This window comes from Brachycentrus maculatus, unplaced genomic scaffold (assembly GCF_059751285.1).
Source record: "Brachycentrus maculatus isolate JH-2025_06_01 unplaced genomic scaffold, ASM5975128v1 h1tg000243l, whole genome shotgun sequence".
Classification (NCBI taxonomy): domain Eukaryota; kingdom Metazoa; phylum Arthropoda; class Insecta; order Trichoptera; family Brachycentridae; genus Brachycentrus; species Brachycentrus maculatus.
In genome coordinates, this window is record NW_028280994.1 from 7,616 (window position 1) to 129,925 (window position 122,310).

Here is a 122,310-nt window from a genome sequence, read left to right on the forward strand (position 1 = left end):
ATCGCTAACTCCTTTCAAGAACGTCATAAATAAAAAATCGACAATTTTCGGTTGTGCATGTTTTTGGAATGCCCAGTAAATGTACTACATCCCAGCAATAGCTGCATATTTTTAACCTAATATTTACCCGCCACAGGGCAGAAAGTATTGTTTTTGCATTTTGAAGAAAAGGTATTGTTTAATTATTTTTTTAAAAATAAAAGTACTTAATATTTTTCAAATGGAGAAAAAACCTTCAGGTTTTACCTAAAAAGATCTGTTGCACAGTAAAAAGTTCAATAAGTGGCTTGATATTTATTTTTAATACTTAGTGTTATATTTTTAAACTTTAAAAACGTTCTCCTGTAAAATCAAGCTTTTTGATTTATGACGTTCTTGAAAGGAGTGAGTGATATGTTCGTGACAATTTTTGTTTAAAACTATTTTATTGTTTAAAAAATTATGTTTAAAGATTAGCATATTAAATTTAAGACTCTTTATTATAGATATGCAGTTGAGTTCTTCCCTCATTTCTTCAATATCATTATATCTATTTTTCTCAAGAACTATTCCCATCGCTTCATTTTGTATAATTTCTAATTTAAATAATTTAAATAATTCAGTTATATTTTCCTTTTGTCCGCCTCCGTAGTGTAATGGTCAGCATGCTCGGCTACCGTTCTGGAGGTCCCGGGTTCGATTCCCAGGGGGGTTTAATAAATATAAGTGATTTTTTCACTCTAATATTTATTCAATATTACACTGGACTGGTACCTGAAGTGGAGGGCTGATCACCTTTCCTTCTTGTGTAATCGATCGAGATAACACTGCGTTTATATGAAGCAGTGCCCTATGCACCATTGGGGTGCGGTAAGGGATTTATTGTATTATTATATTTTCCTAGCAGCCAAAAATATGATGTAAGTGTAATGTGACGCATTAGAAGTGGTATGAATGTCGTGGGATTTTACAATACGTCGGGCAGCTAGGTCTCCAATGCAACGGGTGGTTCAGAGCAATACGTTTCCAGCTCGTGAGATGTAACTATTTCTTTAATTTCCAAGTATATTTTGGCTTCTCAGTTCTGTTGATATAGTTTATTCTCCTTCTCAACAGGGAGGGTGAATTTTAAAAGAATGCCGCGCTGAAGGTTAAACACTAATAACATACTCTGCAAGAAACAATAATTATGCAGAAACAAATTGCATCGAAACATCCAGACGAAGAATTCGATTGGCACGAGTAAGCCGTTGGGTGTGATTCGTTTCATAAATCCTTTAGAAATACATCTATAAGAACCTCCACCACTATTCTGTATAAATATTTCTAATATGTATTGATACTGAGTGGAACACTTAGATCAATACCAATTTTAACAGGTAACTCTGTTAAAATTGGTGAAAACCGAAAAAGGGGCTTTTCTCAAACATTTCGAAATAATTATCAATTGTCTCGGGTGTCGATAAACTCTGCCATCAATTTGTAGAGACACGAATAATACTGAGACAATAATCCGCTGTATAATGGAAGAACTGTCAAACAATGAGGCGAAATTCTACAAACTTCTAACGTATTTAAGGCTGTGATATTACTTTATGTATCCCTCGAACACCCCAACACTGGTCTAAAATCATGTTGGAATCCAAACTGGAATTTACGACTGTTACTATTAGTCATACAGGAGAAAGTGACCAAATGCATTGTTTTACAAAAACGCGATCATTGACTATTTGATATTTTACTAGCTTAATATTGCCCTGAAAACATCCCAAAGGATTTTAAACTTGGAGGGATAATATATTGACTTGTTAACAATGACTAACTGGATTAGTGTTTATTTTCTTGCCAAGCAAAAGTGACTTAAATGGCCCTCCTGAGCATTTTACGTTTTGGTGGTTGGTCACTTTCTCCTGTACGACTACGATTTATGAATATGGAAGTTCACAAAAAGTTGATCTTTGACATAAATCCGGAGACAGAGAGAGTTATCAGAATGAATTGATAATTTACACAATTTATTTAAGGATCATTTGGCATCTTCCGATCGCTGTGCCCGTATGGAAATTTTTAAAAAATGACCTGGCCTGATGCCCACACAGCACCTCCGGGTGAAGTGCGGTGCTCCTTGAGTGCACGAGCGTTAGACAAATAGTAAGGCTCGGGTTGAGTGGGGAGATGGAGAGAGTAAACGCAAGCGGTGTTATTGAGAAATGTGATTTATTACGGTAGGTGACCCCACGCTCGACCACTGGCGGACAGCGGTGGCCGACTAATCAAGGATTACAGCGAGCGGCCTTATCTTATTCTATTGCACCTCGGTTATGGCGAAGACCGCCCCCGAAAGTGACAACGGTCTTTATTGAGGGGGTAGTACAACGCTGACACATTCCGAGGTTCCTATCCTCTGCTATGCTGGAGGTCCCAATAAGGCCCACTGTTGGTGCATCTAGCGTCGCTACGTTGGCTGTTGCCGACTGGCTGTCGGGATGTTACTATATTATCCGCTCCAGTAATATGTTCCCTCCATACGGAGATGTTCTTCACCCTTTGTCATCATTTCCTCGTAAGATTGAATAATTACAGACACTGGAAATATGACTTGCTTACGAATTCGTTTGGAATGTCCACACCGGAGCATGCCCGTGCCAAGTCATTTTACTGAAAATAGACATTAGTATGTATTATGTAAACGAAGTAAAATATTATAATTATTGTAAATTGTAATTATTGTAAACGCTGCCATCCTCCCAATACAGGTGAATGCGACTTCTTCAAATATCTACGGTCACTAATACATGAGGATGGAGGGTGTGCGAGGCCCCTGCCATAGTGGGCCCATATTACTGTGGGGCGGATGAAGCTCCGATCCGTGACCGCAGTCCTTTGTGACTCAAAAATGCCAGCCAAGCTTAAGGAAAAAGTACCAAACAATCGTCAGACCCTCACTCCTCCATGGCTCCAAACGCTGCACCATGTGTAGACCCTACTCTTCATAACTAGAAACTGCTGAAATGCGAATGCATTGATGGTCAGCTGGAACGTCACGCAAAGACAAAATACGTAATTCGCCCATTCATGGAAGTCAGGGTATAATAAGCATCAATATTAAGGTAGAAGAAAGGCAATCTATGGTAGGGTGAGCTAATAGAACGCCGAGAACCTGATCACATTACGAACCAGGTAATTGCCGAGGATCTTCCTAAATAAACATCTAGAGAGGAAGACCAAAAAATTCAAGAATGCAACAGAAAGATTACGTATTCCAAAGCCATGGCTTAGGTGACGTTGTCAATAACAGAAGGACCTACAACCCGAGGACGAGGAGAGCTGACCCAACGTTCTACAAAGACTATACATCGGGATGGAGCTAGGAAGAAGTAAAAATGATACTTTTTATACGTATTCCAATACTGACTAACTAACTAACTAAACTAACCATATAGAATTATTATTATAAATTGATGAGAGTAAAGTTACGAACCTTATTCTTACCAATCTGAGTTACCCTCGCCCCTGCCGCTATCAGGGCCCTGATCACCTCGAGATGACCCCCTTCGGTCGCATACACCAGAGCACTCCGACCTGTAACCGAGGACATACATGTACAGAGAGGCCTGTAGCCGGGGACGGGGACATGCGTCAGTGCACTCACACTGGTAACCGAACACTACAATATTGGCGAATGAAAGTGTAGGTTACCTTTGCCATCTATTTCGTTGACTGGTGCTCCCACTTCCAGCAAGATTTCCACTGCATCCAGGTTCCCCTCCTTGGCAGCCACCATCAACGGAGAAATACCTGTTAAAGAGAATACATAATCATGTCAGGCTAGACACAGCTATCACAGCTATCAAAAGGTGCAGCATGGTCCCTTAATAGCATGTGTGAATTATCAATTCATTCTGATAACTCTCTCTGTGTCCGGATTAATGCGGAAGTGTCATTTTTGTGGTTTTCGACGTAAATTCTAGTATGGATTTCAACCATGAACCCTTACAGCTCCTATGTCCACACGTTGTGGCCATTGAGTTTTTCCCACCAACTCCTGTGCCATTTTTTCACATACATTTTTTATGAACTTCAAATAGTTGACGTGGTATGTTTGATGCATCCACGTTTATCCTCCCAGGCCACCAACAAAGCTGGCAAAATAATCAATCGGCAAAAACATTTTAAGGTCCATAATTTTTACTTCGCACAAATATGCATTTCCTTTTAAACCAGCGGAAGGGCCCGATACTTTCTTTTCTTAATAACTAAAATTTACTTAAAGGTTTGGGTCATAAAAAACAATGTCGCCGGGAGAGACAGGTTAACTGACAAAAAGACATTGTATGTAATAGGGAAAGCTTTATGGCACGGCCTTTAAAAGCCATTAAAATTGTCATTTGCCAGAAAAAAAAATTAAAAAATATTTTATAATGTGGTGTAAATACAATCAAAGTTTCCTAAATGGCATTGGAGACACCGAGGCTGGTCTTAATTTTGGAGGAGTGTACCTGATCGTCGCCGGCCAATGAGAGGGAGTTGAGGGCGAGTTAATCAGAAAAAAAAAACACAATAAAGCCCCATACTGGTACAGGAGAGATGATTTCGATTCGGACATTCAGTCACTGACACTCAGATCGGGATTCAGGAGGGGTTAAAATTGCGTCGGGCCTCGCGATTACATCCTGCAGTAAGAGTCGCGTGTTAAATAATTCCGCCGTAAAAGACGACGTGGACAAGCATACCTACGCCAGGTTATAAGCCTTAAGTTAGGAGAAGAGCGGCACAGAGAGGAAGAAGAGAGAAGAAACGGGAGTTACTCATCCGGAGTATCCCACGCAGAAAGCGCTGCGGGAAAAGCAAACCTATGCCAGGTTTTAAGCCTTGAATTATGAGCTGAAGCTCTATACAGAGAAGAAGATGAAAAGAAACGGGAGTCGCGCTACACTGCCTTATTATTCGACCATGCCTTTGTCCTCGGGAATGTGGGAGAAAATGGTTCAGACAGCAGGCGAGCCCAGACATAAAAAGTTATCCATATATTTACGGATAGATTTCACCCCAATCCAGCACTTGCTGAAGAACTCTTCAAAAGGAAATGTTTTCTTCCTGGCACGAAATTTTCTTCTCTTTACAGCACGTCATATTGTTTCATGGAAAGTCTCGAATGGTGAAGTTATTTGTTTGGAGTTTTGAGACATCGATCGTAATTCCTTATATTTTATATAAGGAATGTGAAATCACAATTAAATAGAAAGCCAATAAATCATTGATGCTGTTGATGCAACTCAGCCAGTACACGTTTCCAGTATAGTACGTTCCAATAAAACAACTCTTCAGCCGAATAATGCGGTTCCCTTCATGGTTTGACAGACACACAGACTTCTTCGTCTATGTTGAGATACCGATAAAAATCTTAACGCGACTAACTCCCGAGTGGAGCGCATCCAGTATTTGCGAACGAACGTTTGTACACCCTCGCAATAGTGCGCGTCATAATAGTGCGGGAATGCTAGTACTCCTATTCTCTGCGCTACTTTCCGTTCTCACTTTGTCCCGATACGAGTACAAATAAACAATTAATAGACAATATATAACTAACTAACTAACTAACTAACCATCACGCCGCTTCCCCGCAGGGGTAGGCAGAGAGAATAGAGCGCCACACCACTCCGTCCTTGCAAACATCCTTCGCCTCTTCCACGTTCATGCATGTTATGACTCCTAACCTGACCCACTTTCAAGTATTTGGCATACCTGACCTTATGCACAACTAATGCATATCTACGTACCAATGTTCTCTTCATTTCTATTGTTTGTGTTAGTCGTATTACTGCTACTACTAGTTACACTTACCGTCCTCATCTTGCCGATCTGCTGCAGCTCCACGTCACAGGAGTTCCTGCACTACCGGGAGGTGGTCCCCCCATGCTGCCCAGTGTAGTGCTGTTCTCCCTGTAACGGAGGATGTACTGTATATACAGGGTGTACGGCCAGCGCGAGGCCATGTAGCAGGACCCCAAAACCTATCCCAGTAACCTCCCCAGTATGTTATATTCGCTACGTTTTTACATTTTTGTCTTGACTGATTGAACTAAGCTAACTGAAGGACCCATTAGCGGGAAGTAACTGCACTCCCAATGTCTCTCGGACCACTGTCCGAGTGATGAATCCACGCGACGCCAGCATTTTAATGGAAAATATAATCAATTCCCTTTCATATTTCATGTGGGTTCGCCGAACTTCAGTAACTATATCATTTCCAACAAAATCACTCCACATTTATATTATACACTGCGTAACGTTCACCACTCTGCCCATTAACAGTGAAGAGTAGTAAGTCTCGTAACATCTTACCGGCGCTATCTGCCCAGTTTAAGATTCCAATATCTCGGCTAAGGAGAGTTTTGACCCTCTGTACATCCCCCTCTTTAGCTGCAATCAGTAAATCTTGTCCGGACATCTGTAGAAAAATAACTATTAAATTATAATTAAATACAGCCATATATCGCTCACTCCTTTCAACAACGTCATAAATAAAAAATCGTCAATTTTCAGTTGTGCGTGTTTTCGGAATGCCCAGAAAATGTACTATATCCCCCAGCATAAGCGGCATATTTTGAACTTCATATTTACCCGCTACAGGGCAGAAAGATGTGACGTGAGTGAGCGATGTATATATATACATAAGTAACAAAACACATGTTAACAGAATTGTTTCCAAAATGTCCATATAAAAGGTCCTCTAACCCTAGAAAGATGGTCTGCGTAACATTTACGCATGCGTTTGCGAAATACTGCTCGCTCTTTCTAAATAGCGCGATCCACAGCTGTGCGTTTAGGACATCTCATTCGTCCTAGGAGCTGCCGTGTGGTGTGCGTGTCGACAAGGTGAGTGGCACCGATTTTGAAATATAACGAACGTGTGAGTCTTTTTTTTAAACCCTTATCCGCACCCTATGGTGCACAGGGCACTGCATCATATGAACGCAGTGTTATCAAAATTACGCACGATTATCTTTTACGTGACTTACACCGGACACATTTGCTAGGTAGGTGCTCGCGTGTCGTATATACAGTAGAGCGGGATGTTGTTTACGTTCAGCAATACAATATTTGTATTTTACGTAATGTATTATATTTCTAACACCGTTGCATTAGATTCACACTGCTGCATGTGTAATCAAAAATATACAAAAAAGTTCAGTAAGTCACTTGTTATTATCAAATGCATGTTATTTTACCTTTTACTCGTCGTAAGGCAATAAATGATGACAAAAAATGATCGTTTGCATGCTGTGGTAGTGATTGTCCTGACGAAGAGACGGGTACGTCTCGAAACCGGTAGACATAAAAATCTCGGTGAGTGGTTTTATACTAACATTATAAACATTTTTGTAAAAAAAATAAGTAAAAATGACTAACCACAAAGTAAATGCTTTAAATATTAATAATATCGAAAATAAAAAAATGATATTACAAATAGCGCCAATTTTCTAAAAATTCGCATATTTTAAAACAAATATAATAAATGATTTTTTGTTATAATATTCTGAGTAGTAAGCAGTAGTATAATATCCTTAGTAGTATAGTAATTATACATTTAAAAAAAAATAAAATCTCAACAATTGAATCGACTTATTTTTAAGCGAATAATTGAACGTAAAAATGTCGATTAAAAAAACAAAATTTTCAGATTTGTATAGCCTATAACTTGTTTAAAAATACATTTTTAAATAAATTTTGGTTTTGAATGTTTTCCGCAGATACTTTGTGGTACATTTTATAATATCTTTATAAAATTAATGGACTTTGTTTTCACCACTTTTTATTCATATAATTCAACCTACCGGTTTCAACAATACATTGTCATCATCAGGGCTTATTTAAAATATTTTTAAAAAAACATTAAAAATATTAGAATACTTTCACAAAAAAACTTCCACACACTCCTTAAAAATCCTTACATTTAGGAGAGGCTCAATTCACGAGTGTTAAAATATTTAATTGTCTTTTATTTTTATTAAAAAAAAAACCATGAATGAGAATACTTTTATAAATAAACATTTATACATATTTTAATAAAAATTCTAAATTAAAATCACCCAGTTTTCGGTAATCAATTAATAAATAACGCATATTTTTCACAACACACGCAAATTGTGGCTAGTACCCGTGAACTCCTTCTTAAGGAGCATGTACTCCAGATAGTAAAAAAAAATATATGGAAATATATTCTGAATCCAGTTCAGAATCAAAATTTTCGGATGTTCTCGTACAATATTAACAAATAAATATTGTAACAAGTATATTAAATATTGTGCGGCTACTTTACTTTAGCTAGTATTTCGGCTCAACACAGGCTGTGCCTTAAGAGCCATAATGCAGATATTATATGTACATGTATATTTAAGAAATAATTATTTTTGAAATAGTTTGAATATTGACTTACCGTTTTGTGGTTGTGGTCTTGGTGGTACTGGTGGTCCTGGTAGTCCTAGTGGTTCTACTATGATGGAATAGCGCCCAAAGTGGTGTTTTATACTGGACGCGTTATCTCGGAGAATGCTATCTCCCTGTCGAAGTCAGGGCAGGACTAGCTCCAACTAAATACACATTCTTGCCACAATAGTGATATTTGGCGGACTGATAGCGGGGTAGCGGGTAGCGGGTAGCACTGCAGAGCTCAGAGGTCAGCTGTATAGTTTCAACACCTTTACACCTAGTTTCACCACTGCTGACTTGTGGCTCTTCTGGGATTTGGCACAACGAACCAGTATTACACGGACCTACTAAACATTACGGATTAATATTGAACTCTCGGGAGTTACGACCCCTGAGATCGACCCCGTATTTTTACAGTCTAACGGTGTACGCGACAATACGATATGTGTGTTTTTATAAATTGAATATAACGACTCGCTTCGAATGGTTGAATGGCGCCGGTACATGAAATACGGTTTAGCGGTCGACTTGTGACACTTGTTCGCGTTAGTTCTCTGCTGATAGTCGGCTCGGTTCGGTGTTCGGCTGCGACTTGGAAATGATTTCAGCGTGACGTCACACATAGGAAGAATGTCGAAAGGAATTATACAAGTTGTGAAATGAATGTCTTTGCGACTTGCCTTTCAGAAATCGTCTCCTTTGTTGCGAAAGGCGAGAGGCGAGAGGCGAGAGCTCAGGTACAGCGGAGGTATGACAGCTGGGAATGGGTCGGAGGACGGTATTCCCGTTATTGGGGCAACTCCTTCGGGAGTCTACTACCGAACCCAAACGTGACGTCACAGTTTGTGGTCCAGGCAATCGGTCCAGTCGATATTCACGAAACATTTCATTTCTTCCAGGGCCTGCCTCAGCTTATTAACATGTTTCATTTAATGAAATACCTTCTGAATCCGGTACTGAACTTAGATTACTATACTAAAATGACCGAAGGATGGTGTGTCGTGTGGAGGAATAGACCATGATCAAGAACTTGTACAATAGTGAGGAGTATTGTACAAAGTAGGGAATAAAGTGAGCGCTGCGGGTCTGGAAATGCTGCAGTCGATCGATAAGGCATTGCAAATTAGTCCAGATAATGTGTAATTATTTTACACTTCAATTTGGAGGCTTAAGATAAACTTGTTTTTTTCAGAAAATTGATGCGAACATAAGATAATTATATATTAATCTTAGAAAAGAAGGGTAATCAATCAATCGGCGTGTCACGTCATTATCGGATTATCTATTCGCAAATAATACATTTTCAGTTTTGGACGATTCATGTATTTTGAAAACGTTACAAAAATAACAATGTTAGAAAAACCTAGACAATATAAGTTCGGAGTCAGGGCAAAGGAAAAGTCAAACGAAATATTTGAATTAAGTTTTTTTATTACACATAAAATAGTCATAAATAGGTACCAAATATAATGTAAAGTAAATTTACAAGACCCAACCTATCCTGAGGCGACGTTGCCCGGCCAGGGTAGACCTAGGCGCCATATGCAGAAGCGCGGGAGTGGTCACCTCGCCTTGGTGTAAGTAGCTATCGAGATAACACTGCGTCAATACGACGCAGTGCCCTCTGCACCATTGGGTGCAGATAAGGGTTACAAGAAGACATCAGTACACAGAAAGGTATCAACATGAAACGTAGGACTGAACAGCTCGCTTTCGTAAACAAAGCCTCAGTATGGAGTGATCTTATATTTGGATTTTCTATTTTTATTATATTCTTTTAGAAGATCAATAGATCGTGCATCCGTTATGTGACTGCGACCATATTAGGTCTATAGTGACTTCTCTCTGTGTCATACATAGCTCACTCGCAAGACCTACGCGGGTCATGTAGCACGACCTGCCTGGTGGCTGGAGCTTCACCTTTCAGTAGTGGCCCTCCGAGGATTGGACTTCGAGCGAGTGCGTCACAATCGGGTGTTTCGCTATCTCCATACGAAATCTGCAGACTGGGAATCATGCGATGTTTTATTTAGTTAAAATGAAAAAAGAGTGCGCCCATTTTTGTAATAAATTTGTTCTGTTTTCCGAGTGCAGAGTTCACTGCATACTTTCCGCTGGTGTGCTTATCGTGAAGTTATCAGTAAACATCAGGTGATGTCGCACCCATTTTACGAATGGAATTTGCTCAAGGCCTACGTGTCGATCCGTCCAATAGATATTTTCTAATCAGATTCTCTCCAAAAATAAGCTATCGCCATTTCTGATAAATGTGTTATCGTTGTTCAAATGACGACTGTAATACATTACTTGAATTTACTATCTCCAGATATTCATCGGGAACTTGATATCTAGAATGTTTTGTCAGCAGGAAGGCGCGATTTTCTCCATTTCTTTTCGTTGCGATACAAACCATGTATCAACTGAAGATTTCTGCACAACCCTGAAGGAATCCCTAACACACTGTCCAAAATGTATCCGATACTTTTATAAATCGTGACGTCAGATCCGGTATCTCTCGCCAGAGTGCCAAAAGCCGATTTATCGGATCTCGGTAACCTAAGGGTTCTGCCAGTTGTTTTAGCGTTTGAGTTGAATCTTCACCGCGTGAACCCTCCGATTTCTCGTCTTGAACACTTTCCGTCTTCCAGGGCGATCCTCGTGTCGTCAACGCTAAAATCACCAGTTTTGAAGCTTCTATACCATCCTATTTAATGATGACATATTTAATGATGGCACGGAGAAATACAAGAGGACTATTACCAGATTGGTGAAATCAATTTCAAATTGATTTCACCAATCTGGTGGAGTCTTGAATTTTGTACCTTATGTAGCATAGTTTAATTTCACTTTTAATTTTTACTTTTAATTTTAATTTTAATTTTTCTTCCTTCATTACGTTTTATTGTTATTACCTTTTTTTACAACTAAATTTCTATTCTGTATAAATGTGTTTAACCTGCACTTTTATTGTTTCTGTAAGCTTGTTGTGCTCTCTTCTAATTGATGAGAAACATTCATTGTATTGCACTGTATTTCATTTATTGTAAAATGTTTTTCATTGTTTGTGAACCATAAATAAATAAAATAAAATAGCATCCTGTGCACGACTCATCCGGTAGGCGTGTTCGCCATTAGCTTCTACATGCACTTCAGTTGCCTCAGCTGCAGTCTTATTCCAATTCAAACAGATCAGCAGAACTTATCGCAAGTGCTTCTTACTTACCACCATTGTCGGCATTAAAAGGAGCTATAAAACAAATGTCGTTGCGTTAATGACAAACATGCGCTAACTGAACTCAATTGACAGCTGCTCGGGCTTATTTATAAAAAAATGGCGTCCAAATTTGAAGTCTTAAAGCAGCCAGAGCATTCTTTTGTAAAACGGACCGAACTTTCCGAAACACCTAACATATTCCGTACGTTGGAAAGTTTGTTCGAAAGAAAGACGGTTCGACCATTTGGAAATAAGAGATAGTTCTGAATGAACTGAGCATTCGTATGATCGGTTCGGGTGCAAGTCGATATTGGCAGAACCAATCTGCGTAAAGCTACAATTACTCGGGAAGCAGTCCAAACGCTCGTTATTGTTTGATTTTCTGTGATCTAAATTATAAATTAAAAACACGAGTCATATGGGTGTGGGGCTCATTCACCTGCCTGCCCAAGCGAAGAACGGCGCCATTTACGATTGAAGCAGATAAGGCGCTCATTCGTGAAGTCCATCGAGTGCCTGTATTATCTTGTCGGATAGTATGAACGCGATAATCGTTTTATTAGAATTACTAGGTGCGGCGAAATGTGAAATTGTGTACGTGTCCGCTCGTGCCCGGCTACGCCCGTGATTTGTGAACTTGTACAAGGTACGATTGAATATTTGATTTGGCCAGTCAGGTCCCGCCAGCAGTCGCTTCTGCCCACTCCACACCTCCCCCTACCTCCCTCTACCTTCCTCGACCTTCTTCTACCTTCCCGCTGAGAATCAATGAGGGTTTTCGTAAGTTGGTAATGAATGACGTCACAGAAACGATGGAGTTATTTTAATATCGGTAACATTGCTAAATTATTGGTGGCTCTATTTGTTGATGTCTATGGTCCACCCTCCCACCTCCCCCCCCCTCCCCTCATATTTGTATAACACAAATGGTAGTGTAGTGGTAAACAAACTATTCACACTACTATTACAGCTCTATAACCATAGACAATAAACCAAATGAAATCCAATAAACCATAGGAAATTTGATGACGTAAGCGAGCGCACGTTTTCGTTTTATTAAAATATCTAAAGTTTAAACCTTCATATCTCCCTTCGTTCCCTACAGATGTCAATAAGAATGCTACCGATAGTCTTGCGATTTTTCATATTAATTTATTAGCCAATAAACCAACATTGCGACAAAAATCTATTGGAGATAATCCAGATTTCACTCACTCCTTTCAAGAACGTCATAAATCAAAAAACTTTTTTAGGAGAACGTTTTTAAAGTTCAAACATAAAATACAATGTTTAAAAAATAAATATCAAGCCACTTATTTTACTTTTTACTTTGCAACAGATCTTTTTATGTAAAACGTGAATATTTTTTCTCCATTTGAAAAATATTTAGTATATTAAGAAAAATAATCAAACAATACCTTTTCTTCAAAATGCAAAAAAAAAACACTTTCTGCCCTGTAGCGGGTAAATATAAAGTTAAAAATATGCCTCTTTTGCTGGGATATAGTACATTTTCTGGGTATTACGAAACATGCACAACTCAAAATTGACGATTTTTGATTTATGACGTTCTTGAAAGGAGTGAGCGATTTGTGAACGTATTTGGACACACATTCAAAATCTTGTTAATAGGCTATAAAACATAAAAAGTTGAAGCCTATGTAGGGTCTCGACAAGCGGTGTCGAGTCACTTGGACGTTACGCAAAATAAATCCGTCAAACGGATGGACGGATCTACCCGCGCACAGTGGGGTATATCAGCGATCTGGGCGGCCAAAAGTCACTTTTAAAAACATTATCGCATGTGTATGAAAAATATAGCATTATGAAAAAGAGCGTTTTGTTGATGACACACAATAATTGTTATCCCCCCACGCTCATCTCACGTATCTAATGGTCAGTCGCAAAGTCGTTGTTATTGTGCGTTCAAATGTTTCTCTTTCGCTGTTCGTTTAGTACGCATACATTTCAGTGATTATTAGTATTTTTTTGTATGACGCGTATACAATTGAATAATGGATTGTAATAGAACAGGTAAGAGTGTCTATTTTACATAGACTTAAGTTGCAATAGCTAACATATTTACTTAAATAAAACTAATTTAAATAAGTGCCTTGAAATGGATTTTTCCTTAATTTTTTTTCAAATTCAGGATATTTAGTTGTGCTTCTGAACATTTCCCGGCAAAAATTTTGAATGTAGTTAATAGCTTAGCCCTCTTTCTTTATATAAATTGAAAATTAGTTTGCGGATTTTTGCTCTTTTTAAAGAAATCGCTCTTTTCAGATGAGTCAGCATATTAATGAAAACTGAACTACGTACTGTTTTTTGTCTTTAAATTGTTACATATTTATTTTAGGACCAGTGGACGTTAGATTAATGACTAGAAAACAGTTATTTATTATCATGCAGCAACAAAATCCTAATAAAATCAATGAAAAATTAGAATGTTTGAAAAAGTACCTATTAAAATTAGATAATTTGCCTGACGAGTACGCAAAGAAAATAAACCGCGATTTTTCGCATTTCAAGTCTGAAATGAAATAAAGCTGGACTAATGCACTCGGAAAGGAGGAAACTTTCTTGATAAAAAATGAAAATTGGCTTGACGGACATTTTACAATTCCTAGGGTAATGAATCGATCAGGACGACCATCAAAGATCATGAACTAGCATAAAAAATTACTTCAATTGATGCGAATTCGATATATCGCCTGAAAAGTATATTAGAAACATTATCAAGCGGACATAAAATTGATACTTAAAAGTTTTCTGTGTATGCGAAGAGTACGGCAGATCTTTACATCAAACTATATCCTTGGAATCCAATGACTCCTACGATGCACAAAATTTTAATGCACGGATCGGAAGTTATAGAAAAAGTGTTGTTTCTAATTGGCCAACTATCAGAAGAAGCTGATACACGGAACAAACATTTTCGCGTATACAGGCAAAATTTTGCTCGAAAATTTTCGCGAGAGGCGTCATAACAGAAATGAGATTGGTACCTCGTAAAAAAAGCAAACTTTTTTAACAGAGACCATAGCCATGTTGTTCCCAGCTGAACTCAATAGAAATAGCAATGAAGAATCGTTAGATGAGGAAGAAGGACTGTGTCCGGACGAGTAACCATGGCCATCTTTTTCGGACTAATATTTTTTTTTAATTTTTTTGTACGATTAGTCTTTTTAACTCCATATAATACAATAAATTAGTCAAAAGGCATATTTGGAATCCATTTAGAATGAAAAATAATATTGGCCGCCCAGATCGCTAATATACCCCACTGTGCCGCGTTAAGATCTATCGCCGAGATAATAATAAAACATAAGGGTTATTTTATGGCGTTTCTATGTAACGTCCGAATCCTGGATTATAATGGTCGTAAGCCCCGTAAATGCATGTACTTTCATATTCTTCTTCATCTTTGTTGAAATGTCAAAAAATAATAAAAGTCTAGGATCATATCAAATTCATTCATTTTAACCTTTCCCTTCCGATGCCAAAATAAAACGCGCGTCCCGGTGTTGGGTAGTCACTTGACAATAAAAAAAGCTATTTTTAATCGGAAAAATACGGACATTCATAGCTAATCCCCTTCATTAGTTACAAATTAAGTCAAAAATTATAATAATTTAGATTTATTTGCTGAAAACGTTAAAAAAAACCATCGGGCAACGCTCACGTAATAAACATAGGTCGAAAGTTTAGAAGCTACCACAGACTAAGTAATTTATATAAAGATCGCCGACACCCCCCTTTTTTCACGGCTAGAAGTGATATTCGCCCAAGGCTAGAAGTGACGTAGCTCCCGGCTAGAAATACTTAGCTCCCGGCTGGGCGTAACTTCGCCGCGGCTGAATGTCGAATCCACCCGCGGCCGAATCCACCCGCCGAAATTTTTATCATTCATGTTTCAGTTCAAATGGTATTTATATTAAAATTTGTTGTATCTCATATTTTCATAATTATAATATCAACATTACAAAGCAGGTATTTCATAACCAACATTAATTTATTTCAGTTACGCGACATTTATGAAAAGAGTTCAGGCTATTAGTAATTAGGCGATCAGCCGTACAATGGTGAATTTCAATCGAACCCTTTTTACGTATTCTTTACTCTATGTATTAATTTTAAATCAAACACAGATTTTTTGAGTCTACTAAGTAGTATTTTATTAACAAAAAACACATAAAAATTATATTGTGACAATCGTTTCGCCTTGTTAGGGCATTATCAAACGAATGTGAAGATCAAATGGACTACGGTCCTTATGTAGCTATACAATTCTAAGTGACAGTTTTAACATGTGCAGCAATAATTTATGGGAGACAACAGTAGCTAATGGGGGATGTAGGTATGTACCCTTATATTTGTTTTCACGGAAAGGAAGAATTTATTGACATGGCCATATTTTAGAGATTTTAATACAATTGTTGGTGATATTATTTTTAAGAATTTTTATATGTAGATGTTATGTGTTTTTTGTTAATAAAATACAACTTAGCAGACTCAAAAAATCTGTGTTTGATTTAAAATTAATACATAAATTAAAATGGAGTTCTACAAATTAAACGCCAAGTCAATAAATAAATATATTCTTTACTCGCCTAACTGCATAAATGTTTATAATTAAAATGAAATATTTATGGTGATTTTAAAACCATGTTTTATTTCAATTATAAAATGGAAATTCACAAAGTTGTTCCTGCAAACATAAATTGTTTGCATAAATATTATTCATGATTTTTCTTTTACGTTCATTCTGTTTGAGGTTTCTGTTGAAAAAAGCATACTGCAATTTATCAACTTTTTTTGAAGTTTTTTTAATTCCTCGCAATATCACCGCAACAGTAAGAAGATAAAACAAAACACATACTCGATGCTGCATTGGGTAGGCACCGGATTTCTATGTTTCTATTGACAATTGTCATACTTCATAAATTGTCTACGTTTAGTGTTATCTCGTCACTTATATGTCGTTTTTGAAGAATCTGACGTTTACGAGTCGAACCCCCCTGGAAGCTACTGCCGCTAACCCGCTAGAGAACATTGAGCGTTGAGCTCAATGTTCTCTAGCGGGTATGCAAGGGTGAGATGCGAATATAGTGTCGCAGTTCCCGTTACACTCTTTGACGAACTGTATTAAAGAAATTAGCCTATAAACGCGAATTTGTTTCCGATATTCACAAAATACCTCCGATGTACCCGATAAATTCTGATTATTGCTAGAATTATTTGTTTAAATGAACGCGTAAATATGTTATGGAGGAATACCTACAATCTTAGCCTTGTATTTATTATATATATAGAGATATTCTGGTTATTAGAAGCAATGTGTACAAGGTACACAACACCGGGAAGGGAGGGTTAATAAATGAAATCACTGTTTATCAATAATCATTCAATTTGCGATATATAATTAAAAATAGAAACTTTTGCATGAAGTGCTTTAAACATATATAGTTTTGCAACTGCATTACAATACAACTATATTCATTCAACGTAGACAGTTTTTGAAACAGTTTTATATTTAAACTTCTATACTATATACTCTGTCTTAATTTTTTAATTACAATTTTTATTATACTATTACACTCTTATGTCCGTTTCTTCATGCATTGAATTCTCATCACTGTCAGTTTCTTCTACAGTTTTTTCATTTCGTTCTTGATAAAAATAATATTTTAGAGGCATTAAATTGTCAGATTTGCACGACTCACTACGCACCGTACAGTAACTTAGGGATTTTTTAAAAGTAAACTGTCAATCGGCATAGGTTTGAATTTTATTTATCAATTTCTTAGGGAATTATACAGCTTGTACATAAAAAAATACAAAAATTACTTAGATTGACAATGATAAAAGCCAGTTAAATAATTCCTGTCCGCCTCCGTAGTGTAATGGTCAGCACGCTCGGCTACCGTTCTGGAGGTCCCGGGTTCGATTCCCAAGGGGGTCAAATAAATATTAGTGATTTTTTTACTGTAATATTTATTCAATATTACCCTGGACTGATACCTGAAGCGGAGGGCTGATCACCTTTCCTTCATGTGTAAACGATCAAGATAACACTGTGTTTATATGACGCAGTGCCCTATGCACCATTGGGGTGCGGATAAGGGTTTTATTATTATTATATATCGCTCACTCCTTTCAACAACGTTATATATAAAAATCGTCAATATCCAGTTGTGCATGTTTTTAACCTCTAAGCTGCTCGATTTCGAGTGTCGAACATTTCGTCCCCTGCTGGATTATTTTACATTACAATATTTTTGACAAAAAAAGCATATTTTTTGTAGTGAAACTTTCGGAAGTCACTCGGATATCTATTATAGATGTTCACAGTACACAATTCAGTTTACTTATTATGTTTTTATAGTGTATTTACAGCAAAATATTGACATTAACGGACTCACGGCAGAAAATTTGGCGGTTGTATAGAAGACGCGGCTGTCGTCTAGTCCATTCGTTGCGTGCGCGCAGTTTTTTTTAATGCGTCATTTAAAAAAATAAATGTAAATTAAAATGAAATTTAGAAAAATATTTTAAATTAAAGTTTATATTAAAAAACAGAAATCATTAATATATCGAAATTTTGTGATAATCTTCAAAACAGGGATTAGAACAAAAATGCATTTTGCATGTGGGACATCAAAATTATGTGACTTTATGCCTTTTCTCGCGTATTGGTAATGGTCGCTTTCACCATTTTTGTTTTCAGAATCGTTGTTTTTTATAGAAACATGATATTTTCGTTATTGTCGTATAAATTTTAATACGTAGAGACATATTTATGACGATGTAAGTTATAACATTTAAAAAAATGCTTCCAGTATTCGAAGCATTGCACGATAATAAACAAAAAAAAATACTACAAAAATATCACAAAACACCGTGTTATACAATCACTTGTTAGTTAATTATAATACCCTTCTCGTTCCACACAGTTAATAAATAAAATAATTATAAAAAAAGTTTATGATAATTTAGATCGCCTAAACTGGTTGAACAGACTAAACGATACTAAGACCACGCGCCGAGCACGAGCCGACCGGAAGTATTCACGATAAAGTTGACACTAAATAAAAATAATTTTGATATTTTATGACACCAAATCAAAGAGAACTAATTCATCTATGCCCTAAACTAAATTTAAGTGCAAAAAATTATCCATAGGTGTTGATATAAGGACGTAAAGTTGAAAAACGACTATGCATGCGATCCGCAGTCAACGGTACCTTTATAAAAAACGACAATAGATGCGATCCGCAGCTTACGGGTTAACTTAATATTTACCCGCTACAGAGCAGAAAGAGTTGTTTTTGCATTTTGAATAAAAGGTATTGTTTGATTTTTTTTTAAATATACTAAATATTTTTCAAATGCAGAAAAAACGTCCAAACAGATTTTTTATATATGACGTTGAAAGCAGTAAGCGATATGGCAATACTGCTGATAGTATTCAGCCAGGGGGGTTCGACTCGTAAACGTCAGATTCTTCAAAAACGACGTAAAAGTGACGAGATAACACTGAACGTAGACAATTATCAATAGAAACATAGAAATTCGGTGCCTACCCATTGCAGCATCGATTGTGTGTTTTTTGTTTTAGCTTTTTACTGTTGCGGTGATATTGCGAGGGAATTAAAAAAACTTTCATAAAAGCAATAATTTCCAGCTTGCTTATTTGAACAGAAACCTCAAACAGAAGGAACGTAGAAGAAAAATCATGGATAATATTTATGCATTCAATTTATATTTGTAGCTATAACTTTGTGAGTTTCCATTTTATCACTATTTTATTTTAATTATGAATATTTATTTAGCTAGGCGAGTGAAGAATACGTAAAAAGTTGTACGGCTGATCGGCTGATTACTAATCGCCTGAACCCTTTTCATAAATATCGCGTTTTAGCCGTGACCTTTCTATTTTCGTTCACACTGAAATAAATAAATCTTGGTTTTGAAATACCTCCTTCGCAATGTTGACATTATAATTATGAAAATATGTGATATGACAAATTTTAATATAAATACCATTTGAACTGATAAATGAATGATAAAAATTTCAGCGGGTTGATTCGGCCGCGGGTGGATTCGACATTTTTTTTTGAATTACCTAACGTCCAAGTGACTCTGAAATCTAGCTACGGCTTATGCAACACCATTTATCATGTCCCTACTCAGGCTTCAACTTTATAAGTTTCATAGCCTATGCCTACTTGTGAGTGGATTTACTCTTTCTGTTTAAAGTTACCATAATTTCATGTAATTCATGAGTGAAAATTCTAGGCAAAAACACTCGCTATCTCGCTAGAGGCATGAGTTTATACATTTAAATGATTCTAAGTTAGCAGTGAAGTTACTTAGGTGTATGATTTTAATTCTTGATTTTACTCAGGTAGTGAATTTACTTGTTTATGTGGATTCGACATCTAGCCGCGGCGAAGTTACGTCCAGCCGGGAGCCACGTCACTTCTAGCCTTGAGCGAATATCACTTCCAGCCGTGAAAAAAGGGGGGTGTTGGCGATCTTTATATAAATTAGTTCGTCTGTGGTCTGTGTATTCAGCCGACAGCTGACCTGTCCAGTCCGCACGTCCACTAGGACAACTAGTTAGTCTAAGACATCCGCCTCCGCGAGACTGCTGCCGTCTTCCCCGACTCGGCTAAACCGGATTTGATTAACTCGACAATTTTCCATTCAACCGTACACTCAACGCATCAAGAAATCGTGAGTATTTTTTTTAAAATACTGCAAAAAGTAAAGGATAAAACAAAACAAAAATTAAATACTGTAGAATAAACTGATAGTAAAGAGACTTTAATGCACGAATAAACTAAGTGGATTGTTGTCACAGTGTTGGTTTATTTGCTAATAAAATAATATGAAAAATCACAAGACTATCGGTAGCATTCTTATTGAAATCTGTAGGGAACTAAGGGAGATATGAAGGTTTAAACTTTACATATTTTAATAAAACGAAAAACGTGCGTTCGCATACGTCATCAAATTTCCATCATCGAACGTTTTATGACGTCATATGGTTTATAGAGCTGTAAAAGTAGTAGTGTGGATGGTTTGTTTACCACTACACTACCATTTGTGTTGTAATATGAACGGGGGCGTGGGAGGGGGGACCATAGACATCAACAAACAGAGCCGCTAATAATTTAGCGATGTTACCAACAGTAAAATAAGTCAATCGTTTTTGTGACGTCATTCATTACCAACTTACGAAAACAACGTTTTTACGAAGGCGAATTTTCCGACAGAAAACAATGAATGAAAATATTGATTATATCGGGTGTTATAAACACTTCACGAGTCTAATACAACCCTTTATGGGTTGAGTATGTTAAATTAGATATTCCTTCCTAGTGAAAATGATCCTTTTGTTAATTCGTCACCAAAAAATTGATCATGAAGCAAGATACGGAAACGATTTAAGGTTTTCCCGGATGTGTCGTTTATTTTATTTATTTATTTATTTATTTTATTTTCATAATAAATAGATACATTCAATACACATATTCATTTCATATATCGCTCACTCCTTTCAAGAACGTCATAAATCAAAATACTTGATTTCTCAGGAGAACGATTTTAAAGTTTAAAAATATAACACAATGTATTAAAAATAAATATCAAGCCACTTATTGAACTTTTTACTGTGCAACAAATCTTTTTAGGTAAAACCTGAAGGTTTTTTCTACATTTGAAAAATATTTGATTTATTTATAAAAATTATTAAACATTACATTTTCTTCAAAATGCAAAAACAACACTTTCTGCCCTGTAGCGGGTAAATATTAAGTTAAAAATATGCCGCTTTTGCTGGGATATAGTACATTTTCTGGGCATTCTGAAAACATGCACAACTGAAAATTGACGATTTTTGATTTTTGATTTAGTAGTGTTTATCGGCTCCACATGTATTTCGTTATGTCCTCGTGTATTATCATTATGAATTCCTTTGTTAAACATCGGTATGGTGTCGCTGTCCGCCTCCGTAGTGTAATGGTCAGCACGCTCGGCTACCGCTCTGGAGGTCCCGGGTTCGATTCCCAGGGGGGGGGGTCAAATAAATATAAGTGATTTTTTCACTGTAATATTTATTCGATATTACCCTGGACTGTTACCTGAAGCGGTGGGCTGATCACCTTTCTTTCATGTGTAAACGATCAAGATAACACCGCGTTTATATGAAGCAGTGCCCCGTGCACCATTGGGGTGCGGATAAGGGGTGAAGCAGTGCCCCGTGCACCATAATAATAATAAATAAATTTATTATTATTATGGTGTTGCTGTGAGTCGTTTTAAACATTATTTGAAGCATGGTATTTGTACACGTATGTCTCTGGCGACACTTCGCGTAGATGAGAAATGACCTCTCTCGACCTCCGATAACCGGTCGGCCACGAACCGTAATCACTGTTCGATTACAGTCCGAGAGCTCACAAAGTCCAAACGCTCGCAAGCCAAGCCCACAGGGCGCTTGTGCACTACACGACCGTTTACCGTCCGGCTTTGGAAAATAAAAGCGACCACGACAGTTTAGCGTGATGGAATTTACGCGCAACGTGTTCACGCACCGATCGAGCGCACCGACACGAAGAAAGACGGTCAAAAGGCCAAGCCAATCATCCGTTTATCGTGCTAACTGACGTGCCGGACGGTAAGATTGCGTGTAGTGCACAAACGCCCAAAGTCTGTCCGCTAAAAAAGGTCTGTCCAAGTAAAAAATGTCGATTGTTTCGACTTTTTTTATTTTATTTTATTATTTATTACTTTATTTATATAAACATATGTATATATATATATATATATATATATATATATATATATGTATATATATATATATATATATATATATATATATATATATATATATATATATATATATATATATATATATATATATATATATATATATATATATATATATATATATATATATATATATATATATATATATATATATATATATATATTGAAAAGATTAGGAAGAGTTCTTTGCGGTGGTATGGACATGTGGAGCGAATAGATAACGAGAGAATGACTATGTGGCAAATGTGAGAGGGAAAACAGAACGAGGACGACCGAAAAAGACTTGGCACGATCAGATCAATCAGAACCTAAAATCTGGCGATGTCAAAAGTCTGCTTAATCGGAGGGCATGTATGACTAGATGTATGGATGTGAAGGAGGCGAGATGTATATATATATATATATATATATATATATATATATATATATATATATATATATATATATATATATATACATATATATATATATATATATATATATATATATATATATATATATATATATATATATATATTTATATATATATACATATAAATATATATATATATATATATATATATATATATATATATATATATATATATATATATATATATATATATAAATATATATATATATATATATATATATATATATATATATATATATATATATATATATATATATATATATATATATATATATATATATTTAAAAATACTTATTTAATTTAAGTGTGGTCACTGGCCCAAAATGATCGTTCCAAATTACATTGTAATTTATCATTTTTTCAGATGAATTTTTATGCTGTTTTGCTGTTCCTAAGTGTGCTGTCAATCGGATGTGCTAAAAGCAAAAAAAACACCAGTGATAAGGTAAACAAAATGTACATCTACATACACACGCATATATATATACACTGCCGGACAAAAAAAATTTCGAGTCCTAAAATAAAGCTAAAATTGACATATATTGAATTATTCTTGATATTTCATTAGTTTTTTTTTTATTGTTTGACATTTCGCTCACTCCTTTCAAGAACGTCATAAATCAAAAATCGTCAATTTAGAGTTGTGCATGTTTTCGGAATGCCCAGAAAATATCCTATATCCCAGCAAAAGAGGCATAATTTTATCTTAATATTTACCCGCTAAACTGAGGAAGGCGGGTTGGGATGGCTTGGGAAGGATGAGAGTAGACTGGATGAGACTAGAAGGAATGTGTATTTGATGAGGCATTTCTCTCCATTGTTGCGCGGTATGATGGATAATCCTGAAACTATCCGGAGCATCGATCTGTATGTTCCTGATAGTTAGCTAAGGATAGCGTCGGCATAGATTGTTTCCCATTCCTATATACAGGAGCAACCTGCTGATGGATATGCCTGTAGGAACTATATTACATGCTGAATTATATTCTGAACAATACCTGTTCCACGTGCCTGAGGGGGTATTCCCATAAGTGATTCTTCTACATCTTTAACTAGAGTCTTCTCGCTTACTTTTTAATTTGTATTTGCAATGCATGTATTAATTTTTGAATAAATTGAACTGAAGTATCCATAATTTCAGGTGAAGGTGGCAGTGTATTACGAAGCCCTCTGCCCGGACAGCCTGAGGTTCATCACCCAGCAGCTGTACCCAGCCTGGCAGAACCTACACGATGCTATTCGAGTCAAGCTGGTGCCCTACGGAAAGGCCATTGTATGTACTCACACGCAACATTCTGAGTGGGAATGGATCATTATCAGAGGAATATCTAATTTAACATACTCAACCTATAAAGGATTGTATTAGACTCGTGAAGTGTTTATAACAGCCGATATAAACAATATTTTCATTCGTCATTTTCTTTTGGAAAATTCGCCTGTGTAAAAATGTTATTTTCGTATGTTGGTATAATGACGTCACAGAAACGATGGAGTTATTAAAATGCTGGTGATATTTTTTTAAAATTGAAAATGAAACCGTTGGTAATGAAACTATGATTTTGTAGACGATCCAGACGGTTTATAAGATCAACGTTCGCATCAATGTAGCAAACATTAGCATAGTATATTGCTCAAACCTTTCAAGAACGTCGTAAATCAAAAAACTTGATTTTTCAGGAGAATGTTTTTAAAGTTTACAAATATAATGCAAAGTATTAAAAATAAATATCAAGCCACTTGTTAAACTTTTGACTATGCAACAGTTCTTTTGAGGTAAAACCTGTTTTTTCTCCATTTGAAAAATATTTAGTGTATTTAAAAAAATAATCAAACAATACCTTTTCTTCAAAATGCAAAAACAACACTTTCTGCCCTGTAGTGTAAATATAAAGTTAAAAATATGCCGCTTTTGCTGGGATATAGTACATTTTCTGGGCATTCCGAAAACATGCACAACTGAAAATTTATGATTTTTGATATATGGAGTTGTTGAAAGGAGTGAGCGATATGGAAGACAGAATAATAGATTGGGACAAGTTTTACTTTTGCGCTGGTCGTGAGAAAGTGCTGAGGTCTTTTTGAAATGTGTTTGGGGCAATGCCCCTCGATGTCCTCAAATATAAACTAACCTAACCTAACCTAACCTAACCTAACCTAACCTAACCTAACCTAACCTAACCTAACCCAACCTAACCTAACTTTTCTTTCCTTTTAAGCAAAACAAGAAGGACGGCAAGTGGGAATTCGACTGCCAACATGGTCCGAGAGAATGCTATGGCAACAAGGTTCGTATCACGAATTTACTGTCATTTTCATCATTCTCAGTGTCAAAATTGTATTGTTGGGTAATACACTCATTCACTCACTCAATCACTCACGCGAGTGTCTGATAATGTCTTAATAAGACGAAACATATACATAAATAAATGTAGAATTCAATCCAATAAACCTCGTTTAGTTTTGGATATATTACCCAACAATTCAAAATGGAATTCTACCAACTGTCTGCGGTTACAATAAATCAAAACTTTATTTTTATCTGCATTTAAAAAGAACATTTTTCGTAACCTTAGATTTTCTAATAATTTAACAGTGTACAGATGTAAAACAACAGCAGCGTTAAACCATTATACGTACGTAGGTAATTTTTTTTTAATAAAGTTCCAGAAAACTTAAAATCTATAAAAAATTATCAAACCTTTAAAACATTTGAATGGTTTTTGTTTCAATTGCGATGTATGTATACATATCGCTCACTCCTTTCAACAACGTCATATATAATAAACAAGATTTTTCAGGAGATCGATTTTAAAGTCTTAAAATATAACGTCCGCCTCCGTATTGTAATGGTCAGCACGCTCGGCTACCGTTCTGGAGGTCCCGGGTTCGATTCCCAAGGGGGGTATAATAAATATAGGTAATTTTTTCACTGTAATATTTATTCAATATTACCATGGACTCGTACTTGAAGCGGAGAGCTGATCACCTTTCCTTCATGTGTAAAACGATCATGATAACACTGCGTTTATAAGACACAGTGCCCTATGCACCATTGGGGTGCGGATAAGGGTTTTAATAATAATAATAAAAATATAATAAAATGTATTAAAATTAATGTCAAGCTACCTTTTGAACTTTTTACTGTGCAACAGATTTTTTAAGGTAAACCCTGAAGGTTTATTCTCCATTTGAAAAATATTTAGTATATTTAAAAAAGTAATTAAACAATACCTTTTCTTCAAAATGCAAAAACAACACTTTCTACCCTGTAGCGGGTAAATATTAAGTTGAAAATATGCCGCTTTTGCTGGGATGTAGTACATTTTCTGGGCATTCCGAAAACACGCACGACTGAAAATTGACGAGTTATGATATCGCTCACTCCTTTCAAGAACGTCATAAATCAAAAATTGACAATTTTCAGTTGTGCATGTTTTCAGAATGCCCAGAAAATGTACTATATCCCAGCAAAAGAGGCATATTTTTAACTCAATATTTACCCGCTACAGGGCAGAAAGTGTTGTTTTTGCATTTTGAAGAAAATGTATTTTTTAATTGTTTTTTTAATTTATAATAAATATTTTTTAAATGGAGAAAAAACCTTCAAGTTTTACCTAAAAAGATCTGCTGCGCAGTAAAAAGTTCAATAAGTGGCTTGATATTTATTTTTAATACATTGTTTTATATTCTTAAACTTTAAAAACGTTCTCCTGAAAAATCAAGTATTTTGATTTATGACGTTCTTGAAAGGAGTGAGCGAAATATGTGCGCATTTTAGATTCTTCCATACTAGGAAGCTTTGCCATACTCCTGGAGATACCACTGGCCATTGATTATGCTTATTTTTAGACTAGCTACTCTTTGTGCACGATGGTTGGATTGTGTCCGAATCTTTGTTCACAAATGTGACCAGCCTCTGTGTGGTTCCAGGTCCAAGGCTGCATTCTGAGAAGCAAGGAGCTCTCCGACACACAAAAGTTTGACCTCGTCCGATGCCTTATGACAGCGAATAGCCCCAGCGCGAGTGAGGTAAGGTCGTGTGAGGTCACGTGTGAGCAATAAGGTAACATGTGCAATGGAAGTGTTAACCTTTCCCTTCCGGTGCCAAAAGAAAACACGCGTCCCGGTGTTGGGTAGTCACTACACAATAAAAAATTAGCGATTTTAAATCGGAAAAATACGGACATTCATAGCTAATCTACTTAATTAATTATAAATGAAGTAAAAAATTATAATAATTTAGATTTACTCGGTGAAAACATTAAAAAACCATCTGGCAACGCTCGCGGAACAAGCGTTGATCCACTCTTGTCGGAAGCCCAAAAGCTACTGCCGCTAGTCAGAGAACATTGAGCTTTGAGCTCCTCGCGCTTGTACACTGCAAGTACGCAAGAGTGAGATGCGAATATAGTGTCGCGGTTCCCGCACACTCTTCACGCGCTGTTTATACGCGAATTTGTTTCCGATATTCACAAAATACCTGATGTACCCGATAAATTCTGATTATTATTAATATTATTTTTAATTAATTATAAATGAAGTCAATAATTATAATAATAAATAATAATAATCAAACCCTTATCCGCACCCCAATGCTGCATAGGGCACTGCTTCATATAAACGCAGTGTCATCTTGATCGTTTACACATGAAGGAAAGGTGATCAGCCCTCCGCTTCAGGTACCAGTCCAGGATAATATTGAATAAATATTACAGTGAAAAAATCACTTATATTTATTTGACACCCTCCCCTGGGAATCGAGCCCGGGACCTCCAGAACGGTAGCCGAGCGTGCTGACCATGACACTACGGAGGCGGACGAAACTGTATATAAAGTTTAAACCTTCATATCTCCCTTAGTTCCCTATGGATTTCAATAAGAATGCTACTATAGTCTTGTGTAGTTTTAAAACAACAGGAAGAAAACAAACTTTGAAAATTATCTGCAAAGTAAGTACTAACATTATTTAGCAACAAAAATATTTGATTTATCTCCATACTACTAATGTTGCTACCTCTCAGAGCCAATATTATTTTAAAACCACTTTAAATAAGTTCTAAACTACATGTAGAAAAAATTATATATTATTTTGAAATATTTTAAATACCATCAGTACACAAGTGTCAAATATTTTTTATATCCAATTAGGGATTAATTCGGATGAGAAAGGGTTAATTTATTAGCCAATAATCCCATAACACACCTAATGACGTAAAATTTGATGACGTATAGCAGTGTCCGTTTTTCGTTTGATTCAAATATATAAAGTTTAATAATAATAATAATAATAATAATAATTTGGATAATTTGTATAGCGCCATTTTCGTAAAATACTACCTCAAGGGCGCTTATAAAGACATGGATAATAATAATAAAAATAAGATGATGATGATAATGATATAAAAAAATGGATTAAAACGTCGTCAATCGATCTCGGGCTGTCGAGTCTGGAGCGGGGAAAAGATGACCCGACACATTAAAACGCCTTCCTCTTGATCCCACGGGCTGGAGAATGACCAAGGTGTTGAGCAGGACGCCTTCCCGATGGTCATCACGCTGGATGGCAGCTTGTTGATCTCCTTGTCATTGTGGATGGCCAATTTCCAACTTCCAAACTAGCAGTTCAAACGGAACTTCACTTTTATCCTCTTTTGCCGCCTTTCCGTGATCCGACATGATGGTCTTGTCTTTGAGGTTTTCCGCTTTCGCTTTCATACTAATGGGAGCTGGCGCAATTGAAGTATTTAAGTTTGTAGTTCGATTTCATAAAATTTAACCGTTTAAGCACATGTTGTCAGATTGGTATTGTCTTTGCACATTTTTATTGCAGTCATTTATCCCCGAGAAGTTAGGGGTTTCGGATGAATACACTATGGTCGTAAAGTACCCTTAAGGGACGAACACAAAGCACTTTTTAACGCCAACTTGCCACATGTGTTCATTCGGCACAGATTCTTAGAAATACACTACACCGTTTAGACCAGCATTGCTATATTGAACAACGCAATGATATTATTGATGCACTTTCATCAGTTAACAGCTAAACTTTATAAAATTATAACTTTTAACCATTTCAAGTTAACACCAATCACAATATTTATAGATGAGCAAAAAATTTTAGACTCGAGATGTAAATGTCCGGAGAAAATTAAATAAATGATGGAGCGTGGTTCTCTCAGCAGCCGCGTCGGGCGCTCGAGGAACCACACTCTAAACCTTCATACTTCCCTTAGTTCTTTACAGATTTCAATAAGAATGTTACCGATAGTCTTGTGATTTTTCATATCAATTTATTAGCCAATAAAACACACGAGGTGACCAAATTGGTGACCTCTGACATTCACAGGTGGCTAAATTGGTAGACCCCAAACGTTCACCGGTTGACCATAATGGTTGACCCCGGACGTTCTTAGGTTTTCCAAAACGTTAGCGAGCGCACGTTTTTCGTTTTATTAAAATATGTAAAGTTTAAACCTTCATACCCTTACTTAGTTCTCTACAGATTTCAATAAGAATGTTACCGATAGTCTTGTGATTTTTCATATCAATTTATTAGCCAATAATAGCACATCATCACAGTCCGCCTTCTCCCGAGGAGTGCAACGTGGTTTCCTCCCAGCAATGAGCAAATGCTGACAAGTTCCCGGTTGGCCCACACTAGATTATCCCTCCTGTTCCCAACACAGATTCAAATGAAAACATGTTTAATTAGCTAGAAGAAATAAAAATCCAGTAAACGATCTATAAACCTTGTACATAGTAAGCAAGGTAAATGATAAATGCAATTTCCATCTAAAAAATAATTTTAAAATCATTCTCTCCACATGACCCGAGCATCTAAGAAATCCTGTTTCGATGGTTGTTGTCTATACGTTATGACGGTTTGACAGTTGACAATGTCTAATTGTGTCGACATTTCTGTTGAGCAAGGTTCGGCAATTCGTCACGAAACGCCGGAACGACGCTTCCGAATTGTGGAAATTTGCTTTGAAAAAAATCAAGCTGTTCGCCAAGTTCACAGAGCATTTTTACTGAAGAATTATGTTTGATGATGAAGCTCATTTCTGGTTAAATCGCTGCGTCAATAAGCTAAATTCGTGCTTTTTAGAGCCAAGAAAATCCTCAAGCCATTGACGAATCACCATAACATCTATTAAAAAAGTAGCGCATCACGAGAAAGATCCGTCGTTTGCAGTGCGCGGAGCTGGTCAACGTGCCGGCCGCCCCCATAGAGACGTGCGCCAACGGCCCGCAGGGGGACGACATACTGGCCGCCTATGGAGACAAGACCCATGCCTTGGAGCCCAGCCTGGCCTTCGTTCCGACTGTCATCTTCAACGAGGTAAAAACTTCCTTCTCTAGCTAACTAACCATCACGCCGCTTCTCCGCAAGGGTAGGCAGAGAGAATCCAACGCCACACCACTCTGTCTTTGCAAACATTCTTTGCTCTTCTACATTCATGCATCTCCTCATACATACCCGCCGATTGTTACGACTCCTAACCTGACCACTTTCAAGTATTTGACATACCTGATCGTGCCATGTTTTTCTCGGTCTTCCTCTGCTCTTTTTTCCACTTACATTCGCCTCATAAATTTGTTTTACCGTTCTTTCCTCACTCATTCATTCTACATGTGCAAACCATCTCAACACACCTTTATTATATACTATATTATATACTAAATATTTTTCGAATGGAGAAAAAACCTTCAGGTTTTACCTAAAAAGATCCGTTGCACAGTAAAAAGTTCAATAAGTGGCTTGATATTTATTTTGAATACATTGTACTTTATTTTTAAACCTTAAAAACGTTCTCCTGAAAAATCTAGTTTTTTCATTTGTGACATTCTTGAAAGGAGTGGGCGACATGTCAAATAAATTAATATGTTGCCGCATTTACCGCTATTTCATTCTTATTTGCAGAAATTCAACCAGGCTGACCAGGATGCCGCTATGACGGACTTGAAGGGGGTCATCTGCCGACTGGCCGCGAAGAAGCCCAAGGCCTGCCCGTGACCGCCATTCTCTATTCCATGTAAACTATCATAGTACACATATAAATAATACACATACGTTATACGATGTTCATCAATGAATCTGAGTACAGAAGAGAAGCCTCTAACTATCGTTTTCCCGTTTTCCCCGATGTGTTGTTTATTTATTCTACCCCATTTCTTGAATGTTTTCCGCAGATACTTTGTGGCACATTTTATAATGTCTTTAATATCTCAATTAAAGATATATAATTGAATATAACTAGTATATAAATAGAATATATAGATGAATATAACTGTTAGTTGCTTGCTGTATGCGGATGACGCCGTACTGCTAGCGAGCAGCGCGGAGGACTTGCAACTAATAGTGTCAAGAATGTATGATGTATGTATGGAAAATGATCTGGCAATGAATGAAGGTAAGTCAAAGGTCATGGTGTTTGAAAGAGAGAAAGATTTGACAGAATGCAAGATTATCGTGCACAATGAATCCCTAGAACAGGTGCAAGAATTTTTATATCTAGGAAGCATGTTCACAAGGGATGGAAAAGTGGATAAGGATATTGAGAGAAGAGTGAATGCAGGGAATAGAATAAATGGTGCTTTTAACAGAGTGATTGGGAATAAGAATATGTCCATGGAAGCCAAGCTAGCGGTTCACAACGGCGTGCTAGTACCGACACTAATGTATGGAAGCGAAACATGGAACTGGCAAAGGAAGGATGAAAGCAGAGTGAACGCTGTTGAAATGCGCTCCCTCAGACGAATGTGTGGAAAATCATTGTATGACAGAATTAAAAACGACGATATAAGAAAGGAATGTAAGGAATAATTGAAAAGATTAGGAAGAGTTCTTTGCGGTGGTATGGACATGTGGAGCGAATGGGTAGCGAGAGAATGAGTAAGAAAATATATGTGGCGAATGTGAGAGGGAAAACAGAACGTGGACGACCGAAAAAGACTTGGCACGATCAGATCAATCAGAACCTAAAATCTGGCGGTGTCAAAAGTCTGCGTAATTGGAGGGCATGTAATACTAGATGTATGGATGTGAAGGAGGCGAGGAGTGTATGTCAGGACAGAAGAGTGTGGCATTCCATCCTCTCTGCCTACCCCTGCGGGGAAACGGCGTGATGGTAGTAGTTAATATCTCAATTTAACCTACCGGTTTCTACGATACTTCATCATTTTGTTTTTTTTGGGTTGTTTTTAGTTGTTATTTGGGGTTGCTATGCACTGAATAATAAAAATAACATTTAGGATTTTTACGGAGTGTGTGGAAGTTTTTGGTGAGAGATTTTAATGTTTTTGATTTAAAATAAACCCTGATGATGACAAGGTGTTGTCGAAACCGGTAGGTTAAATTTTATTAGTGAAAATAGTGGTGAAAACAAAGTTAATTAATTTTATAAAGATATTCTACCCCAATTTAGGATTTTTACGGAGTGTGTGGAAGTTTTTGGTGAGAGATTTTAATGTTTTTGATTTAAAATAAACCCTGATGATGACAAGGTGTTGTCGAAACCGGTAGGTTAAATTGTATTAGTAAAAATAGTGGTGAAAACAAAGTTAATTAATTTTATAGAAGATATTCTACCCCAATTCGGTTCATACAAAAAATAATGCAATGATAGTTTCTCTATCACCCTTTTACCACGTTCATTGTTAGAATTACGCTGCATATTTGATATATGTATTTTGTACATAAATTCGACGACAATATACCAACGTGTGGGATAGAAACTATGGAAAGCTTGTGTGACGCAAGGTTGACGGATGCAGCGGAAGAGGTAGATATATCGCTCACCCTTTCAAGAACGTCATAAATCAAAAAACTTGATTTTTCAGGAGAATGTTTTTAAAGTTTATAAATATAATACAATGTATTAAAAATAAATATCAAGCCACGTATTGAAGTTTTTACTGTGCAACAGATCTTTTTAGGTAAAACCTGAAGGTTTTTTTCTCGATTTGAAAAATATTTAGTATATTTAAGAAATTAATTAAACAATACCTTTTCTTCAAAATGCAAAAACAACACTTTCTGCCCTGTGGCGGGTAAATATTAAGTTTAAAATATGCCACTTTTTCTGGAATATAGTACGTTTTCTAGGCATTCCGAAAACATGCACAACTGAAAATTGTCGATTTTTGATTTATGACGTTCTTGAAAGGAGTGAGCGATATGTAGGCAGTGGTGGGATTCAGACAGTTCGCCGAACGGGTCCTTAACCCTTTGTTGTCACACAATATTCCCATTGGGATCATGTAGCGGAGGTTTTGATAGGTTGAGCATTTGATAGGTCTCTTACTAGATATGTACCTGGGACCCAGTTCCATCAGTACAAACTTGGTTAAGGAAATGTAACCACACAGCTGATGACACTAGGATTAAAAAAGCAAAATCAAAGCATGTTGACGACAACCAAAAGTCAATTTGGAAGCATGTATTTAAATAAAGCTGACCAAATTATTTTTTACAACATTTTAAGTGTGACCAAGTACTTCTAGATAAATGAACCCATTTTGAAACATTGTTCTTGAATCACTAGAATTTCAATAGAGACATCTATTGGTGAGATGAAAAGAAGCTTTTTATCGAGTAGAAACTCTTTTATGTATTAGTATGTGAGGTCCAAATCCTGGATTATAATCACACACATGAGAAACGCCATTAAATATCATTTTCATTTTTATTATTTTAGCTTATAATTTGACCAGATAATATATTTACAACATTTTGAGTGTGTCCAAATACTTGCTCACAAATCTAGATTATTTCCAATCATAGAAGTTATTTTTCATATTATTTTTTGACATCTCATCAAAGATGAAGAAGATAAGAAGTCTAATAAAAGTAATATAAGAGTTTCTGCCCAATAAAAAGCTTCTTTTCATCTCACCAATAGATGTCTCTAGTGAAGTTAACAAAAACACATAAAAAATAATACTGTGACAATTGTTTCGCCTTGTTAGGGCATTATCAATCGAATGTCCTAACAAGGCGAAACAATTGTCACAATATATTTTTTTATGTGTTTTTGTTTGTAAAATACAACTTTGTAGACTCAAAAAAAATCTATGTTTGATTTAAAATTAATACATAAATTAAAATGGAGTTCTACAAATTAAACGCCAAATCAATAAATAATTTGTGAATGCTACACGTGTGTAGAGTGATCACTTAAACCGGTCTATGACTTCTATTTTCTTCTTCGAAATTGATGCTTGGCTGACGGGAAACACAAAGTAATTTAGCGAAAGTCTGCCAGTTGATGCTGCCCGTCAATTGGTGAATGCGTTGAATGTAGTATGTAGAGTAGTAGTTCTTAGCCCGGGTTCAGTCCCGGGCTCGGCGGAGGTCACAAAACACACACCCGACTTATTGTACTGAAAGGTGATCAACCCTCCACTTCCGGATCAAGGTAAAAAAGACTGAAATACAAATAGAAAAAGCCATTAACCCTGATGGGTTAAAACTGATATGCTGATGCATATCAGTTTTTTTTTTCAAAACATGTATATAAAGACACTAATTGAATGTATCCCCGCAAGTAAGGAAGTTGCCCCGCCCGGAGGGGAGGTGATATGGGTTGTCAAACAAGGAGGCGCTAATATTTTGCACCTGATAAAATGAGAACAAACATAGAAATAATCTTTAATGCAGAAAAAGGTACGCGCACTAAACATCAAATGTTTAGTGCGCGGTCCGACAGCCGACCAATGACACCGCGCGCGTGGCTGCGGCGTCAACGGCGATCAAATTCAACCGAGTTATATATCTCATAAAATTATAACTTTTACTGTTTTACCAATAAATATGGTACATATAACTATTATGCACGTGTTCTATCGTGTGTCTAGATCAGAAATGTGATAAATTAACATGAAAACTTGAAAAAATAACTAAATAAAACATTACTCCTGGGATGTAAAGTTTTGATTTCTAACTGATTTTAGTTGATATATCAATCAAAAGGATAATTCTATCCTTACAGGGACATCTTTGGTCAAGTGTCGTCAGTAAATTTGTATTAAAATTATAAGAAATAATACATTACAAAAAGCTTTCTTTACTGATTTGTAGATATCACACGAAAGTATCTTTAAAATATGAACTACCACGGATGGGGGCGTGGCTTAAACGGCGGCTGATTTGCAAATGTAAAAACATACCTACCGCCAGCGGTTGGCGGCTGATATGCCGATGGGTAAAAAAGAAGAACAAGAAGACAGACGACGCGGCGTAGTTGGGTAGACGCTCGACTGCTAAACTGGCGTCGCGGGTTTGATTCCCGCCAAGTGGAAAATAAATTCAAGAAAGATTTATTTTCAATTGGGTATTTTTGATGTATTTTTCACATTTACCTTCCCTATGACAATGGTATGCGCATGTGAGGAGAATGGAGCCATCCAGACTCCAACCCCATGGTAGACGACTCCCGGGCAGACCACCAAAGAGATGGGTCGATAGCTGGGAATCGACGTCGCAGGAGGCTAATCCTTATTAAAAACAGGCCGCAAGACCTATAATAATAAAAAGAAGAAGAAGACCTTCCCTACCCTTTCTATGCTACCTGCAGACAAGCCTCTAGTAGAGGCTTTGCGGGTTATTCCTTTTAAAAAAAATAATAAGACTCGGAAAGTAAGAATAAAAAATAAAAATAAATCGTAGGTAGGTACCGACCCGTAAACCTTAGATTTCTGCATTGCGTTCTAGAAGGCACTGGAATCGCAATGGCGTCCTCGCAAATTAGTTAGTCTGTGGTCCTCGCTTCTCGGTGTCGTTGCTGTGGTAATTCATTTTGACATTTGATTTAAAAAATAATAAAAATAAACTTGAATAATTATTAAAATACTACGCCTAGGTCCACGGGTTTTCGAAAGATATTAAGAAATGTTTGATGCGTTCCTTTGCTGATATCATATTAGGTGAGATAATTTCGAATTATATATTCAATTTTTAAAAAGAACGTTATTTTTTTGTTTTTTTTTTTATGTATATTTATTTCTTAATTTTATTTTGTTTTGCATTTCACAATGTGGCATGATTACAAGTTCAAAAATATTCCATTATTTTAATACAAAAAAATATCCCGCAAAGGTAGGGCTGTGTGTGGTTATATTACATTTTAGGTTATATAGTAAAGGGTACTGGCAAGAATACAATACATATCATAAACTACAAATATTTGATTATAGCTGAAAACAAAATATCAAAAAGATGAAAATAAAAAAGTTAGAACATATCGCTCACTCCTTTCAAGAACGTCATAAATCAAAAATCGTCAATTTTCAGTTGTGCATGTTTTCGGAATGCCTAGAAAATGTACTATATCCCAGCAAAAGCGGCATATTTTTAACTTAATATATACCCGCCACAGGGCAGAAAGTGTTGTTTTTGCATTTTGAAGAAAAGGTATTGTTTAATTATTTTTTTAAATAAACTAAATATTATACAAATGGAGAAAAAACCTTCAGGTTTTACCTAAAAAGATCTGTTGCACAGTAAAAAGTTCAGTAAGTGGCTTGATATTTATTTTTAATACATTGTATTATATTTTTAAACTTTAAAAACGCTCTCCTGAAAAAATCATGTTTTTTGATTTATGATGTTCTTGAAAGGAGTGAGCGATATGTACTATATCGCTCACTCCTTTCAACAACGTCATATATAAAAAAAAAAAATAGATTTTTCAGGAGATCGTTTTTAAAGTTTAAAAATAAAATACAATGTATTAAAAATAAATATCAAGCCACTTTTTAAACTCTTTACTGTGCAACAGATCTTTTTAGGTAAAACCTGAAGGTTTTTTCTCCATTTGAAAAATATTTAGTATATTTGAAAAAAATTATTTAACAATACCTTTTCTTCAAAATGCAAAAACAACACTTTCTGCCCTGTAGCGGGTAAATATTAAGCTAAAAATATGCCGCTTTTGCTGGGATATAGTACATTTTCTGGGCATTCCGAAAACATGCACAACTGAAAATTGACAATTTTTGATTTATGACGTTCTTGAAAGGAGTGATATGAGTTATATGTTTAAAAAAGTACGTACTTAGATCTGTTTTTGTTTTTAAAGTAAATAATTTAAGCAAAATTTTAAATCGAAAACAATTTAGATAATGCTGGCCAACGGTTTCCAACTTTTATTTTGTAACTGGCATGAAAACACCTGATCTTTATGCACTTTGCATAGCTGAATTCAAAAACGAAGCCAAAAAAATGCAGCACGTCAGATTTTTTTGTTATGGATATTTTTAATTCTGATATTGACTAAAGTTTATCTTAGTTATGTATAAATATAACTAACTAACCATCACGCCGGTTCCCCGCAGGGGTAGGCAGACAGAATAGAGCGCCACACCACTCTGCCCTTGCAAACACTCTTCGCCTCCTCCACGTTCATGCATCTCCTCATACATACCCGCCGATTGTTACGACTCCTAACCTGACCACTTTCAAGTATTTGGCATACCTGATCGTGCCATGTTTTTCTCAGTCTTCCTCTGCTCTTTTTCCACTTACGTTCGCCTCATAAATTTGTTTTACCGTTCTTTCCTCACTCATTCGTTCCACATGTCCAAACCATCTCAACACACCTTTCTTAATTTTATCGATAATGCTTATCTCAGCTTTGCATTCCTTCCTTATTTCACTATTCGCACATCTATCGTACATCGTTTAGTCGCACATTCTTCTGAGAGATGGCATTTCGACTGCATTTTGTCTACTTTCATCCTTCTTTTGCCGACTCCATGTTTCACTTCCATACATTAGAGTTGGAACCAGGACTCCGTTGTGCACTGCCAGTATTATTCAATATTAGTAAGTTAATATATTTCCAGTGTTACTCCATAATTATCAATACTTTTTTTGAATCCCTTAGACCTTAGACTGAAGCATGTCTAGATACCAACCGCTATTACGGTATCAACGTATGGGCTCCATACAAACAATAATATAGTTGGGTAATATATCCAAAATTAAACAAGGTTTATTGGATTGAATTCTACATTTATTTATGTATATCGTAGTCATACGGCAGAAAGTGACCAAGTGCATTGTTTTGCAAAAACGTGATCATTGACTATTTGATATCTTACTAGCTTTATATAACTAACTAACTAACTAACCATCACGCCGCTTCCCGCAGCGGTAGGCAGAGAGAATCGAACGCCACACCACTCTGTCCTTGCAAACATTCTTTGCCTCTTCTACATTCGTGCATCTCCTCATACATACCCGACGATCATTACGACTCCTGACCCGGCCGCTTTCAAGTATTTGACATACCTGATTGTGCCAAGTTTTCCCCGGTCGTCCTCTGCTCCTTTTTCCAACTACATTCGCCTCATAAATTTTTTTAACCGTTCTTTCTTCACTCATACGCTCCACATGTCCAAACCATTTCAACACACCTTTCTTAATTTTATCCATAATGCTTATCTCAGCCTTACATTCTTTCCTTATTTCATCATTCGAACATCTATCAAACATCGTTTTGCCACACATTCGTCTGATGGATCGCATTCAGTCTGCTTTCATCCTTCTTTTGCCAACTCCATGCTTCGCTTCCATACATAAGGGTCGGAACCAGAACTCCATTGTGTACTGCCAGTTTAGCTTCCGCTGATAGATTTTTATTTGCTAAAACTGATTTTAGTGCACCATTCACTCTGTTCCCAGCATTCACTCTCCTTTCTATGTCTTTATCAATCTTTCCATCCCTAGAAAACATACTACCCAAAGCTTAATATTGCCATGAGAAAATCCCGAAAGATTTTAACCGTTTTAGTGCTAAGCAATTTTGGCAAAAATAAATGAAAATTGCTATACACATATTGATTAATTTAGAGGAAAAAATAATGGTGTCAAATAAAACACTCTAACTTAGACAAATATCAATCAATTTTATTAATTATTTTTGCATTATAAAGATAAAATGTTTATTGTTTATTAATGTTTATTAAACATAAAGTGATATCAATATTATTGTATTTTATTTCTTTTAGAAAATAAAAAATAAAAATAAAATAGCTCAACAATTATGTTTTGCCGCACAAATAGCGTGTAGGCCTTTCCTACAGCGTACGCAAATAAGGCGGGATCGCTTTACCCCACTCCCTCTGTTGCTACACACCTCGCACTGGCGTAAGTTACGTCCCGGTAATTTTTCCAGCGCAAATTTTTTCTTTGATGAAGATGGTTGTGTTGACACGCTATTTTTATGATTCATCCACTCCTTTTCGAGATCCTCAATAACTTTCGATGTGAATTGGAGCCGGGTCATTTTGTTTTCGGTAGTGTTGGAAACATACAAAATATAAGAGTTGAGTACCATTCTTCCAAAAATGTTGAATACTCCTTTTTTCCAATATTTTAGGGTTCTTCGCTCGTCCAAATACACGTACAACATTTTGTCAGATTCGTCCACACCTCCCATGTATTTGTTGTAGTCATCAATCATGCTTGGTTTCACTTTTTCCTTTTCAAATTTCCCTTTCTTTTTCTTGATCGTCACACTATTAGTATCTGCATTGGATGAAATCAATATGACTGGCTTTGGTTTGGACTTTTTGTCTCTGAATGAACACATCAAAACATTTTCATGTGCTAGGTATTTTGCTTCTCCTACGATTGCTTTCTTAGCTTCTGGAGGAATCTCTTTTCTGTTACGTCTTATTGTTCCAGTTATATATGTATTTTGTTCCAAAAGGGCTTTGGCCAATCGTAAGCTTGTGTAAAAATTATCTGTAAACAAATGATAACCTTTGTTCAGGTAATTTCCAATTGAAAGCAATTTTTGCACTACCGTAAATCCAAGACCATATTTTCCTACCGAATCTCTGTCATCTGTATTTTTAGCTCCTTTGTAGCAGAAAAAACCCAAGCAATATTTGGAAACCGAGTCGCACAGCATCCAAAATTTGATTCCCCATTTATGGTGTTTTTTGTTTGGAATATATTGTTTTATCGAAGAATGGCAGTGAGTACCAAGACTTTTTTGCTCGAGAATTATCCGATACTTGTGCGAGGCCAAAAACTGTGCAGCATATCGATTTGTTTCCCTTACGATGGTTTCGAGCAGTGATATGGTAAAGAATATGTTGAAATAGGTTATGGGTGTGCCATCGGGAGGAGGCGCCCGCCTAGGTCCAGGAGTCGAAAAAATCATTTGTTGATTTAGAAAACACTAAAGTTGGTGTTTCTTCTGTTTCTGTAGATGAAGAGGAGGTAGAAGACTCACTTTCAATCCTCAATATTTTTCTTCGATGCGTTATAATACTGCTATCATCACTATTTGTATCTGTCGTTTCACTCCCCGTAGAATCACTAGGAATCGAATCAACGTTCGAAATAATAGCACGTGACACGGTTATTTTTTAAAAATAATATAAAAAAACGATAAAAGTTATTTTTAAATGTATAAGAATGCACTCTCATCACAAATTACGCGCGAGGTTAGCGTACGTGCACTCCCGCGGAGCACCGAAAACACACTGAAACTCGCAGCGCTTTTGCGCTGCGCCGCAATTTTCGATACAAACGATCGCAGCGCTTTTGCGCCGCGTAGCATTCTAACGGTTAAACTTGTAAGTATAATATATTGACTTGGTAAAAATGACTAACTGCATTGATGTATATTTTGTTGCCAAGTAAAAGTGACTTAAATGGCCCTCCTGAACATTTTACGTTTTGGTAGTTGGTCACTTTCTCGTGTACGATTACGATATGTTAATACGTGACGCGTTTCGTCTTATTAAGACATTATCAAACACTCTGTTTGTGTTTGATAATGTCTTAATAAGGCGAAACGCGTCACACCATAAGTGGTCTTAACACATGGTTGGTGTTCTAGACGCTCATTGCATATAACATAAGTTGTTTCAACACGTAGTTGGTGTTTCAGACGCCTGTTGCATATTACTTGTCAAAAGTGGTCTTAACACATGGTTGGTGTTTCAGATACCCATCGCATATAACATAGGTGGTTTCAACACGTAGCTGGTGTTTCAGATGTCCATCGCATACAACTTGCCATAAGTGGTCTCAACATGTGGTTGGTGTTCTTACGCCCATCGCATATAACTTGCCATAAGTGGTCTAAACACGTAGTTGGTGTTTCAGACGCCCGGCACATATGACGTGGCATAAGTGGTCTCAACACATGGTTGGTGTTCTTACGCCCATCGCATATAACCTGCCATAAGTGGTCTAAACACGCGGTTGGTGTTCCAGATGCCCGGCGCCTATTCGTGCAGTAACACAGAGTTGGAAGAGAGCATCTACCGGGAGGAGGAGGTGGTGTCCGTGGATGGAGTCCGGCTCCTGGGGCTGGCGGGAGGCTGTCCAGACGAGGTCTGCTTACCATTCAACCAACACACAGCCCCGGCCATATGTATTGCGCCACTCTCATTATTACCACCGGTGGTACGCGAAAATGATCGCTAATGGCGGACATAAAAGGTTAAAAATACCAGACATTGAACTATAGCTAGCCAACCGTCACGCCGCTTCCCCGCGGGGGTAGGCGGAGAGGATAGAACGCCACACCACACTGTCTTTGCAAACATTATTCGCCTCTTCCACGTTCATGCGTGTCCTCAAAATTCGTTACAACTTCTTCTAACCCTTATCCGCACCCAATGGTGCATAGGGCACTGTCATATGAATGCAATTTTATCTTGATTCAATATTACCCTGGACTGGTACCTGAAGCGGAGGGCTGATCACCTTTCCTTCATGTGTTAGCAATCAAGACAACTCTGCGTTTATATGACAGTGCCCTATGCACCGTTGGGTACGGATAAGGGTAGAAGAAGATCGAATTTTGAGGACATGCATGAACGTGGAAGAGGCGAAGAATGTTTGCAAAGACAGAGCGGTGTGGCGTTCGATTCTCTCTGCCTACCCCTGCGGGGAAGCGGCGTGATGGTTAGTTAGTTAGAATAACAAATTTCTTGTAATACAATAATTTTTACGAAGCGGCACTCAGCGTGATGTACAGGACAGATTGGTTTATGGCTTTAAATACTGCGACTCTTGGAGTTCTCGCAATCTTTATGGATTGTATGGTGTTTTGATGGATTTTACCTACTACTTGCTACCTGCTATCCCCACCCTAGACAGCTAAGGGCGTGCATTGGTGCCTTCGTGTAAGTAAAGATCTAGATAGCACTGCATCAATACAATGCAGTGCCCTTTGCAACCATTAGGTGCGTAACTCGTAAGTGTTAGAACATAGTAAGCTAATATGTTCTAATACTTGAGTATATTAAGCTAACGACGGGTCTTTTCCAGGTAGACTACGAATCCTTCCTGCTGTCCGGCGCGGGAAACTGGGACGCAGACAGCAAGAGCGACATAATGGTAGACCTGGGCGAGTTGCGAGACGTCGCCCCGCGGCGGGCGGCTGCCGGGGGCGCGGCGGCCATGGAGCGCTGGGGCTGCCTGCTCTGCGGGCTGCGCTTCCCCAAGAAGCGCGAGTTGGACCGCCACAAGTGCAGCCGCGCCCTGCTGCCCTCCCCGCGCGCCCCGCCGCCCGCCCCGCCGCCGCCCGCCCGGCGCGCGCGGCAGGCTGCCGGTGCGCTCCGCTGCGGCGAGTGCGAGTTCTCCACCAGCGCGCCGCGCGCCCTGAGCCGGCACCGCGCCACGCACGCTACCGAGGCCCGGCACGCGTGCGCATCGTGCGCTCGCGCCTTCCCCTCGCGCCGCGAGCTGGTCGCGCACGCGCAGTCGCACCGCGCGCCCGAGTCCTTCGGCTGCCGGCTGTGCGCTTTCGCGGCGCCCTACTCGTGGCAGCTGCGCGCGCACGCGGCCGAGCGGCACCGCGAGCCGCGCAGGCGCGCCGCTCGCGCGCGCTACCAGTGCTCGGCGTGCGCGTACTCGTGCGCGCAGCTGTGTCTGCTGCGGCGGCACGCGCTGGTGCACACGCAGGAGCGGCCGCACGCGTGCGCGCGGTGCGGGCGCACCTTCAACCACCGCAGCACGCTCAAGCAGCACATGGCGCGCCACACGGCGGAGAAGCCCTTCGCGTGCGGCGAGTGCGGGCGCGCCTTCAGCCGGCGCCACGCGCTGCTGACGCACGGCTCCACGCACTCGGGCGCCAAGCTGTACGCGTGCGAGGCGTGCAACTTCACGTGCGCGCACTACTCCAGCCTGAAACGGCACCGCCCCACGCACCTGCGCAGCAAGCTGTACAGCTGCCCCGACTGCCCCTACTCTTGCAAACTGCTGGACTCCTTCCTCGGGCACCGCGCGCGGACGCACGGCGCGCGCGGCCTGTACGCGTGCCCGCTGTGCGCCTTCGTGGGCGACACGCCGCGCCAGCGCTCCAACCATCTGCGCGCGCACCGGCCGGGCGACCCGCCGCGCCGCACGCCCGCGCCGCCCGAGCGCAAGATGCCCGAGCGCAAGATGCCCGTGGCGCGCGTCGTGTGCCGGCGGCTCACCGTATCCGAGATCCTGGCGCTGCGACTCAACCGATAGCGACTCCCGACCCGGTCGCCTTCGAGTGCTTGACATATCCGATGGTGACAAGTTCTCCTCGGTTTGAACATTCGCCTCATAAATGACTGTATGTCTGGACAAGTGTTTGCAAAGACAAAGTGGTGTGGCATTCTATCCTCTCTTCCTGCCCATGTGGGGAAACGGCGTGATGGTAGTAGCAGTACACATAGGGCGCTTGTCCGCTACCCGCTAATTGTACCGTCCGGCAGTCGGGTTTTGAAAAATGAAAGCGACTAGGACAGTTTAGCGTGATGGAGTTTACGCGCAACGTGTTCACGCACCGATCGAGGGCTCCGATCCGAAGAAAGATGGACAAAAGCCCAGGCCAATTGTCGTTTTAAAACGCTAGCTGACGCGCCGGACGGTAAAATTCCGTGTAGTGGACAAGCGCCCATAGCAGTTGTCACACACTCGGGAAACACATGGTTGTAAAATTTTGAAATATTGATAAAATTTAGTTTTTGTATATATGTAGTTTTGTTTTTTTCTCCCCGACCCAAAGCTTTTATGGGTTACGGAGCATTTTGAAAATACCTCTTCTACCTGTCTTTTCCTTCTTTCTACAAAATCATACCATACCCTTACCCTTCTACTCCCTCCCTCACACACACACGCACTCCTACTCTTTTTATTTTATTTTTTATCTAGTGATGTTTTTGAGAAGGCGGACATGGTTGGGACATGTCCTCAGAATGCCACCTGAAAGCATCAACCCATCGTGTCTCTTCTCTTCTTTTGAACTATACATTGACTCAAATTTCTCATGTTTTGAACTATACATTGACTCAAATTTCTCATGTTTTGAACTATACATTGACTCAAATTTCTCATGTTTTGAACTATACATTGACTCAAATTTCTCATGTTTTGCACTGTGCATCGACTCAAATTTCTCATGTTTGGAACTATACATTGACTCAAATTTCTCATGTTTCGCACTGTGCATTGACTTAAATTTCTCATGTTTTGCACTGTGCATTGACTTAAATTTCTCATGTTTTGCACTATACATTGACTTAAATTTCTTATTTTTTACACTATACATTGACTCAAATTTCTCATGTTTTGCACTGTGCATTGACACTGTGCACTGTGTTTTGAACTATACATTGACTCAATGCAACTGAGTGAATGCAGGGAATAGAATAAATGGTGCTTTGAACAGAGTGATTGGGAATAAGAATATGTCCATGGAAGCCAAGCTAGCGGTTCACAACGGCGTGCTAGTACCAACACTAATGTATGGAAGCGAAACATGGAACTGGCAAAGGAAGAATAAAAGCAGAGTGAACGCTGTTGAAATGCGCTCCCTCAGACGAATGTGTGGAAAATCATTGTATGACAGAATTATAAACGAAGATATAAGAAAGGAATGTAAGGCTGAATGAGGTATAATTGAAAAGATTAGGAAGAGTTCTTTGTGGTGGTATGGACATGTGGAGCGAATGGATAATGAGAGAATGACTAAGAAAATAAATGCGGCAAATGTGAGCGAGGGAACAGAACGAGGACGGCCGAAAAAGACTCGATCAGATCAATCAGAACCTAAAATCTGGCGGTGTCAAAAGTCTGCGTAATCGGAGGGCATGTATGACTAGATGTATGTATGGATGTGAAGGAGGCGAGGAGTGTATGTCAGGACAGAAGAGTGTGGCGTTCCATCCTCTCTGACTACCCCTGCGGTGAAACGGCGTGATGGTTACTTAGTTAGTTAGAAGAATATGTCAGTAAAAAAAAAACATTCATTAAAAAAGTATTTTTCCAGTATTTTTTAATGATAAGTGACATAATTTACATCATAAAATTATCCTTATTACATATATGTTATAATGAAGAATCAGGATACATTAAAAACGGACTTCTTCTTCTTCTCTGTTTTCCGTTTCTCCAGCTTCCGTTTTGTCTTCTCCGTGCTTCTGAGAAGGTTCTTGATGCTCTCGTCCAGGTCCTCCGGGGCTCCCGGCGGCGCCGGGTCGGGCGCCCGGACCTCCGCCGGGCCTCCTCCAGCCTTCCTGCGCTTCTTCCTCCGCTCGGGGAGAGCGTCTTCTGCCTCCGCGGGACCCTCCGCTTCCACGACGGGTTTCGTTCGCCTTTTTGAACCCTTGTTCTTGTCACACTCATCCCTGGAAACCAAAAGACTATATGATACAGACACTAGACCAGGGATGGCAAGCGTGCCTTAGGTTGAGTCATAGACGCATGGTGTAGGTCATTGTATAAGTCCGCCTCCGTAGTGTAATGGTCAGCACGCTCGGCTACCGTTCTGGAGGTCCCGGGTTCGATTCCCAGGGGGGGTAAAATAAATATGAGTGAGTTTTTCACTGTAATATTTATTCAAGATTACCCTGGACTGGTGTACCTGAAGCGGAGGGCTGATCGCCTTTCCTTCATGTGTAAACGATCAAGATAACACTGCATTTATATGAAGCAGTGCCCTATGCACCACTGGGGTGCGGATAAGGGTTTTATTATAATTATTATTACTAATGTAGGGCGCTGTGACAAAATACTAAGCTTATAAGTGCGCCGCGGGCTGAAAAAGATTGTGAACCCCCGGTATAGAGTGTTTTTTTAGCTGCATCGGAAATTCCAATGGTTGTTGTATACGGTATAACAGTTGAGAATTGAATTGTTTGATATTTCTGTACAACGCCAGAACGACGCTTCCAAACTCAGCCCCGTAAATGCCCAGACTTCCATATTCTTCTTCATCTTTGATGAGATGTCAAAAAATAATACGAAAATAACTCCCGTAGTCGGAGATAATCCAGATTTTGCGAACAAGCATGTATTTGGACACACTCAAAATGTTGAAAGTACTATTGCTCGTATTATAATAAAAGCTACCAGCTACGAACGCGATATAGAAAAAATAATCGGTACCTAGCATCCAACAACCGTAATCTCACTAATAATGAACTAACTAACTAACCATCACGCCGCTTCTCCGCAGGGGTAGGCAGAGAGAATAGAGCGCCACACCACTCTGTCCTTGCAAACATTCTTCGCCTCTTCCACGTTCATGCGTCTCCTCATACATACCCGCCGATTGTTACGACTCCTAACCTGGCCACTTTCAACTATTTGGCATACCTGATCGTGCCATGTTTTTCTCGGTCTTACTCTGCTTCTTTTCCCGCTAACATTCGCCTCGTAAATTTGTTTTACCGTTCTTTCCTCACTCATTCGTTCCACATGTCCAAGCCATCTCAACACACCTTTCTTAATTTTATCGATAATGCTTATCTCAGCTTAGCATTCCTTCCTTATTTCACTATTCGCACATCTATCATACGTCGTTTTGTCGCACTAATAATGAAGTTTTAACATATTATTTTCTGACATCTCATTCAAGATGAAGAAGAATATGGAAGTCTGGGCATTTACGGGGCTGACGACCGTCATAGGCTGGTGGTTTAAGTGATCACTTTACAGACGTGTAACATTCACCACTTCTACCCATTGTTGATAACCATACTGCTCAAATTCTTGGAAGTTTTATATATCGCTCACTCCTTTCAAGAACGTCATATATCAAAAATCGTAAATTTTAAGTTGTGCATGTTTTCGGAATGCCCAGAAAATGTACTATATCCCAGCAAAAGAGGCATATTTTTAACTTAATATTTACCCGTTACAGGGCAGAAAATGTTGTTTTTTGTATTTTGAAGAAAAGGTATTGTTTAATAATTTTTTGAATATACTAAATATTTTTCAAATGGAGAAAAAACATTCAGGTTTTACCTAAACAGATCTGTTGCACAGTAAAAAGTTCAATAAGAGGCTTGATATTTATTTTTAATACATTGTATTATATTTTTACACTTTAAAAACGTTCTCCTGAAAAAACAACTTTTTTGATTTATGACGTTCTTGAAAGGAGTGAGCGATATATCAACCAATTTTGAAACATTGTTCTCGAATCACTAGAACTTCACTAGAGACATCTATTGGTGAGATAAAAAGAAGCTTTTTACTGAGCAGAAACTCTTTTATTAGTATGTGAGGTCCGAATCCTGGATTGTAATCACATACATCGCTCACTCCTTTCAAGAATGTCATAAATCAAAAAACTTGATTTTTCTGGAGAACGTTTTTAAAGTATGAAAATATAACACAATGTATTGAAAATAAATATCAAGCCACTTATTGAACGTTTTACTGTGCAACAGATTTTTTAGGTAAAACCTGAAGGTTTTTTCTCCATTTGAAAAATATTTAGTTTATTTAAAAAAATAATTAAACAATAAATTTTCTTAAAAATGCAGAAACAACATTTTTTGCCCTGTAGCGGGTAAATATTAAGTTAAAAATATGCCTCTTCTGCTGGGATATAGTACATTTTCTGGGCATTCCGAAAACATGCACAACTGAAAATTGACAAATTTTGATTTATGACGTTCTTGAAAGGAGTGTGCGACATGAGAAATGCCAAAAAAAAACTTTTCAATTGAATTATTTCAGCTTACAATTTGAAAAAATTAAAATGCCATTTTGTTAATAGACAATTGGCTAGTAAGCCCGTTGGCTCACCTGACGACCTCCATGTCCTGGAAGAGCTGGTCGTATTCGGGGTCGGGGGTTTCCCCCTCCTCCTCCTCCTTCTCCTCTTTGACTTGGCAGTCCTCCGGGCTCCCCTCCCCGGGCAGCGGGGCCCCCGCCTGGCGCACCAGCAACGCGGTGAGCTTCGAAGTCATGTACTGCTGCAAAACCGGAACCAAAAATGTGTCAATCCAACTGATTATAATCCAGGATTCGGACCTCACATACTAATATAAGAGTTTCTGCTTAGAAAAAAGCTTCTTTACATCTCACCAATAGATGTCTCTAGTGAAGTTCTAGTGATTCAAGAATAAGGTTTCTAAATTGGTTCATATATATATATATAGAACTTCCAAGAATTTTAGTAGTGTGGTTGTCAATAATGGGTAAAATTGGTGAATGTTACACGTGTGTAAAGTGATCACTTAAACCAGCCTATGACGGTCGTCAGCCCCGTAAATACCCAGACTTACATATTCTTCTTCATCTTTGATGAGATTTAAAAAATAATATAATCCATCTGATTATCCGAGTATGAGGTAACGTACAGTTGCCGTCGGTGACTTTTTGTAGAAGGACATCAAATGTTTATACTCGTACTTACAACACACTTGATATCAAATATGCACATCTAGACGCCATCTCCATATATCCAAAACTCAATAATTACAGATACAAAATATCATCAATTCATATTTATTTATTTAAATTATTAACACATTAGTTACGGCAATGTTTCGATTAAACTGTATCTTGAGGCGGGCGACATTAGACAGCTGTCCGGAAATATAAAATATGTCAGTGAACTTCAAACTGTAGAGTTTAATCAATAAAACCAGATTTTTTTCATCAACATTTTAAGTAATAGAAAAAAATACAACTTGTGGTTTTAAATGTTCTTAAATAAAAAAAAAAGCAATTAATCATTTTTCTTGGTGTGGTATGTTTGGAAACTTTTACCAACATGAAGAAGAATTTTGCATTGTTTGTTACGTTTTATTATAATACAAGAATGCTCCGAGGTTGAACTCGAAAACAATACAAAAACGGTTAAATGGTCTCTTCTTCTCCGTCTTAATCCTCATTGCTGAGGGTTGTGACCCTTGCAGAAGCAATGACTCTTCTCCAGTTATCCCTTGACTGCGCTGTAGCGCTCCAACCACTGAGGTGCCTGCTGCTGCCTTAATTTGATCGGTCCATCGTGTGGGGGATCTTCCTCTCCCTCTCTTTCCCTCCAGGCAACCGATCACAACTAGTCGTGCCAGGCTATCCTCGTTGCCACGCGCAACGTGTCCAAAGAACTGGAGAATCCGTCGGGTACAGATATTGGCCAGAGACAAGCCATCCGAGCGTAGTTCCTGGCGAATGGACTCATTGGTGCGTCTAGCTGTCCATGGAATTCGGAGCATGCGCCTCCAACACCACATTTCGAAGGCATCAATTTTTCTCCTTTCTGCTGCTTTTATAGTCCATGTTTCAGCAGCATAAAGAAAAATGGAGTGGACCAAGCTCCTGACAAGCTTCATCTTGGTGTTGTTACTCACACCCCGGTCTTTCCAGATTTTGTCTAGCTTATACATGGCACTTTTGGCAATGGCGATACGACGTCTAATCTCTCCTTCACAAGTTCCTTCATTGCTGATTTGATTTTGAAATGGTCTCTAACGTCTCAAAATAAAATCATGTTAGTCCACAAATCACAAAAGTAAAAAAACATGTTAAAAACACAGTAAAATATTAGAAAATAAGAACACAGTTTAACAACCGCCGAAAACTCTAAATCTGCCAATAAAAAATAATTTATGGGCTTTCCCCACACGCGTTTATTGCTTTGTAAGTACCAACTGCCGACTTAAAGTAAAGGACAATGATCTTTGTATTTTATTTCATTTTAGGACAAAGAAAAAAACGCACCGTCTGTATCCATTGTTTAAAGTTAATTTGTAACATTTCCTTCGAAACAGATTACGACCATTAGCCATGTTTTGAAGCAGTAAATATGAGTATTATTTTGTTATATTACAACGACATCTATCCACTACACAACAAAAGCAAAAAGGCCAAGAGATTAGAAGTTTATGACGTGTTTTTTGTATACTGAATTGAAGGTAGCCGAAATGCACAAAAATGTGCACCCCGCCACCACACAAGGTTTCTGAAACGCACAAATATGTGCACACCGTACACAATGCGTTAAGTGAATTGCAGGGTAATAATATTCCGCCTCCGTAGTGTAATGGTCAGCACTCTCGGCTACCGTTCTGGAGGTCCCGGGTTCGATTCCCAAGGGGCGTCAAATAAATATAAGTGATTTTTTTCACTGTAATATTTATTCAATATTACCATGGACTGGTACCTGTACGGATGGCTGATCGCCTTTCCTTCAAGTGTAAACGATCAAGATAGCACTCCGTTTTTATGAAGCAGTGCCCTATGCACCATTGGGGTGCGGATAAGGGTTTTATTATTAATATTCAATAACAAATTAACTTCAGTCTTCAAGCTCTAAAGTAAACTGTCAAAGCAACGCGCGCCCTAAGAACAATCCAATAGAGCATGGGTTGGCAACCTGCGGCCCGCGGGCCGCATGCGGCCCGCGAGACATCTTGGTGCGGCCCGCGAGATTCTCGCCGCAACGCACATGACGGACGATATTATACACAATCGAGTGAAAGGGAGCGAAGGGAATCTCATTGATTTTATTAAATACAATAAATGTCGTTAAAATATACGCTTAGCGTTTTATTTTTAAAACTAAAATATTTGTACATAAATATTGTATGTATACCTACTGCAAGTGCGGCCCGCACTGATCCCCATGAAAAATATTTGGCCCTTTTACAACAAAAGGTTGCCGACCCATGCAATAGAGTATGCGATTCTGGTCATTATACACATTAGTATTAAAGGCGTCTTTTGTACGTCGGATGCTGTCATTAATATCGTATAAAGTTGATATGGATGTTGGCTTGCGGGTCTCAGCGCGAATGCGCGGAATTAACTCGGGTTCTGACATTGTGCACGCGGTTTACAAATCGCATCCAGTATTCCATGTTTGCGTGCTTTTTACGCGTTTCACCGTATTTGAGAATGTGTGTTATTGCAGGTTCTATTATAACTAACTAACTAACCATCACGCCGCTTCCCCGCAGGGGTAGGCAGAGAGAATAGAGCGCCACACCACTCTGTCCTTGCAAACATTCTTCGCCTCTTCCACGTTCATGCATCTCCTCATACATACCCGCCGATTGTTACGACTCCTAACCTGACCACTTTCAAGTATTTGGCATACCTGATCGTGCCATGTTTTTCTCGGTCTTCCTCTGCTTCTTTTCCCGCTAACATTCGCCTCATAAATTTGTTTTACCGTTCTTTCCTCACTCATTCGTTCTACATGTCCAAACCATCTCAACACACCTTTCTTAATTTTATCGATAATGCTTATCTCAGCTTTGCATTCCTTCCTTATTTCACTATTCGCACATCTATCTTACATCGTTTTGTTACACATTCTTCTAAGAGATCGCATTTCGACTGCATTCAGTCTACTTTCATCCTTCTTTTGCCAACTCCATGTTTCACTTCCATACATTAGAGTTGGAACCAGGACTCCGTTGTGCACTGCCAGTTTAGCTTCCGCTGATATGTTTTTATTATAGGTTCTATTATAATAACAATATTTGTATGATTTTGTACAGCGCTATTAGGTTTTCATTTGCTATAACTGAACTGAGACGTCTCGTGTTGGCCATATACTCCACCTAAGGAGCCAACACGGAAAGAAGAAGAACCTTCACGCTCGTTTGTAGCACACACTCGAGAAAGTCAGTTACCTTGTGGACGAGGTCCTTGGTGACGGCGTCGTGTATCCGCAAGTGCCGGTCCAGCGAGCAGGAGACCACGAGTGCGTGCGCGGGCAGGCAGAGCGCGCAGGAGACGGCCCCCGCGGCGCCCTTGTACCCCCGGTCGGGGCGGCCGCGCGCGCGCAGGTCCACCGTCTGCAGCACCCCGCGCCCGCTGCCGACCAGCACCTGCCTGGAGGACCACAGGGCGGACGGTTACCTTACCGAGATATCGCTCACTCCTTTCAAGAACGTCATAAATCGAAATACTTGATTTTGAGGAGAACGTTTATAAAGTTTTAAAATATAATAAAATGTATTATTGGGTAATATATTCAAAATAAAACAAGGTTTGTTCTCGAATCTCGCCTATAGCCCTTCTTCGGGCCGGACGCCTAGAAGTCCTTTTCCGGGCTGCCGCACGGGGTATGCGATCTGTCTGTAACAATATATATTTATATATATATACATATATATATATATATATATATATATATATATATATATATATATATATATATATATATATATATATATATATATATATTAAATAAATGTAGAATTCAATCCAACAAACCTTGTTTTATTTGGGATATATTACCCAACAATTCAATATGGAGTTCTACCAACTGTCTGCGGTTACAATTAATATTAAAATGTATTCAAAATAAGTATCAAGCCACTTATGGAAGTTTTTACTGTGCAGCAGATCTTTGTAGGTAAAACCTGAAGGTTTTTTCTCCATTTGAAAAATATTTAGTATATTTAAAAAAAAAAATTAAACAATACCTTTTCTTTGTAATGCAAAAACAACACTTTCTGCCCTGTAGCGGGTAAATATTAAATTAAAAATGTGCCTCTTTTGCCGGGATATAGTACATTTTCTGGGCATTCCGAAAACATGCACAACTGAAAATTGACGATTTTTTTTTTATGACGTTCTTGAAAGGGGTGAGCGATATTTGGACACACACAAAATGTTGTAAATTCGTTAGATTTTAGCTAGATAGCCTTTTAGTCGTTTGTCATTTGACTTGAAGCAGCGCGATGGTTAGTTAGTTACCTTTCGGAGAAGCCGGGAGTGATGCAGGTGCATGCCTGGCCGGGAAGTTCCACAGAACATACGGGCCGACGTTGCGCCCTTGTATCGTACAATCTGAAACCAACCATGACTTTATTTACTTATTCAAACATACTAACATATTTGTTTAAACTTACTACTACTACTACCATCATCACGCCGTTTCCCGCAGGGGTAGGCAGAGAGGATGGAACGCCACACTCTTCTGTCCTGACATACACTCCTAGCCTCCTTCACATCCATACATCTAGTCATACATGCCCTCCGATTACGCAGACTTTTGACACCGCCAGATTTTAGGTTCTGATTGATCTGATCGTGCCAAGTCTTTTTCGGTCGTCCACGTTCTGTTTTCCCTCTCACATTCGCCACATATATCTTCTTAGTCATTCTCTCGCTATCCATTCGCTCCACATGTCCATACCACCGCAAAGAGCTCTTTCTAATCTTTTCAATTATTCCTCGTTCAGCCTTACATTCCTTTCTTATATCGTCGTTTTTAATTCTGTCATACAATGATTAAACTTGTTTAAACTTCATGTACAGAAAAGAAAAAAGTACACTGGCGGGCTTATTGCTAAAAAGCAATATCTTCCGACCAACCTAAAAAACAGACAGACTAGTGATATTGGTCAAAACGTTTGATACCATATATAGCTGTTTGCAATCAGAGGGTAGATCGTGCTTGAACATTAAAAAAAAAAAACATAAATTACAAATTGATGATAATAAGGAAGGCAAAGGAAGAAGGGAGTTTAGGGAAGGAGGTAGAGGGAGGAGGTTTGATGGACAGTTAGGGTCCTGATGATAGATAGTAATATTCTCAATATTATTAATATTTACAACATTTTGGAGTGTGTCCAAATACTTGTTCACAAAATCTGGATTATCTCCAATTACAGGAGTTATTTTTAAATTATTTTTTGACATCTCATCAAAGATGAAGAAGAATATGGAAGTCTGGGCATTTACGGGGCTGACGACCGTCATCGGCTGGTTTTATTTCTTCAATATTACACTGGACTGGTACCTGAAGCGGAGGGCTGATCACCTTTCCTTCATGTGTAATCGATCGAGATAACACTGCGTTTATATGAAGCAGTGCCCTATGCACCATTGGGGTGCGGTAAGGGATTTATTATATCAAGATGCCTCTCGAGGAGCGGAGTTCCTCGGTGTGGAGGAACAAACACACGAGAACAGAAAGTAAAATGAAAATATACAAAACATGTGTTGGACCAATAGCCACTTATGGGATTGAGGCAAGAGCAGATACTTCCAGAACAAAATCTCCACTTGGAACCTCCGAGATGAAGACTCTCCGATCCATAACCGGAAACACATTGCGAGACCGAGTAAGGAATACCGACATCCGGAGCATGTGTAAGACGGAGGATATCGTGAGGTGGGGACGACAACGAAGGCGATACTGGAATGATCATGTAAACAGAATGTCAGAAGACACACTTCCACGTATCGCCCTCCAAGGCAACCCTGAAGGACGCAGACCCCCTGGCAGACCTCCGAAAAGATGGAGAGACAGCTGGGAGTCAACATCCCAAGAGCTACAAGCGGAGGCACAAACAGATCCTTCGGATCTAGAAAAAGAAGAAGACAAATTTGTCATTGTGTATTAAATATATGATGAATAATTACAAAATGTCAAATACATTAATTTCACCGCGATACACCTGTATCCGGCTCCAGCACACCAGTGTGCCACGGCACACCGATCGCGGAGCACTGGCACTGGTAGCTAGTGCAGAGGGACCTAACATAGGAGCTCACCGGACGACCCCGTATCGGGAGCAGACGGCGACCTGGCTGGCGCCCGCGCCGGGCACGAAGCACACACCCGACAGCCAGACCGGCACGCGCAGCTGCAGCGCGTCGGGCGGCACGGCCTTGGCGCGGAAGAGCTCGCGCCCCGCGGCCAGGTCCCACAGGCGCAGCTCCTGCTCGCGCCCGCCCGTGGCTAGCGCGCCGCGCGCCTCCGGGCACAGCTGCAGCGCCTGCAGCCCCTCGCCCGCCCGCAGCTCCTCCGCCCCGCCCGGCCCCCACGCGCGCACCGCGCCGCTCTCCACGCCCGCCGCCGCCTGCCCGCCGCACGCCGACAGCCCTGCCGACACACCAACACACCGTTAGCGACGTCATCTTGTCAACATATACATACATACATACACATATATATAATAATAATAGTTTTGGATGATTATATAGCATTTGTGAGTATGAAGCGGCGTGATGGTTAGTTAGTTAGTTAAGAACAAGGTACAACAAGGTAACAATAATGTACGACAAGGTAATAACAAGGTGCGACAAGGTAACAACAAGGTACACAAGGTAACAATAATGTACGACAAGGTAATAAGAAGGTGCAACACGGTAACCACAAGGTAACAATAATGTACGACAAGGTAATAACAAGGTGCAACACGGTAACCACAAGGTAACAATAATGTACGACAAGGTAATAACAAGGTGCGACAAGGTAACAACAAGGTACAACAAGGTAACAATAATGTACGACAAGGTAATAAGAAGGTGCAACACGGTAACCACAAGGTAACAATAATGTACGACAAGGTAATAACAAGGTGCAACACGGTAACCACAAGGTAACAATAATGTACGACAAGGTAATAACAAGGTGCGACAAGGTAACAACAAGGTACAACAAGGTAACAATAATGTACGACAAGGTAATAAGAAGGTGCAACACGGTAACGACAAGGTAACAATAATGTACGACAAGGTGCGATAACGTAACAAAAGGTACAAAAAGGTAACAATAATGTACGACAAGGTGCAACAAGGTAACAATAAGGTACAACAAGGTAACAACCTATCAAATTGCCTTCGCCAAAGTCGATGTCCATTTTGCTATGGTACTGCGACGATAACAGATCGTACGTCTCGATGGTCCGGTTCTCTCTGCCTATCAGTATGCTGGTCTCTTCTTCATCTCTGAACACCATGTGGGAGATCCCCTCACCCTTGCCTATAGACTTCACGTCCCTCAAGTGCCGGCTAGTGTCTTTGCGCTTATTCGCGGAGCTCTGGTCGTACTTGACATCTGAAAACAAGCAAAAAAACGATGAACGTCTGGGCGTTTACATGGCTTATGACCTGCCAGAGGCTGGTAAAACTTTTTTTTATTTTTAGAACTCCATTTTGATTTATATATTGATTGTTAAATGAAACACAGATTTTTTGAGTCTACTAAATTGTATTTTGTCCGCCTCCGTGGTGTAATGGTCAGCGTGTTTAGCTACCGTGCTGGAGGTCCCGGGTTCGATTCCCAGGGGGGGAGGTGAAAATAAATATTAGGGATTTAACACTGTAATATTTATTAAATATTAAGGCGTATACATTAAAAAAACAAATTAAAAAGAAAGCAACAAGACTCTTCGCTCACTCCTTTCAAGAACGTCATGAATAAAAAAACTTGATTTTTCAGGAGAACGTTTTTAAAGTTTAAAAATACAATACAATGTATTAAAAATAAATATCAAGCCACTTATTGAACTTTTTACTGTGCAACAGATCTTTTTAGGTAAAACCTGAAGGGTTTTTCTCCATTTGAAAAATATTTAATATATTTCAAAAAAATATTAAACAATACCTTTTCTTCAAAATGCAAAAATAACACTTTCTGCCCTGTAGCGGGTAAATATTAAGCTAAAAATATGCCGCTTTTGCTGGGATATAGTAAATTTTCTGGACATTCCGAAAACATGCACAACTGAAAATTGACGATTTTTGATTTATGACGTTCTTGAAAGGAGTGAGCAATATGACCAGACCAGGTTCTCTATAAAAACGCGCTTAGAGTGTCAGAAATGAAGACTCTGAGAAGCATAACAGGCAAGAGTCTTCGAGATAGATTGAGAAATGCCAGGATCAGGGAAATATGCGAGATGGAAGATGTCGTTAGGTGGGGAAGGCAACGAAGGAGACAATGGTATGCGCGTGTGAGGAGAATGGAACCATCCAGACTCCCCCACATCGCACTGTACGGCCGACCCCATGGTAGACGACTCCCGGGCAGACCACCAAAGAGATGGGTGGATAGCTGGGAATCGACGTCGCAGGAGGCTAATCCCTCTTAAAAACAGGCCGTAAGGCCTATAATAGGAAGAAGAAGAAGAAGGTTCTCTATATATTTGGCCGCATCACATTGTGTATACGTCGAAATTACTAATTTTAGCTAATGTGTAACTTTTGCTGGATGTGAATGTGCGTCTTGTTAAATGTGTAGAAGAATCCCGCTTCGGAAGACCACTTTGGATGCTTCTAAGTCACTTTAAAATTTAAATTAAAATAAAGTGCCAAATTCTTTCGATAACGATGTATGATAGATGTTTGAAAGGTGAAATAAGGAAAGAATGAAGGCTGAGATAAGCATTATCGAAAAAATTAAGAAAGGTGTGTTGAGATGGTTTGGGCATGTGGAACGAATGAGTGAGGAAAGATCGGTTAAACAAATTTACGAGGCGAATGTAGTTGGAAAAAGAAGCAGAGGGAGACTGAGGAAAATTTTAGTGTCAGCGTCATAACCACGAGTTGAATACATAAACAAGAACATAACCTCAAAAATTTAACGTCATTATGTCAGAATTCAATAGTAATATGAATATTACAGATATTTCATTGCGTGTTATATCAATTTGTAGCGGTGGGCAAGTTTTTTTGATCCCATTTAGCAGCTGTAAGCGATGAATTATCAAACAAACAAATCGAAACACTACGCATTTAGATTTCAATAATTAACATACTTACGTTTAAAAGTGCCTATTTTCGAACCAACGTATAAATTTAATTTGATTCCCTCGCAAACCATTTTGATATTATTATTTAAATTACGCTTATGAAAAGTATATATACATATTTTTTAATCAACGTGACAGCTCGCACATAACCCCAAAACAAATTTATTAAAAAAAAATATTCTGCGTGGTGAAGTTAGGCGCGGAAGGGCGCGGTTTTTTTGTTTTTTTTTTTTACCATATTTGACATTTACTTCAGTGTTGCTAATATATACAAACCATGTTCGTGTATGCACCAACACTGTGTTAAAACCATACGATTACCAAGTCGTCCATTTCTTTTCACTATGTGCAATGATGCATAGGGCACCGGGAATGTGCTTAATTTAAATGAAAATAACAGTATCAAAATACTTATCAGATCGTGGAAATTTATTAAATGGATTTGGTATAGATACCTTCTTCCCTTATATAGTGTTTAGGAAAATGACTATGTAAATTGGCTAAAATTTTCATTTATTTTGATAATAAGGGATTTATATTATGAACTAGATTAATAACTGACGTCGCTTCCTTGCAGGGGTACACAGAGATAAAAGAACGCCACTCCAACCTCTTCCACATTCATGCATCTCTTTATTCATACCTGCCGAATATTTTGACTTCTGACTTGACTACTTTCAAGTACATATTTGAAATACTCGATCATGACTCGATCAAGTTTTTTCGGTCTTCCTCTACTTTGATAACCATCCATATTCTCTTAATAAATTTGTTTTACTATTATTTCTTCACTCATTGAATTCACGTGCCCAAACCTTTTTTCATTTTATCTAAAATATATCTCAGCTTTGAATTCTTAAATCTTAAAAAAAACGTATACCAATTTCAAGATACATTGTTACTTTACTGAAATGAATTTGCGAGACCTTTCGTAAAAATTTAAAGATTTTATTTCAAACTTTATTTCATAATTCAATGTTTTGATTTTTCTTCACCACATATTTTTTTAAATCTTAAAATCGTATCATAATCGAACAGGCATCAATCAAAATCGAAACATCAATCCGAAGTTCAATGGACCGACTAGGTACTGAAACCTTAATATAAAAAAATAGGTTTTAAAGCTGTCTTTGTTACTCCAGCGCCAATGAGCCATATAAAAAGAGACAAAGCATAAAAACGAGTCGCCGCGGTGTAAAATGAAATAGAAACATAATGTTTTTTGTAGCGCGGTGTCTCCTTCCGACGTTGAGATTTTTGTAATTCGACGTCACCGTAGTTTTCGATCTGCGCAAAACGTAATCTATGGGACCGATCGCCATGTTATATTTTGATGGCGGACGATATTTATAGACATTAAATTAGGTGTTTTCCGATGTTAAAGTGAACAGAAGATCGCCGTCAAAAATGGAGGAGACCAAGGTGATATATTACATAGACGACGAGGAGACTCCCTACTTGGTTAAAATCCCCATATCGCCGGAAAAAGTGACACTTATCGACTTCAAAAACATCCTGAACCGCCCGAATTACAAGTTTTTCTTCAAGTCCATGGACGACGACTTCGGGGTGGTGAAGGAGGAGATCGTGGACGACGGCTCGCACCTGCCGTGCTTCAACGGGCGCGTGGTATCGTGGCTGGTGACGGCCGACGGGTCGAATCCCTCGGACGGCGCGTCGCAGTGCACGGACAGCGGCAAGCTGAAGGCGCGCGCCGAGACGGCCAGCACGCTGGGCGCGCGCGGGCCGCGCTACGGGCGGCGCGCCAACGGGCACTACGGGCCGCAGCTGGACAGCGCGTCCGTGGCGAGCTCCGAGCTGGACTCCACGAGCCTGTTCGACAGCCAGAGCGAGATCACGACCACGACGGGCCGCCACACGTCCGCGTCGCTGGAGCGCGCGCTCACCGAGTGCAGCAGCGTGTCGCGGCTGCAGGTGTCCAGCCGCAAGCGCCCCCAGCGCCGGCGGAAGCTGCGGCCGCAGCTCATGTCCAGGTGGGCCCCCCATTCCTCGACAACCAGTATTTTTACCTAGAACCTAGAACATTTTGAGTGTGTCCAAATACTTGTTCACAAAATCTGGATTATCTCCAATTACAGGAGTTATTTGCATATTATTTTTTGACATCTCATCAAAGATGAAGAAGAATATGGAAGTCTGGGCATTTACGGGGCTGACGACCGTCATAGGCTGGTTTAAGTGCTCACTTTACACGCGTGTAACATGCACAACTGAAAATTGACGATTTTTGATTTATGATGTTGTTGAAAGGAGTAAGCGAAATATAGAACTTCCAAGAATTTGAGTTATGTGGTTGTCGATAATGGGTAGAATTGGTGAATGTTACACGCGTGTAAAGTGATCACTTAAACCAGCCTATGGCAGTCGTCAGCCCCGTAAATGCCCAGACTTCCGTATTATTTTTCCATCTTTGATGAGATGTCAAAAAATAACATTGTCAAACTCTAACATGTGTCTGATAATATCCGCCTCCGTGGTGTAATGGTCAGCGTGTTTAGCTACCGTGCTGATGGTTCCGGGTTCGATTCCCAGAGGGGGGGTTAAAATAAATGGCGAGTGCTTTTGCCTAGAATTTTCACTCATGAATTACATTATATTATAGTAACTTTAAACGTAAAGAGTAAATCCACTCACGAGTAGGCATAAGCTATGAAACTTATAAAGTTGAAGCCTGAGTAGGGACATGATAAACGGGGTTGCATAAGCCGTAGCTAGATTTCAGAGTCACTTGGACGTTAGGTAATTTAAAAAAAACTATAATATTTATTTAAAAATACCCTGGACTGGTTCCTGAAGCGCAGGAGTGATCACCTTGCCTTCATGCAAGAAACGATCAAAATAACACTGCGTCGATTCGATGCAGTGCCCTGTGCACCATTGGGTGCGGATAAGGGTTGTAAGTAAGTAAGTAAATGGTCAGCACGCTCGGCTACCGTTCTGGAGGTCCCGGGTTCGATTCCCAGGGGGGGGTCAAATAAATATAAATGATTTTTTCACTGTTATATTTATTCATTATTACCCTGGACTGGTACCCGAAGCGGAGGGCTGATCACCTTTCCTTCATGTGTTAAACATCAAGATAACACTGCGTTTATATGATGCAGTGCCCTATGCACCATCGGGGTGCGGATAAGGATTTTATTATTATTATTATTATGTGCATATTAAATGAATAAACATATTTTATAAACACAGTTACATTCCGCTATATTATAAGTTTATAAATATAAGTGATTTTTTCACTCTAATATTTATTCATATTACCCTGGACTGGTACCTGAAGCGGAGGGCTGATCACCTTTCCTTCATGTGTTTAACATTAAGATAGCACTGCGTTTATGTGATGCAGTGCCCTATGCACCATTGGGGTGCGGACAACGGTTGGGAATGAGAGAATCATTACATCCTACATTTTGAAAGACAGAAAATATTATGAAAAATAATTTGTCTTTGTGTATTAATATTTAGTCCGGCTCCGCGGCGTAATGGTCAGCGTGTTCAGCTACCGCGCTGGAGGTCCCTGGTTCGATTCCCAGGGGGGGGGGGGTTAAAATAAATATTAGTGAATTTACACTCTATTGTCTTTATTGTCCGCCTCCGTAGTGTAATGGTCAGCACACTCAGCTACCGTTCTGGAGGTCCCGGGTTCGATTCCCAAGGGGGGTAAAATAAATATAAGCGATTTTTTCACTGTAATATTTATTCAATATTACCATGGACTCGTACCTGAAGCGCAGGGCTGATCACCCTTCCTTCATGTGTAAACGATCAAGATAACACTGCGTTTATATGACACAGTGCCCTATGCACCATTGGGGTGCGGATAAGGGTTCTATTATTATTATTATTAATATTTAGTTAATATTACTATGGACTGGTTACTCTGTGACTTCATATAATTAACGAGCGAGATAGCATCGCGTCAATACGACGCAGTGCCCTATGCACCATTGGGTGCGGATAAGGGTCGGAGAGTATTACTCATCCGACCCGCCCACTATATATTATAATGCCCTAACAAGGCGAAACAATTGTCGCAATATAATTTTTTATGTGTTTTTGTTAATAAAATACAACTTAGTAGACTCAAAAAATCTGTGTTTGATTTAAAATTAAAATTAAATTGGTGGTTTGACTTTGTGAGGAATGAAGAGATAAGGCGTAGGACGCAGCAAATCTCGGTCACAACTGTCGTCAAGAAAAGGCGATTCAGTTGGCTTGGCCGTGCACTCCGCATGCCTCCCGAGAGCCGCCATCGAGCCCGCCTCCTTTACAAGGCATCAGGTGCCCGACCACTGCTGATAATTCATCGGCAGTTCTCGTCAGAGCTTCGGGACGCGGATCTGACTTGGGAGAATGCGAGGGAGCTGGCAGCCGACAGAAAAGCCTGGAGACAGTTTGTGGACTCCATGTGCTCCACCTAGGGAGCGGATATGGTTAATAATAATAATAAATTAAAATGGAGCTCTACAAATTAAACGCCAAATCAATAAATAATATTCATATAATTTTTTGACATCTCATCAAAGATGAAGAAGAATATGGAAGTCTGGGTATTTACGGGGCTTACGACCGTCATAGGCTGGTTTAAGTGATCACTTTACACATTCACCAATTCTACCCATTATTGACAACCACACTACTCAAATTCTTGGAAGTTCTATATATATGAACCAATTTAGAAACCTTGTTCATGAATCACTAAAACTTCACTTGAGACATCTATTGGTGAGATGTAAAGAAGCTTTTTATTAAGCAGAAACTCTTATATTAGTATGTGAGATCCGAATCAAAAAATAATATGAAAATAACTCCTGTAATTGGAGATAATCCAGATTTTGTGAACAAGTATTTGGACACACTCAAAATGTTGTAAATAATATTCCATATTCTTCTTCATCTCTGATGAGATGTCGAAAAGTCCTTTTTGTGTGTAAATGCGAACAGACGCGTGTTGAGGTTCGGCCTGTGTTGCAGGACCAGCTCCTACAGCAGCATCTCGGACTCGACCATGTCCCTGAACATCATCACGGTGTCCCTGAACATGGACACGGTGAACTTCCTGGGCATCTCCATCGTGGGGCAGTCCAACCGCGGCGGGGACGGCGGCATCTATGTGGGCAGCATCATGAAGGGCGGCGCCGTGGCCCTGGACGGCCGCATCGAGCCCGGGGACATGATCCTGCAGGTGAGCCCGGCCCGCCGAGGCAACCATTTCCAGGCGTTAAGCTCTGCCCTTGCGGCGCCGAAATTAGGAAAGGTGTGTTGAGATGGTTTGGATGGATGAATGCAGTCGAAATGCGATCCCTCGGACGGATGTGTGGCAAAGCGATGTTTGGTAGATTTTCGAATGATGAAATAAGGAAAGAATGTAAGGCTGAAATATTATCGATAAAATTAATAAATGAAAGGTGTGTTGAGATGGTTTGGACATGCGGAACGAATGCATGGAGCTGGCAAAAGTAGGATGAATGCAGTCGAAATGCGATCCCTTGGACGGATGTGTGGCAAAACGATGTTCGAATGATGAAATAAGGAAAGAATGTAAGGCTGAGATATTATCGATAAAATTGGGAAAGGTGTGTTGAGATGGTTTGGACATGTGGAACGTATGAGTGAAGAAAGAATGGTTAAACAAATTTATGAGGCGAATGTAAGTGGAAAAAAGAGCAGAGGAAGACCGAGAAAAACATGGCACGATCAGGTATGCCAAAAACAAAAGTATTGCTTAGCAAGAGCATCTGTCAGGAAGCCTAGATGCTTCTGTATCAGATCTGGGCATGCGGTGGGACAGCTCTCAATGTAAGTCTGCATACAATATTTGTAGCACACTAACCCTTCCTTGCCATACTTGAAAGTGGTCAGGTTAGGAGTCGTAACAATCGGCGGGTATGTATGAGGAGATGCATGAACGTGGAGGAGGCGAAGAGTGTTTGCAAGGACAGAGTGGTGTGGCGCTCTATCCTCTCTGCCTACCGTGAAGCGCGTGATGGTTAGTTAGTTTTTTTTAGCCCTTGTGGCGCTAGAAAACCACCGCGTACACCGGTGATATTTTTTTAAATTTTATTATTTCGTATGTTAGCTTATATTGCAACTAATATAAACTATTATATACACCTAATTTACTACATATATATGTATATATTTACATTTCCTTACAGTAAACAAAACAGAGTTTGTCCGCCTCCGTAGTGTAATGGTCAGCACGCTCGGCTACCGTTCTGTAGGTCCCGGGTTCGATTCCCAGGGGGGGTAAAATAAAGATTAGTGATTTTTTCACTGTAATATTTATTCAATATTACCCCGGACTGGTACTTGAAGCGGAGGGCTGATCACCTTTCCTTTGTGTGTAAAACTATCAAGATAACACTGCGTTCATATGAAGCAGTGCCCTATGCACCATTGGGGTGCTGATAAGGGTTTTATTATTGTTATTAAACAAAACATTTGTTTTTAAATTTGTTCAGACTCTTTGCATTCTTCATACATTCAGGCATCTCATCATAGATTTTCAAACCCTTATACATTAAACAATTTTTCGACTCTGTTTTTTTTCATAAATCTACTTCTTCATCTTTGTGTAGGCCTTGCGGCCTGTTTTTAAGGGGGATTAGCCTCCTGCTATGTCGATTCTCAGCTATCGACCCATCTCTTTGGTGGTCTGCCCGGGAGTCGTCTACCATGGGGTCGGCCGTACAGTGCAACGTGGGGGAGTCTGGATGGTTCCATTCTCCCCACACGCGCATACCATTGTCTCCTTCGTTGCCTTCCCCGCCTAACGACATCTTCCGTCTCGCATATTTCCCTGATCCTGGCGTTTCTGATTCTATCTCGAAGACTCTTGCCTGTTATGCTTCTCAGAGTCTTCATTTCTGACACTCTAAGCGCGTTTTTTGTGGCAGCGGTGTCCGCTCTACTTTGGATTCCATACGTCATGATGGGTCGAACACAAGTTTTGTAAACCTTAACCGGATCCACGCGGCTCGCATAACCGTATGTGTTTTTACAAAACATGCCCCATACGCGGCTGACATAAGTGTATGTGTTTTTACATTGCTCCAAGTTTCAAACCTCAGTTCAACTTGGAGGGATTTTTTCATGGTGTGGAACTTTGGATAAAATAATACGTCAATCCTCGGCCTCATGACATCTGTTGAAATATCTGACTAATAATTTGTAACATCACAAGGATAAATAAAAGAAGAGATCCCTGATTTTTCTTGCGGTCGGTAATTAGTCCGCGCCATAATCATGCCCTATATCTGTCTCACTCTCGACGCTACGCATCGCCAGTGGGTAAGAGTGACACACGATGCGTGCTTTGATTTATTTATGTAACGATCTAATTTGTTTATATTACGATATATTTCAAGAATAATGTGACACAAGTGTATTATAGAGTACCAAAAAGGCACAATGAATCCCATTGAACGTTTTTGTTTAGGAAAATAAATCGTTTCTTAACTAAATACATGATAAAAGTAATCATTTAAAAAACGGCGAAACACCGCCGCGTACGGGCGTCTCTCAGGAACAAAGTGAACGCGGTTAAAAGGTTAATTTTGCTGCCGATCTTTATCTCAGGGTTTTTCCATATAGCATTAGTTGTGAAAATGATGCAAATTATCCTTGCAGGTGAACGACGTGAACTTTGAGAACATGAGCAATGACGAGGCCGTACGAGTCCTGCGGGAGGTGGTGCAGAAGCCCGGCCCCATCAAGCTGGTGGTGGCCAAGTGCTGGGACCCCAACCCCAAGGGCTACTTCACCATCCCGCGCACCGAGCCCGTGCGCCCCATCGACCCCGGTCAGTGCACACACAGCCCGCACACACACCGACCCTGCACGCACGCAGACCTGCACGCACACTGCCCTGCAAACACACTGCCCTGCACGCACACAGCCCTGCACACACACGGCCCTGCACGCACACAGCCCTCACGCAAACAGCCCTGCACACACACAGCCCTGCACACACACAGCCCTGCACACACACAGCCCTGCACGCACACAGCCCTGAGAGAATTAGAGGAGAATGCAATAGATGGACGTTTTATGAATGATTTTACAAGAGCGACTACCATTTTTACAACGATCTGAGTTATTAAAATATTTGCAATTTTATTGATTGATTGATTTAGTCCGCCTCCGTAGTGTAATGGTCAGCACGCTGGGCTACCGTTCTGGAGGTCCCGGGTTCGATTCCCAGGGGAGTCAAATAAATATCAGTGATTTTTTCACTCTAATATTTATTTAATATTACCCTGGACTGGTACCTGGGGCGGAGGGCTTATCACCTTTCCTTCGTGTGTTAACGATCAAGATAACACTGTGTTTATATAATGCAGTGCCCTATGCACCATTGGGGTGCGGAGTTGGTTGATTCAGCAGTTACTTACGCACGGCCCTGGCGCAGTCGAGTACACTGCCAAACTGGCGGCGCCGGTTCGATTCCCGCCGAGCGCAAGATGAATTCAAGAAAGGTTCATTTGTAATTTATATTTGAGGCACTAACTTTGTGGTTTTCCATTTTATAATTTAAATGTACCTTTTTTAAAAAAAATCACTATATAGTGATTTAAAAACACATTTATTTTTTTATAAAATTTCGTTATAATATATATATATATATACATATATATATATATATATATATATATATATATATATATATATATATATATATATATATATATATATATATATATATATATATATATATACATATACATATACATATACATATACATATACATATATATATATATATATATATATATATATATATATATATATATATATATATATATATATATATATATATATATATATATATATATATATATATATATATATATATATATATATATATATATATATATATCTTTGTTTTAAAATCATTGTAAATTTTTTATTATAACTTAATTATTATGTCTACCGGATTCCAAACTAACCGCTTCTTTATCAAGACTGATTAATACTAAAACACTATCTGTTTTGTTTTAACCCCTATCCGCACCCCAATGGTGCATAGGGCACTGCTTCATATAAACGCAGTGTTATCTCGATCGTTTACACATGAAGGAAAGGTGATCAGCCCTCCGCTTCAGGTACCAGTCCAGGGTAATATAGAATAAATATTACAGTGAAAAAATCACTTATATTTAGTTGACCCCCCCTTGGAATCAAACCCGGGACCTCCAGAACGGTAGCCAAGCGCGCTGACCATTACACTACGGAGGCGGACAAAACACTATCTACTAAACAATATTCTAAGTATTTTGACGGTTAGGGAAAGAAGCTTGGGTAGATCTCAAGTAGCTTGATTTTTTTGTGTTGATTGGCAGTCACAGTCAAAAGGGATCAGGGCTGTTGAGGGATTGGAAACATATTCAATAACTGACTTAGAAAAATCGTTTACTTGTGTATTAACACGTCGTCGGCGGGACACGGCATTTGCCGTTTTTGTCGACTGTCGGTTATCGGCGGGAAACGGCAATATACGGGTTTGTTATCAGCGTGAAATAAAACGCGTTGAAGGGTAATCTGCTACCCGGGTGCTAGGCAACAGTCTGTTGACGTTATTTGAGATGCCTTGTCCGGATTGGCTAGTGTGTCGCTTGTAAAGGCGTCCCCAGAAATCTAGAGTTTTTATGCGATCTCAATCTCCAGTTTAGTTTGAGTCATTTCACGTATTGGACTATTTTTCATACCGCTCGCACTGTTTTGTTTACTGTTTGGTATGTTATTATTTGAATATGTTAGCATTGTATAGGGAATGATACCTCGGAGGGGAAGACTATTTTTTATAGTTTTCAATGCTTCTAAAATTGTGAAATACGGAATACTTAATTAAAAATTATGATTTTAATTTATTTTTGATGATCAAATGTCATAAATGATTTCTTTGAAAATTTCAATCGAAAATATTGTTTGGTTTAGAAATTGTCAATTTTAAGAAAGCGATATATTTTTGCGCTAATCGCGAAAAACACCCGCTATAGGCTAGAGTCTATTGTTTTTTGACATCTCATCAAAGATGAAGAAGAATATGGAAGTCTGGGCATTTACGGGGCTTACGACCGTCATAGGCTGGTTTAAGTGATCGCTTTACAGACGTGTAACATTCACCAATTCTACCCATTATTGACAACCACACTACTCAAATTCTTGGAAGTTCTATATATATGAACCAATTTAGAAACCTTGTTCATGAATCACTAGAACTTCACTAGAGACATCTATTGGTGAGATGTAATATAAGAGTTTCTGCTTAATAAAAAGCTTCTTTACATCTCACCAATAGATGTCTCTAGTGAAGTTCTAGTGATTCATGAACAAGGTTTCTAAATTGGTTCATATATATAGAACTTCCAAGAATTTGAGTAGTGTGGTTGTCAATAATGGGTAGAATTGGTGAATGTTACACGTCTGTAAAGCGATCACTTAAACCAGCCTATGACGGTCGTAAGCCCCGTAAATGCCCAGACTTGCATATTCTTCTTCATCTTTGATGAGATGTCAAAAAATAATATGAAAGTAACTCCTGTAATTGGAGATAATCCAGATTTTGTGAACAAGTATTTGGACACACTCAAAATGTTGTAGTCTATTGTTCGAAGCGCCCGACTTCAATGTGTTAATTAGTCGTTTTGTATGGAGGATAACGAAACACCAATACACATTCTGTATTATTGTGACGCACTCGCTCGCAAACCAAGTCGCATCCTCGGAGGACCGCTACTGGACTCCGAGACAGTGAAGGTCGTGAGCTACATGACTCACGTAGGTCTTGAGAGTGAGCTATGATACACAATAGATATAATATGGTCGTAGTGACCGTTACGCCTCCGTGGCGTAACGGTCAGCGTGTTTAGCTACCGTGCTGGAGGTCCCGGGTTCGATTCCCAGAGGGGTGAAAATAAATATTAGTGATTTTACACTGTAATATTTATTTAATTTTACCCTGGACTGGTTCCTGAAGCGCAAGAGTGATCACCTTGCCCTCATGTAAGTAATGATCAAGATAACACTGCGTCAATTTTATGCTGTGCCCTATGCACCATTGGGTGCGGATAAGGGTTATAAGTAAGTAAGGAAGTGACATAAGGGATGCAAGATTCCTAGCATTCGCATTTCAGCGGATACTAGTTGCCTAGAAAAAGTGCTATACTTTGTTATTCAACTTTATGGAATACCGTAGCAATTTAAAACACCCAAAACACGCCAGCTCGCATCTACTACGCTGAGACAGTTGGGGCTTGTGCGCCCGTATACCTCTCCGCCGTTATGGAGCGCCTGGCTGCCGAGGTGTCGGAGATGCCCGGCAATGCCGCCAGTGACAACAAGGCCACCGGCATCATCCCCCGCCGTCTGCAGTTGACTATCCACAGTGACGGGAGCTCGACACGCTGCTCTCCGGCGCTACCATCGCTCGGGGAGGCGTCCTGCCCAACACCGTGGCCGTGCTCCAGTCCAAGAAGACCGAGAAGAAAGGGCAATAATACGGCGGCTCCAATTTCCCCCCTTCGGACTCTTTTTTTCAAGCAAGCGCCCTTGAAGTAGTATTTTACGAAAATGGCGCTATTTAATCATGGGAAATTATCATTATTAGTCTGTAACGTGTGTGTTGATGTGACGCTTGCAGGCGCGTGGGTGGCCCACACGGCCGCGCTGCGGGAGATGTCCTCGGCCCCGCTGCCGCCGCCGCCGGCGCTGCAGGCGGAGGGGGGCCCGCTGCACGTGGGCATGGACCTCGCCGCCGTCGTCCGCGCCATGCTGCGACCCGACTCGGGTGAGCTGTCTAACTAACTAGCTAACTAACCATCACGCCGCTTCGCCGCAGGGGTAGGCAGACAGAATAGAACGCCACACCACTCTGTCTTTGCGAACATTCTTGTGTAATGGCCCTGCCATTTAACGTTCGCACTTTTATTGTCCCTTTTAGAAAGTCGAGGGACGCGTCATTTGCTTGCAATATGTTGGCCGGCCTTTGGTTTAAGATGCGTTCCCATGACCATCATAAATCGGTACAGCATTTATGATTCCCTGTCCTAAAGCAAGAGGGTTTTTAAAAATAGTCTAATTTGGTATTTCGTGAAAGTCGGGTGTAACATAACTTAACAGAGCTGTTTGGAAGCGCGTGAGTATTGACTGCCGTATTGTTAATTTTAAATAAACATTTATATAAATGGATTATCTCCAATTCCAGGAGTTATTGTCATATTATTTTTTGACATCTCATCAAAGATGAAGAAGAATATGGAAGTCTGGGCATTTACGGGGCTGACGACCGTCATAGGCTGGTTTAAGTGATCACTTTACGCACGTGTAACATTCACCAATTCTACCCATTATTGGTAAATAAATTATCTGGTCAAATTATAAGCTTAAATAATAAAAATGAAAATGGTATTTTCTGGCGTTACTCATGTGTGTGATTATAATCCAGGATTCGGACCTCACATACTAATATAAGAGTTTCTGCTTAGTAAAAAGCTTCTTTACATCTCACCAATAGATGTCTCAAGTGAAGTTCTAGTGATTCAAGAACAAGGTTTCTAAATTGGTTCATATATATATAGAACTTCCAAGAATTTGAGTAGTGTGGTTGTCAATAATGGGTAGAATTGGTGAATGTTACACGTGTGTAAAGTGATCACTTAAACCAGCCTATGACGGTCGTCAGCCCCGTAAATGCCCAGACTTCCATATTCTTCTTCATCTTTGATGAGATGTCAAAAAATAATTTATATAAATAGTTGATACCATGTTTTTAATTCATACTCGCTTCAGTCCAACCTGCCTCCTGACAAAAAGGGGACTCAGGTGTCCTGTTTAATAGAGACGTCATCAAGTACACGACGCGTCTGTCATACTATTACACTTCGCCTCTTCCACGATCATGATATATCGCTCACTCTTTTGTGTTTGATTTAAAATTACTACATAAAATAATGTAATAGTTGGATTTAACATTGGCTTGCGACAAGCTCAAAGGAGAGACACATTTTGTATGGCCGGTTGATTATTTAAAAATTTTACCTGATTGGATTCCAGGTCTGGAGATCCGGGACCGGATGTGGCTGAAGATCACCATCCCCAACGCCTTCATCGGGGCCGACGTGGTGGAGTGGGTGCTCGCCCGCGTAGCCGGCGTCGCGGACCGGCGGGACGCCCGCAAGTGCGCCGCCCACATGCTCAAGGTGCGGCGCCATCCCCCTCCCTCCCGGCGAGCCCAGTGCGGGCCCAGCCGCGAATGCTAGATGCAAGGCTGAGATGAGCACTATCCCGCAAACTGAGGAAGGCGGGTCGGGATGGTTTGGGAAGGATGAGAGTAGACTGGATGCAGTCGGGATGCCATCTCTCAGTGCGGCAAGACCATGTATGGTAGATGTTCCAATGGTGATATAAGGAAACGGTGCAAGGCTGAGATGAGCACTATCCCGCAAACTGAGGAAGGCGGGTCGGGATGGTTTGGGAAGGATGAGAGTAGACTGGATGCAGTTGGGATGCCATCTCTCAGTGCGGCAAGACCATGTATGGTAGATGTTCCAATGGTGATATAAGGAAAGGGTGCAAGGCTGAGATGAGCACTATCCAGCAAACTAAGGAAGGCGGCTTGGGATGGTTTGGGAAGGATGAGAGTAGACTGAATGCAGTCAGGATGCAATCTCTCACAAGAATGTGCTACAAAACGGTGTATGATAGACATTCGAATAGTGAAATAAGGAAGGAATTCAAAGCTGAGATAAGCATTATTGATAAAATTAAGAAAGGCGTGTTGAGATGGCGTGAGTGAGAAAAGAATGGTAAAAAAAAATTATGAGTCGAATGTAGTTGGAAAAAAGAGCAGAGGAAGACCGAGAAAAACCTGGCACGATGAGGTATGCCAAATACTATAAAGCGGTCAGGTTAGGAGTCGAAATAATCGGCGGGCATGTATGAGGAGATGTATGAACCTGGAAGAGGCGAGGAATACTTGGGAAGACAGTGTGGTGCGGCGTCCCATCCTCGTAGCTCACGCGCGCTCTTGCATTGCAGGCGGGCTACATCCGGCACACGGTGAACAAGGTCACATTCTCGGAGCAGTGCTACTACGTGGCGGGGGACGGGCTGAGCGCGGCCATGGCCGGCCTGCGCGTGGGCGCCGGCAGCCCCGCGCCCAGCGACTGCCTGCCTAACCCCAGGTCAGTCCTCCCACCTTCTAGAGTCCCTAGAGTCCGCACCGGCACTGTGCATAATGCCCTCCCAGAGTCCCCTCCACTGGGACTGCGCATACTGCCCTCAACGGTGGCGGGGAGTGCTCTTCCACAAGTAGCTGGAAACAGTGGGAGTGAGATGACGCTTAGAAAAAACGAAAAACCCATTATTTTGCTAATTCATCTCTTTTCCACAAATTAAACCATGGTAAAGTGTCCTCGAGGTAGTAATTTACTTAAATGGAGCTGTGTAAATTGAACAATATTATTTTAATTTGAAACTCACCTTACCATTCATCGTTCACTTTGTGTAATACCACCTTTTGAACGATGAATGATAAGGAGATTGTTATATTAACCTTTAAACCGCGTTCACTTTTTTCCTGAGAGACGCCCGTGCGCGGCGGTATTTCGCCGTTTTTTAAATGATTACTTTTATCATGTATTTAGTTAAGAAACGATTAATTTTCCTAAACAAAAACGTTCAATGGGATTCATTGTGCCTTTTTGGTACTCTATAATACACGTGTGTCACATTATTCTTGAAATATATCGTAATATAAACAAATAAGATCGTAACATAAATAAATCAAAGCGCGCATCGTGTGTCACTCTTACCCACTGGCGATGCGTAGCGTCGAGAGTGAGACAGATATAGGGCATGATTATGGCGCGGACTAATTACCGACCGCGAGAAAAATCAGGGATCTGTTCTTTTATTTATCCTTGTGATGTTACAAATTATTAGTCAGATATTTCAACAGATGTCATAAGGCCGAGGATTGACGTATTATTTTATCCAAAGTTCCACACCATGAAAAAATCCCTCCAAGTTGAACTGAGGTTCGAAACTTGGAGTAAAGTAAAAACACAAACGGTTATGTCAGCCACGTACGGGGAATGTTTTGTGAAAACACATACGGTTATGCGAGCCGCGTGGATCCGGTTAATATACCACAAAGTTATACCCTTCGTATACGGTGCTAAAATCTTCCGCATGCACCAGTGATATGTATTTTGTACACCATATGAAAGTGTGGTTTAAAAACGGGAAAAATGTTTATATTCCTAAATGTTGCTTTTATTGACAATTTTGTAATGTTAGCTCCCGTAAGTATCTGAAAACGAGAAAAAAATACATCGCAAGTAACTGTCATAGCTGGTGTAGCGACACGACCGCCGCGCAAGACGATCTGCGCACTACTGGCGCATTAAACACGCTATGACATGTGCGTATAATGACATAGGAAACGTTTGTGTATTGGTGATTCTATCCCCGATTTTTTCACAAATCATTTATTTCCATATTATTTTTTGACATCTCATCAAAGATGAAGAAGAATATGGAAGTCTGGGCATTTACGGGGCTGACGACCGTCATCATTTATTTCCGTCGCTGTAAATGAATAACTTTATATTAAAATAATTTCATGTAATACATGATTATACTACGGAGGAATATAAAAATTGTGAGCCCGTATCTATTATATTTTAGAGCACACATATAAATAGATAACACTCCATTTATGATGCAGTGCCCTATGCACTATCGGGGTGCAGATAAGGGTTTGAAGAAGAAGAAGATATAATATTATAACTTACATTTCTTTATCAAATAGTCAAATAGACATCAACAATATTTCCCTTAGACGTTTGAAAAGAAACATTATTGACGTCTATACTGACCGCTTTGTGTCATTTCAGCGTCATCGGACCCGCCAGCTACATCCCGTACAGCGGGCAGTACAACCCGCACGGGTACCAGCCGATGCCGTTCAAGTACACGGCCAGCGAGCACACCACTCTCTACGGGTAACTACCTCCCTGTCCTCTAGGGGCCCCCTAGAGCCTTCATATACGCCTTCTTCCTACGCCGCGTTTACCTTCCACGCCGCCTTGTAATATAATACCTATTACTCGCTATTTCTCTCCCCTCATACAACGGCCCGAGTACTCCACGCTGAAGGTTGGCAATCATCGTGTCAGTCTGCAGCCGCTCTGAGCAGCGCCCCAGTGCTGCAGCGGAGCCAGGATATACGCCTTCTTCCTACGCTGCGTTTACCTTCCACGCCGCCTTGTAATATAATACCTATTACTCGCTATTTCTCTCCCCTCATACAACGGCCCGAGTACTCCACGCTGAAGGTTGGCAATCATCGTGTCAGTCTGCAGCCGCTCTGAGCAGCGCCCCAGTGCTGCAGCGGAGCCAGGATATACGCGGAGTTGCCGAGCCAGGATATACGCCTTCTTCCTACGCTGCGTTTACCTTCCACGCCGACTATATATATATTATATATATATAGGCCATATATATATATATACAGTGCAATGTGGGAGAGTCTGGATGGTTCCATTCTCCTCACACGCGCATACCATTGTCTCCTTCGTTGCCTTCCCCACCTAGCGACATCTTCCATCTCGCATATTTCCCTGATCCTGGCGTTCCTTATTCTATCTCGTAGACTCTTGCCAGATATGCTGCATTTCTGTCACTCTTAGCGCATTTTTCAACAATAAACAAATCAATTAATTAATATATATCATTTTACATTTACAGCTACAACCGGGAGGAGAGCGTGCTCTCCGGGAGCGGGGGTTCCAGCGGCTCCGAGCACCTGACCGCCAAAGAACATCTCGGTGAGTACTTCTAAACTAACTAACTAACCATCACGCCGCTTTCCGCAGGGGTAGGCAGAGAGAATAGAACGCCACACCACTCTGTCCTTGCAAACATTCTTCGCCTCTTCCACGTTCAAGCGTCTCCTCATACATCCCCGCCGATTGATTCGACTCCTAACCTGACCACTTTCAAGTATTTGGAATACTTGATCGTGCCAAGTTTTTCTCGGTCTTCCTCTGCTCCTTTTTCCAATTACATTCGCCTCATAAATTTGTTTTATCGTTCTTTCCTCACTCATTCGTTCTACATGTCCAAACCACCTCAACACACCTTTCTTAATTTTATCGATAACGCTTGTCTCAGCTTTGCATTCCTCCCTTATTTCACTATTCGAACATCTATCATACATCGTTTTGTTGCACATTCTTCTGAGAGACCGCATTTCAACTGCATTCAGTGTACTTTCCTCCTTCTTTTTGAGTACCTCTTCTTCCTTCTTTTGAGTCTTGTTCCTCATTACTGAGGGTTGTGACCCTTGCGGATGCAATGACTCTTCTCCAGTTGTCCCTTGACTGCGCTGCACGTAGCTCCAACCACCGGGGTGCCTGCTGCTGCCTTAATTTGATCGGTCCATCGTGTGAAGATCTTCCTCTCCCTCTCTTCCTCTCCCTCTCTTCCTCTCCAGGCTACCGTGCATTATTTTACATTCTTACAAGTAATTGGGTACTGAAACTATGTACTTATAGCAAGTAAACACCTTCCAGTGAAAGCTGAAGCAGCAGTAGACCTTACCAACCAAGTATAGAAGGATGAAAGTAGGCTGGATGCAGTCGGGATGCCATCTCTCAGTGCGGCAAGACCATGTATGGTAGATGTTCCAATGGTGATATAAGGAAAGGGTGCAAGGCTGAGATGAGCACTATCCAGCAAACTAAGGAAGGCGGCTTGGGATGGTTTGGGAAGGATGAGAGTAGACTGGATGCAGTCGGGATGCCATCTCTCAGTGCGGCAAGACCATGTATGGTAGATGTTCCAATGGTGATATAAGGAAAGGGTGCAAGGCTGAGATGAGCACTATCCAGCAAACTAAGGAAGGCGGCTTGGGATGGTTTGGGAAGGATGAGAGTAGACTGGATGCAGTCGGGATGCCATCTCTCAGTGCGGCAAGACCATGTATGGTAGATGTTCCAATGGTGATATAAGGAAAGGGTGCAAGGCTGAGATGAGCACTATCCAGCAAACTAAGGAAGGCGGCTTGGGATGGTTTGGGAAGGATGAGAGTAGACTGGATGCAGTCGGGATGCCATCTCTCAGTGCGGCAAGACCATGTATGGTAGATGTTCCAATGGTGATATAAGGAAAGGGTGCAAGGCTGAGATGAGCACTATCCAGCAAACTAAGGAAGGCGGCTTGGGATGGTTTGGGAAGGATGAGAGTAGACTGGATGCAGTCGGGATGCCATCTCTCAGTGCGGCAAGACCATGTATGGTAGATGTTCCAATGGTGATATAAGGAAAGGGTGCAAGGCTGAGATGAGCACTATCCAGCAAACTGAGGAAGTCGGGTTGGGATGGTTTGGGCATATGGAATATTGTGGATTTTGAATTTGGTGTTGTTTGTTTGCAGGCGCGGGCGAGATGAAGTCGGCGTCGAGCGGTTCCCAGACGGAGGTGTGCGGCAGCCCCGCGGCGCCCCCCGGCTCCGGGGGCCGGCGCTCCCGCTCCTCCGGCTCGGAGCCCGCGCACGAGCGCCCCGTCATCTTCCTGTAGCGCCGCACCCCCGCTCGCCCCCCGTGCACTCCGGCTACTCCGTCATTCCAAGCTCTCCTCGTGGACTTGCTTCGCTCTTCGCTTGAACCATCTCAACACACCTCTCTTGACTTGATCCGTTATTTATTTATATGTCTGGAGCTTAATTTGAAGAACTTCATGTTAATTTACATATTGACCGTTATACTGCTTTCCTCGTTCCATGTTCCGCCAGCAGATTCAAAGCCCGTCGCTTTCGACTTATTTTTTACATCGGCTCTTCTTGAACTGATAGTAAAAGAATCAAGAAATCACTCACTCCTTTCAACAACGTCAAATATCAAAAAACGATTTTTCAGGAGAACGTTTTTAAAGTATAAAAATATAATAAAATGTATTAAAAATATATATCAAGCCACTTATTGAACTTTTTACTGTGCAACAGATCTTTTTAGGTAAAACCTGAAGGTTTTTTATCCATTTGAAAAATATTTAGTATATTTAAAAAAATAATTAAACAATACCTTTTCTTCAAAATGCAAAAACAACACTTTCTGCCCTGTAGCGGGTAAATATTAAGTTAAAAATATGCCGCTTTTGCTGGGATATAGTACATTATCTGGGCATTCTGAGAACATGCACAACTGAAAATGGACGATTTTTGATTTACGACGTTCTTGAAAGGAGTGAGCGATACGCACGACATCTCTAAAATGCAAATTTGAAACCGAAATCAAGATAGAATTATTGGAAAGTGACCTTTATTAGAGTCATACTGGAAATGAGAACTTACGGCCGTAGGCCGGACATAGGCCTGTTTAAGTGATCACTTTACACACGCGCAACATTCGCCAATTACACCCGTGACTGACAACCGCACTATTTAAATTATTCTTATTATTTATATATCCCTTATCCGCACCTTGTGGTGCATAGGTCACTGCATCAAATTGACGCAGTGTTATCTTGATCATTACTTACATGAAGGCAAGGTGATTACTTCTGCGCTTCAGGAACCAGTCCAGGGTAATAATAATAATAATAAAACCCTTATCCGCACCACAATGGTGCATAGGGCACTGCTTCATATAAACGCAGTGTTATCTCGATCGTTTACACATGAAGGAAAGGTGATCAGCCCTCCGCTTCAGGTACCAGTCCAGGGTAATATTGAATAATGAACTTATATTTATTTTACCCCCCTTGGGAATCGAACCCGGGACCTCGAGAACGGTAGCCGAGCGTGCTGACCATTACACTACGGAGGCGGACGAAATCACTAATATTTATTTTCACCTCCCCCCCCGGGAATCGAACCCGGGACCTCCAGCACGGTAGCTAAACACGCTGACCATTACACCACGGAGGCGGACGAAACTCAAATTATATATATATTGATAAATTGATCGAATTCGAAATGTGGTGTTTGAATTCACTAGAGATATCTGTGGTAGGATGAGAGGAACTTTCCATGAGGCAGAAACTCTTTCATTTGTATGCGAGCTCCAAAAATTCATGTAAAAAATTGACTCCTATAATTAGAGTATTTGGACGCATTCAAAACGTTGTAAATCTATTATTATCTTTCTTAGCACCCTAACCATCCCGACACTGCCTTCTTTATTAGCCTGATTGATAACGCGTCTATCGTACTTCATTTTTCCGCGCATTCCTCCCAGAGAGATCGAGATCTTTATCTTGTTGCCGTGGCAGAAATGAAACCCTAGACACGCGAATTGGAGCAGTGGACATGGTCGCAAATTTGGTTAATGAAAAATGTCATTTCTTATGACCCGTCACAAAATACAACACGGAAATTGAAACCCATTGTCTTTTCGTCTCGGATCAAATATATATATATATATATATCCTTCTTGTACCCCTTAGCCGCACCCGATAGTGCATAGGGCACTGCATCGTGTTGACGCAGTGTTATCATGATTGTCACTAACATGAAGGCATGCGCTTCGGGGACCAGTCCAGGGTTATATTGAATAAGTATTAGAGTGAAAAAGTCACTTTTTGAAATTTATTTTCACCCTTCCCTGGGAATCGAACCCGGGACCTCAACACTGCGTCGATACAGCGCAGTGCCCTGTGCACCGTTAGGTGCAGATAAGGGTTTTAAAAAATAAATAAAATAATATATGTATATATATTTATATATATATATATATATATATATATATATATATATATATATATATATATATATATATATATAATTTTATTTATTTTTAAATACGTCCGCCTCCGTAGCGTAATGATCAGCACGCTCGGCTACCGTTCTAGTGGTCCCGGGTTCGATTCCCAAGGTGGGTAATATAAATATTAGTGATTTTTTCACCGTCATATTTATTCAATATTACCCTGGACTGGTACCTGGAGCGGAGGGCTGATCACCTTTCCTTCATGTGTAAAACGATCAATATAACACTGCGTTTATATGACGCAGTGCCCTATGCACCATTGGGGTGCGGATAAGGGTTTTATTATTGTTATTAAACAAAACATTTGTTTTTAAATTTGTTCAGACTCTTTGCATTCTTCATACATTCAGGCATCTCATCATACATTTTCAAACCCCAACAATTATGCGACTATATATATATATATATATATATATATATATATATATATATATATATATATATATATATATATATATATATGAATAAGTTCATATGTAGACGGCTACATATGAACTTATTCATTATATATATATATATATATATATTTTTTTTTTTTTAAATTGTATATACATTTTTTTTTTATTAATTTTTAATCATTTGTAGAAATCATATTATGACTTATGAAATTTTAAATGTGGCCATCTCTTTAATACGGTATTTAAGTATGAAGATATTTATATATATATATATGTATATATATATATATATATATATATATATATATATATATAAAATTTTCTAAAATGAAACTTATCGTTAGGCTTTTATTGTATTAAAAAAATCCTATATATATACGTAACTCTGGCCACATTTCTTGTTGGCTACACCCAGTGGTGCGTAGGGCACTGCGGCCTCTCTGGAGGGAGTATTTATTGGCTGACCAAATTTATAGTGGCCGAGCATTTTGGCTATCTGTTCAACTGTTGTGTCGGGTTGTGGTCCCGCGGTTAGTGTCGCGGACTCTTGAGTCAGAGCTTCTCGGTTGGAACCCGCTCTACCACAATTTGTTGCCTATTTCTAATAATGAGCCGCTTAGGCTCACAGAAATAGCACAAAATTGAAATGTTTGCGTATAATAATAAAAACACAAAAAATATATATATACATATTTTTTAAAAAGGTACTAATTTATTCAATGAATCATGTGATTTGTTCAATAAGTTGCTTGATTTGTTCAATGAGTTACTTGATTTGTTCAATAAGTTACTTGATTTGTTTGATGAATTACTTGATTTGTTTAATAATTTACTTCGTTTGTTCGGTAAATCACTACATTCATCCAATGAATTACTATATCATTAAATAAGTCACTTGTGGCACTCTATAAATTGCTTCACTTATTCTGTAAATTACTTGATTTGTTCAATAAATCACTTAATTCATTCAACAAAATACTTGCTTTGTTCAATGAATTACTTCGTTTGTTCAATGAATCACTTGATTTGTTCAATAAATTACTTGATTTGTTCAATGAATCGCTGTAATTTGCAGATTTGAATTACTTAATCATTGCTACCCGACTGGGTGGCGGAACAATAGCACCGTACTGTCAAGGAGCATTGCAGTCAGCGATGACCGTATTAAATCGTTATTTTGTCACTGTGTCGTATAGGGTGTTTTTTTTCGAGGTGTACAAATTCAAATTTCCTGCCGTGAATCGATGGTGGCGCCCGCCGAGCGGCATGTTGCGCCATCTTGTTAAACCGCAGCTCTGTCACATTAATCCCATTCGACCGAGGCAAAAAAAAGTCTGTGATCGTGGTCCTGTAGCGCTCTCCATTGACCGTGACATTCTGGCCGAATAAAATTTTAAAAAATACGGATCCAATGATTCCGCCTGCCCATAAAGCACACCGAACAGTGGCTTTTAATGGATGTAATTCGTCTGGACAAAGGCTTCTGGGTTTTCTCCACTCTGAATTCGGCAATTCCGCTTTTTGACATAGCCGTAATCAGAAAATGTGCCTCAGCGGTTGGCAAAATTTCGCGTTTAAAATGAAAATCAAGCTGAATATTGTTTTCGGCCCATTCACCGAACCTAGGACGCGCATAACAGTCACTCAGTCTATTCGTGGTGAAATGGCAAAACGCAGCGACTACGAATCAACTGTCAAGTAGACAGTCTGTAGAAACATTTTTATTTATTTATTTAAACTTCATGTACAGAACAGAAATAAGTACATTGGCGGGCTTATTGCTAAAAAGCAATATCTTCCGACCAACCTAAAACAGACTAGTGATATTGGTCAAAACGTTTGATACCATATCGCTCACTCCTCAAAAATCGTCAATTTTCAGTTGTGCATGTTTTCGGAATGCCCAGAAAATGTACTATATCCCAGCAAAAGAGTCATATTTTTAACTTAATATTTACCCGCTACAGGGCGGAAAGTGTTGTTTTTAAATTTTGAAGAAAATGTATTGTTTAATTATTTTTTTAAATATACTTGATATTTTTCAAATGGAGAAAAAACCTTCAGGTTTTACTTAAAAATATGTGTTGCGAAGTAAAAAGTTCAGAAAGTGGCTTGATATTTATTTTTAATGCATTGTATTATATTTTTAAACTTTAAAAACGTTCTCCTGAAAAATCAAGTTTTTTGATTTATGACGTTCTTGAAAGGAGTGAGCGATATATAGCTGTTTGCAATCAGAGGGTAAATAGTACTTGAACATTTAAAAAAAAAATTATTGATTGATGATAATAAGGAAGGACAAGGAAGAAGGGAGTTTAGGGAAGGAGGTAGAGGGAGGAGGTTTGATGGACAGTTAGGGTTCTAATGATAGATAGTAATGTCTCAGACGCTTTTTGAAAGTGATTAGAGAAGGTGCGTTTGTTCACGCGGAGAGGTAATTCATTCCATAGTCAGGCCGCTTGGACAGAGAAGGAATTACTGAAGAATGATGTGCCATTTTGAAAGCCAAACCTCTAAAAAAACACCCCATATATCGTTCACACCTTTCAACAACGTCATATATAAAAAAAACTTGATTTTTCAGGAGATTATTTTTAAAGTTTTAAAATATAATGAAATGTATTAAAAATAAATATCAAGCCACTTATTGAACTTTTTACTGTGCAACAGATCTTTTTAGGTAAAACCTGAATGTTGTTTCTACATTTGATCAATATTTAGTGTATTTAAAAATAATTAACCTTTTAAACGCGTTAACTTTGTTCCTAAGAGACGCTCGTGCGCGGCTGTATTTCGCCGTTTTTTAAATTATTACTTTTATCATGTATTTAGCTATGAAACAATTTATTTTCCTAAACAAAAACGTTCAATGGGATTCATTGTGCCTTTTTGGTACTCTATAATACACTTGTGTCACATTATTCTTGAAATATATCGTAATATAAACAAATAAGATCGTAACATAAATAAATCAAAGCACGCATCGTGTGTCACTCTTACCCACTGGCGATGCGCAGTGTCGAGAGTGAGACAGATATAGGGCATGATTATGGCGCGGACTAATTACCGACCGCAAGAAAAATCAGGGATCTGTTCTTTTATTTATCCTTGTGATGTTACAAATTATTAGTCAGATATTTCAACAGATGTCATAAGGCCGAGGATTGACGTATTATTTTATCCAAAGTTCCACACCATGAAAAAATCCCTCCAAGTTGAACTGAGGTTCGAAACTTGGACCTAAGTGAAAACACATACGGTTATGTCAGCCGCGTGTGGGGAATGTTTTGTAAAAACACAAACGGTTATGCGAGCCGCGTGGATAGAGTTAAACAATACCTTTTCTTCAAAATGCAAAAAAAAAATACTTTCTGGTCTGTTGCGGGTAAATATTAAGTTAAAAATATGCCGCTTTTGCTGGGGTATAGTACATTTTCTGGGCATTCCGAAAACATGCACAACTGAAAATTGACGATTTTTGAAATATGACATTGTTGAAAGGAGTGAGCAATATGACCAGACCAGGTTCTCTATATATTTGGTCGCATCACATTATGTATACGTCGAAATCACTAATTTTAGCAAATGTGTAACTTTTACTGGATGTGCATACTAAACGCACAGGGCGGGATCGCGACAGAGACGAAGAAATCACATGAGAAGAAAATACGGCACCCCGGGCACTTGCGGGGCTTACGAACCGTCGTCGGCTGCTTTTAGCGCTATCTTCACACCCACATTCACCTTTATGCCCACATCTTCATTTAATTTATTTTAAAGCATATAATATATTAAATATGATTTCAGAAAGAATCACATTCCGGTGTGGCAAATTACATGTCGGTGTTGTAAATTACATACCGGTGTGGCAAATTACATACCAGTGTGGCAAATTACATACCGGTGTGGCAAATTACATACCGGTGTGGCAAATTACATACCGGTGTGACAAATTACATACCGGTGTGGCAAATTACATACCGGTGTGGCAAATTGCAGACCGGCGTGGCAAATTACATACCGGTGTGGCAAATCACATACTGGTGTAGCAAATTACATATCGGTGTTGTAAATTACATACCGGTGTGGCGAATTACATACCGGTTTTGCAAGCTTCTCCGTCTCTGTTGAGATTACAATGCGAAATCCTAAAATTGTCGGCAGCGCCCACTTGCGTTTAGTATTGCAAAATATGTATATATATATATAGCCTATATTTAATTCAGTGTTATACTTTATGGAAATGCAACGGATATCAAATGGGTAATTTATGGACGGTGCGATTTATGGACAATTGGTGGTGCCGCAGGCGGGGTGACCAGTCGCAGGACTGCTCCATTCGTTGGACAAGGAGAGACGTACGGCGTGACTGCCTGGGGAGCGATGTGTGGTTGTCAGTCTTGTTGTGTGTCTTTGGGTATTAGCATTCTATTTGGGCTTTCAAATTGCGGTAACCATTGAATTGTTCAATATATTCATTGAATTCTTCAACCTTTTCATTGAATTTTTAGTTATTTATTGAATGATTCAAATTATTAAGTTAATTATTCAAATTCTTCGTTGAATTATTAACAATTTTGATTCAAGTAATCAATTTATTCGTTGAATTATTCAAGTTCATTAAATTATATTCAATATATTCATTGAATTTTTCAATCTGTTCATTGAATTTTTCAACCTGCTCATTTAATTTTTCAACTTTTTCAATGAATTTTTAGTAATTTATTGAATTATTCAATTTATTCAATGAACCATTCAAATTATTCAATTATCCATTCAAATTATTCATTGAACTATTTAAATTATTCAATGAACCATTCAGTTTATTCAATGAACCATTCAAATCATTCAATAATCCATTCAAATTATTCATTGAACCATTCAAATTATTGAATGATTCATTCAAGTTATTCATTGAACTATTCAAATTATTCACTGAAGTTATTCATTTAATAATTCTATGAGTTATAAGTTATTTATTCAATTTATTCGCTGAATTTTTCAGGTTATTCATTGAATTATTCAAATTATTCAAGTTATTCATTGTGACATTGAAGTTATTCATTGAATTATTCTGCGAGTTATAAGTTATTCATTCATTAAATTTATTCGCTGAATTGTTCAGGTTATTCATTGAATTATTCAAATTATTCAAGTTATTCATTGAGACATTGAAGTTATTCATTGAATTATTCTGCAAATTATTAGTTATTCATTCATTTATTCAATTTATTCGCTGAATTGTTCAGGTTATTCATTGAATTATTCACTTAATTCCATTGAACTATTCAATGACTTTATCAAGTTATTTCATTGAATTATTCTTTTTATTTCATTGAACTATTCAAATAATTTATTGAATTATTCACTGAATAAACCGACTTTGATAAACTGACTCACCAAGAACGGGTTTTCTGTACTTTTGATTGCGATGTTTGATATTTGTTGCATTTTTTCCATTACGGCTATACGAATCTCTAGATGTAAGGTTGTATTATATTTTATAAAAAAATATGTTAAATTATATATAAATATAAATAAACTAGGAAATTTTTTATAAGCCTATATCAAGTGTATATATTATGTACGTAGTTTTGTTGAGGATTTTTTTATAAAGTTTTATTTAATAGCTTTACGGAGATTATGTCGAATCTTTCTTTTAATGTAAAATTATAATGATGCCATTTTGTAGCAAATAATTCACTTTATTGACAAATTACAGGCCGGTGTGGCAAATTACATGCCGGTGTGGCAAGTTACATACTGGTGTAACAAGTTGCATACTGGATTGGCAAATTACTTACTGGTGTGGCAAATTGCAGATCAGTGTGGCAAGTTACATACCGGTGTGGAAAATTACAGGCCAGTGTGCGAAATTACATACAGGTGTGGCAAATTACATACCGGTATAGCAAATTATTTACCGGTGTAGCAAATTACAGGCCGGTGTGGCAAGTTACATACTGGTGTAGCAAGTTTCATACCGGTGAAGCAAGTTATATACCGATGTGGAAAATTACAGGCCGGTGTGTCAAATTACATACAGGTGTGGCAAATTACATACTGATATAGCAAATTATTTACCGGTGTGGCAAATTATTTACTGGTGTGGCAAATTACATACTGGTGTAGCAAGTTGCATACCGGTGTGGCAAATTACATACCGGTATGTCAAATTGCACTTTTGTATCAAATTACATACCGGTGTGGCAAGTTCCAGACCTGAGTGGCATAATTATGGTTCAACATTAAAGGACAGTGACAGAATTTATTGCATTTTTGTCCGGAGATTGATACATATGATTTATAACACGATGGTGCATAGGGCACTGATGTCTTCTCGATGGTTTTTCAGTCCCGCGCTCCAGCTGCCAGCCCGGGGGCCCCTACTACGCAGAGCTTTGTGTCCCATACCGTACGAGTTGTAATTTTTTATTTATTTTTTACATAGGAATAAAATCCGTCTATACCTTTGAGCTCCTTCACACACGTTTACTTCGGTTCGCGGTGGGCTCCCCGCCCGGCTGGCAGTTGTCGCTGTAATTTTGTTGTATTTGGATTGATTTTCAACTCCGTGTGAGGATGTCGTTGTACAGGGATATACATATGATAAATTAGCCCTAAGGATTTATACATATATCAAAAATAAATAGTTGAAAATAACATACGAGTCTTTTATTTCATTTATCAACACATTATTATGCTGTGTACATGTTTTTGCATTTCAGAATCCTCATTTCACGGCTGTGCGCTCATATTTGTGCATTTCCGAAGCAGTATACATAAATATTTATATATATATATATATATTTATATATATATATATATATATATATATATATATATATATATATATATATATATATATATATATATAACGTGGTAATATTTTCCTTTTGAAAATTAAGTGTAAATAATATGTAAAGTGGGTGTATAATAATAAAATAAACAATGTGTTGCTTTGTAATTAAAGTTTATTCTTAATTTATCTTTATAATAATTTTATATCTATCTATCTATCTATCTATCTATCTGATTCTGACAGTTAATAATATTATCGGAAGTCTTTTGTTTTCTTCTGAGTGACGCATGCGACATCTGTTGGTAGAACTGTTTTATGTAGGTACTTTTTGTAAGTACTTAATAAAATGTATAGGTAGGTACCTAGTTATTTTATTACATCTCCCCCCTTGGGGATGAAAATTCATAGTAAAATTTTCACTCGTCCTCCGGATCATCTTCTTGTAGTGAAGGGACTGGTATAAGTTTAGTGATATGATAAAGTTTATTTTTTTTATTTTTTCCTCCTATCTTTTTTCCTTCTTTTTTTTTCTTTCTTGTTTTTTTTTTCTTTCTTTCTTTTTTTTCTTTTTTTTCCTTTCTTTTTTTTCTTTCTTTTTTTGTATTTTTTTTTTCTTCTTGACCCTTTTAAAGTAGACAGTTTTTCTCAATCCATTTGTTTTTTTCTTTTGAATTCCTTCATTTTTATTCAGATCTCTTAAAGTATCTTCTAATATAACCAAATGTACAACTTTTAATTGTTCATCTGCATTTTTATTCGATTCTAAAACTGGGTTCCGGCTTAGACAATCTACTTCTAAATTTTTCTTTCCTGGAGTATATTTTATTTCATCTTTCGTTGAAGTTTTTTCTACTTTATTTTTATTTTCATTTTTCAAGCACTGTTTCTGTGTTATTTGTATGTCTTCATTTTTATTCTGATCTTTTAAAATATCTTCTAATTTAACCAAATTTACAACTTTTAATTGTTCATTTGCATTTTCCTTCGATTCTAATACTGGATTCCTGCTCATACAATCTACTTCTAAATTCTTCTTTCCTGGAGTATATTTTATTTTATCTTTCGTAGAAGTTTTTTCTACTTTATTTTTATTTTCATTTTTCAAGCACTGTTTCTGTGTTATTTGTATGTCTTCATTTTTATTCTGATCTTTTAAAATATCTTCTAATTTAACCAAATTTACAACTTTTAATTGTTCATCTGCATTTTCATTCGATTCTAATACTGGATTCCTGCTCATACAATCTGCTTCGAAATTCTTCTTTTCTGGAGTATATTTTATTTTATATTTTGTAGAAATTTTTTCCACATTATTTTTATTTTCATTCTTCAAGCACTGTTTCTGTATAATTTGTAAATCTTCATTTTTATTATTAATCTTATCATCCTCCTTTGTTTTAAACCAGCACGTTGCTTCAGGGTGATATCGAGTTCCCTTATTTAAATTTTCACAAATCTTACATGGACTTTTATCTTTAATTTTATCACTAGTTCTTAGATTTCCACGTCTTCTTTGATTATCTTCTAATCGTTTTCTTTGATCATCTTCTAATTTTTCTCTCTCACTCCGAACATATTGTAGTAATTGTTTTAATATATCTAATGTTTCATAATCCATTTCCAACTAACAAAATTGTCGTTTTATAACGTGGTAATATTTTCCTTTTGAAAATTAAGTGTAAATAATATGTAAAGTGGGTGTATAATAATAAAATAAACAATGTGTTGCTTTGTAATTAAAGTTTATTCTTAATTTATCTTTATAATAATTTTATATCTATCTATCTATCTGATTCTGACAGTTAATAATATTATCGGAAGTCTTTTGTTTTCTTCTGAGTGACGCATGCGACATCTGTTGGTAGAACTGTTTTATGTAGGTACTTTTTGTAAGTACTTAATAAAATGTATAGGTAGGTACCTAGTTATTTTATTACATATATATATATATATATATATATATATATATATATATATATATATATATATATATATATATATACATATATATATATATAATAATAAAACCCTTATCCGCACCCCAATGATGCATAGGGCACCGCGTCATATAAACGCAGTGTTATCTTGATCGTTTACACATGAAGGAAAGGTGATCAGCCCTCCGCTTCAGGTACTAGTCCAGGGTAATAATATTAAATAAATATTACAGTGAAAAAATTACTTATATTTATTTTACCCCCCTTGGGAATCGAACCCGGGACCTCCAGAACGGTAGCCGAGCGTGCTGACCATTACACTACGGAGGCGGACAAATTTAACATACTCAACCTATAAAGGATTGTGTTAGACTCGTCTTGTGTTTACAACAGCAGATATAATCAAAATTTTCTTTAATTATTTTCTTTTGCAAAATTCGCGTTCGTAAAAACGCTGTTTTCGTAAGTTGGCAACGAATGACGTCACAGAAACGAATCCACATTTCTACTACTATAATAGCTCTAAAGCAGATATATAAAGGGATACGTCCCATAACACACCCGATGACGTAAAATTTGATGACGTATGGCGGTGTCCGTTTTTCGTTATTAAAATATCTAAAGTTCAAACCTTCATATCTCCCTTAGTTCCCTACAGATTTCAATAAGAATGTTACCGATAGCCTTGTAATTTTTCATTTTAATTTATTAGCTAATAATAAGACATTATCAGAATAATCCATTTTTACGTGGCGACCAGTGTACTCTATGCGGACATTGGAGTATCGGAAATGCATCCGAAGGTCTGTATCGCCAACATGTCGCACGTCGCTCGGAAGAGCGTGCCCTGCGCGCGCGCGTCGCGGGCCTGCGCGCTGGACGCGCGGGGCCTCGCACCCAGGAAGTCGTGCCCGCACGTCTCGAGCGCGCGGTCCAGTGCGCAGCGCAGCACAACGCGCGCGCCCCGCGGGGGCGCCACGCACGCCGCCACGGCGCGCAGCGGCCAGCGCGCGCGCGACTGCAGCCGGTTCAGGTGCCGTGTGAACATTAGCTGGAAGGGAGTCCATCTCTTTACTTTACACATAGATATGGAAAACATCAGCTGGAAGGGAGTCCATCTCTTTACTTTACACATACATATATAAAACATCAGCTGGAAGGGAGTCCATCTCTTTACTTTACACATACATATGGAGAGCATCAGCTGGAAGGGAGTCCATCTCTTTACTTTACACATAGATATGGAAAACATCAGCTGGAAGGAAGTCCATCTCTTTACTTTACACATACATATATAAAACATCAGCTGGAAGGGAGTCCATCTCTTTACTTTACACATACATATGGAGAGCATCAGCTGGAAGGGAGTCCATCTCTTTACTTTACACATACATATGGAAAACATCAGCTGGAAGGGAGTCCATCTTTTTACTTTACACATACATATGGAGAGCATCAGCTGGAAGGGAGATCTCTTTACTTTACAAATACATAAGGAAAACATCAGCTGGAAGGGAGTCCACTCTACTTTACACATACATAAGGAGAACATCACCTGTAAGGAAGTTCATCTCCCCATACATATCCGTTGACTATTCCAACTCCTGTGTGCGTCCAACATACGGAAGATGTGAGATTGGTTTACCTGAGCTAGCTTGGACTGCGCGTAGGCCCCAAGCCTGACGTAGTTGTCCCTCATGTGGATGTCTCCGAAGTTGATGTCCGTGGCCCCGTGGGCGCTGGAGGAGACGCTCACGATCCGGGAGTACTCTCCCCGGTCCCGGGCGCCGCGCACCAAGCAGCCCATGAGCAGATGACAGAGCAGGAAGTGTCCCAGGTAGTTCGTGGCCAGCTTCATCTCGAAGCCGTCTTCGGACTCCTCGTAATCTCCGCACATACTCCCCGCATCTGAGTGCCAAACAGACCGAGTCACAACTCCCGACTGGCATTGGCACAATCACTAACTAACTAACCATCACCAGGGTTAAACTAACTAACTAACCATCACGCCGCTTCCCGCAGGGGTAGGCAGAGAGAATAGAACGCCCCCCACTCTGTCTTTGCAAACATTCTTCGCCACTTCTACATTCATGCATCTCCTCATACATACCCGACGATTACTACGACTCCTGACCCGGCCGCTTTCAAGTATTTGACATACCTGATTGTGCCAAGTTTTCCTCGGTCGTCCTCTGCTTCTTTTTCCAACTACATTCACCTCATAAATTTGTTTAGCCGTTCTTTCTTCACTCATACGTTCCACATGTCCAAACCATCTCAATACACCTTTCTTAATTTTATCGATAGTGCTTATCTCAGCCTTACATTCTTTCCTTATTTCATCATTCGAACATCTATTAAACATCATTTTGCCACACATTCGTCTGAGAGATCGCATTTCGACTGCATTTAGTCTGCTTTCATCCTTCTTTTGCCGACTCTATGCTTCGCTTCCATACATAAGGGTCGGAACCAGAACTCCATTGTGTACTGCCAGTTTAGCTTCCGCTGATAGATTTTTATTTGCTTAAACTGATTTTAGTGCACCATTCACTCTGTTCCCAGCATTCACACGTTCATGAAATAAAATAACACCACAGTTGACGCTCTCTCACACATCCTGGGTTCGATTCCCAGAGAAATCCTAACTGTCCATCAACGTAAACATAAGTAGATATAAATTTGGGTATTTTTATTTAATATTACCCTGGCCTGGTACCTGAAGCGGAGACTGGTCACCTTTCCTTCGTGTGTTAACGATCAAGTAACGCTGCGTTTATATGATGCAGTGCCCTATGCACCATTGGGATGCGGATAAGATCTTTTTTTTTTTTTTTTTAATAAAATCCTAACTGTCCATCAAACCTCCTCCCTCTACCTCCTTCCCTAATTTCGATAATGCTTGTCTCGGCTTTGCATTCCTTCCTTATTTCACTATTCGAACATCTATCATACATCGTTTTGTCGCACATTCTTCTGAGAGATCGCCTTTCGACTGCGTTCAGTCTACTTTCATCCTTCTTTTGCCAACTCCATGTTTCACTTCCATACATTAGAGTTAGAATTCCATACAATTTATCTTCCATAAATTGAGATATAAACGCAAATTATCGGACCATATTCAAATGACTTATTTATCTTTTTACAAAAATGTTTATAATATTAGCATATTACCACTCACCGAGATTTTTATGTCTACCGGTTTCGAGACGTACCCGTCTCTTCGTCAGGACAATCACTACCACAGCATGCAAACAATATCACCCTTCACCACCATAGCACCATTTACACACTCCAAACTACACAAAGTGTCTAGCACATGCGATTTTTGGTCGACCCGAAGACCAACATGCACTAAAGGGTTCAGCACAGACATGCGTTATGAGCCGAGGTTAAACATGCACTTGAATTAAACACGTTAATGAATCAACTTATATACTCGTAGGATGAAAGGAGTGGGCGGGGTTCGAATTGGATACAACGAATCCTGCTTAACCGATGTTGAATCAAACAATGGACTATAAGTAAAATTTAATTTTTATTAATATTAAAATTTTATTTAATTGTTATTTTTTAATTTTATTTAGTTATTATTTAATTAAATTAATTATTATTTAAGACTTATTTAAATGTGAAAAATTACCGTGGTCTGCTGCATTAATGACGAGATGGATCTTGTCATGGTTTCTCATCACGGCTGAGGCGAATCTTTTGACAGAATCCATGGACGAAGTGTCCAGCTTCAAGATCTGGACAGACCCTGTCGAGCCTTGAACCACCAATCCTGCCTTCTCCGGATCGCTAGCTCCTACGAGGACTATCATTCCCCGCTGGACCAGGTCTCTGGCGACTTCAAAACCCAAGCCACTTCCGCCTTCTGTGACTATGGCGACACATCCGGTCTTGTCAGAGCTGTTTATCTCGATCAACTCCTCCCTGAAGAAGACTTCTTCAACTGTATACCAGACCTTTAATATATGGAACAGCACGCACACCTTTGCCGTACGAAAAACCTCAAACATGTCGTCCATACTCTTTGTCAAATATATTATCAAACCAAGGAACCAAATATTCAGAGCTGATACCAAAACTATGAAATACATCGCAAGAAAAATAATATATACATATAAAAACCCTGATCTTTTAAGCGTACTAACACATTTTAAAATGACATGATATGCAAAGCAACGCGATTCAAAACAGCAACCTAGTTGAAAAGCGACGCGATGCCTTGAAGGATAATGGTACAATCAGTATAAGTCCACGTCTCACATGATCTCTCATACGGGTATAATATTCTTATTGTTATTAATAGAACTCCGTGGTGTAATGGTTAGCGTGTCTACCTACCAAGCTGGAGGTCCCGGGTTCGATTCCCAGGGGGGGGGGGGTTGAATATAAATATTAATGATTTTACACTCTGATATTTATTTCATATTACCCTGGACTAGTCACTGACGCGCAGGAGTGATTGCCTTGATGTAACTAACAATCGAGATAACACTGCATCAAAACGATGTAGTACCCTATGCACCATTGGGTGTGGATAAGGGTTCGAAGAAGATGATTATTGTTAATATTTAAAGCTATTATTTTTGACATCTTATCAAAGATGAAGAAGAATGTGGAAGTCTGGGCATTAACGGGGCTGACGACCGTCATAGGCTGGTTTAAGTGATCACTTTACACGCGTGTAACATTCACCAATTCTACCCATTATTGACAAATAATAAACCCTTACCGCACCCCAATGGTGCATAGGGCACTGCTTCATATAAACGCAGTGTTGTCTCGATCATTTACACATGAAGGAAAGGTGATCAGCCCTCTGCTTCAGGTTCCAGTCCAGGGTAATATTGAATAAATATTACAGTGAAAATATCACTTATATTTATTTGACCCCCCCTGGGAATCGAACCCGGGACCTCCAGAACGGTAGCCAAGCTTGCTGACCATTACACTACGGAGGTGGACTAAACCAACTAATACTTATTGACAACCACACTACTCAAATTCTTGGAAGTTCTATATACATGTATATGCACCAATTTAGAAACCTTGTTCTTGAATCACTAGAACTTCAGAAGAGACATCTATTAGACTTCCATATTCTTCTTCATCTTTGATGAGATGTCAAAAAATAATATGAAAAATAACTTCTATAATTGGAGATAATCCAGATCTGTGAACAAGTATTTGGACACACTCAAAATGTTGTAAATATTTATAGCATTTACTTTGTGGTTAGTCATTTTTACTTATTTATTTTTTTACAAAAATGTAAGTAATATTCGAATGTAACCACTCACTGAGATTTTCATGTCTGCCGGTTTCGAGACATACCCGTCTCTTCGTCAGGACAATCCCTACTACAGCATGCAAACAATACTACTTTTCACTATCATAGCACTATTTACACACTTAAAACTAGCGCATGTTTTACCTCGGCTCTTAACGCATGTTTGTGCTGCAACTCTTAGTACATGTTGGTCTTCGGGTCGACCAAAAATCGCTTGTGTTAAACATATTGTGTAGTTTTGAGTGTGTAAATGGTGCCATTTGTCCGCCTCCGTAGTGTAATGGTCAGCACGCTCGGCTACCGTTCTGGAGGTCCCAGGTTCGATTCCCAGTGGGGGTAAAATAAATATAAGTGATTTTTTCACTGTAATATTTATTCAATATTATTACCCTGGACTGGTACCTGAAGCGAAGGGCTGATATCCTTTCCTTCATGTGTAAACGATCAAGATTGCGTTTATATGACGCAGTGCCCTATGCATCATTGGGGTGCGGATAAGGGTTTTATTATTATTATTAAATGGTGCCATGGTGGTGAAGGGTGGTATTGTTTGCATGCTGTGGGAGTGATTGTCCTGACGAAGAGACGGGTTCGAAGCTCCACGACAAAAATGTGACTTGTACATATTGGCTACTGAGCCCTACATATATTTTTTCCTTATCAGTTATAAATTGCATATATATGGCATATTTTATGTGTTAGTATAGTGTTTTATATATTTTTAGATGGACAATCATAACGACAGCTTAAATTGGGTCCATTTTTTTTAAAACGACCGTCCAAACTGCAAGAAACTACAAACATAAAAAAATAAAAATAAATTCATAGCAAACTTTCGACTATTACCGCCATCCCAGGACATATTTTGTAGAAAATGCATGTCTGGGTATTTGCAAGGCTGTCGAACTGTCATAGGACAGTGTGAGTGATCACTTTACACACGTGTTACATTCACCATTCTACCTATGATTTACAACCACACTACTCAAATTCTTGGAATTTCTTGAATGTTTTTCGCAGATACTTTAATGCACATTTTATAGACTTTATAAAATCAAACAAAAGGTGGATTTTTTTATTAGGAAATATAATTAATTATGTGTAATGGTCAGCACGCTGGGCTACCGTTCTGGAGGATCCGGGTTCGATTCCCAAGGGGGGTAAAATAAATATAAGTGATTTTTTCACTGTAATATTTATCCAATATTACCCTGGACTGGTACCTGAAGCAGAGGGCTGATCACCTTTCCTTCATGTGTAAATGATCAAGATAACACTGCGTTTATATGACGCAGTGCCCTATGCACCATTGGGGTGCGGATAAGGGTTTTATTATTATTATTATTTTGATGTTTTAGAATTTATTTTTTGACATCTCATCATAGACGAAGAAGAATATAGAGGTCTGGGCATTTACGGGGCTGACGATCGTCATAGGCTGGTTTAAGTGATCACTTTACACACGTGTAACATTCACCAATTCTACCCATATTCTTCTCCACCTATGATGAGATATAAAAAAATAATATGAAAATAACTCCTGTAATTGGAGATAATCCAGATTTTGTGAACAAGCATTTGGACACACTCAAAATGTTGTTTTAGAATTCAACAAACCCTGATGATGACAAGGTTCTCGTCCAAACCGGCAGGCTAAAGTGTACTTATAACAAAAAAGTGGTTAAAACAAAGTTGTTTGATTTTATAAAGTCTATAAAAAAATACTAATTGATGGTTACCTTTTGTTTGCTTAAAATGAGGCAACATTTTAATGGGAAATTCTGATATTAAGACGAGATCTATGACGTATGAGTTGACAGTTCAAACAACACACCGAAACCATTAATAGCCCCAAGGCCTCAGTACTGAATTGGCAAATAAACATTGCATAGAGAATGATTACTGAAACCCGATTTTTGTTTGTTTTTTTCTCTTGACCCTTTGAATACCAAAATCCGATATACGGTATTAAGTTATTAGAAAAAAATCAGTTATAGCAAATAAAGACCTATCGGCGGAAGCTAAACTGGCAGTGCACAACGGAGTCCTGGTTCCAACTCTAATGTATGGAAGTGAAACATGGAGTTCGACCTGATCACGATTGCTGCTAGATGGCCAGAAAAGGTGAGAGAGCTCTGGGTTGTCAGTCTATTTAATGCTTCGCCTAGTTTTCCGGTGACGTCATGCCCGTCCGCGATGACGTGGTAACGTCACGTTAGTCCGCGGTACATTTGTCCATGGCGCTCTGGTCGGTCACCGCAGGTTTTTTTTTTACCAGTATGCGTAAACATGTGATATTTTAATAATACATAAAAATCATGGAAGTGAAACATGGAGTTGGCAAAAGAAGGATGAAAGTAGACTGAATGCAGTCGAAATGCCATCTCTCAGAAGAATGTGCGACAAAACGATGTATGATAGATGTGCGAATAGTGAAATAAGGAAGGAATGCAAAGCTGAGATAAGCATTATCGATAAAATTAAGAAAGGTGTGTTGGGATGGTTTGGACATGTGGAACGAATGAGTGAGGAAAGAACGGTAAAACAAATTTATGAGGCGAATGTTAAAGGGAAAAGAAGCAGAGGAAGACCGAGAAAAATATGGCACGATCAGGTATGCCAAATACTTGAAAGTGGTCAGGTTAGGAGTCGTAACAATCGGCGGGTATGTATGAGGAGATGCATGAACGTGGAAGAGGCGAAGAATGTTTGCAAGGACAGAGTGGTGTGGCGCTCTATTCTCTCTGCCTACCCCTGCGGGGAAGCGGCGTGATGGTTAGTTAGTTTTAGTTAGTTAAAAAAATAAATACATACATTGGCGGGCTTATTGCTAAACAACTATATCTTCCGACCAACCAAAAACAGTCTAGTGATATTGGTCAAAACTTTTGATACCACATATAGCTGTTTGCAATCAGAGGGTAGATAGTACTTGAACATTTAAAAAAAAAACATAAATTACAAATTGATGATAATAAGGAAGGCAAAGGAAGAAGGGAGTTTAGGGAAGGAGGTAGAGGGAAGAGGTTTGATGGACAGTTAGGATTTTAATAAAAAAAAAATAATAATAAAACTCTTATCCGCACACCAATGGGGCGCAGGGCACTGCATCATATAAACGCAGTGTTACTTGATCGCTAACACATGAAGGAAAGGTGATCACTCCTGCGCTTCAGGCACCAGTCCACGGTCATAATTAATAAAAATACTAAAATTTATATCTACTTATATTTACACACTAGTGTAAATTCACATATGTATATTATCACCACCCTGGGAATCGAACCCGGGACCTCCAGGACGATAGCTAAACACGATAACCATTACACCACGGAGGTAGACACATACATATACATACGCTCGGGGTACGCTCGGCTACCGTTCTGAAAGTTCCCGGTTCGATTCCCAGTAGGGTTCAAATAAATATAGGCTATTTCTTTCACTCTAATATTTATTCAATATTACCCTGGACTGGTACCTGCAGCGGAGGGTTTATCACCTTTCCTTAATGTGTTAACGATCAAGATAACCCTGCGTTTATATGATGCAGTGCCTTTTGCACCACTGGGGTGCGGATAAGGTTTTTTATGTATAAACCGCTGTATTTATAGTATGGTAACCATGGCAAGCCTTGGTAGCCAAGGGGTTGAGATCGTCAAACCACAAATGTCAAACGTCAAGTCTTCGCGTCATACGGGACATCTATGGCTGCTCAAAGGGAACACATAATATCGCTCACTCCTTTCAAGAACGTCATAAATAAAAAATTGTCAATTTTCAATTGGACATGTTTTCAGAATGCCCAGAAACTGTACTAAATTCCAGCAAAAGCGGCATATTTTTAACTTAATATTTACCCGCTACAGGGCAGAATGTGTTAATTTTTGCATTTTGAAGAAAAGGGATGCTTTAATTAATTTTTAAATGTATTAAATATTTTTCAAATGGAGAAAAAACCTTCAGGTTTTACCTAAAAAGATCTGTTGCACAGTAAAAAGTTCAATGAGTGGCTTGATATTTATTTTTATTACATTGTATTATATTTTTAAACTTTAAAAAATTTTGATTTGTGACGTTCTTGAAAGGAGTGAGCGATATATTATATATGACGTATCTACTATGAATATTTTTAATTTTTAATTTATTTATTTTATATTTTACGTACATAACAATTTTCAACATATATTACATAAGACATATTCCATACACACAACAAACACATACTTATGCATACAAACACACGTATATATGTACATATACTTAGTCCGCCTCCGTAGTGTAATGGTCAGCATGCTCGCCTACCGTTCTGGAGGTCCCAGGTTCGTTCCCAGGGGGGTTTAATAAATATAAGTCATTTTTTCACTCTAATATTTATTCAATATTACACTGGACTGGTACCTGAAGCGGAGGGCTGATCGCCTTTCCTTCATGTGTAATCGATCGAGATATCACTGCGTTTATATGAAGCAGTGCCTTATGCACCATTGGGGTGCGGTGAGGGATTTATTATCATTATTATTATACTTATTATTAAATGATAAGGCTATTATCCTTGGCTCTACCCGACCAAGTTCCTCCAGGGTATGCTCGGCTACAACAGTCTAGAAACTAGAAGGAATGTGTATTTGATGAGGCATTTCTATCCATTGTTGCGCGGTATGATGGATAGTCCTGAAACTATCCGGAGCATCGGTCTGTATGTTCCCGATAGTTACCTAAGACAGCGTCGGCATAGATTGTTTCCCATTCCTATACACAGGACCAACCTGCCGGTGGTTATGCCTGTAGGAAGAGCTACCGCTATGTTGAACAATATCACATTGGATATGGATCTGTTCCATGTGTCCGAAGGAGTTTTCCGAAGCGGGATTCTTCTACACCTTTAACAAGAGTCTTCTTGCTTACTTTTTAATTTGTTTTTTGAATGTATACGCCTTAAATGTTAGTTTGTAATGTATATATTAATTATTGAATAAATTGAATTGAATTGAATTGTATTGAGCGCCCCCTAGACTAGACCTAGAGTAATAAGTGATCAACAGGTCCAAATACTTGTTCACAAATCTGGATTATCTCCCATTATAGGAGTTATTTTTCACATCATTTTTTTTTTTTTTTACATCTCATCAAAGATGAAGAAGAATATGGAAGTCTGATTGACTATTTGATATCTTACTAGCTTAATATTGCCCTGAAAACATCCCAAAGGATTTTAAACTTGTAAGTATATTGACTTGGTAAAAATGACTAACTGCATTGGTGTTTATTTTGTTGCCAAGCAAAAGTGACTTAAATGGCCCTCCTGAACATTTTACGTTCTGTTAGTTGGTCACTTTCTCCTGCACGACTAAGGTATATGAACAAATTTTGAAACATTGTTCTTGAATCACTAGAGCTTCACTAGAGACATCTATTTGGTGAGTTAAAAAGAAGCTTTTTCTTAAGCAGAAACTCTTTTATTATTATTTGAGTATATATATATATATATATATATATATATATATATATATATATATATATATATATATATATATATATATATATATATATATATATATATATATATATATATATATATATATATATATATATATATATTTATAATTGCAAATAGTGATGGTCGCATATTTCATAATTCTCAAGTGACTTTGCTAAGAGGGATTACGTCAGAACAAACCACAGCTTTTATATTACAAGTACCTACCTTTAACTACATTATTGCGTTACTCTCCCGTACTAAGCGAACAGGCCGTAACTGACTTGGCTCGTAGAACAGCAGGAACACTCATTATCTATCCTCGTACCCCCAACTGTTCATCACATCGCCTTTCCCCTGTATCCTCTTCCTCTCCCCTTGAACTCCTGACCTGATCCCATTCATTTCATGCTCTTCAATCTTCATAAATTTGCACTTTATTTCAATACGATATTTCGAAATTGGTTCATATATATAGAACTTTCAAGAATTTGAGTAGTGTGGTTGTCAATAATGGGTAGAATTGGTGAATGTTACACGTCTGTAAAGTGATCACTTAAAACCAGGGTATGACAGTCATTAGCCCCGTAAATGCTCAGACTTCCATGTTCTTCTTCATCTTTGATGAGATTTAAAAAAAATAATATAAAAATAAATCCTATAATTGGAGATAGTCCAGATTTCGCTCACTCCTTTCAACAACGTCATAAATCAAAAATCGTCAATTTTCAGCTTTGCATGTTTTTGGAATGCCCAGAAAATGTACTATATCCCAGCAAAAGCGGCATATTTTTAACTTCATATTTACCCGCTACAGGGCAGAAAGTGTTGTTTTTGCATTTTGAAGAAAAAGTATTGTTTAATTATTTTTATAAATATGCTAAATATTTTTCAAATGGAGGAAAGACCTTCAGGTTTTACCTAAAAAGATCTGTTGCACAGTAAAAAGTTCAATAAGTGGCTTGATATTTATTTTTAATATATTATGTTATATTTTTAAACTTTAAAAACGTTCTCCTGAAAAATCAAGTTTTTTAATTTATGACGTTCTTGAAAGGAGTGAGCGATGTATGAACAAGTATTTGGAAACACTGAAAATGTTGTAATTTTTATTAATTAAATATATATAATATATATATATATATATATATATATATATATATATATATATATATATATATATATATATATATATATATATATATATATATATATATATATATATATATATATATATATATATATATATATATATATATATATATATATATATATATATATATATATATTTGTAAATATATATATTTTCATCTCAACAATAGATGTCTCTAGTGAAGTTCTAGTGATTCAAGAACAATGTTGGTTCAAATTGATTCATAAATATAGAACTTCCAAGAAGTTGACTAGTTTGGTTGTCAATCATGGGTAGATGTGGTGAATATTACACGTGCGTAAAGTGATCACTTAAAACCAGGCTATAACGGTCATCAGCCTCGTAAATGCCCAGACTTCCATGTTCTTCTTCATCTTTGACGAGATGTCAAAAAATAATATGAAAAATAACTCCTATAATTGGAGATAATCCAGATTTGTGAACAAGTATCCGGACACAGGACACATTCAAAATGATGTAATTATTTTTTTGTATTTTATAAAGCATTGTAATTTTTTTATAATAATATATAGCATTGCGGTTGTGCAGCGACTCCGCGTACTCGCAATCTGTGCTAAGAACTTGGACAAACACACATCGAGTGTGTTGGGCAATGCTCCTGCGCACTCCGACACTTCACATTCATACCACAGACCTGTCGTCAACACGGCACAGAATGTACGCTTCTGAGAGCAACTACTCAAATACCTCAAGTGTTCACTAATAACAAAATTTCAGTCGATATTCTGTTTTTCATACATTAGTGAAGTTTCGAAGTGATATCGTGCAGAAAATTTTATAAATATCTTGTTGGGTTTGTATTTTTAAGTTCATATGGTATTTTTTATACATCGCTCACTCACTCAAGAACGTCATAAATCAAAAAACGTAAATTTTCAGTTGTGCATGTTTTCGGAATGCCCAGAAAGTGTACTATATCCCAGGAAGAGAGGCATATTTTTAACTTAATATTTACCCGCTACACGGCAGAAAGTGTTGTTTTTTCATTTTTAAGAAAATGTATTTATTTTTTATGTAATATTTTTCAAATGGAGTAAAAACCTTCAGGTTTTACCTAAAAAGATCTGTTGCACAGTCAAAAGTTCAGTAACTGGCTTGATATTTATTTTTAAAACATTGTATTATATTTTTGAACTTAAAAAACGTTCTCCTGGAAATCAAGTTTTTTTTTATTTATGACGTTCTTGAAAGGAGTGATCGATATTTTTGAAATGATATCGTGCACAAAATAGATAATTTATCTTCTGTTTGTATATTTGAAGTGACATTGTGAACAAAAAAGTTAATATATCTTGCTGCGTTTATATTTTTTATACATTTTCGAAGTGTATCGTGCGAAAAATATCATTTATATCTTGTTGGGTTTGTATTTTTTATACATTTTTGAAATTTTGAAGTAATATTGTGTACGAAATATCATAAATAACTTGTTGGATTAGAATTTTTTGTTGATATTGTATTATTGATACATTTTTAGTGATATCGTGTATTTTTTAGTTGTTGATACAGTATAAAACATTCACGTGTGTAAAGTGATCACTTGAACTAGCCTATGACGGTCGTAAGCCCCGTAAATGCCCAGACTGTTGAAATGTCATATATTACATCTTCCTTAGTTTGCTGGATAGTGCTCATCTCAGCCTTGCACCCTTTCCTTATATCACCATTGGAACATCTACCATACATGGTCTTGCCGCACTGAGAGATGGCATCCCGACTGCATCCAGTCTACTCTCATCCTTCCCAAACCATCCCAAGCCACCTTCCTTAGTTTGCTGGATAGTGCTCATCTCAGCCTTGCACCCTTTCCTTATATCACCATTGAAACATCTACCATACATGGTCTTGCCGCACTGAGAGATGGCATCCCGACTGCATCCAGTCTACTCTCATCCTTCCCAAACCATCCCAAGCCGCCTTCCTTAGTTTGCTGGATAGTGCTCATCTCAGCCTTGCACCCTTTCCTTATATCACCATTGGAACATCTACCATACATGGTCTTGCCGCACTGAGAGATGGCATCCCGACTGCATCCAGTCTACTCTCATCCTTCCCAAACCATCCCAAGCCGCCTTCCTTAGTTTGCTGGATAGTGCTCATCTCAGCCTTGCACCCTTTCCTTATATCACCATTGGAACATCTACCATACACGGTCTTGCCGCACTGAGAGATGGCATCCCGACTGCATCCAGTCTACTCTCATCCTTCCCAAACCATCCCAAGCCGCCTTCCTTAGTTTGCTGGATAGTGCTCATCTCAGCCTTGCACCCTTTCCTTATATCACCATTGAAACATCTACCATACATGGTCTTGCCGCACTGAGAGATGGCATCCCGACTGCATCCAGTCTACTCTCATCCTTCCCAAACCATCCCAAGCCGCCTTCCTTAGTTTGCTGGATAGTGCTCATCTCAGCCTTGCACCCTTTCCTTATATCACCATTGAAACATCTACCATACATGGTCTTGCCGCACTGAGAGATGGCATCCCGACTGCATCCAGTCTACTCTCATCCTTCCCAAACCATCCCAAGCCGCCTTCCTTAGTTTGCTGGATAGTGCTCATCTCAGCCTTGCACCCTTTCCTTATATCACCATTGGAACATCTACCATACACGGTCTTGCCGCACTGAGAGATGGCATCCCGACTGCATCCAGTCTACTCTCATCCTTCCCAAACCATCCCAAGCCGCCTTCCTTAGTTTGCTGGATAGTGCTCATCTCAGCCTTGCACCCTTTCCTTATATCACCATTGGAACATCTACCATACATGGTCTTGCCGCACTGAGAGATGGCATCCCGACTGCATCCAGTCTACTCTCATCCTTCCCAAACCATCCCAAGCCGCCTTCCTTAGTTTGCTGGATAGTGCTCATCTCAGCCTTGCACCCTTTCCTTATATCACCATTGGAACATCTACCATACACGGTCTTGCCGCACTGAGAGATGGCATCCCGACTGCATCCAGTCTACTCTCATCCTTCCCAAACCATCCCAAGCCGCCTTCCTTAGTTTGCTGGATAGTGCTCATCTCAGCCTTGCACCCTTTCCTTATATCACCATTGAAACATCTACCATACATGGTCTTGCCGCACTGAGAGATGGCATCCCGACTGCATCCAGTCTACTCTCATCCTTCCCAAACCATCCCAAGCCGCCTTCCTTAGTTTGCTGGATAGTGCTCATCTCAGCCTTGCACCCTTTCCTTATATCACCATTGAAACATCTACCATACATGGTCTTGCCGCACTGAGAGATGGCATCCCGACTGCATCCAGTCTACTCTCATCCTTCCCAAACCATCCCAAGCCGCCTTCCTTAGTTTGCTGGATAGTGCTCATCTCAGCCTTGCACCCTTTCCTTATATCACCATTGGAACATCTACCATACACGGTCTTGCCGCACTGAGAGATGGCATCCCGACTGCATCCAGTCTACTCTCATCCTTCCCAAACCATCCCAAGCCGCCTTCCTTAGTTTGCTGGATAGTGCTCATCTCAGCCTTGCACCCTTTCCTTATATCACCATTGGAACATCTACCATACATGGTCTTGCCGCACTGAGAGATGGCATCCCGACTGCATCCAGTCTACTCTCATCCTTCCCAAACCATCCCAAGCCGCCTTCCTTAGTTTGCTGGATAGTGCTCATCTCAGCCTTGCACCCTTTCCTTATATCACCATTGGAACATCTACCATACATGGTCTTGCCGCACTGAGAGATGGCATCCCGACTGCATCCAGTCTACTCTCATCCTTCCCAAACCATCCCAAGCCGCCTTCCTTAGTTTGCTGGATAGTGCTCATCTCAGCCTTGCACCCTTTCCTTATATCACCATTGGAACATTTACCATACATGGTCTTGCCGCACTGAGAGATGGCATCCCGACTGCATCCAGTCTACTCTCATCCTTCCCAAACCATCCCAAGCCGCCTTCCTTAGTTTGCTGGATAGTGCTCATCTCAGCCTTGCACCCTTTCCTTATATCACCATTGGAACATCTACCATACATGGTCTTGCCGCACTGAGAGATGGCATCCCGACTGCATCCAGTCTACTCTCATCCTTCCCAAACCATCCCAAGCCGCCTTCCTTAGTTTGCTGGATAGTGCTCATCTCAGCCTTGCACCCTTTCCTTATATCACCATTGGAACATCTACCATACATGGTCTTGCCGCACTGAGAGATGGCATCCCGACTGCATCCAGTCTACTCTCATCCTTCCCAAACCATCCCAAGCCGCCTTCCTTAGTTTGCTGGATAGTGCTCATCTCAGCCTTGCACCCTTTCCTTATATCACCATTGGAACATCTACCAAACATGGTCTTGCCGCACTGAGAGATGGCATCCCGACTGCATCCAGTCTACTCTCATCCTTCCCAAACCATCCCAAGCCGCCTTCCTTAGTTTGCTGGATAGTGCTCATCTCAGCCTTGCACCCTTTCCTTATATCACCATTGGAACATCTACCATACATGGTCATGCCGCATACTTGTCTATAAGTTATACTATAAATAATTCTATAATGCATCATACTGAACTTCGCTCAATATGGTTTCACCTCATGAACCCATAAAAAATCATTGCGCGAACACATCAACAAACCTTTATTAAATACTTTTGTTCTCAAATTCTTTACAAATATTATTTCTTTGCATTTATTTGTTAACTGTATACATTCATTTAAAAAAATATAAAATCAATTAACTTTTTTTTGCAGAGACCCACAAAGCCACATTGTGTGTCTTGTCGATGGAGTTTTTTTAATACATTTTTTATTGTTTTTAACGATTTTAACCTAATATACACAAAAAAGAGAGAAAAATTTAGAATATAATCATTTTACAATTTTCATAGAATTAACTCTTGATCATTCACCCATTCCTTCATTTTGCCTTTGTTCCATATTTTATTTTGACCTCTAACCTCCGTCGGCAACAAATTAAAAATGTTTGTAACGATATATTGCAGTGTTGGACTCCCATATTTACTGTTAATGTTAATAATGGGACTATCAAACCTTCGTTGTGTGTAAATGGTGTATCATGGCTGTGTACTAGAAGATTTCTATATTTTTGTCTAGTAGATACAAAGGATATTATGAAACCTTGCCAAATATATACACCGTGTGGCGTTTGAGCTGCCGCTTACTCAGAAAACACACAGTTTAAATATTCAGGGCTGTCTTGGGACTATCAAACCTTCGTTGTGGGTAAATCGTGTATCATGGCTGTGTACTAGAAGATTTCTATATTTTCGTCTAGTAGATATAAAGGATATTATGAAACCTTGCCAAATATATACACCGTGTGGCGTTTGAGCTGCCGCTTACTCAGAAAACACACAGTTTAAATATTCAGGGCTGTCTTGAGACTATCAACCCTTTGTTGTGGGTAAATGGTGTATCATGGTTGTGTACTACAAGATGTCGATATTTTTGTCTAGTTTGTTGTTCAACGATGATACTCATCCACAATTTGTTTTCAATTGGTCTGGGTGTTTGTGATGTATTTTTCACATATCGCTCACTCCTTTCAAGAACGTCATAAATCAAAAATCGTCAATTTTTAGTTGTGCATGTTTTCGGAATGCCTAAAAAATGTACTATATCCCAGTAAAAGAATCTTATTTTTAACTTTATATTTACCCGCTACAGGGCAGAAAGTGTTGTTTTTGTATTTTGAAGAAAAGGTATTGTTAAATTATTATTTTTAAATAAACTAAATATTTTTCAAATGGAGAAAAATCCCTCAGGCTATGCTTAAAAACATATGTTGCACAGTAAGAGGTTCAATAAGTGGCTTGATATTTATTTTTAATACATTGTGTTATATTTTTAAACTTTAAAAACGTTCTCCTGAAAAATCGAGTTTTTTTATTTATGACGTTCTTGAAAGGAGTGAGCGATATACCTTCCCTATCCTTACTGTCTTTCCTGCAGACAAGCATATAAAATAGACGTTTTGGGGGTTATACCTTTAAAAAAATCCACCTACCGGATATAATTTTATACGTTTATAATATATCGCTCACTCCTTTCAACAACGTCATAAATCAAAAAACTTGATTTTTCAGGAGAACGTTTTTAAAGTTTAAAAATATAATACAATGTATTAAAAATAAATATCGAGTTACTTATTGAACTTTTTACTGTGCAACAGATGTTTTTAGGTAAAACCTGAAGGTTTTTTCTCCATTTGAAAAATATTTAGTATATTTAAAAAAAAATAATTAAACAATACCTTTTCTTCAAAATGCAAAACAACACTTTCTGCCCTGTAGCGGGTAAATATTAAGTTAAAAATATGCCGCTTTTGCTGGGATATAGTACATTTTCTGGGCATTCCGAAAACATGCGCAACTGAAAATTGACGGTTTTTTATATATGACGTTGTTGAAAGGAGTGAGCGATATATCAAATTTGGTTTATCTCTTTGATCGTATATGTGTCTGGGTATTTTTTAACAACTGTCTTTGCAAATAATGTCCTACAAAGACAAGGAACAATCATTAAACAATGCGATTTTTCAGACTAATATTCATTTAATATGACCCTGGACTGGTACCTGAAGCGGAAGGCTGATCACCTTTTCTTTTGTGTATTAAACGATCAAAATAACACTGATTTTATACGATCCAGTGCCCTATGCACCATTGTGCGGATAAGGAGAAAGAAGAAGAAAATATATGTTAAGATTTTAATAATAATTTTTTTTTATCCAAAATAAATCAAAATTATTGCATCGAATTTCACTTTCATTTAAATAAAGACAATGATTTACAATCATGTGACCCGTTTCGTCTTATCAAGACATTATCAAACTCTGCTTGTTTTATTTTGGACACGTTACCCAAAAATTTAAAATGTAATACCATCTAACTACATAGATAAATACAATAGATACATAAAAAAATTATCTTATTTTTCAGATTTGGCAGCGAGCATTCCGTGCGTCCAGCTAGAGCTCAGTGAATTTATTCAAACAAAAAAGTCAGAGCATTATCAAGATGTTCCTAGCAGTGATAGTCGTCAGTATACAGATTGGAATCGTGGCTTTCATAGCGTACGCGACTGGCAACACCAAGCAGATAACGGACGCATATTACCTGGTAAAGGTCTACCTGTTCTATCACCTGCTGGCGGTCAAATCAATCGCCGAAGGCATCTATTACAGCAACAAGCAGTTTGAGATCGACAGTTCCGACAAGACGGGATGCATAGCCGTCGTGACGGGCGGAGCCAGGGGTCTGGGGTATTATGTCACCAAGGAGCTGGTCAGACGAGGGATGCGCGTCATCGTGGGAGCCAGGAGCCCAGACAGGTGCAAGAGCATCGCTGAGGACTTCAAAAGTGAAAAACTCCCAGGGTCTGTTCAGGTGCTGGCGCTGGACACGTCTTCCATCAAGTCTGTCAAGGACTTCGCGGCGGCTGTGAGGAAGGAACACGGCGGGATCCACCTCTTGGTGAACAACGCCGGGATCATATTCGGAGACTACGAGGAGTCCGAAGACGGGTTCGAGTTGAAGCTGGCCACGAACTACCTGGGACACTTCATGCTGTGTCATCTGCTGATGGGCTGCTTGGTGCGCGGCGCCCGGGACCGGGGAGAGTACTCCCGGATCGTGAACGTCTCCTCCAGCGCCCACGGCGCCACGGACATCAACTTCGGGGACATCCACATGAGAGACAACTATGTCAGACTCGGGGCCTACGCGCAGTCCAAGCTAGCTCAGGTAAACCAATCTCACATCTTCCGTATGTTGAGCGCGGACAGGTCAGGAGTTGGAATAGTCAACGGATATGTATGAGGAAATGAGCTTCCTTCCAGCTGATGTTCTCCATATGTATGTGTAAAGTAGAGTGGACTCCCTTCCAGCTGATGTTCTCTTTATGTATCTGTAAAGTAAAGAGATGGTCTCCCTTCCAGCTGATGTTCTCCATTTGTTTGTGTAAAGTAAAGAGATGGTCTCCCTTCCAGCTGATGTTCTCGCGCCACCTGAACCGGCTGCTGGCGCGCAAGGAGCTGCCTGTGCGCTCGGCAGCGCTGCACCCGGGCGTGGTGGCGTCGTCCATGGCGCGCGACTGGACCGGCTCGCTGCTGGGGCCGCTCGCGCAGCGCCTCTTCAGGTCGGAGCGCGACGGCGCCGCGACCGCGCTGTACTGCGCGCTGGACCGCGCACTCGAGGGGCGCGGCGCCGACTTCCTGGCCAACATGCGCCCGCACTGGTCCAGCCGGCAGTCGCGCGACGAGCTCGCGCAGAGGAGGCTCTTCCAACTCACGTGCGACATGCTGGAGATCGAAAGCTTCGCCTGTAAAACTGACTAAGAATCGCATCGCTCTGTCTTTGCCATGAAGATTCGCCTCTTTTACGTTCATGAATTTCCTCATGCATTCCCGCTGATCTTCTTCATGTTCATCTGTACCCAGACAGATCCCCAGGATCTATATAAAGATTCTTATTCCCTCCTACTTCATCTTCATCTGTGCCCAGACAGATCCCTTGGATCTATATGAAGATTCTCACTCCCTTCTTCTTCATCTACATCTGTACCCAGACAGAACCCATGGATCTATAGATAGAAAGATTCTGACTCCCGTTTTTTACGAGTCATTAAATGACATAATTGGATAATGGAGGTGGATAAATATATCATATCATTGATTGTATTTAAAAATATATATTTGGATTAGTTTTATTAACAAGTATTTTAAATTGTTCCCTCGCTACGGGAACACCCTTGTTTGGAATGGAACACATTTCACTCACTCCTTTCAAGAACGTCATAAATCAAAAATCACCAATTTTCAGATGTGCATGTTTTCGGAATGCTCATAAAATGTACTATATCCCAGCAAAAGAGACATATTTTTAACTTAATATTTACCCGCTACAGGGCAGAAAGTGTTGTTTTTTGTACTTTGAAGAAAAGGTATTGTTTAATTATTTTTTCAAATATACTTCATATTTTTCAAATCGAGAAAAAACCGTCAGGTTTTACCTAAAAAGATCTGTTGCACAGTAAAAAGTTCAGTAAGTGGCTTGATATTTATTTTTAATACTTTGTACTATATTTTTAAACTTTAAAAACGTTCTCCTGAAAAATCTAGTTTTTTGATTTATGACGTTCTTGAAAGGAGTGAGCGATTTGTCATTATTTGTATGGTGAAAAAAAACTGTACAGTTTATTTTAAATAATTCGATTGCTCTCTTCTCCATGTATGTATATTATGTCGATAATAATAATAAAACAAGGAAAATATTCAGTGCATTTTTATTTATTCAAGTAGGCACTAAATTGACTAACGCTTAAATTTATGGGTAAGGTTAAAGGTAAGTACCACTTAATGTCATATACTGTGAACCTCTACAACCATAACAAGAAATTCGCATAGCGAGTAAAAAAATGTTTAAAAGTTGCCCCCTTAACGAGCGATGTTTCGCATAACGACTAACAGAGGTAGGGCAAGTCTTTTTATCACGACATTCACTTGTGAACCGGGACATTCGCGGCTTGGGAAGGAGTTACCAAGAAGACCCTCACTTCTGCTTGGAAAAAACTTTGGCCAGAGAGTGTTGAAGCACATTTGACAACACTTATATTAATACATGGCTTATATGGGATATACGCCCTGTATAATTATAATTATTGTCCGCCTCCATAGTGTAATGGTCAGCACGCTCGGCTACCGTTCTGGAGGTCCCGGGTTCGATTCCCAAGGGGGGTAAAATAAATATAAGTGATTTTTTCACTGTCATATTTATTCAATATTACCCTGGACTGGTACCTGAAGTGGAGGGCTGATCACCTTTCCTTCATGTGTAAACGATCAAGATAAAACTGCGTTTATGTGACGCAGTGCCCTATGCACCATTGGGGTGCGGATAAGGGTTTTATATATATTATATATAATTATAAAAACATATACAGAATACGGCTGCCCAAACTTAAAACACAGTAAGGGATATTTTTTTGTAGTACATTTTTTTGCATTTTTGGACTAAGTAGAATATAATTAGTCAAATGTAACAAAAAGTAAAAAAAAATAACTAACCACCACGCCGCTTCCCCGCAGGGGTAGGCAGAGAGAATAGAACGCCACACCACTCTGTCTTTGCAACCTCTTCCACGTTCATACATCTCCTCATACATCCCCGCCGATTGTTACGACTCCTAACCTGACCACTTTAAGTATTTGGCATACCTGATCGTGCCATGTTTTTCTTGGTCTTCCTCTGCTCTTTTTTCCACTAACATTCGCCTCATAAATTTGTTTTACCGTTCTTTCCTTACTCATTCGTTCTACATGTCCAAATCATCTCAACACACCTTTTAAGAAAGATAATGCTTATCTCAGCTTTGCATTCCTTCTTTATTTCACTATTCGCACATACATTGTTTTGTCGCATATTCTTCTGAGAGATCGCATTTCGACTGCATTCAGTTTACTTTCATCCTTCTTTTGCTAACTCCATGTTTCACTTCCATACATTAGAGTTGGAACCAGGACTCCGTTGCGCACTGCCAGTTTAGCTTCCGCTGATAGGTTTAAATTAAATTAAATCGATGTTGCCTATTCAGCTGTCCAAACTCAAAACACAGTAAGGGACATTTTTTTAAAGTACTTTTTTGTTTATTTATTTGTTTGTTTATTTTAAATAAATAAACAAAAAAGTACTTTTCAAAATGTCCCTTACTGTGTTTTGAGTTTGGACAGCTGAATAGGCAATATCTATTCAATTTATCGTAGTTTTCTAGTAAATTCCTAGATCGTATTTTTTGTTAAAAATGTTGTTTTCCATGTAAAAAGACTGGAAAACAATGTAATTATTCAAAAGAAAATGACAAAAACAATGTTATAACTCAACGAAACAAAGGTTCACACGTGATGAGGAGAAAAAACCCTTTCTATCACGGTTATCGTCTCGTTCGGGCGAGAAACCATTTTCTTGCTTCTGAGCAAGAAAATGGTTTCTCGCCCGAACGAGCGATGTGCATTGTAATGCACATTCTGATGTGCATTACAATGCACGCGGGGGCATAATTTTATGCGACACATGTTTACTCATACATACGACAAACCATATTGATGCCTGAAATGTACATTTACAAGCGGCCTTAAAGGTTACAACATTTTGAGTGTGTCCAAATACTTGTTCACAAAATCTGGATTATCTCATATTACAGGAGTTATTTTCATATTATTTTTTGACATCCTATCAAAGATGAAGAAGAATATGGAAGTCTGGGCATTTACGGGGCTGACGACCGTCATCGGCTGGTTTAAGTGATCACTTTACACACGTGTAACATTCACCAATTCTACCCATTATTGACAACCACACTACTCAAATTCTTGGAAGTTCTTTATATATGAACCAATTTAGAAACCTTGTTCTTGAATCACTAGAACTTCACTAGAGACATCTATTGGTGAGATAAATGCCCGTAAATTCCCAGACTTCCATATTCTTCTTCATCTTTGATGAGATGTCAAAAAATAATATGCCTTATGCTGGTCACTCACGACGAGGAAAATAGTAGATTTTGTTACATTTTCTCTGGTTTTGTAACGTTCAAGTACGAATTTTGGAAAGACGAAAGATTTCACTGCCAACCTGGCGATGTGACGCGAAATCGAATACCTACAGCGCCATCATTAGTATATGATATTTGTATATAAGCTTCGTTCGAGTCTGGCCGGGCGACCGTCATGAATTCATTGCACAAACTAATTTATATAATTCATTGTAAACGATAAATGACACGCCGGGTGATCTCGTGTTGAAAATAACTATTATGTATTGGAAATGTGAGTACTTCATTATTGGTAAGGCGTTTCCTCTCATTCCGCCGTTTGCTAAACAGCTGTCAAACAAATTACGCAAGAAATTTGTCTCGACTGCTGCTCAAATAAGCGCTAATTAGAAGAAATATGTATTCTATAACCTCCCGAATGACCCCATCAACAGCATTGCAGGTAATCAACTGTTTTTGTTGTTGTTTTTCATGCCTGAAAAACTGTGCAATCTTCTTTGTGTGAAATGTCATTCTGACAGTCCGTTGACAGCGAGTCTGTTTTTATTATCGTTTTTATGTTATATTTTAGGTAAAGTACGGACAACCGACTCTGAGCTGTCGGCAGAGCCACCTGGGAAATTTCGGAACATTGTCGGGATGGCAGAAGCCGAGTTTAAATATCCTTTAAAGAAAATACCCTGCGTGTCCAGCGCTCAAGAGGTGAACGATTAAATGTTATTTGAAGCCCACCTTTCATAAAGAGTTACACTAATCGCGCCATATCATCCGAGCATGGACTCGTAAGAAAGAAGCCAAACATAATTACAAGTACATTTATTGTCATATAATGTTGTTTATTGCAATATATGCATATAAAATAAGATTCAACAAACACAAAAGATGTCATTCAAAAATAACTACAGCACGTGGCGTATAGATTTTGAAATGGTTTTCCAGTTTTACTTATACAGTTACAAATGTCAATTTACTAGTGGGTGCAATGCTTGGCCATGTTTTGTTCACAAAGAAATAGGTATGGATGATAATTAATAAATAATATTGGATATATGATGTAAGAAGACCAGCCCGCCGAAGCTTGCAATCGCAATACCGGACTGGACTCTTGATGCTGACAAATTTTCAGCCCCCATCTGTGCTCCACGAGCAGTTTTATGATGAGGTTGGAACTCTTCATATCAGCCCCTCCGGGAAGCCTGCCACTGTATACCTTATAAGACCATCTCAGTGTATACTGGTGTCTGATATCCTCATAATCGGAGATCGCTCAGTGGGTCGTAATGCTCGCAATTATTTTTCAAACATAAAAACTAATTCTGTAACTTTGTTACCTTTTCAGACGATGCAAGATGCAACTATTGGCAAATGACTTGTCGCGGCAGAAGGGTTCCATTTCCCCCATTGTGTTGGCGCTTTGGACAGTTTCATTTCCTAGCGCTGGATCAGAATATATAAACTACAGAGGACGATTCGGCATTGTTTTATTTGGATGTGTAGCCAGTAATTACTGTTTTAGTGTTTGCAGATATGTATAGGCAGATAGATGATATAACCATGAAACGTGTGTTATTGCACAATTTTCTTGGGAGTTATTCATCGTGACTAATATATGTATACTCTCCCCCCTGAAAATAAACATATTATGCTCTTAAATATGTTTTTATTTTGTTCATTAATGACCGAGATCCTTGAAAAGTATCATCCTATCCCGCTCTCTGTGATCTTACAACATTGACCTTAATTTTTTACAGAAATGCAATCTAAAGTAACTAACTGACCATCACGCCGCTTCCGCAGGGATAGGCAGAGAGAATAGAACACCACACCACGCTACTCTTGTCTTTGTACACATTCTTCTTTACGCATCCCCTCACACATCCTCCTCCCAACCCTTATCCGCACCCCAAAGGTGCATAGGGCACTGCATTATATAGAAGCAGTGTTATCTTGATCGTTAAATACACGAAGGAAAGGTGATCAGCCTTTCGCTTCAGGTACCAGTCCAGGGTCATATTAAATATATATTTGACTGAAAAATCAATAATATTTATTGCGACCCTCTTGGGAATCAAACCCGGGACCTCCAGCATGGTAGCCTAGAGCGCTAACCGCTACACTATGGAGGCGGACCTCATACATACCCGCCGATTATTCGGATTCCTGAATTGACCACTTTCAATTATTTTAAATACTTGATCATGCCAAGTTTTGCCCGGTCATCCTCTGCTCATGTTCCCAACAAGATTCGCCTCATAAATTTCTTTTACAGTCCTTTCTTCACTCGTTCGTTTAGATCTTTTATAACTAACTAACTAACCATCACGCCGCTTCAGGCAGAGAGTATAGAACGCCACACCACTCTGTCTTTGCAAACATTCTTCGCCTCTTCCACGTTCATGCATCTCCTCATACATACCCGCCGATTACTACGACTCCCAACCTGACCACTTTCAACTATTTGGCATACCTGATCGTGCCATGTTTTTCTTGGTCTTTCTCGGCTCCTTTTCCCCATTACATTCGCCTCATAAATTTGTTTTACCGTTCTTTCCTCACTCATTCGTTCCACATGTCCAAACCATCTCAACGCACCTTTCTTAATTTTATTGATAATGGTTATCTCCGCTTTGCATTCCTTCCTTATTTCACTATTCGAACATCTATCATGCATCGTTTTGTCGCACATTCTTCTGAGAGATTGCATTTCGACTGCACTCAGTCTACTTTCATCCTTCTTTTGCCAACTCCATGTTTTACTTCCATACATTAGAGTTGGAACCAGGACTCCGTTGCGCACTGCCAGTTTAGCTTCCGCTGATAGGTTTTTATTTGCCATAACTGATATTATTAGAGGGTATTTCTTTTTCATCGACAATTTTAATGACTTCCTTTAATCTGACTCTATCGAATGCTTTAGTAAGACCTGCAAAGCAGAGGTAAGCTGTCTTATTGAACTCTCTTGCTTTTTTAACTATTTGTCTAACAACAAATATGTTGATATTATTTATGTCCGAGTTCACTCGGTTTCTCACCGTCACATATTTAGCATATTCTTCTGGTGACGGTGAGCTTCTGTATTTCAGATGGTTTTTCTTCGGCGAGTTCCTTGACTTCATCAGTACACCATTTTATCAATAATGATTATCTCAGCCCTGCATTCTTTCCTTCTTTCACCATTCGAACATCTATCATACATATTTTTGCCTCACATACAAATAATGTAAATAAAAATAAAAATAATAGCACAACCTGGCTGAACGGTGGAATACGCGTGAATAGCCAATAAATAAAAAAAAGACATTCATAACAACAGCAATGGGGGCGCGAGATAGAGACAGGCATGAATTAGAAAGAGATAGAAAGGCATTCGCCGGAGCTAGCGATTGAGTTTGGCTTAGTCCCCAGAACCAAAGATCAAAGACGAATATCTATTTACTTATATTTCTTCTTTTTTTATGGCTGTTCACGCTTCTAGCCAATGCGAGTTATTTTTTATTTATATATTATTATTTTACACTTTTTACAATTTTAAAAAAGATAATTGTTTGAGTTTTTATTATTTACAAAAAAAAAACTTCAATTTCATACTATTTCTGTGAGCCTAAGCGGCTCATTATTAGAAAGTGGTATCAAATTGTGGTAAAGTGGGTTCGAACCGAAAAACTTTGATTAAAAAATCCGAAACACTAACCACGGGACCACAACCCGATACGATTTGAATTCAAATGCAATTCGCCGCGCCGCACATAGGGGCAAGATGACTCGAAAACAACAAAAGCGCGGTCGTGCGGAACAGCTTTTGAAGATAGTTCTGAACGATGCAATCGCCGCAGAATTGAAAATCTAGGGAACTCCACTCTACTTTCACAACTAGGTTATGCAACGACAATGAATCTGAAAGCTTCTGGATAGCCAGTTGCATCCAAATTATTAGCAGAAATAAAAATTATTGCAAACAAGTTTGGGAGGTTAATAAGGTTGAGATGTTAGTGGAAAATGGAATGCTAATGCTGGAGAGGTCTGAAAGGAAGCCGTCATTAACTCTAGAACACTACCCTCAACTTTATAGGCATGAATACTACCGTGGGGTACCTGAGTACCCCGTAGATATTTATGAGTTAGAAATAAAACTATAAATTTATCAATTAATTTCTTGTATTTACTCAAATGTACTATTACTTAGGCCTACAAACAAAACAAATTGAAATAATTTTTAAAATTTTTGTTTGCAAAGATTGCATATTTTTATTTGATGGGTGCACAAATATGACGACGACAAGAGGAGCACGCGGTCCTCGATTTCCTATCTTTTATATGCGGACAGAAGCAGCAGCGATCAGGTTTGGTATCTCGAGGGACTGGTTCAGCAATGTCCATTTCATTTTTTAAAATACCATGTATAGATTTCCTTATATCCCGGGGCAAACATGGCCATTGTAATTTTTCTTGCATATACGGTGTTATAAGAGATTTTGCCATTTCCTTAAAAAATAGACGTCTTTTCGGAATGAGTTTCTTGTCTGGACTTCTTGACATAGTATAAAAAATCCAGGAGTTTACTCCTACTGTATTTAAGAGGGTATAGAAAATACACAAAGGCTATCTTCTCGTTTTTTCTAGACGTAGAATACTTTTTACTCATCTGGTCAAAAACATCTACCCACATTTTATTTTATTATAAAATGCTATAATTTCTGGCAGTAGTACTTTATTTTCTTCATTGATACGATACCACGAATGTCATCTTCATCGCCACTATCAGCGTATTTGCAAGCAACAAGAGTGGAGTAGTGATTTTGAGAATTAACACCAGGCTCTTCTAAAAGCTAAAATCTTGAATGAGGTCATCCAGTTCATCATCTGAAGCACCTCTAGTATTCATCTCCTCATTATCCAAATCTTCTAAAAACACTGCTTTTTCACCATCAGTTCTAAGACGTCGATTTGATCTATGAGACAAATGACTAACAAAAACGTAGATTACTTGTCATGGAAAATAACAAACTTATAAACATTTGTAAAAAGAATAATAAAAACACGATTTTAAGTGATAATAAAAACATAATATACCTAATAAAAGAGTTAAATATTTATTTCAAGAATAATATTTAATAAAACTTACCAATAAATAACAAAGTTCAGCCGCCTTCGAATTTGAAAAAACTTTGACAACTACTACCGTGGGGTTCTAGAGTACCCCGGAACACCCGCCCACACGTCTGTACCTGCGCGACACTTCGATGGACAGTTCGTCGCAGTAACTAATAATTAGAGATTAGCTTGAATGGCGCAAGTGTGGATACGATATTTTTTTAAATACTGGGTTTTTAAAATCCTGTGGGGTACTCCAGTACCCATGGTAGCGTTTAAGAGTTAAACGGGTGCCCAATGAAATAAGATCTAGGTCTCCAATTAATGCCCTGCAAGTGCAGGCCTCTGACGCCCCCTCGGAATTATTAACTATCATTTTTTTAAATCAGAATATTATATTTTTTAGTCGAAAATTTTAAGATAAATTTATATGTCAAGTATTGTCTTCTCAATCCAATTCCATTTTCTACTAACATCTCAATCTCATCGACCTCCCCTAACAAACAAAATTAATTGAAAATCATTTGTAAATGTGTATGAAATATATTAAATAACTCACTAAACAAACCAACTTAATAATGAAACTAACCCCAATTACAGGAAAACAAACGATTTCAATTCAAATCGTATCGGGTTGTGGTCCCGTGGTTAGTGTTTCGGATTTTTTAATCAAAGTTTTTCGGTTCGAACCCACTTTACCACAATTTGATACCACTTTCTAATAATGAGCCGCTTAGGCTCACAGAAATAGTATGAAATTGAAGTTTTTTTTTTGTAAATAATAAAAACTCAAACAATTATCTTTTTTAAAATTGTAAAAAGTGTAAAATAATAATATATAAATAAAAAATAACTCGCATTGGCTAGAAGCGTGAACAGCCATAAAAAAAGAAGAAATATAAGTAAATAGATATTCGTCTTTGATCTTTGGTTCTGGGGACTAAGCCAAACTCAATCGCTAGCTCCGGCGAATGCCTTTCTATCTCTTTCTAATTCATGCCTGTCTCTATCTCGCGCCCCCATTGCTGTTGTTATGAATGTCTTTTTTTTATTTATTGGCTATTCACGCGTATTCCACCGTTCAGCCAGGTTGTGCTATTATTTTTATTTTTATTTACATTATTTGTATGTGAGGCAAAAATATGTATGATAGATGTTCGAATGGTGAAAGAAGGAAAGAATGCAGGGCTGAGATAATCATTATTGATAAAATGGTGTACTGATGAAGTCAAGGAACTCGCCGAAGAAAAACCATCTGAAATACAGAAGCTCACCGTCACCAGAAGAATATGCTAAATATGTGACGGTGAGAAACCGAGTGAACTCGGACATAAATAATATCAACATATTTGTTGTTAGACAAATAGTTAAAAAAGCAAGAGAGTTCAATAAGACAGCTTACCTCTGCTTTGCAGGTCTTACTAAAGCATTCGATAGAGTCAGATTAAAGGAAGTCATTAAAATTGTCGATGAAAAAGAAATACCCTCTAATAATATCAGTTATGGCAAATAAAAACCTATCAGCGGAAGCTAAACTGGCAGTGCGCAACGGAGTCCTGGTTCCAACTCTAATGTATGGAAGTAAAACATGGAGTTGGCAAAAGAAGGATGAAAGTAGACTGAGTGCAGTCGAAATGCAATCTCTCAGAAGAATGTGCGACAAAACGATGCATGATAGATGTTCGAATAGTGAAATAAGGAAGGAATGCAAAGCGGAGATAACCATTATCAATAAAATTAAGAAAGGTGCGTTGAGATGGTTTGGACATGTGGAACGAATGAGTGAGGAAAGAACGGTAAAACAAATTTATGAGGCGAATGTAATGGGGAAAAGGAGCCGAGAAAGACCAAGAAAAACATGGCACGATCAGGTATGCCAAATAGTTGAAAGTGGTCAGGTTGGGAGTCGTAGTAATCGGCGGGTATGTATGAGGAGATGCATGAACGTGGAAGAGGCGAAGAATGTTTGCAAAGACAGAGTGGTGTGGCGTTCTATACTCTCTGCCTGAAGCGGCGTGATGGTTAGTTAGTTAGTTATAAAAGATCTAAACGAACGAGTGAAGAAAGGACTGTAAAAGAAATTTATGAGGCGAATCTTGTTGGGAACATGAGCAGAGGATGACCGGGCAAAACTTGGCATGATCAAGTATTTAAAATAATTGAAAGTGGTCAATTCAGGAATCCGAATAATCGGCGGGTATGTATGAGGTCCGCCTCCATAGTGTAGCGGTTAGCGCTCTAGGCTACCATGCTGGAGGTCCCGGGTTTGATTCCCAAGAGGGTCGCAATAAATATTATTGATTTTTCAGTCAAATATATATTTAATATGACCCTGGACTGGTACCTGAAGCGAAAGGCTGATCACCTTTCCTTCGTGTATTTAACGATCAAGATAACACTGCTTCTATATAATGCAGTGCCCTATGCACCTTTGGGGTGCGGATAAGGGTTGGGAGGAGGATGTGTGAGGGGATGCGTAAAGAAGAATGTGTACAAAGACAAGAGTAGCGTGGTGTGGTGTTCTATTCTCTCTGCCTATCCCTGCGGAAGCGGCGTGATGGTCAGTTAGTTACTTTAGATTGCATTTCTGTAAAAAATTAAGGTCAATGTTGTAAGATCACAGAGAGCGGGATAGGATGATACTTTTCAAGGATCTCGGTCATTAATGAACAAAATAAAAACATATTTAAGAGCATAATATGTTTATTTTCAGGGGGGAGAGTATACATATATTAGTCACGATGAATAACTCCCAAGAAAATTGTGCAATAACACACGTTTCATGGTTATATCATCTATCTGCCTATACATATCTGCAAACACTAAAACAGTAATTACTGGCTACACATCCAAATAAAACAATGCCGAATCGTCCTCTGTAGTTTATATATTCTGATCCAGCGCTAGGAAATGAAACTGTCCAAAGCGCCAACACAATGGGGGAAATGGAACCCTTCTGCCGCGACAAGTCATTTGCCAATAGTTGCATCTTGCATCGTCTGAAAAGGTAACAAAGTTACAGAATTAGTTTTTATGTTTGAAAAATAATTGCGAGCATTACGACCCACTGAGCGATCTCCGATTATGAGGATATCAGACACCAGTATACACTGAGATGGTCTTATAAGGTATACAGTGGCAGGCTTCCCGGAGGGGCTGATATGAAGAGTTCCAACCTCATCATAAAACTGCTCGTGGAGCACAGATGGGGGCTGAAAATTTGTCAGCATCAAGAGTCCAGTCCGGTATTGCGATTGCAAGCTTCGGCGGGCTGGTCTTCTTACATCATATATCCAATATTATTTATTAATTATCATCCATACCTATTTCTTTGTGAACAAAACATGGCCAAGCATTGCACCCACTAGTAAATTGACATTTGTAACTGTATAAGTAAAACTGGAAAACCATTTCAAAATCTATACGCCACGTGCTGTAGTTATTTTTGAATGACATCTTTTGTGTTTGTTGAATCTTATTTTATATGCATATATTGCAATAAACAACATTATATGACAATAAATGTACTTGTAATTATGTTTGGCTTCTTTCTTACGAGTCCATGCTCGGATGATATGGCGCGATTAGTGTAACTCTTTATGAAAGGTGGGCTTCAAATAACATTTAATCGTTCACCTCTTGAGCGCTGGACACGCAGGGTATTTTCTTTAAAGGATATTTAAACTCGGCTTCTGCCATCCCGACAATGTTCCGAAATTTCCCAGGTGGCTCTGCCGACAGCTCAGAGTCGGTTGTCCGTACTTTACCTAAAATATAACATAAAAACGATAATAAAAACAGACTCGCTGTCAACGGACTGTCAGAATGACATTTCACACAAAGAAGATTGCACAGTTTTTCAGGCATGAAAAACAACAACAAAAACAGTTGATTACCTGCAATGCTGTTGATGGGGTCATTCGGGAGGTTATAGAATACATATTTCTTCTAATTAGCGCTTATTTGAGCAGCAGTCGAGACAAATTTCTTGCGTAATTTGTTTGACAGCTGTTTAGCAAACGGCGGAATGAGAGGAAACGCCTTACCAATAATGAAGTACTCACATTTCCAATACATAATAGTTATTTTCAACACGAGATCACCCGGCGTGTCATTTATCGTTTACAATGAATTATATAAATTAGTTTGTGCAATGAATTCATGACGGTCGCCCGGCCAGACTCGAACGAAGCTTATATACAAATATCATATACTAATGATGGCGCTGTAGGTATTCGATTTCGCGTCACATCGCCAGGTTGGCAGTGAAATCTTTCGTCTTTCCAAAATTCGTACTTGAACGTTACAAAACCAGAGAAAATGTAACAAAATCTACTATTTTCCTCGTCGTGAGTGACCAGCATTAAAGGTTGTTTGAAAAGACATCTGTTAATTAATTCTACGGAGAAACCGTTCTCTTGTACAGAATGCAGATATAAAAGTGTACAGTATTATTAAAATATCACATGTTTACGTATACTGGTAAAAAAAACCTGCGGTGACCGACCAGAGCGCCATGGACAAATGTACCGCATACTAACGTGACGTCACCACGTCATCGCGGACGGGCATGACGTCACCGGAAATCTAGAAAATATTAAATAGACTGACAACCCAAAGCTCTCTCGCCTTTTCTTGCCATCTAGTAGCAATCGTGATCAGGTCGATCTACAGCCACCATAAGCCGTTTAGTGATTTCAATAAAATATTTCAAATCAAAAGTGTAACGTCAGTGGTCAGTGATCATTATTTTATATTAAAATAACGTAGCGATAAGTATTTTCTATCATTGTTAAATATTGCTGAATAAAATTGTGGATCAAGTAAATGATTATCTAATTCAATTGCCCTTTATAAACGCATCTTCTGAGGAGAAATAAATGGAGGTTTGACAGCGAACCATAATCCGTGCGATCCAACATTTCCTCACAAACCTTACTCTCCTTCAGAATGTACACGTACATTTTACCTGTAAAACGCCTTACATTCGCACTTGTTAACTCATACTAGCGAAAAACCATTCCCATGCTCGGAGTGTAAATATAAATCTTCTCTACATAGCAATTTAAAGAGACACACGTTAACTCATGCTGTTGACAAACCATTTTCATGTTCGCACTGCGATTTTACCTGCTCACTAAACACGCTTTAAAAAGCACACGGCTAATTAATTCACTCTTCTAAGAAACGGTTCTCGTGTTCAAAATGCACGTATAAATGTGCGCAGAAAAGATATTTAAAACAACACAATATGTTTTATGTCAGTGTGGGTCAACATGACATAAAACCATTCTCGTGTTCAGAGTGTACATAAAAATGCTATAAGAGTGGTTTATTAAGATCTCACATGCTCACTTCATTATTTTGCCATGTTTCACTTCCATACATTAGGGTCGGAACCAGGACTCCTTTGTGGACTGCCAGTTTAGTTTTTATTTTTAAGATGTTTAATTTATCCTGTCACTTGTAATTGTTATTACCTTCTATAAAACGTGCGAGGAGCTCATAGAAGAGACCTTTGAGACAATCTAAAAATAAAAATATCGAATCAAAATTCTGCTAAGAAAAATATTATTTTCAATCACACATGCAAACTCATTCTGGCGAGAAAGTGGTCTGCTAGAGTGTTTTTAGGAATTTGACGAAGCATGCGACTGATGAGGTATTCATCTCGTTCTTGGACTGAATTCAAGGAGTGGGTATTTCAAATTAAAAGTATGTAAAGCGTATGTAAAATAAGGTCTCCAAGGCCTACGCTACGCAAAATCTAGCAACATTGTCGTATTTGTTGGTCCTTCCTCAACTCCGTTGCATAAACGGCATTTCGTTAACAAGCTCAGTGTCAGGGCAGCAGCCATTTGCGATAGGCATCCCGATTTTTGTTCCCGCCAAGTGCGAACCGCGTTCTGTCAGTAAGTTTTTGCGTGCAAAGAAGGATGCTCCGATTGAAATATAAAAATATATCACAAATTGGAACAAGTGTACTATCCAAAATGCATTGTAAAAAGTGCATTGGAAATATTTCATCTATGTTTAATAATAAAACCCTTATCCGCACCCCAATGATGCATAGGGCACTGCGTCATATAAACGCAGTGTTAATCTTGATCGTTTACACATGAAGGAAAGGTGATCAGCCCTCCGCTTCAGGTACCAGTCCAGGGTAATA

General features: G+C 38.8%; 7 protein-coding genes across 9 annotated transcripts; 4 read left to right on the forward strand and 3 right to left on the reverse strand.

Moving 5' to 3' along the window:
* Positions 1-2,185: 2,185 nt before the first annotated feature.
* Positions 2,186-8,536, reverse strand: LOC148306347 (ankyrin repeat domain-containing protein 16-like). 2 transcript variants are annotated; one of them, XM_088265204.1, is made up of 6 exons: positions 8,420-8,536; positions 6,325-6,430; positions 5,824-5,922; positions 3,679-3,777; positions 3,461-3,561; positions 2,186-2,637 (listed from the first exon to the last, which is right to left on the reverse strand). In XM_088265204.1, the coding sequence occupies exons 4-6, from the start codon at positions 3,761-3,763 to the stop codon at positions 2,635-2,637; spliced, it is 189 nt and encodes a 62-aa protein (XP_088121330.1). In that variant the 5' UTR covers positions 3,764-3,777; positions 5,824-5,922; positions 6,325-6,430; positions 8,420-8,536; the 3' UTR covers positions 2,186-2,634. The 2 variants fall into 2 exon arrangements, with proteins under 2 accessions (XP_088121330.1, XP_088121329.1); XM_088265203.1 differs by lacking the exon at positions 2,186-2,637 and having other exon boundaries at positions 2,670-3,561.
* Positions 8,537-20,249: 11,713 nt separating this feature from the next.
* LOC148306348 (GILT-like protein 1) lies at positions 20,250-31,019 on the forward strand. Of its 2 annotated transcripts, none has more exons than XM_088265187.1 (7): positions 20,250-20,368; positions 23,242-23,322; positions 24,019-24,150; positions 25,094-25,162; positions 26,808-26,906; positions 30,073-30,219; positions 30,802-31,019. In XM_088265187.1, the coding sequence occupies exons 2-7, from the start codon at positions 23,242-23,244 to the stop codon at positions 30,892-30,894; spliced, it is 621 nt and encodes a 206-aa protein (XP_088121313.1). In that variant the 5' UTR covers positions 20,250-20,368; the 3' UTR covers positions 30,895-31,019. The 2 variants fall into 2 exon arrangements, with proteins under 2 accessions (XP_088121313.1, XP_088121314.1); XM_088265188.1 differs by lacking the exon at positions 20,250-20,368 and adding an exon at positions 22,065-22,363.
* Positions 31,020-35,623: 4,604 nt separating this feature from the next.
* Positions 35,624-43,857, forward strand: LOC148306349 (uncharacterized). Its single transcript, XM_088265189.1, has 3 exons — positions 35,624-35,667; positions 41,119-41,238; positions 42,181-43,857. Exons 2-3 carry the CDS (start codon positions 41,119-41,121, stop codon positions 43,366-43,368), a joined length of 1,308 nt encoding a protein of 435 aa, XP_088121315.1. The 5' UTR covers positions 35,624-35,667; the 3' UTR covers positions 43,369-43,857.
* Positions 43,858-45,143: 1,286 nt separating this feature from the next.
* Positions 45,144-57,832, reverse strand: l(2)k09848 (WD repeat domain 74 lethal (2) k09848). The gene is made up of 7 exons (XM_088265205.1): positions 57,637-57,832; positions 55,700-55,930; positions 54,643-54,973; positions 52,837-52,929; positions 51,765-51,966; positions 47,923-48,092; positions 45,144-45,512 (listed from the first exon to the last, which is right to left on the reverse strand). Exons 1-7 carry the CDS (start codon positions 57,695-57,697, stop codon positions 45,227-45,229), a joined length of 1,374 nt encoding a protein of 457 aa, XP_088121331.1. The 5' UTR covers positions 57,698-57,832; the 3' UTR covers positions 45,144-45,226.
* Positions 57,833-58,898: 1,066 nt separating this feature from the next.
* dsh (Segment polarity protein dishevelled) lies at positions 58,899-76,761 on the forward strand. The gene is made up of 9 exons (XM_088265165.1): positions 58,899-59,620; positions 62,625-62,835; positions 65,283-65,454; positions 69,295-69,441; positions 70,707-70,852; positions 71,691-71,836; positions 73,553-73,660; positions 74,406-74,485; positions 76,095-76,761. Exons 1-9 carry the CDS (start codon positions 59,034-59,036, stop codon positions 76,235-76,237), a joined length of 1,740 nt encoding a protein of 579 aa, XP_088121291.1. The 5' UTR covers positions 58,899-59,033; the 3' UTR covers positions 76,238-76,761.
* An 11,210-nt stretch (positions 76,762-87,971) lies between these two features.
* Positions 87,972-91,741, reverse strand: LOC148306352 (retinol dehydrogenase 11-like). Its single transcript, XM_088265166.1, has 3 exons — positions 91,207-91,741; positions 89,209-89,471; positions 87,972-88,614 (listed from the first exon to the last, which is right to left on the reverse strand). Exons 1-3 carry the CDS (start codon positions 91,664-91,666, stop codon positions 88,330-88,332), a joined length of 1,008 nt encoding a protein of 335 aa, XP_088121292.1. The 5' UTR covers positions 91,667-91,741; the 3' UTR covers positions 87,972-88,329.
* Positions 91,742-100,140: 8,399 nt separating this feature from the next.
* Positions 100,141-108,773, forward strand: LOC148306353 (retinol dehydrogenase 12-like). The gene is made up of 3 exons (XM_088265167.1): positions 100,141-100,305; positions 106,442-107,245; positions 107,491-108,773. Exons 2-3 carry the CDS (start codon positions 106,520-106,522, stop codon positions 107,836-107,838), a joined length of 1,074 nt encoding a protein of 357 aa, XP_088121293.1. The 5' UTR covers positions 100,141-100,305; positions 106,442-106,519; the 3' UTR covers positions 107,839-108,773.
* Positions 108,774-122,310: the final 13,537 nt, after the last annotated feature.

Excerpts from the sequence above, each read along its gene's own strand:
- LOC148306347 (XM_088265203.1), bottom strand. The coding sequence starts at position 3,763 with ATGGTGGCTGCCAAGGAGGGGAACCTGGATGCAGTGGAAATCTTGCTG. Across the intron at positions 3,562-3,678 it reads CAACGAAATAGATGGCAAAG|GTCGGAGTGCTCTGGTGTAT; the intron begins GTAACCTACACT and ends CCTCGGTTACAG.
- LOC148306348 (XM_088265187.1), top strand. The coding sequence starts at position 23,242 with ATGAATTTTTATGCTGTTTTGCTGTTCCTAAGTGTGCTGTCAATCGGA. Across the intron at positions 23,323-24,018 it reads AAAAAAACACCAGTGATAAG|GTGAAGGTGGCAGTGTATTA; the intron begins GTAAACAAAATG and ends CCATAATTTCAG. Across the intron at positions 25,163-26,807 it reads GAGAATGCTATGGCAACAAG|GTCCAAGGCTGCATTCTGAG; the intron begins GTTCGTATCACG and ends GTGTGGTTCCAG.
- LOC148306349 (XM_088265189.1), top strand. The coding sequence starts at position 41,119 with ATGCCCGGCGCCTATTCGTGCAGTAACACAGAGTTGGAAGAGAGCATC. Across the intron at positions 41,239-42,180 it reads CGGGAGGCTGTCCAGACGAG|GTAGACTACGAATCCTTCCT; the intron begins GTCTGCTTACCA and ends GGTCTTTTCCAG.
- dsh (XM_088265165.1), top strand. The coding sequence starts at position 59,034 with ATGGAGGAGACCAAGGTGATATATTACATAGACGACGAGGAGACTCCC. Across the intron at positions 69,442-70,706 it reads CATGCTGCGACCCGACTCGG|GTCTGGAGATCCGGGACCGG; the intron begins GTGAGCTGTCTA and ends ATTGGATTCCAG. Across the intron at positions 74,486-76,094 it reads GACCGCCAAAGAACATCTCG|GCGCGGGCGAGATGAAGTCG; the intron begins GTGAGTACTTCT and ends GTTTGTTTGCAG.
- LOC148306352 (XM_088265166.1), bottom strand. The coding sequence starts at position 91,666 with ATGTATTTCATAGTTTTGGTATCAGCTCTGAATATTTGGTTCCTTGGT. Across the intron at positions 89,472-91,206 it reads CATTAATGCAGCAGACCACG|ATGCGGGGAGTATGTGCGGA; the intron begins GTAATTTTTCAC and ends TTTGGCACTCAG. Across the intron at positions 88,615-89,208 it reads CGCAGTCCAAGCTAGCTCAG|CTAATGTTCACACGGCACCT; the intron begins GTAAACCAATCT and ends ACTCCCTTCCAG.
- LOC148306353 (XM_088265167.1), top strand. The coding sequence starts at position 106,520 with ATGTTCCTAGCAGTGATAGTCGTCAGTATACAGATTGGAATCGTGGCT. Across the intron at positions 107,246-107,490 it reads CGCAGTCCAAGCTAGCTCAG|CTGATGTTCTCGCGCCACCT; the intron begins GTAAACCAATCT and ends TCTCCCTTCCAG.